We start from the raw sequence: 120,277 nt of genomic DNA on the forward strand, positions 1-120,277 counted from the left end.
ACTTTTTCACTTATAATTTGATGTGGAAATTCAAGTGCTGCTCTCTGTGTTGATGCCACTTTTTTTCCCCTTTCCTTTTCTTTTACTTTTTTATTTTTAATGTGCCAAGAGATGTGGCTTTTGATTCTCTTGAACATTTAGGAATATATTTGGGGACTGAAGCCACGGAGATCTTTTTAAATGGTGATCACCTTATGTTGATGTCATTATTCTCAGTGAGGAGATAAAGGGATTGCCTTTCAGTTATATGTCAGTAAATCTACAGATGCTTAATAATACAGCAGTCAAAATAGGCAAAAAGGCTCACATGATTTTAATTTTTAAAATATTCTTCAAACTCAGCCACGAAAATCCCTATTAGCTTTTATATTTGGAAAGCAGAACTCCTCAGGAAATGGAGGGCTGTCTTTTTAAGTCTCCAAGGGCCAGAGAACTCGTTTCACCTCCCTCTCAATCAAAGTTAGCTGATCTCTTTGTTACCATCACAAGCTGTGGACTGTGAGCTATACAGTAAGTGTGTGTGTGGTGAACAGAGTAGATAAATCTCTCATGTCTTGAAAGAAAAACAGCTTGAAATAAAAAAATCCAAAACAACCCTGCAAGTAACCTAAGGGAGAGCTTGTCTCCATTGCTTAAGTTGTGTTTGCCTGGGAGGGACAGCCCTATTTGTGTAAGAGCAGATTATAAAAGTCCAGAGTCCAAACTGTGAGAACAATAAGGAGCTAGAAGTGAATGCCTTATCTGGATGCCATTAGGAAATGCTGACTGCTGCCAGCAGTGTGTGGACACCTCAGCCGCAGCTCCACTTTCTAAAGCATTGACTTGTATTTTTTATCTGCCTTGGAGTAATTTCTTGCCTTCAACAAATTACTTATTTGAGCTGGTACAATAAAGATAGGTATGTAAATAGGTATTAATATGCTTTTAAATGGCTATTAAAATGAGGGAGGCATGATTAAATCTGCAGAAAGATTCAGTCTTGGATTTGATTCTGTTCTTCCAGTGATAGAAATAAAAAGTATTTAATGGAAAAAGAAAACCACACCTTGCAATTTAAGGATATGCCAACACTTCAAGCTCTAGCATGCAGTGGAGTAATACCTTATCTAAGTTCAAATAATGTAGCAGGAGTATCAGGAACAGTGCTCATGCAATATGAAGCTTTGCAAGGCAGGCAGGCATTTTGTAATGGAATCCAAGAGATGGCCTTGAATTCATTCAGGAAATTGGCTTATAATCAATGTACATCGTTCAAATGAAAGAAATTAATATACTATAAAACTGACTAATTTGGTTCTATGTTCCGAACCAAAGCTGAATTAAAATAATAGAGCTTATAGGTAATCTAAGTAATATCCTACAAATAGTACACAATTGTATTACTTAGTAGTAGATTTAATAATTACAAGAGAGATAAGATTTTCTTGCAAATCCTTTTCATGTAATTTAATACAGACCTCTTGTTAGTTTGGATTATATGGGACAGGAATTCTGATCCTGTTTCTAGCTCCAATGGCAGAAGAAACCTGCCTGTCCTTGGTTATTTCTTTGCTACAAATATGAAATAGCAGTATAATGTTGACTTGAATAACATTATCATTCTGCTTGAAGGAGCAGAAATATAGTTTATAAGCAGTGGCAGCCAGGCTTGCTGAGATCATTGATGTGTCTGTATGGAGAGCAAGCAGGAAACAGAGCACTGGGACAGGTTAGCACAACTGAGAGAGGATTCCTAGCAGCTGAGGCACATCTCAGGATGGGCAGGTGGCTCTCAGTCATTCCAGGTGTTGTCAGGAGCAGCTGCATGGATCAGGCTCAGGCAATGGGATCTCAGTCCTGAGAAAACAGTGTGATGTCCCTAATCACCTGTGCCACCCTTTCCTCTCCTCTATGGCAGAGGGGGTGCCTGAGCTGGGCAATGGCTGGGCCCCTTGGTCTGCTGAATTCTCTAATCCTAATCTCTAATCCCTAATCCTCCCAAAGGATGCTCATTGTCTACGTGTGCAAGGAGGTGGCAGGGAGCCCCTCTGTGATACTCCCTGAGAACTCCAAACACAACCAGTTGCACTTGCTGAAGTTTGAAACGTTAACCTTTTGCTTGAAATAGTTGTGTTGGATGGCTTCCTGAAGGGAGTTTTTTGGGAAAAAATCAGTTAAAGTGGTTCAGCTGTCTGTGAAGACAGGACTGAGGAATGATATGTTATTTGGCTCATAGCCGGTGGGAAAAGCTAAGGATTGTTTTGTGGTGCACATGTACATGAACCATAAAAATTTGCTACATAGGCTGTCTAAATTATTAGGAATTTTCGAACTTCTGAGCATTTAATTTTAAAACCTTCATGTCTTTAACAAATTTTTAATTACTTGTTAATGTGATAAAAAAAGCTTGCCTTCATAAAAAAACTTGAGCAATATAAAACCCCATCAAAAATTAATAGAGGTGCTCCCTAGGCAGAAAATAGACTTTCTTTGGGCTGTATGCATTCTGAATTTCTCTGGAATTGCCACGTTTGTGTCTTTCATGAAGGGAACAATATCTGAAGATCCTGTGATGGGTACAAGTTGTAATAGAAAGCACAACGTGCTGTGTGGGAAATGAGGAGGTTTGAGCACAGGTTAAAGAGCAGCACTCAGGTCCTGGTCCTTGGAGTGCTGCTTGCTGGAAGCCTGAACTTCAGGAGTGGTGTAAAAACACCTTTTCTTTCAACACTGAATAATAGCAGCTTTAACAGGAGAGCCTCCATCACTGAGTTCTCCACTGATGTAGTTATGATGAAAAGATAAATTGGTTTCTATATTGAGATAAAATTTTTAAGTCAAAAGTACAGGTTGTTTTTTGGAAATAAATCTTACTTTTGAGCATAAAAAACTTCTAGCAGTTTTTGTTGGAGAGGAAATATTTTTTAGTTCTTAAAAATACACCTTCCTGCTCCCTCTGTTTCCTAGTTCTGCAGAATAAAGTTCATCCAATTATATATTGAGAAAAATTTAGGAATATATGGAAAACTTTGATTTTAGAAAAATCAAACCTAACCTCCCCACTCCCAGATTTTATGTATCTTATCTTTCACATAAGATACTGCTATTCCCATAATTGCTAGCAGTAAACTAATCACATCCAATTATTTGTAAATGTTCATATCTTTATCGCAAGAATATATACTTTCTTGGGATCATACATCAAATGATAATGAACATGAAAGATTAAAAATTAATAGCAATGTTGAAGTAGTAAAAGACAAATTATTGAAACAATTTTTTTCTCTTGAATGGAGTGTGTCTGTATATAAACAGATGTGCACACACACAGAGAGATATGTATGACAACATAAAAGTTTTAATTTAAAAGAATTGAAGAAAGCTCCAAGCCTTCCCTTTATAATTATTAAAATTGCTTTTATGTCAAGAGAAGGAACACATTCTATGTGGAACAATTAATTATGTGAAAACAATCTATGTAAATAAAATATATCAATAGAAAAGTCAGCTGGTACTTTTATTGCTGCAGAGGGAAGAACAAAACATTTCTGTCCCCTGTAAAAAGGATTCCTATTTGCATAATTTTACCCTGACATATTATTATCTTTATCTGAAATACTTAGATTACTTTATTATTTTATTTTGATTATGCACTGATTTCAATTTACCTAATAAATAATTTCGTTGTATGCAATTTTGACCATCTTTTTACTCAGTTATAATTAGGAAACCACACGGGAAATGTGAAACTTTGCCTGTAGCGGTGCAAGGCATGACATTGCTCTAAGTCAGTTTTAAATACAGGGAAAGATGATGACGTATTTATTCTTTCCTGCAGTCTGATCTCTATTAATTTTGCTACTGTTATTTCTAAATGAAGTCATTTGTTTTCCATTTTACTGGTTGCTATCAGAGAAAAAAGAAACAAAAACACTGAACATGAAAATGCTGCATCTGAAAGCCCAAAGCCTTTATATTATAGAAATTTTGATGTATTTTGAATCATTGTGTGTAATTCTGTAATTCCTTCTGCTAAATGATGTTTTTCAGGTAAGGCCATACACAAAAATCTTGGACCAGGAGCAATAAATTTGAATGTGTTTTACCTCTTTTTGAGATAAGAGGGATGATGATTTCAGCTGGTTTTCTTTTTCTGAAAAACATTTTATTAAAAATATTGGGTTTTTTCTTCTTTCTGAATCAATATTTTTAAACATGATAAATCTCTAGCTACCTCTAACCAGATGGCATTGGTTTGCCTTTTAATGCTTCAACAATAGGACAAATTAGCAAAGTGCTGGTGTGTCCAGCTCTCCATTGTGATATTCCAAATGCCCTCAAAGGGAGGGCACTTGCACTCAGGAGACTGTACAGATAAAAATCCTCATCCCAAACCCAAAACAATTGAGTGTAATATTCTTTCCCATCTGCATTTACAATCCCAGCAGGATGAAGTTCAGAGCTGAACAGATGGAGTCACTAGAAACTATCACTATATATGATAGATTTTGAAATTATGACAGGGTGGTTAAAGCCCAGCTGTCAGCAAGAAAGAAACAAGCACTCATGAATCCAGGACCCAAAGGGTAACTGTAGTGATGCCTTGAGAGGATACCTAGAACAGAGGCTAGACAGTGTTAAAGGAGTAAAGTAGGTATTTATTAAAAAGTGGAGGCAGTGGAAACTTGTTACCCATGAAGAAAGATGGAGTAATGAATTGCTGCTCTTGTGGGACCATCAGTTCATCCTGTTCATTTTGCATCAGTGATAAAATTCCTCACGTGGAGAGGAGCAGCTGAAGTGTGTCTGGGTGATGGCAGGAACAGCTGGAGATGTGCTCTGTGTCTCAGATATTTTAAAAGAGAAAATCAGCTTCTTTTTCCAAAGCCCTGAAAAGGTCTAGAACTGAACAAGAAAACAAGCTGTTGGTCATAATTTCCATCTGATCTGCAGGTTTAATGTGTAAAACAGGAAAATCCCTCTTTGTAAAATTATTCTCAAGCGTGCCTTAAGCATATTGTATCATTTTTAGGATGACTGAAAAATTCTGAATTAAAACCAACCAACCAACTAACCACCCACATGTTTATGTAAAACAAAACAGAAAAAAATATTTAGGTCTTGTTAATGATCCAGAATATTTTACTGGACCCTGTGTCAACAAATCAAATGAAGGGAGGTTTGGAAATTTGACATGATATGTAAACAGAGCTGTACCAGTGCAGATGGTAAGGAAAAACTTTCTTCATCCTTTTTGAAAGAGAATGGGAAAATCCAGTGTGAAGTTACTTTAACCTAATTATATTTTGGTTTTCTTTTGCATTGCCTGGAAACGATGTATGCAATATAATGCTGTCTTTGTATAGCGTCTGTATAAAAACATTCCTGACAAATGCAGGTAGGGCCTGGATAGTCATGTCAGACCTAAAACTTTACTGACTGTGTATGTCTTCAAGTTCCACATTTTAGAGGATAACTCTACTCACAAAGATTATCAAGCAAATCTGACTGGGAGATGTCACTTGTTTTCTCTCTATGTCACATTTTTACCTCTCTGATTCCTTGAATGTCTATGTTTGCTGTGGTATATGAAATATGAGTTTGTTGGTAGGCATTTGGAAATGCTCTGCAGCTGAATTTTATATCTGTAATCATTTCTGAAATGAACTATGAAAGGTTCCTTTTTGTAGCATATTTAAGTATCCCCTAATTGTTGCACATGCAATGGCACATGGAACTTTTATCATCTGGGAGATACCTGCTCGATTTTTTTCACAAATTAGATAGCTTACATTTTTAAGGGGGAATTTAAAGACCAAGGAGTATATTAGTGAGTATATTTGAAAATACTATTTGCTGTTGTATATCCACGACAGTAGTATCAGCTTTTAGTGCAGACGCCTATCGTGGATTTTCTTTGCATTCCTTTTCGTCTGTATTTGCATTTTCTCAGTAATCTGACCAGATGTTTCAAACAGTATATTTCTGTTTTTAAGTTTTAATTAAATAAAACTTAGTTACTTAGTTAGCTTTGAGATAGAGCTTTGTAGTTTTTGCAGTTTATAAAACATTAATAAAGATAATTAATCTACTTCTGTCAGAGAACTGGAGCATGACACTGTGCTGAGAGCTGCTTAAATTCATGCCACTGCATGACAGTGTGCTATCAGATCTGGCAAGTACTTCATTATAGTGTCTTCCAGATTTGAATCTATTTTTAACTGAGGCTTTAAGGTGCCTGAGAAAAGCATCTGCTAGAATGAGTTGGTGGAGAACTTAATTGTTTATTTTTATTGTGCAGGAGCAACATGGTAAATTCCAGGTAATGAGAAGAAGTAGAAATATGCAAAGATCAGTTATGATCCGGAAACTTTTTGGCACTTTGGAGTATTCCTTTGGCTTGGCATCTGAGTCTGCTTATTCTGAAGTCAAGACTGTATGCCTTTAAATTTAAATGTTGTACTGCCCTTCAAATTGTAGTCCATTTGTCTTCTGCTGTAATATTATTCACCACTTACTGAAAAAATCCTTGGAGTTACTGTTACTTGGTTATCCCTTCTGTTTATGCTGTGAAAACTCTGTTGATATTCCCAAATTCTTGCAAAGCGATAGAATCCTTTGAAGATTTTGCATCTTCCCCCAAATACAGAAATTTGTTTAGTGATACTTCACCCTTCTGTTTTGTTTTACAGTCTTGAAGATTGATGTTCAAATTTCTCTCTTTATCTCCCACATTATTTTGAATTCTTTCTTGTACTTGGTGTCAAGATTCTATTCAGCCTTCAAACTTGACTAACTTTTGCTTGCCAGCAAATAATTCCTAAGATTTCTAGTCCTTCTGAATGTCCTATGGTAGACCCAAAGTGTAATACAGTCTGAAAGAGATCAAAGTCTTTACGTTTAAAATAGTCACAGTTTATTTCCATTTTATACTTTGTAAAAAGATATCTTGTAAGTCTGAGTGTGGTAGGTGTCTAATGTCAGTACACAGTATTGCAGTTAGTTTTCTGTCTAGCCAGACCAAGGCTTACAGAAAACAGTTTCAGAAATAGAAATATCCAGATATCAAAGTACCTTCTGTTTGTCTTTTTTCTCGCTCACTCATTGCTTGCTGAAAGTTTCTGCTTCTTCTGTTCCCACATTTCATGTTACTTTAATGCTGTTAGGACATTTTTTAAAAGCTTGCTTTTGCCTACTGTGATATGTTTTCCCACAGTTTGACACTGATGTAGACTTGTTTCAAAGGATTTCTAAGTTGCTATGTCACTTGACACTTGCTCTTTCAGTCTTCTGCTGCTTTCTTTTGTTTTGTTTTGTGCCTGCGATTTTGTTTTTGCTCACCATGCACAGGAGATGGGGTGACATGGGTTAACATATGGGGAGACAACTTTGTCTTTATGACACAAATCTACACCAACCTCACCATCTGTGAGTGCTCCATGCAAAAAGGAGCAAACATTCACCCCAAGTAAGCAATTCCCTGCAGAAATAATCTGCTGCTGACAAAAGGAATATAATGGAACTAGAGGAGGTGGCCAGACACATGTGAAAGTGTTTACGTGACAAAATAAATTAGAAAAACCATAACAAGGCAGGCCCAGCAGGGAATCAGAGATTCCCTTTATTTACTTCTTGTCTCTGTCTGGCGTTAGAGGAGGAAGGTGGCCTCTAACTGCTACAGCAAAGGCACGAAACTCAAATTACAAATTTGTGCCGTATGTTTTGTAATGCTTGAATATAACACTCGCAAATTTGGGTGTGGAGGTTTTACTGCTTAATGAGAGGCTGTCATGGAGATCATCAGGTTTCTAACAAAACTGAATCACGAGGGCGTGATCAGCGAGCTGATGAGCGGAACGCAGGTGTTTGGAACAATTGCCCTTTGCTTGCTTTGCTTGGGTGATGTGATTTACATTTTGTGCAAGAACTTCCGTAGATCTCTCTTGAGAGCTTCTCTATGCCAGCAGTTGCACTGAGTGCCTTTTCACAATAGCACATTTCGTGTGTTTGGTGTGGCTGGTTCAGTAAGCATATTTGCTCCTTTTTGTAGACCAAAACAGTCTGTTCCTTCCAATCAGTGAAAATACTATCCCCAGCTAGCATCTCTCTCTTCTGTGTAGGGACCAGAATGAAATGAAACTGCAGTGAGAAAAACATCAAGACAAACTATTTTTTCCTTCTGTTTAACTTTCTTCTCTGTCTTTTCTTCTGTTTCATACTCTCTGTCAACTCTTCCTTGCTTCATTTTAATTTCTTGTTCCTAGATGTTACAGTAGAAGATATGGCTGTATTATCCTTCAGAACCAATGAACAGATACAAAAAAGGAGAAAAAAGATGGTATAACTTTTGCATGCTATATGATATACATGTATATGTGTATATGTATAACATATATATATGTACAAAAATATTTAATTTTTCACTATTCCTTTTCCTGAGTAGCAGAAAAAAAAAGTAACATATGTATTACATAGCTACAGAAGATAGAGTGGGTTTTCAGTATTTTGATACCATGCCTGTGTTTGATGCACACAGTGACTGCTGGGATAGTGTCTTCCTCATGATAAAGGAAGCAGCTTCATGGCCAGTTCTCACTTTTGCTCTGCCCTGATTCAGATCCATGTTTCCCCTGGTGTTAGTGCACTCTGGGTTTTGGCATTCATTTCTTCATGCTAATTTGGCACAATTCCTATGTATTCAGTCTAAGAGTTAATAATATATTGACCATAATTAATTAATTGTTGGTGTATATTTTATTTCTAGTGGACATGATGGATAGTTACATGGTAATGCTGTAATAGAGAATATGAGGCAATATGGTGCTGTGTTGAAATAATGTCCTGAAACAATGCAAACACCTGCTTCCTACTAATTATGAAAAAAGCATGAGTTATTTTACTTTTAATCTTTGATTTCAATGCTCTGGCCTGGCAGTGGTTGAGTGTATTAGAGTAGATACTTCCAAAATGATTGAAAATTGCTTCAAAACATCTCCAAGTTATCTTTTCTAGGAATTATAAAGAATTGGGACAAATTCAAGATTACACAGATAAAAAAAAGTTTGGAGAAAATTTCTAGGACCCTCTGCAATCTTCTTGAACTGCCAAAAATCTAAGAAGGGAGCAAACACAAAAAACCAGTCCAGTGCATTTGGATGTCTAACTGTTGTAGTAAGAAAAAGTGGAGTAAAATATGAGGAAAAACCTATAAACTGCTGAGAATTAGGGAGCATCAAAGGACCCAGCACAAATATAATTGTGTGCTTTTGCCTGGCTCCTTGCAAATTCTGTCCTTACCAGAGATGACTGAGGCAGGGAAAGGCCCAGGGGAGAGAAGAAAGCTGTGTCAGGGCTGTGTGGGAGGGCAAGGACTGAGAGCTCTGCCCTGGCGTGGCTCTGTGCTGACTGACATGGGGACTTGGGCAAAGGAAGAATATCAGGAGGACCCAGTATTTATTTGGAATTCAAATCTATTTTCTCTTCTCAGCCCTGGCTACAGTACATTCATTTGAATATGTCCTGCCTGCTTGGGGCTGAAGAAGCAGTTTCTATTTGTTATACACAAATCCCTGTATGAATTATCTCAGTCTGAACAGAAATTAATGATATTACTTGTTCTTCAATGTCTCAGACAAACTGTATATCTTAATACTCTGAGTCATATCTGATATCCACTTAAAAACAGAATAATTTCAGAAAGGAAGTTCAGCTGAAGGATACAATTTTTCATGTTTTATATTCTCTTTCTAAGGATCAGAGCAGTAGTTTAAAATAACCTTTTTGGAGAAAGGCTATTAATTTATTAGTAAAATAACAGTTTCTGCACCTTAGAGGTGTTTTCTATTACATATATAAAGGAAATTCCTACATCTTTGCATAACATTGATTTAGGATTACGTACGCAGGAGGAAAAATTTAGGACAGTAAAGTTTCAGGAAGGATTCAGAGGACTCACAGTAAAGAAACAAGGCTCCTTTACCGAATTTTACACCTTAGGACTGGTTTGAGAAATGGAAGATAGGATTTGCCATGGGAGGAGAAACCTCCACTCTGTCAGTGAATTAAGATAACAAGGTTCACACATCTTGTCTCTGAAAGAACTGGATGCAGATTAAATTTGACTTTCTAATACTTCAGACGCTATTCATAAAGCCTGTGTTATACAGCCTTACACACATGCTTTACACAGCTGTAAGAAAACAGTTTGTGTATTATTCATTGACGGGGAAATTCATCTCATGGAAGTGCTCTATTCAATAAAGCCATCAGGATAAACCAATTAGCACATCAAGACTTAATGAGCAACAAGACCAAACCAATTATTATGTCATTAATTAGTAAGGATTAGACTGAGAGGTGATAAAGTGTTTTTCACCTGCTTATCACAAAGCCCTTTGTAAGTCGGCATCTTTTTTCCTCAGGGAGGCAGTGATGTGCCCAAGGTCAGTGAGTTAAATGGGAAATAGAGCATGGCTCTGGGGCCCAGTCCTGTGCCCTGGGCAGAAACAGCCCAATTACACTGACTGACCTTTTCCGGGAACATTACTAAACCTAGTATTATGGGTTGCTGCTGAAAAACATTGACTTCATAAGCCAATTCCATTTAAAATTCTTTTTTTACAATCAATAATATTTGGTTTCTAATTACTGTGAAATTACTCTTCAGCCTTGGTCAGAATATTCAGCAGTAGAAAAATGATCTTTCCTTTATTTCAGAGGAGTTTCAAGATGTCATAAGTTGATGTGGAAAACCCAGATGTTTTTAATTCTGAAAATTGAGAAATAGATTTTGAACAGGAAAGTTATCTTGTTTGGTGTGCATCCTCAGGAAGAAGGATAGCAGAACATTCCCCAGTTCTCTGCCAGGCTGTCATTTATATAAAAATATGAACGGAAACAGTTTTGGGGCATCTGTGCAGAGCTTTAGAAAGATCTTGAAGAGATCAGAGGAAAACAAATAATCTCCAAAACTCTTGCATCATTATCAACTATTAAATCCTCTATCAGACCTCTCAGAGCAAATCAGATAATTTATATTCTTCATAACCTTTCTTATGAAAGATATAAGAGGAACTACAAATAAAACCTACCATCTCAAAAATGAACACAATAGTCAAGAAATGCTAATTTTAATTTCTGCAAAGATGTATTTTTAATTTTTTTTTTACCCCACACTGTGCTGTGACATACTTGGATGCCATGCTCAGCAAACAACATTCTGGGATTTTGACACAAGTGTGGAGGAGAGCACTAAACCTTCAGCTTTGCTGGTAGCTTGTGTAATGGTCCACTTGGGATCTGAAGCAGAAAACTTCCTTGGAGGACAGGCTCCATATTGCAACCAGGTATGTGATATTTCCCTCAATAATTCGAGTGGGAATCTGCTATTTATGACATGTAAAGATGTGGCAAGGGGTGCGAGGGACCAAGAATAAACAAACATGTTGCCATGAGCTCTGACCTTAGGATCCTGATGGAATGGCTTTAATCAGAATTTTATGTGGGAATATTCTCTCTTCTGGGTGATATTGCCAAACTTGGTCTTTAGAAAAAGCATATGTCATTTTCCTGCTAGATGTATGAATGTCTAATAAAGCCAGTGTTACTTGGGTAGGGAATTTCCATTTAACCTGAAAATATTTTTAGAAATCTACTTGAAATGCATGATTAAAAGCAGTGGCAGTGTATTATCAAATGATAATTTTATTTCACAGTGATGTTTTATCCTTGGTTGAGGAAAGGCCCTTTGGATTTCCTCCAGTACTCTGTGGTTTTCTTTTCATTCTGAAGGGCTCTAGAGTCACATCAAAGCCATAACAAATTACTGTAATTTGCTATAATTGAGCAGGACTTCTGTATATTCAGTGGGCAAATAGTTGGCATGATTGAGATGCTGCTGCTCTCTAAGAGAGCACGAGCTCTGGGCTGAAACCTGGCATGCGAGTTCATCAGCAGTTTCAGCTGATGGGGTGATGGGTGGGAGGGGGGATCTTTTGTCTGGCTGAAGTGAGAGGTGCATGCAAGGGGGCTGCAGAGGGGAGCACCCACCCCTTCCCACAGGTGAGTCTGGATCTGCCGGGAGGCTCTGTCCTGCCTCAGCCACATATCCTGTCCTTGTTTCTGTGTGTCTCATTTTCCATTCTGGTCACAGAAGTCAAGAGTCGTGGAGTTGCTCTTTCTCCATTTTGGCTGTGATTGTTTCTGCTTCATCTTGGGTGCAGCTGAGGCTTTTACTGTGCCTGCTTGTGCTGCTCAGGTGCTTTCAGGGCTGTTTTGCTGGAGCCTGAGCTGGGATGTGTGATGGGCTCCTAACCATGGGTGTGAGCACCTGCACGCCACACCCCAGTGACACAGAATGGAGCGTGGAAAAATCAACCAGCTAAAAACTTCTAATGAGCCGGGAAACTGTGACACAAAAGAACAGAAGCAGTTTGCCGAAAATGAAAAGTGAAAGTAGAGTTTTCTTTTCCATCCTATAGTCTCTGTGCAGGCTTTTTTTTTTTGTTGCAGATGAGCTGCATTTCTGTAGAAAAATCCAATTTTCAGCCCTTCTTTAATCAGAATGTCACAACACAATCTAATTTCCCAGTTGCTGATGATTTTTCTTTCTTTCAGTTCACATCAAAGTCTTTAACAGATTTTTTTTTTTTCTCCATAAGCAAAAATTCTCACTGGCAATTCCTGAAGAAATGGTTCTCTTATACTGACATGTAAATTATCCTTAGCTATCTGCTTTAAAGCTCAGTATTTCTTGCTGAGAAATATTCTAATGTTTTCCGCTTTGAGACTTGTAGAGATTGCCCTGTGAAGAAGTGAATTTCATGTTATTTCTTTATTGTGCTCGTCAGTGAAAGTATCAAGACTGAAATAGCTGAACCAGAAGTGTCCAGGCACTTTCCTTAGCGTTCCCCTGTAAATTTTGAATTCTTAAGCAAGTCTTGGAATTGTTGCACACATCCTAGTGCTAAGCTAAGAAAGAAGGGTATTTAGTGTGTTCTAGTGTTTTCAACCCCACTCAAGTCCAAAGAATTTGTGACGTACCATTTAGATATTTTGCTATCTTATTAAAATAAAACAAACAAAAAAACAAAGAAAAAAGAAAAAGAAGTTAACTCAGTCAAATAACCTGGGCAGACCTTTTTTCCATGTATGTGGAAAGGGGAAAAAGTAGAACATCCAAATGTCTGCTTGAAAATGCTGGAGGAGGCGAGGAATTTATGTATATAAAGCGTGTGCTATCATGTGTCTTGAAAAGCTCACTTGACCATTTTAAGTAACACTTGAGTAACTAGTCAAGAAAATATTTTCCAGCTGTTATTTCTGTCTCTTCAAAATGTTATTTCTAGCAATATTATTCAACAATTCTGTTGTATGCTGTGAAAACCTCTCATGTTCTGCTTCTGCAACTTTTCATTTTACCATTTTTGCTTTTTCTAGGGAATCAGAAAATAATGTAGGTAGGAAGAGACCTCAGGAAGTTGCTTAATCCAAACCATCAGTCTAAGTAGGTCTAACTTTAGATCCTGTTGCTTAGAGCCTTGCACAGTCAATTTCTGATTATCCTCAAGGACAGAAATTGTAACGTCACTGTAAAATGCTCTTTGATTTGTGTGGTGCAGAGCTTGGGCTGAATGTACTTTAGGAGAAAAAACAGTTTAACACTCAACATTCAGGTGGTTACCAAAGCTGGGGTTTCTGTGATGAATCCATCAAGTGATGTTTTCCCATAAGGAAACAAAAAGTACTAAATAATTTAATCACTAATAACTATCTCATCAGTATTGCTGCTGTGTAGTCCACTAACACCAGATTATTCTGAAAAGCCAGTTTTGGTGTACATCTCAGTAAAACTGTGTTTTATTTCATGTTTGCCTTTTGGGGACTTTGGTTTCAATGGGATATCACTGTAATTTTGAAGAACATTTTAATATGTCTGTCTTTACTTATAGAAATGAACCTCAAAAATAAGGTTAAGTGGATGAAATAGTAGGACACTGCCCTATAATACTGTAAGATTAAAGCACTAGGATGTGCTTTTAATCTTTATTTTTGGTAGAATGTATACTGGTTGTGCACATCTGGAAAGATCTCAATGCAGTTATCTACTCAGGGCTTATTCCTACTTGCTACGTTTACACATCTGAAATTTTTTAAACACCCATTTTAGCTCTATAAATACTAGTGTACTAGATGTATATAGGAGGTTTGATTTATTAAATCTATTTCTGCTAAGATACTGTAAATTTCCATTAATATATAGAGTTCTCCTAAACTATGATAATATATATTTTATAGAAAAACTAAGGCAAATGATAAGACATTGGAAATGTTGTTTTCGTTCTTCTATGCTGTCATAAAGCAAGAGATGGCAAAACTACTTCAGACACAGAATCTAATTTAAAAAAGTTAATAATATATGTTTGGTGATATCTTTATTCTTTCAAAATCACAGCATATATCTGAGATAATGTTTCAAAGGTAAAACAGAAAAATTACTTTCTCATGTCTGTTTTGGAATTTGTTGTTTTCAGATGCTCTTTTTAGCAGTGGACAGGGTTCTATGGAAACAAACTTATTTCTTAACATTTTTCCTCCTGGGAGAGCTTTGCATCATCAGGGTACCAGTGAGAGGTGGGACTGAGCATCTAATATCAGAAAACACATTCAATTCTACTGTGACCTGTAGTGTGGGAAATGCGTAGTCATGTTGCTTTCCCAATATCTCTGTCCTGTTGGCTCCCTCCCAAACCAGATTTAGGAAGAGCAGACTCATCTGGAAATGTACTTTTTCACGTTCTTGTTTTTGCCAAATTTTCAATTAAAAGTGTTCAGCAAGCCAAGAAACCTGCCTCCCTTTTCCACTCCCCCCTCTTTTTCTTAATATTTATGATGTTTTTGCTATTTGCAATATTTTTGTACTTATATAGCCTCACTTTATGCATGCATATAAATATTTGAGAATATTTTCCATGTAAAGGCTTGATAGGAATAGTTCATAATTTTTAGAGAACAGAGGGAGATGCCAAAGCTCCTCTAATGGGACAGCTATGGAGTTTATGCAAGAATGAGATTCCAGTCCTGAAGAGCAGAGCAGGCCTTTCATTGTAGATGTCTTCCACTCCATATGAACAAACTACCATATGGAATGTATAAATTTGTCTTATTAGGAATCTGTCTTTTAGGAGAAGGGATTTGACATTAATAAGTGTCAAACCCTCAACATCCATAGTGAATGATACTCTTGTCACTCATGAGCTTATTTTTCTCTTCTTCTTCCCCCATAATTTTTTGAGCCTTCCTAGGAAAATTGGAAAGCTTCCTGGAGGTAACTGAGTTTCATAGTGCTGTTAAGAGCTCTGCTTTAAAACCCAGAGCCTGTAATAACTGCCTCAGTAACAGCCCAGGACTGGTGACTTTCACTGTTAAATGAGAGAAGAAAAATGGATTTTTCACACACAAAAGAAAGCTGCATAAGTTAGACCCTATCTGGTGAAAGACTCAATTTGATCACTGAAAAGCTATTCAGGTATTCTCTGTTCATTTACTTGTTAGTTTTTGAGGTAGAATTAAGTCATTTGAGCCATTGTGCTTCTTGTAGGAACCAAAGCATTTCCAAAGAAAAGGACCTGAATGCGAATCTGACCTATGGCCCTTCTTAAAGTGTTTAAATGAGAAAAAAGAAACCATGAACCTCTCTGTCATCTTGGAAAATGTTTAGAACTGAGATGTACTCACGAAGTCCTTTCCCTCTGCACCTTGAGGAGAAAGGGTGAATGGGCTCTTTGTGTTATCTCTGAGTGAGAATCCAATAATATTTAATAAAGTGGTAAAATGTATACTGAGCAGGGAGGAGGGATGATTTTTCTACCACGTGTGATGTGAGACACGTTGGTTAACATCAGGGAACTTGTCACAAAAAGTACAACTAGAAAAATGAAGTTAAAAAGGAAAATGAGCTTTCTGGGACTGGCATTGTAACACTCACTGGTAATGCACAAAGGAAAAGTATTGCCTAAAACGTCCTATGCAAGTGAGGAATTGAAGCTCTTCTTGAACAGTCTTCCAAAAGATGGCTTATGTTAGGGCAAAATAAATGGCTTTGACAAAATTTCAACTTACTGTTTTATGTAAAAATAATTAAAGAAGGGAATAAAACTAATACCATCCACCCAGAATTAGACAAAGTTTCATTGTAGAGAAAATAAGACTTTATTCTATAGATTAAACCTGTGAATTGCCCATGTAGCCAGATGAAAGACACATATAGAATATTTGGGTTTAATAATTCTATTTTTAAGTTACTATATATTTCCACTAATGCACGCAGTTCTCCTAAACAAAGATGTGATGATATATCTTTTATAAGAGAACTAAGGTGAATGAGAACACATTAGAAGTGTTGATGTGCTACTTTCACTAGAGAATCCACATATCCTTGAGGAGGTGAGGAGGAACTGGATCCAGTGATGCCTGAAGTTCTAGCTTTTATATTTTTCAGATTCTGTACTGCATGGGTGTGTGACTCTGAACTTCATATAGTGTTAGCAAGTTTTCTTCACAGTTTGGTTAGACAAAACAATCCTTTTCCAGCCTGAGAACCAAGGGCACTGTTACAGCTTCAGGCCCAAAAAGTATAAACAGCAAATTGAGGAGAGCAGTCTGGGAGGATGGGACTTCATAACCCGAAGCTGTAATTGGACAATTAACCCCAATATGAAAATGGACCAAAACTTATAAAAGGGTGAAAACGTGTGACACACTGCCCATCTTGGTGTAACCTCGGCTCTTGTACTGCCCAAGGTGTGTCCTTTGAAGGCATTTTAATAAATACCTACTGTGTTCCTTTAACACTGTCTGGCCTCTGTTCCAGGTAGCCTCTCAAGGCATCACAAAGCTACAGTCTAGCTAGACTAGCCTTTATAAAAAGGATTGCTATTGAAGTTTGGGAAGCCAAGGAAGGAATCTATGGAATTAGCATTTAGTGATATAAATGGAAGGACTGAGAAGATACTTTCAGAACTTAACAGTGTTCTGAAGTTCTTTATTCCATGAGATATCTTGAAAGCATGTTTTTGAAAGCAGTGATTAAACAGATGTAATGATGATCCTTCTTCAGCAGCTGTTTAGATGTGAGGAATGCTACAGCATAACTCAAAAAGTGAGCCAGGAACAGAGGCATGCACTTCTCCAAATATTGACCCCAAAACATTTCACTTTAAGCTCTGGTCTTAAGCTATAAGGAGTCTAGAAGTGGAAATAGCATCTGTGTATTTCAAACTATTGGATTTTCAAAGTACTTTTTTGTTTCTCTGGCACAATTATGTAATATTTCTGAACAAGCAAGAAGATTCCTTTTTGTAGAGAAGTCATACAGTACAGTGCTGTACACAGCAAAGTAAATCATGGCAGTACTGGGGTTTCCACTAAGCTTTCCAAATACAACTCACAATATTATATCCTTTATTATTATAATAATTATTATTATTGCTAGTAGTAGTATGCTGTGACTTTCTGATACCTTGTTGAAGTTCAGTTTCTTTCAGTCTTCTTGACTATAAATCTATTGGACAGAACAAAAAGCAGTCTGAGACTGACCCTCATGTTTGGCAAGGGGAATAATATGCAGATACAGATAGGTCTCAGGCACCTCCCACAGCTAGATCAAACAGATAACACTAGAAATGACTTTCATCATGGCTCAGCCTCACTCTTAGCCACACCAATTCAGAGTACCCAAGGAGACAATGTGAGCCCACTTTTCTTCATGTCTGAAATGGGACTGGTTTGTCTTTACTTCTCAGTACCGGAAACCGAATTTCATGGTGATGTGCAGGGGTGGTTCCCTCAATTGCAATGAGGAAATACTTTAGCATGTCCTAAAGTGCTATGATGTGATGGAGTAGAGTGTGTTGTCCTTGGACTCTGAGCTCTACAAAGTTTTACTCTTGTTTTTCTTGAAGTTCTTGTCAAAGGAGATTGCCCAAGATTTGGTTCAATCCAACATTCACAAAAAATGATGCCTTTTCTCTAATCACTGTTAGACAGGCAGCTAAATAGGTTAATGTGAGAACGCTGGGAGAAGAGAGTCTGGATAGAGAGTAAGGACATTTATTGCAATTTAGGAAGGATAACTTTGAAATATTGAAACCAGAGTTCCCTGTCTCCCATATTTGATCTACATTAGAGGCCTATTTCAATCTCAAATGTGTTTCAGAGATCTATTAAAATGATGTTCCAGGAACTGAAGACAAAATCTTCAGCATATAAATGGAGAGTTGTTTTTTTTTTCCTGTAACTGCCAGCCTAGCAAATTAATTTTTGGCCCTGGAAGCCAAATAATGTTCTTTATTTCTATTTCATTACCAGTTGTAAGTGGTTAGCAGGTCAAATTATGCCCCCACAAAAGTGTGTAACCTTTTCTGATGTTCAGGTAGCATCAAAGTAAGAGCAAAACTGGGCTGTTACCAGGCAGCACCTCTGATAGCACTGCAGAATAATAGATACACTGCAGGAGCAAAAAGCTGGTACTCAGTGGAAGAGGAAATGGTCTTAGGGCTACAGTGAAGTTGTAGGGCTATATTTTTTAAAGAAAAGATTAGGGAAATAACTGATAAGTATGATACTGCAGGAATATGGAAAAAAAAAATCACTATTTTCTCATAGAGAGATGTATGTATCTCCAAGATTTTACTTTTTGCCCTTCACATGTCATGAGGGAACACTTGGTGCATGTTCCTGCACACTTTTAATGTTAATATGTGATAGTCAAAGGCTCCTGGCTGCAGCTCAAAAGGATGGCAGTCTCAAAAGGATATTTCTTCCATAGGGTGCTCTGTACCCTTCCCTTTCTACCATGACACGTTTCCCTCTGCCCTCCCCTGAGAACCCTTTTCTGGGGCTTAGTGGAGCAAGTTGTTTCAACAAGTACCCAAATCTGTCCCCAGTTTTGTTCAAAACCCTCAGATCTAAGTGCCCCAGCAGTGCCTAAGCTCTGCTTGCCTGTACTCCAGGTGCTGAAGAGGCTCTCATGGCCCTTGCACAGAGTGTAAATTGTGTAACTATTACAGCCAGCTGCTTCCCACAGCTGTGCCAGCTGCAGGGGCACAGCAGGGAGCTGCTGCTGGCTTATTTGTTCCCAGCATCAAGAAGGATTTCTGTGATGGATGTTGCTGGAACAAATGTAATTGTTCATTTCCGTGGACACAAGCTACAAAAGACCATAATACAGCACCAGACTATGAGGATGTTTATATAAATATGCACACACATGTATGTGAGTATGGATTTTATTCAGAGAAGTGAATATGGGAATAACAGTGCAAATAATTTTTAAGGACAATCCCCAAATAGCCAGTTATTCTACATGATCTGACCTTAAATTGTTCACAAATAAGTATTATTTCCAACTGGCTGGTTGAACAAGTAAAATTTTGAGGATGTGGATTTTTAAAAGGCAGACTGTAGTTTTAACATGTTCCAGTGTTTTTGAAAAGCTGTGATACTTTTTTGCAAGAAAGCAGAATGATCACAGCAGAACAAAGTAATAGTAATTGATATTATATAATATTTTGACAGGCTGATCTTCACTGAAGACTCAGTCGAGCTGTTCAGTTTTCATTCTGATTTTCACCAACTTATGCTGATTTCTTATATCAATTATATCAATTTTTGGGGCATTACTCTTGATTAGTACTAAGGAGAGATAGTGCATTAAGAATAGTTGATTAGTCAAAAAGTCTTTTCATTTAGTGTTGATCAAAGATGAGATTGTACTACACTGTAGCGTGGTACTCTGGTGCAAGGTGTGCACTCAGGGTGTTCTCCAGCCTCTTTCCTCTCAGATTCAGCTTTGTGCTGTGGTGTGGAGAGTGAGTCTCTGTTGACAGATATTATTCTCTCAATAGAAGAACTGTGATGAAAACATCACCATTAAGGGAAATGGTCTGCAAAATTTGGCATCTGCAATATGATACAATGTCTTGTATCATTCAAGGCATCAGGAAAAGGAATTAGTTTCAGCAGTTTCAATGAAGTCTTCTGTCAGTATTAGACAATAATTTTGGATAACTCATGGCCTTGTCTCGGGAGCAAAAGAGAGCTGTGGGAGCTGGGATGCTGAAAACTGTTAGCCATGACAGGCAGAGGCTGTCTTGGAAATTTCTGGATTTTTTTTTCAAATTAGGGTTCCTGGGAATGGAAAATCTTCTACACATCAATTTCTTTCGGGAGGAAGAAAGAATTAACGGCTCTTAAAGCTGCTTCACCTCTTTCTCCACCTGTCCCATGTGGGTTACCAGACTCAGTGTGGCCATTTCTGCCCAGCTGCTTCACAGCCTCTTGGTCCTTCATGTGTTACTGTGCAAGGGCTCCTCTTGCTGCTCACACCTAAAGCTTTTTTTTTTCCCCTGTGATATCTGTTTTCAAGGTTACATAAATTCTATCACCAAAGAGTTTGCTTAGCAGTTAGTTCTAGAGAAATCAGATGGAGAGCAGTATTAAAAGTATTGTTTTACATATCCATATCTGCAAATGGCATAAAGCCCAGAGAACTCACAGCAATGAAAATTTCAACTTTCTCAAGTGGACCACCCTCAAGAGGGTGCAGGAAGAGAAAGTGGGGAGACAACTTTAAAGAAAAAGGAATTTAGAGAGGAGAAATAGAATGGTGCATGGTGTACAGAAAAAGGAGGATTTCAGGGGAAAGTGAGAATGTGTCATTAATAAATTTTCTTTGCATTAGTGAATGATCCCAGTTCAGATCTGGGTCCAGACATATTTTGCTGACATTGTAATGAACCAATGAAGCACAGCTTTTGTGGGGATTTGTTGATTTTTTTTGCTTTGGATCTCTTCCCCTCCAAGGTTTACATTCAGGGTGACCTAAAAGCTCAAACTCAGCCTCTGACAGGAAGACATGAAGCCAGGTTACTGATTGTAAGCATATGAGGATGCTGAGTGTGCTCTAAGTTCATGTAAACACACAGCTTGATTCATTGTGACTTACAAATCCATGGAAGAGCTTCAAGAACTCTTTAAAAAGAAAAGAAAGAAAGAAAATGCAAAAACCAAGGCTGATTTTCAGATTTGCCATGAAATCAAGGAAAATTTCTTTTAGACCTAGATTTCCTAGGAGACTTGCTCTTTATAGATAATTTTATAGATCATCCTGTGCTTAGGACTGTAGAAGCCTCCTACTGATGTGGGTGTGAACTAATAATGCTGAGAGAAATAGGCAACTTTAAGTTTGAATTTAGTACTGGCAGAGTTCAGCAGGCCCAGTAGCAGATCAACAGAGCCAGGAGAGCACTACAGGGGAGGATGCTTCCCTCTTTCTTCCATCCTTTGCTGGATAGTCACTAACTCAAGAGAATAACTCAAGAGACAATTTACTCTGGTCTAATATATGCACGTTTAATGCTGGTGCTTTTCTTGGTATTACAAACTCTTCTACAGGTCAGAAATTTAAGAGCTGATATGCCATGAAAACATCATAACTTGGTTCCTCAAAGCTGTATGAGTAATTTTTTTCCTTAGGGAAAGAGGGAATTAGATTTCATTCCTTATAGAGAACTCCTTATTTGCATTACTGGCATCAGTCAACATCCTCAGCAGTCTGAAAGGGATGTAAAAGTACACTGATTGCATTAAATGATAACTGTGCTGTTTAGCTATAGCTGGTTTTGGCAGGTTATCTATGTACAAAGAATTATTTCTGGTTTTACAGATCTAAAAATTATTACTCTTTAATGGAATACAGTGTTTTCCTTTGGTATGCAAGTTACATGTTGGGGTGATTATCAAGAAATAATAGTTTCAGTGTGTCTTCAATACTTCTGCTAAGTTTTCTGGAATTGCTGAAGGATGCATTTCTCATCTTTTAAACAACTGCTGTTTTCTTATATCTCACATAAGCTTTTCACTGTACTGAATGATTTATGATAAGCAATCAGCCATGCAGATGTTTATAACAAATATACTGGTAAAGATAACCATTACTGGCTGAATTATCTATGTTTTAGCTGCAGGTACAGATCAGAGATAAGTTACAGACTGAAATTGGAGAGGGTGAACCTGGTAGGTTTGGCATCCCCAAAATGTTACCACTCAAGTCCATTTCTAGAAAGGATGGAACAACCTGCAGTTTCTTTTCTTGCCATGTGAAACAGAGAAGTCCTAAAGATTGTCCCCTGTGTAGAATTAGAAAAAAAAAAATTCTCTAGTGAAATTTATAATGGTTTCTTTCTTTTTTTTTTTTTTTTTTTTTTCAAATGTCCTTGCTGTCAGCATTTTGGAGCACTGGTTACCCACGGGAAATAGACACACCTGGCTAATATGTGGAGCATAAATTGTTGCTGCTCTTTTGTTCAAGAGACACGTTTGAAGTGTGATTGGTACTCTGTCCTATTCTGGGATGTCCCTGTGCTTTACCAAATCAGCATCACATCATCCTGAAATAATGCCAGTTCACCTGGGCTGAGACAGGGCTGTCCTTCATCCTGCTGGCACTCCTTGTTGTAGCATTTTACAATTTTGAACACTTTCAGTCAGGAAACTAGTAGGTTTCTAGGCAGGAGGCTATATATTTAATTCCTTGGCCTGCTTTGAATCATCTTGATCTAACTTTTCAGGAAGTTCTCTTATGGAAATTCCCCAATTCTAGGCCAGCAGAAACCTTAAAAAGAGCTATCCCTGAGCCCTATCAATACAGCTGGAGGCTGCAGAGGGTCCCATCGAAGCCAGAGACTGAAAGAAACAATTTCGTTTCCTTGTTTGACATCACTGTGCCTGATCATGTGGCTTTTGGGGACAGAACACAGGAAATGAAACAATGCCAGGTCAAATATGCCTGCAGAAGCAATACCAAGAATCCTCGGGAAAACAATGACAAGCAAGAGATGCAAAACCTCACGATGGGAGAGCAAGGAGGAGCCCTGCTTACCCAGCATCTGAGCTGGTGGCAGCCAGCCCTTGTGCTGGGGAGAGGACTCCTGTCTCCCAGCTCAGGGGTGTGCAGTAGCTGCACTGAGAGCTGTGAGGAGCCACAGCCTGAGCTTGTGCCTGTGCTGGGACTGGGCTGTTGGGACAGCACAGCCACAAACTTGGCCCCAGAGCCTGTGAATTAATCTGACACATTCAGGAATTTTGCTTTGTTTTCTGCTAACAGAAGGTAGCAGGGAGAAATAGATTATATGTATACATAAATAAAGTGAAACTAGAATATTGCAAGCTATGCATCATGAATAAGGCAAGGATATTGTATACCAGAGCACAGACAATATACCATGAGAGCCATCTTGTGGTCAGAGAAAGTTTATTCTCTGTGAGCACAGGGGAAAAAAAATGCTCCCAGAAATTTATGTACCTGAAGATACTGTCAGCAACACTGTAATTCTTAGAACCACGGAATGGTTTGGGTTGGAAGGGACCTTAAAGGTCACCTGGCTCCAACCTCCCTGCCATGGAAAGGGACACCTTCCACTAGATCAGATTCCTCAAAGCCCCATCCAACCTGGCCTCAAACAGGGATAGGGCATCCAGAGCTTCTCTGGGCAAATAATTTCAGTGCCCCATCACCCTCACAGTAATGAATTTCTTTCTAATCTCTAAACCTACTCTTTCAGTTCAAAGTCATCCCCTTTGTTCCATCACTACAAGCCCTTGTGGAAAGTCCCTTTCCAGCTCTCTCGTGTCCCCTTTGTGAACTGGAAACTGATGTTAAGGTCTCTTCAGTGCCTTCTTTTCTCCATACTGAACCCCAACTCTCTGAGTTCCTAGGAGAGGTGTTCCAGCCCTCTGAGCATCTCTGTGGGCTCCTCTGGGCTCACTCCAGCAGGTCCCTGTCCTTGTGCTGGCCCCAGAGCTGTGCAGTGCTCTGGGTGAGGTCTCACAAGGGTTTTTCCTTGATGAATATTTTATGCCTATTTGCTTTGGAAATTTCTTTCATCCTCTATATTGTATAAAAGCTTTTTGAAATCCTTGGATTAAATACCATCATAGTGCTAGAGTTAAGAATGCTGTTATTTATTGTCAAATAATAGTTCAAAAAAAGAATCAACATTCTTTTCATGATTAGCATGTGATGAACCCACTCTGTGTGAGACAGAGTTCTCAGCTGCACCCTCTTTGCTTCTCTATCCCTGTGCTCTTGATCACAGACTAAAAATGCTGAATTGAAGGAAGACTGGGCATTGAAATTAAATGTATTATCCAACACAGACATGGAAAGTTGAATAAGATCTTCTCTGTATTAACTGATCTACTCAGAAGTACTCAACTTCCTTTTTTTTTTTGTGTGCTTCCCAGTGAATCCAGATGCCTCCCAAAGAACCCCGGAACTTTTCTTTACTGCTTTCCTAATGGGAACCGTCTGCCAATGGTGCTGGGCAGGCACAGCTTTGCTTAGTTTATGGGATCATGATCCATGGTCGATTAACCAGGCTTTTTGGTTCTAGAAGAGGTGTGTTTACAAAAAGCCAGCCCCACCATCTGGTACCATTGGCTGTAGGTCTGCTGTAGATCACTCACAGTGAACAAATATTTTTCTCATTTGTCAGTCAGCCTTTGTCCACACACAACTGACTTTTCTAATACCATTAAGTGTTCCTTATTGTACTGTTTTACTGCTACTTATGGATTATTTAATTCTTTTAATGGCTCTGCAATGGTTCATTTACTTTCTAAAATTATTCTTTAAAGTGCTTGTGCAGATGGGGATAGACAAGGTTGATTCTTCCTGCAAGGAGCTGTTGATGGATTCAGAGATGCTGGCTGCTGAGCACTGCTGTAAATATTCACTATCTCAGCTCTGCAGGCTTAGCCTCTTTGTAGGGTGTTTGGGAATATCTGACAGTACAGAGTATAAAAGCAGAACAGTGGAGAGCTGCCTTCAGCTTCCAAATGAAAACGACTGATTATAAAACCCGTATTTTAATGGCATTGTCTCTCCCAGGAACATTTGAAAGTTAATCCAGCAAAGTCCCAAACAGATTTTATGGATCAGGCACATCCGTGGGTTGTAGAGGCACGTGTCCCTCACTGTGTACCAGTTCCCAGAGTCCCAGCTCAGGTTTCACAGCTCTCTGCCCATCCCCTCAGCAGTGCTCCCACTGCCTGCCCTGGAGACACCAGGAGCCAGCCCAGGAGAGACCTCACCTGGGAGGAGCTTCCATCAACAGCAGCTTTTCAGTAAAGGCTCAGCTGGCCTTGATGTTCTGAGCATGGTGTGATAACACAGCCTGGCTCCTGGACACCTGCTCAGAGGAACAACCATCACCTTTCCAGCAGGGAAATGAGAGCAGTACGGCTAAGAATGGCACAGTGTCCCCTGGGGGGATGGATGTCCCTTCTCCCTTTCCAGCTCTTTCTGTGCAGGGTGCAGCTCTGGTGCTTTGGCAGTTCCCTCTGCTGCAGGCTCTTGGTTGGAATCACAGCAGAGCCCTGGGTGTGCTCTGCATCAGCTGGGAAAGGAGGAACAGACCCCAGCAGCCGAGTGTGCTCATGGGCAAAGAAATCCCTGACACAGCAGAGGGGTTGTGAGCTGAGTGAGTGTGGTATTTAAATGTATTTAGGGATTTTTATTTTTTAGGAAAGCAGATTTCTTGCATTTACCTGTCAGATTACACAAGTATAGAATACTTATTAGCGATATTGTGATTTTTCTTGTGATGCTGAATCGCTGAGGGTCTCAGAGATGGAGAACAAACAGAGCCACCTAGAAAATGAACTGACGGGATGCATGCATTTAATTTGTGTGCAAAGCACACTTTCTTATGTTCTTGAATGGTCTGGTAAGGAATAAAAATAATAAAGAAAAGGAATCCTTAAGAAATTCAGATTAGAATTGGTTCAAATAAATGAGATTTTTCTTCAGATGAAAGCACAAATATTGAGATAGATATGCATATATGCAAAGTTGATTGATTTCTTTCTTTACTCCTGTAACAACCAAGATCCTTCAATTGCAAGACACCTGGATCCAAGCTTGTTTGGGACTCTGTCAGCACAGGCATATGTGAGGACATGAGGGGGCATTTTGACACATTTCTGCAGCTTTTGGAGGGGTAAAGGTACTTGACTCCAAGGCAAATTTGCACAACTTGATTTCAGGACTCTTTTACATCTAGTTAAGTTTTCCTCAGAAGATGGAGAAACCTGATATCCATTTTCTGAGGGAACCTATGCAGAGGAATGAGGAATCAATGACCCTGCTTAGGGCAGCAGCCACATCTGACATTCTTTGGGAATAGGGGGTGCTTCTTATGAATGGACTGTGCTGCTGGGTTCTGTGTGTCTTGGTCAGGAGAGTCAAGGCAAGAGTCTGAGTCCCCTTTCTGATCACAGCAACAGGATTATTAATTCCCTTCTGCTTTTTCATTGCACTGGAAGGGTGGCAGAATGCAAGTGCTTCTCCCACGTGCTCATTTCTGAGAGCATTTGTAGTAAGTGGTGAGCACACAGAATTACAGCTCGGTGGTGGGTGAGAAAGCTGCTCGCTGCAATCAAAGTGAGACAGACTCTTGACAGCAGACTTTGGTGCTTGCACAGAAGAACAGAATAAATGAGAAATGTCAGGAATTATTCTGACAGCATGCCCAAAGCTTTGGGTGAATCTTGCCAGACCTCAGACCAGATGTTTAACCTTCCCATCTTCTTATGACATTGTCACTTGTTAAGAAAATGTCCCCATATAAAGAAAATCTGTAAAGTCCCATCTGGGACTGTGCTGAGACATTTCAGTGTGTTTGGTCTGTTCTTTGGAGACACTGTAATTGCATTTCCTTCCTCCTTGTAGGGAATAATTGCCTCTTTGCAAAAAAATACAGTCAAACATCTCTCTACTACTATATACTACACCCCTAATGAAAGCCTCAGAATATTTTCATATCAATAGTAATGAACAATGAGCATGGGCTTGTTCCTTAGTATTACAATGTTAGCAAAGAGAGGAAAAATTAGCACAGTCTGACTCATGAATGGGGCGTCTTCAAATTAATTGCTGAAATCTGGTTAATACTCATTGATATTTTTGATTGTGCCACAGCTGGCTCATATTTTACATAAGGATATTTTCCAGAAAGGGTTAGTGCAACTGATTATTATTAATAGTTACTTTTACAAAAGCAGACCATAATGTTATTTATTACAAATAACATACAGGCATGCAAATCAGTGTTAGCAGTGTATATCTGTACCTAGTATTTTATATTGATTTACTTTTACTTCTCAGGAACTCAAGAGTATTCATGTGTAAAACATGCTCTTGATATTTTAATTAATTAGCTTATCTAAACCAGTAATGGAAAGTGGAACCCACAGCTTTGGTGCTGTTTGGTTTATTATTATCCTGCTACCTTTTTGGCAAACAATGCACAAATTTCATGCTGTAATAACTCCCCTTGGATTAGCTAAGGAGCAGAAGGAAAGGAAAAGAGAAAGGATAGAGAATGAGTGCTATGTTTGCAACTTGTGTTCACTTTTTTGTCCCCTGTGACAGTATAGGCTTGATGTAATATTTAAATACAAGCAAAGTAAAGTTATTGATACAATTTCTTTCTTGTGCCGTGATCTATTTAGGCTGAATTCTGTTGACAGCTGAGTAACACTGTTACCTGCCAGTATGATTACAGCAGTGTCCGCCTTCATTCTCAAATCCAATTTGCATTTAATAAAATGAAAGATGAAAGCAACCTGGCTGAAAGTGCATCATCAGCACCAACTTGCTGAATAATGGATTTGAAAGACTGGAAAGAAGTCACCAAACTAGTTACAACGTTGGAGTGAATCTAGGTCAGAGAAACTTCAGCATGACTTATTGCAAGCCCATGACATAAATCATCCAGGAGAGGCCAGAGAAGACCAGCTTCTGAGCTTATTTATTGTAGGAAAGATTGGCATTAATGAGCTGGAGGTGCAGAACGCTTCCATCTGGGATCAAAACACCGGCATGTCCTTCAAGGGAATGGTGGCTATCCAGAAAACACTGCAGAAGGACCCTGTGCTGCAACCGCGGGAGGGTTTCCTGCTGTCTGCGGGGTCACCCCGAGGTGACAACACCCATTTGTCCCCCTGGGGAGCTCGCAGGGGGCTGGGGTGGCTGAGCTGTGACCGCAGGGCTGCCCTGGCTGGGTCAGCCAGCCTGGCTGGGCTGGATGCTGCAGCTGCTGCTGCTTTCACAGCTTGGCTGCTCTGGGCTCAGCTGGAATCACCTATTCTGGCATTTCCCAGGTGCTGTGGTGGCTGTGAGGGTGGCTGGGGGAAACCTGTGGCAGTGTTACAGGTTGTGGTGAACCAAAAACCAGTCCTTTGTGAAAGCCAGCCCTTTCTCCTACTGTGGTTCGTTGTTTTGGGCACAGGCAGAAAAATTGTTTCAGCTTTTTTTTAGGTTCATGGGGGTTGAATTATTGCTGTTTGCTGCCTTCGAGCAGAGAGGGTTGAAAGTTTGTGGGCTTGGGACTAGCCTTGATTAAGGCCTTTTTTCTCCTCTGGGGTATAAATATTTAGTGCTCAGTTGGACAGGGATGTTTTCCAGTGCAGTTCTGTTTTCAGCATGGTTTCCATTTTAGCTTCCATTTCTAAATCACAAAATTTTGCACTAAATGGTTCGGGATGCAAAAGAATGGCAGTAGGTGAATTGTGGGAGATTGGATATCATGACAATATACATATGTTATTTTCTTTCCTTTATCTGATTTACTTGTAAGGCCTGTTACCTAACTGTTATTTTCCTGGCTGGATTTCCTGTTTTATGTTCTTGTGCCAACGTATTTATTTCTCTTTTGTCTGCACCAGTACTTGCAAGTGTCTTAATTTTGTTTTTTCTTGACATGTCCTGTGATGCTTTATTTCGTAAAAAAGTACACCTGGCAGGGAAGCCTTGTTCAGCCCATCAGTTCTCAATAGTGTTTATAGAATAAAAAGAACTTCCTGATGTTTCTGAAGGCGTAAATGTGTTCAGCCACACCTAACATTCACAATTGTAAGTTATTTTAGTGTTTTTTTTTTTTTTAGGAAATGGTAATTATACAACAGTAATTTCTTTCACGTTTTACTATCACATGTCTTGCAAGGCATGGAGGAAACCCTTTGGTTTCAAAAATGTATGTATCTTAAAAGGGCTGTGACTTTGGTTATTACTACTGGCACAGACTCTATAATGCTTGTCATTTTAATAAGATTTTAAAAATTAAGCTGTATAGAACATGCTTCTGAAGCAAGGAAAGAGGACTTGAATTTACCTAACCAGTGAAGATGGGCAGAAAAACTACAAAAATCTTACTGGGGGAGCTGAGGTAACTGGAACCAGGATGTCAAAACTTTCAAGGGCCTGACAGCTATCAGCAGGAACTTAAGTGAGGGGAAGCTTTTGTTCAGTAGAGCTGATGAACAGCTCACTGATGCTAATAGGACACTTTTCATGTAGTTCGAGTTTTTGGACTTTGAATCAGGTCTAACATTCTCATTGAAAGTGTGATATTGCAATCCTTCTGTTGTCATAAGAATGACACCTTCTTCAGAGGAGATTATTTTCTTTTGGAAAGGGAGGGAGCCATGAAGGAAATAATTGATAGTCTTAAATCCTGTACTTTGGAAATTCAGGTTCTCTTTATAATCCTCACAGAATGAGAAAAATTACTAGCAACTGCACAATACTTACAGCAGACCTGATAATGGAGTAATTATTTTACAATTCTTTATTGCAAAGATGAGCATTTAATTCTCTCTATACACAGCTTTGCAATAAAGGTAATAATTTCTACCAGAACATGTATGATTAAACGAGCAACTCGGTATAGAGTTGTCAATCTCGAATGTTCGGGTAGCAAGGAAAGAACAAGGACACCTTGTCTGTGATTATTGTTATTGGGGTGGGGGTGGACAGAAAGATCTTACGAACATTGTCTCAACTCACCTTAGGTGTATCCTTTAGATCCACAAAAGAGAATGGGGGATAAAGGGAATAAAGAAGATAAAATGACTGCCTGCTTGCTGCTGAACAAACCAGTCCCTAGGAAAAATGAAGTAGAAGCATAAGATGGGGGAAATGCATGATCTGTGCATGAATAGAATAATATGGAAGTAGAGAGAAAAAAATTAGTACAACTTAAAGTTTAAGAGAATAGCATTATCTAAAATTACAGTGCCTTGAAGGCAATAAGCATATTTTAATATCTTTTCCCCCCATTTTTAATCTGTGAGATTTTTTTTTAATTAGTACGAATTGGAAAAGTGAAATTCTAATTAATTTTTTTTAATATGCGGGAAATGCTATTGCTCTTTCTAATGGTACATATGTGTAGATTAGTAACTTAAAAAAAGATTTTATTTTTTGCTTAAACTGATAGTTGTATTAATGGCTCATAATCTATTAATAAGAATGTAACTTTCATGTACTTTGGTTAAAAGACGTTCCAAAGCAGAAAAAAAGCATTAGAGATGTGCAGTACAATCCTCAGTGTACTGGCAAAATACATGAATGGGCACAGTGGAAGCAAAAGCAAATTTTTAGGAACAAGAATTTGAACTTCACAATTTATATCAATGATATGTCTCTGGAGGGCTGTGGGTCGCAGCAGCAGGAACTTCTTTGTCTGCTCAAACTACAGACCTGGGAACACTTGGAAGGTGACCACTGCAGTGCTTCAGGGCAAGCAGCATTTGTGTGCCCAGCACTGCACCCACCACCACACCACAGAAGAGAAAGGAGAGAAAGGAAGCTGATTTCTCATCCCTTAGATTTTACATTGTGTGGCACAGATTCTGATGAGCTTTTGCCTGTATGTTGTGTAAGCAGTGGAACTATCTGCAATGTTTCAGTCTGGTGATGTCCTGTGGCATTGATTCCTTGAATTCCACAGACTGCGTTTGCATGAATTTTTGGCTTCTAACTTTCCTGTTATTTCTCACTTTGAGCATTAGTTTGGGAAGAAAAAGGAGTGTGATCTCTGTTTTCTGAGCACTGCTGCAGCAATTGTTGTTTTATGGAACAGAGCACCTGCAGAGGACAAGGCCAAGAATGTATTTGTTGGTGAGCACAAAACTGTAGCAAAACACCAGAGGCTGTGAGCACTTTGAATTTACCCCATTGTTGATCTGTTATCCGTGTGCTGTCCTCTTTGCTGGGAGAGATGAGGTCTCAGTGGATGGGGATCTCCATTCTCCTGAGGGTCTCTCGACTTGGTGTTAGTACTTTGCTACCTGTGTTTACCCAGCTACTTGACTTGTGGGGTGTCAATGAACAAGTTAAGGGACTCTCTGTTCTGTACATATTGAATAAGAAGATATTTCTTAGTATCAGGTGTTCTTTTGAAAGGTTTTCTTATACGACCTGAGAACATTTGCTATGGTGCAAGTTTTATTATAAAATGACTGTGCAGACAATACTGATCTCTATTTAAAAGCTATGCAATTGCATTAGGCTGGACTGGGCTGTATGTAAATACATTGCCAGCCAGATACCCAACTGGTGAGCCAGGTTAATGAACCTTTGTTTGCAACTGGTAACAGTGAAAGCCATCTCATTTTGGCATCCAGCTATTCATTCTGTTATTTTCGGCCCCTTTGAACTGCTGGTGTTTCCATTTCTGTATTGAAACTTACAGACCACAGAGAAGTCCAGGATAGAGCCCAGCCCTTGCTGACTCACTCCTGCTTATCAAAAGGTATGGATAAATGCTATAGAGCTGTGGATTTGAGGTTTAAGGAAATCTAAGCCTCCACAATGGAAAAAGTACCCTGTAACAAAAGTATTAACCCCAAATTGTTTCAGAGTCCAAAGCTGCAGATTGAGAATGTTCACCCTTAGATGTGTACATTTTTTTCAACACAAAGAAGAAAGAAAGCAAGTGGTATCCAGAGGAACTCCACAACCCTCTTTTTAATGGAGACTGCAAGATATGTGTGAGAGGAGAGGCAAGGGAGTCTCAGCAAACCTGATGTCTTTAAAAACAAAATGGGTGAGCCAATCTATATAGATATTATATAGATGTGGAAAGGGTTGCATTTAAATTTCATACTGGTTAAGTGCTATTATAAATACACAAGAAGGGGCTATGCACCCTTGACTTCCATTAGTTCAGAATCTGCTTGCATGTTTTAGTGTGTATATATGCATAGAATTGGTGATTGAGTCCTTAACATTACTGCTAGACATTTTCAGCCATCTCAGCTTTTCTACATCCCATTGTCTGATCAGCTAAAACCTTAGTGAAAATCCCATCCTTTCTCCAGTGATAGTTTTAAGAAGTGTTGGGACATAATGAAACCGACATCTCCCAGTTTGTACAGGGTGGATGAAGTCACTTCTTTAGAAGCAAATATTGCATGGAGAAATATGGTTTTTCCAAAGAAATAGCCCTTATAAGAAACATTTTCAAGAAACCCACAATAAAGCCTATCAGTGAATAGCTGAACCCAGTGCTTGTATTTATGAAATCATGCTTTATTTGTGAGAACCACAGTGATGAGTTTCAGGCAGAGAGCAGGCACAAAACTCCATGGGGAACACCAGTGGCTGTGTAACCCCAACCCTGTCTCTCCATCTGTAGGCTAGGGGACATGCAAGTGACAGTAACACAAGAAATTAAAACATTCCCTTGACATCAGAGACAATAATTCAGTGGTTTTTTTACAGATGAAAACACAGACACTTGCTTGCCACAGTGACAAAAATAATTTCAGAACAACAAGTGTTAGGGAGCACTCCGTGGGCTATGATGAGCTACAGGTTTATTGCTTTTTATATCTTTTGTATCATTTTTATTTTGCCTGGATTTAGGTTATTTAGAGAATCTTGGAAATATTCTTTTAAATTATCTGGGAATGAGAGGAGATAATGTTGTATGTATTTGATACAAAATTTAAGCATCCTGCCACATGAAGTTTTATTTTTTAGCATACAGGTAGATGCACTCAAAGAGACTTTTTGATAATACAGAATAAGAGATGTGAAAACAGCCTGACCCATCAGTCAGGATTTAGCAATCTGGGCTATGCATACCTGGCCAAAAAAGGACAATAACCTTGTTTGTGGGATGTTTTCTCGTCTGGCTGAACAGCAAAGATTTATTCTGGCAAAGCTGCCAGTATGAAAAAGAGGGCAAAGGGCAAAAGCAATGTGTGATAGAAAAATAATTCAAACAAGAAAACCAACAGCTGGTTTGAGTTGGGTCAACCCATATTCTAGTTTTTGACACCCATGCACAAAGAGGAAAATGCAAATTGGCTAGAAAAATGCGCAGGTAAAATTGATGTGCTCCCTAAGGGATGCAGTTTGCTGAAATTCCAGAATTCAAGAGGTTTTTGCAGTCCATAAGAATGTCAGTACAACAGTCTGCTGTATGATCAGTCTTTATAGAAACTGCTTAAAATATGTCTATAAAAAGTTTATAAATAATGCAAAATATTAGTGAGGACATAGATATGATTTTACTCATTCAGGACTGACTAGTCTAGCAGTTTTTGATGCTTTTTTTATGCTTAATATATACAGAAAAAGTAATTCCAAAGATTATAAAGTCCTTGAGACTATTTAAAGATTTGTCTTGTGTTTCTTGTCCTTTATCTTAAAAATGGAGATAAAACCAGTTTCTTTTACTCACTTGCCTTGTTTGTTCCCAGTCTGGGCCTTGAATTTCAAGAACCATAATTTCTGTTCAGGCATCTCTCTGACCTCAGTAGCCCTGACCTCGGTCTGGTGTTTCCAAGCACTGTAGCTAAAACTATAACAATATTAATGTTACCAGTAATAGGCATCTCATTTGGGAATAGGTCTGTAAATATTTTTTTTTCACTTTCCCGTTCAAGAGAAAAGAAGTATTTCTGAATTACTGGAATGTAATTTTTTATCTCTTCTTAATAAGAACAGTGTCCATGGTTACCTCACTGCTGCCAGTCAAGCCAAGTGTTTTTATCAAGGTCCGACAGTTAGCAGTCATACATAATAAAACTGATGGTGTTTATAGATGTTTTATTAGTCAAAATTATATTCCAGCTGAAAGGTTTGCTAAAGATGAAATGGATTTTCATTTTACATTAAGCAGGAAAGAGTGCAAAGTAAAAATATCCTATTAGAGACAATGCACTGTATGCAGGTTTATAAATCTGGCCCTCATTTTGGAAACAAGTCTCTAATCTTGCTGTGCAAGCAACACATGCTGCACAATAATATCACAACCATAACATCAGGTTTTAAAAACGGCACGTTCAGTGTGCCAGACCTCCTTGGAAATTATCTAAATCTTGTGGAATGTGAGTCAAAGGTAGGTTAGTCTTAAAATCCTCTGTTTACCCACTTCGAATGTTGCAGTGCCCTGTCTCGTGGCCAGTGTCTGACATGGACACAAATTGCACGGCAGGTAGTCCTTGCAGCAGCTGCTCCTGACTGTGGTTGGGAAGTGGCTTCTCTTGGAAACTAGCTAAAGGAGATCCATGTTCTCTTAGGAGGTCATTTAGTTGTCTTTGATACTTGAATTTTAGGTTTTTCCCCATTCCTAAGAAGTCCAAGTGCCCTCCTGAAACTGGAGGCTACTTCTCTAAGGACATATAATGTGTTTTATGCTTCCAGTCCAGGCATGGAACTCTTGGTTGTCCTGATATCCCAGAGGATCAGTAGGGCTCAAGGGTGGGATTCTTGGAAGCTGGTGTGCTCAGAACTACTTCAGTAGGCTGGGGGGAAATGTCCTTTACCCCAGACAGGCACTTTGGGTGGGAGGCAGAAATCTTTGTACACCACAAGAAATGAAAACAGCGCCTCTTGCATCCTCCCTGATCTTGTAGTGCTGACCTGGAAATGCAACTGTCCAAAAAATCTCATCCCTATTGTAAAGAGGGTAAGATGTGTTAGAAAAAGACAAGGGCAGATAAATTATAACATATTACTCCTTTTCAAATCATCTTTACTCTAAAATCCTCGAGGATATTTATTCTAAAATCCTTTAGGTTATTAATTCCTGGATAGGGGATTTTCAATATAGCTTTCTTTTTACTGCAACCTAATTAAATATTACTTGAAACAGGGAGTATGATGCCCCAATTAAATGGATGACTGCTGTAATCATAGAACATTTTTGAAATGAAATGGAAAGGTTTCCTGTTCCAGGTGCAGGCAGTACCATGGATACCAAGTATGTGTACTGTTCCAAAGATGAATGCATAAGGATAGTGAAGCTGCAGTAGTTACATTAATGTTACTATTCCACATAACTTCTCTCTGACCCAGGGAATACAATAGCTTGTACTCCGGTGAGAGAGAAGAAAGAATATCTGCACTGTACCATGGAGGGGCAGTGCAGAGACATTCAAGCTGCTGCAGAACTGAAATAATATAATTGCACTAACACATTGCAAATAAGGCTTGCCAAGAGGACTGGCATCATTATCTAACCTAGTGATTATGGAGCTTGGCCAAGAGTGATGTATTCCTGGTCCCAGTCTCACTGTTCTTGATTATTTTTGGCCTGTATTTGTTTTATAATCCAGATGCCATCTGATGTCAGGTATTTGAACATCCCAGGGAGCAGAAACTGAGTCCCAAGTCTCTTCTACTCAAATCCAGGTTTGTCCTTCTTTGCAGACTCTGCATTTTCCCCCAGGAAGTAGAAGCCATCGTTTCAGCCCTTCTCAGCAGGGAAAAGCCTGGAATTCAGGTCTACCACTTCCTGAGCAAATACTCTATTCGGGTATTATGCAAGAGGCCATGTCTGTGAATAAAAACTTGGCATACATTAAGATTGCTCAAAGCATACCAAATAAATCAGGCACTTCAGGAGGGACAACTAGTTTGTAAATCCCAAGCAGCCTTTGTTGACAGAGAAGTGCTTAGATTGTCAGCTCAGCTTGGATTTTTCAGAAATCTAGTGCAAAATCCCTTTGTGTCTTCAGTTTTCATTACCCCCTGAGCTGTGAGGTGGAGTATTCGTGTTTGGCATTCAGGATGAGGTGCTTTGCCTGTCCTGTGCACCTATAGCAGCTGCACCCAGAGTCCCTTTCCTGTAAAAGGATTTGTGGCCAAAGAGCAATAGCACAGTGAGAGCAGGAGCAGTGCTGGACTATTTGAGGGCACAAGCCTGGCAGGGGACAGCACCCAGTGAATCAAAATTCAGAACAGGAGACTGGTGAATGTGTCAAGAGGGAAAGCACAAACAGATCCCCAGTCTGCTTACATGTTTAAAAGCTGCTTCTTTAAAAAAAAAGAGAAAAAAGGTTATAGCTAGTGCAAAGAGGTTAATATCAAAAGAATTGTATAAGCCCAAATTTTAATTCAGTTTTGAAAGGAAACAGTCTTTTAATGCACACTGGAGCAGTTAATGTCTCACCCTTGTTAGCTTCCCAAAAGGGGATGCTTATTGCTCACAAACTGAGCACTCAGGGCAGCTGTCCAGAGGCTGTGGCCCATACCTAGGCAGCCAGATGACTTTATAACAGTGACAGCAAGTTCTTCTGTGCAGCTATGCTGCACTTGCCTAACTGGTCAGGATGTCCTGGAAAATGATGCCTAATATCCACAACATTTGTGTCGTGGTTCTTGTCTCAGACATGTGAGATCAGAAAGCCTGGTATGTCTGTCCTGGGTATTCAGAAACTTCTTCTCTGGCATCTTTTCCCAGACAGCATTAATTCTCCAACTGAGTTACACAATGGTTTATACAAACTAAATCTATTTATGTGTTCATACTATAAGGATTGCCAGGGCTTATTTGCATTTGTGGTTTATAAAACCTGAATATGATTTCCTGAGTGCGTGACAGTGCCCTTTATTGTCTCCTGATATGCTCTGAAAACCAACCTCCTAATGACTTTTAGCCTATTCCTAAGGCTGCTTACATTATTGTGAAGTTGTTGAGTTACCTCTAACAGAGCCAGCAACTCACTACTGATATTTCATTCCCTTGTGAGTTGGTAAAGCAACTCTTTTTCTCAGCTGCATTAGTTGTCTCACTGCAGATAACTCGGCCCAGATTTACATAGGTGTTGGATGTCACAGCTGCATGTCCCAGTGGCAGCTAAAGGCACCCGGGAGTGCTCAGTGCTTGCTGAAAAATGACACTATTCAGATTTCAAATTTACCACTGCAAATTAGAGGAGTGGAAAGTATGAGGCAATGAAGGATGGGATTTATTTGCATTCTCCTGATTCCTGTATGCTGTTGTGACTACGAAATACATTTTGAGATCCCCTGAGTCTTAGTGAGAATGTAATTTTTTTTTGTCTTAACAAGGAAAGGAAGAAAATGATGGATGAAATTGGATGTCACAAATTTTATTTAAACATGCTGTCATTGATTTGCATTTTATTTCTTGGTCCAACTGGAGTAGGAAAATCCTGCTTTTTCAGCTCTCCAAGTTCTATGATTACAGAAGTACCCCCTAAAGAGCTGATAAAACAACTGTGACAACTCAAGATAAATAATTGCTCCTGGCTAATTGTTTCCAAACTACAGATGCAATCACATAGTCAAAAATCATCTTGGCCAGTTCATGGAACAGCTGTTTCGTATAGAAATGCTGTGATTCATTTTGTATTCCTGTCCATTATGTGCTCTTGGTGAATTTAGTGCAATTATGTGTAGAAAAAGGTTATTACTGTTTTTGAGGAAGGCACTGTAAACTGTCATTTTTCAGCACTGTATTTCTGTGCTGTATTATTCCTCTCTACAAGAACCAGCCAGAAAGGTGTGTCAGAAAGACATTATCTTCAAAAACACATGAAAGGTGTCAGTCTGATTTTAACACAGATTTGTGCAATTTATATTTGTTTTCTGTCACATTAACTGTTAACTGTCCTGTTTGGTAAGGATGCATGCTGGTAGAAAAAAAAATTCAAATGAGAAATGGATTGGCAGGAAATGGCAGGATTTTCTAAAGAAAATTGCTTGTGAGAAATTTTCTGGGCTGCTCCTTCTATTGCAACAAATAAAGAAACTGCCATACCAATAGATGAGATTCTGCCCAAATTTGGCTCTCCACCCACAGGAATGGATGTGGAACTTAAGCCACAGTGATCCTGTCTGGTAATTTTCCTGGGTGTTTGCTCTGTTATCTCACTTTCCTTCCTATAAAATGGGATATTAATCCTTCTTTCATTCAGAGAATTAGTTGGGTTTTGTGCAGTCCTTTGGTACTATTAATGAAGGATTTCCTCTGCAATTTAACTCATCTTTCCCTCTTTGCACACACAATCCTCACTACACCAGGAACCTTTCTTTTCAGAGTCAGATTTGCTGTTTTTCATTAGGAGCTGATGAATGCAAAAGCCAAGATTTTCCCTGAGAATCTGGAAGTGAAGCTGAAATCACTTCAGTGAAAAGTGATCCAGCATGGTGAGTTTTATATCCCTAAATTAACACTGAAGAGAAAGGGAAAACTTAAGAAGTAATTTCACAGAAAAGCCTCAGTGTGCTGGTGAGTAGGAAAATAAAGTATTCATCCATGAATCATGCTCACTCCCGGGGAGGAGAGATAGATACTTATTGCTCTTGCCATTTACCCTCTAGCCAGCTGTCTGAAGAAGAGTCATGCACCTATAGCCACATCTTGAAAATATCTTCTCTGCTCTCTCGAGTTGTTATAATGGTTAGAACAGAGAAGAATTGTGAAGGACTTCATTATTCTCCCCATTTAATTTTGCAGGATGCCCTTTGGTGCTTCTGCTCTGCGCTACAGCAGAGTCATTCTGATTGATGTATACATCTGGTGGACACCAAAATAAGGCTACCATTACTAAGAAATACTGACTTTGAAGTCATGAATTACAAAAAGGAGAAAGAAGGCAGTAAGACCATTTTGAAAATATGAAGTAGCAATGCTTACTAATTTAGCAGATATAGCACAGAAGGAGAACACCAAAAAGCAAACAACCCTCCCTAAAGTATGGGACTCTAGTGCTAGCAAGCACCAGTTCAGTCTTATCTCCTATGGATACAGTTGGAGGCAGCAGCAGGAGTGTTATTTTCTCCCTGCATGATACGAGTCACTTCCACAGGAGACAATATGCAATCCTAAGAGCTCAGCACTAGGTGTTTCATATTTGCTGAATCTCTTGCTTTGAGTCATTGATTTCTTCACATCGAATCTCATCTCTGGCCCAGTTAGTGAGCCATTAAGTGAGGAGTCTACTGTGTTGATGAAATAATAATTCTGTTTACAGAGCGCCTTCTCACCAAGGCACTGTAGGTGCAGCACACTGCTTAATTCACAGTCTTTTAATAATTAAAGCTTTTCTACCTAATGCCTTTGTGAAAAACTGAATTCTTGTGTGAGCTTCAACCAGAAGCAATTGAGAGAGGCTTCCTGGGGAGCAGTTCCTAGACAGTTGCCCATTTGTTTGGTGCCAGAGCACACTTGTCTCTTTAGAATGAGGAAAACATTTCCTTCTTTGGAGGAAGCTGCTCAGGCCTTGTATCAAGCACTTCAGCTGAGGAGAGCACAGCTCTACTCCATTTCTGCCATACTTTTGTCCCATTAGGGATCACCATACTCTGAATACATGTCATGGTACAATTCAAAATCTTTTTCCACCTTCTAAAAAATTAAGGTGTGCTGAAATTATACATATTCCTTAAAAAATAAATTATCTTCTGATAGCAGAGAAAAATATGAGCTTAGGAAAAGTGAGGGCTAGCATGAATTGCTGCATCCAGCCCAATCCAAAACAGCAGGAGTTTACTCATCCAGCTGAAGAGTTCCCTTGAAGGAAAAAAAATCTTGTTCATATATTTTTTGGACAACCACCTACAAAACTCCCCCTATTTTTTAATTTTATTTTTTAATTCTCATACATAATTAGGGAAAGAAGGAGAAAGGGAGTGAGGTATTCTGGTGGTTAGGTGATGTGCTGTCTCATTCCCTAACACCTGCACACTGCTGGCTTAAATGTAAGCAGTTCCTTATGTTCCACTTAACATTCCATGGGGGCACTTGCAAAACCTGTTCAGAGCTTTTCTTTCTTGGGACACAAAAGCACATCTTTGTATCCTTGTTGAATCTAATCCAGGAGGGAATAAGGTTTAGTTACAAAGGCAAAAATTTTGCTTTAACCTTAAGGGTTTGAGTCTCCTTTTCTTCCCTTTCTGTGGACATTCATGAATTTTTTGTAAAAAGAGAAAGTAGGGCTCTGTACATACCTTGTGTGGGTGTAAAAATGACACACACAAAGAAGGATGTAAAGGATCACATATCATAAAGTGCCATTGTTTGTGATTTTAATCTGTAGATCTGCTCTTGGGCTAATACTGAATGATTAATTAGATGCAGTGACCATCTACAGGGGGATAGCTGAGAAACCAGCTATGAAACATTGTGATTCTCACACCTGACTGATGTGACTTCCCTTAACCTGTGGGAAGGGCTCCTGGAAGCTGAAGCTCTTGTAGCAAAATTTAAACTTCTGGTCACATTACTGGTTGTTTTTAAAGTATGCTTTTAACAGGAAGAAAACCTAGTAGGGAACAGATGATAGTCCATGTTGGCAGGAATGAATTAATTTGCTTCTTACACTTGTGTGAGCATTGGCTTCAGGAAGCAGGCTCTGTTCCCACTGCCATGGCATGTCCTTGGTGGCCATGTCAGGGGAGCACTGACATAATAGGTTAAGCTCATCAAGCTGAAACAGCTTGAAATTGCCCAGATTTTTTTTTAATGTTCTTGCATTTCTGTTCTCTCTCTCCCTATGTTTGGAGGGTCTCTGGCTAAGGGATGGTGCAAAGAGTGTAATTTCAATTCTCATTGTGTTGTCACTTTCTCTGAAGGCAATAGGCTGCAGTAATAGATGAATAGTTCTGGTGGCATTAGTCCACTGTGAACTGTTTCCTGAAAGCTACTGGGTGTCCTGGTGTCTGGCTGCTGACAGAGGGCTGGAAGGGTCACCAGACCCCCAGGAAAAGGTGTTTGAAAGCAAATATCATCAGCCAAACTGCACCCACATGGCACCACTGCTGGTGTGAAGGCAGGGGAGCAGCTAACACTTACAGTCTCCTCAAAAAATGCCTTTGAAAATATTTTCCTAAAATTTTTACTTTGCTTTTGTCACAAAAAGCAAGGCTAGAAGATAGTTTGAGAGCTCTTTAAGATAAATCCTTTTGTGCCTTTCCTACAGATGCAGGTAATTGCAGAGAGATTTGGGATCTGTCTAAGTCAGATCCTGCCCATTAAAAAATATATCTCAGTGTTGGATTTGACATGCAGTGTTGACATCCTTCTTTCTATAGTAAGTCAGATGATATGTTTAGCAGACAGCTACTTTGACAACTTTCCTTCTGAGAAGCTGGAGGAAAATGCTGAAAATTTCCTATAGCTTTTGACATTTTATGTGCTTGCTGGCCTAATCTTTGTAAAATCCTGATGTTGGGAGGTCACTTACTGATACCAGGGGCAAATGCAACTCCAGAGACTGCATTTCATTGCAGTTAGGGAGCTGGACCTCCTGTTAACAAAAAATATTGCCTTGCTTACATTAAAGGGAAAACAGACTCACCAGCTTCTGAGCTTTGATACCAATTCTGCAGGATCTTTCTAAACCTATCATTTCTTTCCATCAGAAAAATCACCTGTGCAAATCTTTCAAGAAATTATCAAACGAATACTGTTTCCTCTTCATAGTTTAAATTACATCTTGAATGATTCCCTATAGAGTTTTTTTACTTTCTCCTTTCACTTTGCTGCACTAGGAACTGCCTTCTGTATCTCGAATAGTTGAATAGCTAAACACCCATATTATGTGATAATGACTAACTCCACATACAGATCCTGAAGCCATTATGAAGAGTTATTGAACAAGACTTGAGCTGTCTATGTGCTCATTCAGAATGAGATGAAAGCCAGACAAGAGCCTTGTAGAGGGAGTCAGTCTGGATGTCTCATTGTATCACCTCCTGCATTAATAGGAAACACCTAGAGTGGGATCTCAACAGTTTTCTGGAAGCCTTCTGACTGGTTACTGTGAATATATTTTTTCAAAATAATTCTTTTCCATAGGGTGAAAAATATCTAGTTTGTTTTCCTTTGCAATGGTTTGAAGAACATCAATGAATATACCATATTTTTACTTGAATATCTGAGGAGAGTGTTTCGCTTGCTTGCAGTTATATAATAGTTTAGGGACACCTGTAATAAAGTGTCCTTGTGTTTTGTAGAGTTCCAACCATGAATATTTTTAGTGTGTCTGACATCCATGTCTCTGGTAGAAGATAGTGTCGCAGTATTCTTTCTGAAGGTACAAGTAGGCAAAGAGGCTTCTTCTCACAAAATTAGCCATAATGAAAACTGATTATTTATTAATGTACTGTGATTTATTTTGTTAAACGGCTTGGTCGTGTTTGCCCTCTAGCGGCAGTGAATTTGCAGCTGATGGACCCCTGGAGGTGACCAAGAGGAGCAGAGAACATCACGAAGGGATTTTATTTAACTCTGTTGCTTGTTTCATGGTTCTGTCTTATTTATCAGCCTCCACTGTGAGCATATCACTGCACAGGGGAGGCTTCCTCTCACCTAGAGGTCAGGGTGAAGTGTGAGTAAACCCATTTCCTGCTGCTCCATTCCCTCAAGGGTGAAACCATGGAGGAGATCACCAAGTCTCTTATCTAGAAGGTTAATGCAGCAGCAGCTGGTAGGAGCAGAGGGGGCTGCAGTTTGGTTTCCTGAGGGTTTGCTGTAGGAATCTGTTCAGCTTGTTGAGACACACTTGATTATGTAGTGCTTTCCTGACAGCCCTGCTTACTGACTAACAAGGGAAAAATAAACCCTACAAATAGCATAATGCAGAACTCAGGCAAAGAGAAGAACTTAAAGTAGGAAAGGTCTTTTCACAGGAAGGAAATCTTCTGGGGAGGGAAGAGGGTAATGAAACCCAGTAGCTGTGAAATTGCTGTGTGATCACCAAGCAAGAAAAGCGCTTGGTTTGTCATTCAGAAAAATTATTGCAGTTTTCAGTCCTGAGACATTAGAATAGTAAGACAGACTCTGCCACACATTTTATTTCTCATATACTCTTTCAAAAGATCTATCAATATTTTTTCAGCAGAAGAAACTTTTTTACTTTTTTCCTTAAGTGCATATTGACGTGGAGGAAAACAACAAGGTTCATGTTTTCAGTGTTAGTGCAACTATAGAGGAAATGGTTGACATTTAAGGATGATGTAAAGAGGAAATTACCAGGTATCTTCCTGAGGGCCTGACTCTGGGTGATCCTACTCCATCTGTACTCCAAACACCTATGACTCAGGGCCATTGTTTTTTAAAAAGCACTATTTATTACTGTCTTGATTGCCTTAGGATGAAGTGCTTGTAGAAGAGTGGAAGTGTAATGAGAGTCTTATTGAATGAGAGACTTCCCAAGCTAAAATATGAGTTTTGGCAGCTTGACTAAACAAATACATTTCCAGCTAGCAGTTGTGAAAATCTCACTCTGTCTCCAACCCAGAGGTTATGCAAATGTAAGCTGTTGTGGCCCTGCTTGTCTCTTCTGCTCCATATGGAGCTGCAGTTAAAAGGGGACTTGATGACTGGAACAATGGTGAAGGGATGGACACAATTACAGGAAATATTTCTATTGCTCTTAGGGGGCCATTCAGTCATAGAGCCCTGATCACTGATTTCAGAAAAAAATCAGATGCATATATAAATAATTTAAAAACCTCCTTTAAAATGAAAATTTTAGGGAGAAACAAGCTCAGGAGGAGCAAAAACTTATACATTTCAACTACTCTTCAGTACCATGCTGAAAACATGCAGCAGGTGAGTGAAGGTGACATTTAAATGTTTGTACCTTAAAGGAGTTACCCTTAGAATTAATAATAGAAGCTGTGAAAGAAATGAGAAATCCTTCTTTATTATTTTTATATTTATATTTACATGATATAGAGCCATCCTATACTCTGAGTTATGATTCTTCTTGGCCAGGACAGGATCTACTCTGTAGGTGTTTCTTCATATAAAGCTGCAGACTTGGTAGAACACAGAGCACAGAATTTTGTCTGTGCCTATAACCTAAACCATGACCTTTAGTCCAGCCAGTCTGTGCCTACTCATTAGGAGAAAGCTGAAATGGGATACCAAACGATGTGCAAAAATTTTGTGCTTTGAGCTTCAGATCCTTTGAGAAATATAAATGAAATAACTCCATCACAGCACCCCTGAAAAGCTCCTCTGTCCCCTGCCCCAGAGAAGAAGGTGAGGCAGAGGCAGGCTGCAGGAGCTGCAGAAAAAATCCACTTCCCAGGGCAGTTTGGGGCTGTCACATCATGCCTTGCTCTGCGCAGGAGGGGGATGTCAGCATCCCAGAATTTCTCATGAGTGGAGCAATCCATTTTGTCTATCTACCAGCTGGCCAAAAGGTGGGGGCAGTGCCAGGTTCCCTGTCTGCCTGGTGCTAACCAGCTGGCCCTGGGCATGCTTAGGAGCCTGCAGAGCCAAGCTGAAGGCAGGAGGCAGCACAGGGAGTTGGCTGCTGCTGGACTGGGAGTTGGCAACCTTAGCCAGCCCAGGAAGCAGTGTAATCCGTATGGCTGCAGCTGGGGAGCTGAGCACTTGGCAAAGGGGGCAACCTGCCTGCCAGATTTATTTTGGTCTGTCAGGCAAGGTCACCAATTAATTCCTCTGGAGCATTTCAGTTTGGTTGCATTAGGATTTTCCAATGTGAAGCTGTAGTGTTGTAGAGACTGATGACTGGCTTCACAGAGGAAAGAAAGACTTTAGATACAATGCAGGTACTTACACTCAAGACTGAAATCCTTAATACTCCCTTTTAAATACTTTAAAATAGAGAAGCCTTTCACTGCCTAATTTTCACTAGCTTGAGAGCTCTCCAGCATCCTAAAAAGCAGTCTTGCCTTTGCTTAGAAATGGTGGAAAATCTGCAGGGCTCAGGCCGTTCTCACATGTATGATATGAAAAGCATCACAAAACGTGCTCTTCCCTCTATACTCCACCTGTGATTATGCTTATACCTATTTTCATACACTGATTTAACAGGTTGAGCAGTCACGGGAGATGAGCCTCCTTCCCTGGCCCACCATCTCCGGCTATGTTTCAGAATGGGCACTGTATGTGCCAAGACCTTGAAGGTGATTTCAGGCATGGAAACCTGTTCCCAGGGAGCCCAGGGCCCTATGAAATGGGGTGTGTATGATGACATCTTCAGCATTTCCTATTGAAGTCTTGGTAGGTATTGGGCTGGAGGGAAGGATGCCTTAGATCCCACTCTCCTTAATGGAATTCAGTACATCGTCCTGGGATGGACACTGGGCTCTGGCTTCAGACACAGGAAAGTCAGACCTTGTAATACAGAGACTTGGAATGCCAGAGACAACGGGGGCACCATGACTCATGATGTAGTTCAAAAGGAAGTGGTGTTATTTCTCAAAGGTGAAACATTCAGAGAGACTGGTGTACCTGCATTGAGTCTGCAGCAATGTAGGCAGGTTAATGCCATGGTGAGACGAGCACTTGTCTGCCAGTTCTAGCCCCAGCCTGAGCCTGTGTTAATCTCTTATGCCCAGAGTGAATCTAATCTGTATTTCACCCCCCAAATCATGAACAGATCTTGAATATTAATAGTTTTGTTTTGACCACAGAAGCAGGAATCTGAGTAGAATTGTAGCATGTTAGCTTATTCAGCCCAAATTCTTGGCTCTGTTTTTTTTGCTGTAAATATCTTTTTTATCAGCTGGCAAAAAACAAAGCATCAAAGCAGCTCTAATTAGAGTAAATACTCAATCACATAAGAAACAGATATGGCCACAGTTACACTAGGCATTTAAATATTGTTTCACATAATGTTTATAAGGAATGTTGAGTTACTTTTTCTTGTGGAGGTTTAGAAGATACATGGAGGAAATAAGGTAAAAAAAAAAGGAGATTAATTTGAGGGAGCTAGTCACAGCATTTAATGTATTTTTCACCATTTACTCTGCTTTGAAATTAATTTCATTCCCCAAAAAAATTTAAGAGTCATGTAAATGTCCTGAAGCTTCATTATGAGAAGAAACTATGATCATTTTTCCTAGTGAAACAAAACAGAGATGTGGCAAAAGCCTGAGGATTATTATTTCAGCACCTTAGTTTAGCACCATACTTGTTGAAGTGGCCCTTGCAGATTTTATGCAGGACTTGGGGTTTGACGGTGCAAGTCTCCAATCAGTATTTATCTCCAAAGTACTCTCAGTTTCCCTAAAGATCAAATACATCAGAGATGGTGGAGAATATGGCTTTTCAGTAAGAGGACCCAAGTATACTTGGGTCAGCTGCTACTGTAAAGATTTTGACTTAATTTTGCCTATAGTATTCAGATGGCAATTGGAGTCATCCAAAATAATCTATAGAGGTTTTGGATGTTCAAACTTGGATGTTCCGGGGCCTGAACTCCAACCTTGCCTAAAATCAACATCACCTTTACCACAACTACGGTGCCACACATGCCCCTGACTCAGCCTGATCACGGATGAGTGAAAGGCACGGCAGAAGGAAAGTCCAGAGAGGAGAGGGAGCAAGTTTGTAAAGCTCCAAAATCTTCAGCTCGCTGATATTTCAGGCCGGGGTACAATGTGAATTCTGAAGATGCCTGAATAGATGGGGCACAGTGCACAGCTGTAGCACTGCCTGCTCTCCCAGGAACAGGGTGAGGATGTGCTGAGCTGCCTGCATTTGTCCTGAGCAGAGCAGTGCATGCATAAATAGGGAATGGAAACTGGGACAGCACGGAGAGACAGGCTACAGATAAGGAAGGGAAAGCCCTGTGATTAGATCTGTCAATATAGATAATTCCTGCTTCCCAAACCCCATCTGAAAGGCAACTTAATAATATTAGGACATAGAAATGTTTGCTGTGAATTACCGCTAAGTGAACTGCAAGTGAAAAAAGAGGGATAACCAGATTTTTTTCTGTACATTAAGTATTTTCAGGTACCAAAACAACATCTTTCACTGATTCAGGATGAACTGTAAGTAGTATTTTTGAACAGTTTTGGATTTTCTTAGTAAACTGTTCTTCCAGTACTTGCAGTATAATTATTGCCTATCCAGCAATACCAGAAATAAGAATGTCTTAAGCAGTGTCTTTTTCCTCTGGGACAACATGAAATGGTGTTCAGAATGGTAGCAAACTGTAATGTATTTACAGGAAAAAAAATATACATAATATACATAATAATCAAGTGTGGAGATAAGAGGGGAAAAACACCTCACCCCAAACCTTGATTAGAATTTATGTAAAACTACCTGGAATATACCAGACCTATAAAAAACCTAAAGGAAAAAAATTTAAACCGTTGTAACTAAATAAAAAAGCCAGTAGATGGCATGAGAGACCTTGAGATTTGACATAAAACTCAGATGGCCACTAATAGCTACTCACTTCTGCAACCTTCTGAGCTGTCTCTGGTTTTAGCCCTAACTACAGTATTTGCTAGATTCCTGAGGTTTCTTATTCATCAGCTGCACTTAGATCCGCACAGTACATTTATTTTTAGGGACAACTAAAGTTCATTTAATAACTCATTCAAACATGCTGAGTAAAAGCCTAGCTTTGTTGAGTTTAACCGTTGGCTTCAGTGGGGTTAGAATTGTAGATGCTATTTTTTTTAATGCTCACACTGCGGAGCTGGCATTTCATTTCCAGGAGGGGTCTGGTGTTAGTAGTTTTGTCCTTTCCTATCACACTGCAGCTCTTTTTCTCTGGAGCAGAATGATCGTGCTTTCCTGAGAGCCACTGTGTCATTTAAAATTAGTGAATCAAAAGAGCCAGGTCTGATGGACAAAAGGTTTGTTGTCTTTGCCGAGGACACAAAAGGCTGTGTCTCTGAAAGCCTTTTTACCTATCTGTCTGTAATAGCACCATCCAATTCTAGGCTTTTAGGAATAATCCACTAAGGTTTAACCAAAGCTGACCATGAACAAATTAAGTATATTGTTTTGATTTTTTCCAAATGTATAGTTATTTTACAGTTGGATGAATCTGAAAATGAAAACCTTCAACTTAGCAATAAAATATACTCATGTGGTTAGGAGATCTAGTGGAAAAATTTACTTTTCATTTTTAGAATCACTGAAGAACTTGCAAAAGACATATGGGACTATAAATTCATAAGCATTTCTGACTCCATCAAGTAGGTAAGTAGTCATATCTTTCTGATGCAGAAAATGAGACACAGAAGTCCCCAGCTTCATGCAAAACCACATTACAGAGCTGTAAGGGCAGGATTAGGACTCAGGCCTGGTTTATGCTTAGGTCTGCATATTTTTTCTGATACTTTTTAAAAAAACAATACTAGAGTACCATAATTGCAAGATAATATTACTTGGTTACTGCAGTAAAGTCCAGAATTCATTAATACATACAACTGAGAAGCACTAGGAATGAAAAGTAGAGTGCATAAAAGCTCAGCCTGCGTAGCACACATTTTAATACTCAGTTGGGTACATAGCTTTGGCTTGCTTCATAAGATAGGACAGGCATGATTTCCAAATGAGGTTTAAATCTGGACTGCAGATATTCTCCCAGATGGGTTGGAAATGTCTGTGTGGTGCATTAGAAATTCCAGAAGGGCTTTTTCACACTTGTACTGCTAATGTTCTTAATTCCTTTGGCAAAATGAGCTGGTTCTGTCTTTTGCTTTGCTGTGCACACTACCAACCTCAGGCTTTTCTAACATTCATTACATTGTGATTTTACAGCTGCAGTGAAGCCTTTCAGGCAGTCAAAGGCATTCAGCTGTCTCAGCAAGAGGGCACTAACGAACAGGAGCTGGACAGAAAGGAAAGCTGCCCCTTGCAAATGGAAATAATGAGGGCTGTGTCCTGCCCGTGCCCTGTGCAGACCAGAGGAAGGTCTGTGCCTGGGCTTTACTTGTGTCTGCTTTCCCCCTGGTTGAGCTGCACCCCAGACCAGGCTGTAGTACTGGTGGGCTGACAGTGAACGAATTCCTTGCCCTGGGAGCAGAATTTCTGCTCTTACTAATGGCTCTTTGCTGTTTCTAAATCCCTGTTTTAGTAGTTGAGCATGAAACTTCATTTTTCTTTTCTCCCTACCACCTTTGTTTTATCTGAAGTGGTTGACTGGCAAAAGTTTCTCTTTTGTAAACAAGGGGATTAAAGAGAGAGGTATTGGATTAAAGATGACAGTCTGATCCTATGAAAGTCAATGTCAAATCTCCCATAAGCCACAGTGAAAACAATACCAGCAAGAAAAGAACTCTCCAGGTGTAAGATTAGTGTGATTTTAAGGGAAAGTGGAATGCAATATTCTTCATCTCCCCTCTTGTTTGAGTCTATCTGTTTTGCAGTCTAGCACTTTTGATGAGTTGGTAAAACACAGCTTTTGTACGAGCTTTTGTGAATGCTTTATTACAAATAAAAACACAGGGCAAGAATTCATGTTCCTGGTCTTAGTTTGAAGATACATGTATGAAAAAAAGCTGTGGAATAGGGCACTGGATATTTGCATATATTCTCAAATACAATACATAGACTAAATTAAGGTTGGGGGAAGAGAAAGAGGCAGGTAACTGCCTTTTAGCCTTTGCCTTTGTAGGTTATCCCTAGGAGAGAGGCTTGGGGCAGAGGCAAATACCCTTGCCCCAGAGTATGCACCAGGCAACTGGTTTGAACAAACTTGTAATGGCTTACTTCTGGAAGTAATGATGTTATGGCTGTACATGGAGAAAAGCTGGGCCTTTTCTGAAAGTGGGTGTCAAGCTGCAACTTGAGAGAGAGTAAAAAGAATACCTCCTTACATTACTCATGCTTCTGCTCTTGAAAGACAAGCACTGGGAAGTGTTATGCTGTAATTGTTCAACTATTTAGTCTTCAATCATCTTTCTGATAGATTAGTTTTTAGTTAGAAAGAAAAGTGTTTTCTTTAATGACAGTTTCCTGCTAGGGTTGGGTTCAGCTGTACCTTGCCCACACTAAGGCTTCTCTTGGAAGAGCATGCTGGCTGCTATTGACTGTTGTGGAAAACATGCCATGGTTCAGTGCACGGCTGATTTGTGACACTGGCTGAAGAGATATTGTGCCATTGCTTGGGGGTTTGAAGGTGCCACCTATTCCTGGTCCCCTGGGGTGGGAGGGAATTACCTTTCTGCACAGTGAAAGCTTGCAGATTGACTCTTCACTGGTTAAACACAGTCTGACTGTCCTGCTTGTATTTTATTTTAGCTTTATGATGCTATTGATCTTACATATCTTTCTATATATTGCTTTTTGGAGTATTTGGAATGCTACTTGATGTATTATTGTTCCCTGAAGTTTTTGAAGCCATCATTTTCATAAATATACAATAGGAGATGGTAAAGCAAAAAAAAAGTTCCTATTCACACTTTTAGTTAGTTCATGAAGCAACAGCACATCCATTGAAATTTAAATGAAAATGGGGACTGTGTCACACACTATAGCTCTCTGGAAAGCTACAGTGGGAGTCTAGCAGTCCAATTCATTCCTTTGTAGAATGTACTAAGGCTAATGGTCTTGCTGGGAGTAAAATATATTTTTTTGCAGAACGATTCCAGGAACAGACGTTGCTCTTTACCAGAAAACATAAAAGAAAACAAATGCTTACTGTGTCTTTAGTATGCTAAATATGAAATTCTTTGCACAATGGAATGTTAGCAGTAGCCGTAATCATGTTTTCCTTTCATCACCTAGTGAACATAATTTTAAGAGCAGACTGCTGTAATTATATCGCAGATAAAAGAGAGCAGAATTTCTGTATAATATTATAGTTGGCCTGATTGTTTTGTTGATAGGGAAAAATAAAGAGAGACCACATGAATACTTATTTAATGAACATATTTATTAAGCAGTGCAGACTGTACATAATGCATTTGACTTTGCAGTAGGCTTATTTTCTTCAAGCACCTTTCTTAATATTTTACTACAGCTATTATGTTCCCTTCTTATCTGTCCAGCTATTCAATTATTTGTGTAGTATGTCTATAGCACAACGCCAAAGCGTTTAGCTTAACTACAGCTGCCAGTGCAGGTACAATCAATGTCAGCATCCACAGACTCCACAACATTCTCAAAGGCAGATTTCTTATCGCTGCTTTTCTGCCATTCCAACAGGCTTACAGCAGTTCCTGTCAGAAGAGTGAAGCCATTGTTAACTAACATCAAGCAAATTAACACATTTCAAAGAAATACTGTTTTGATGGCTGTCAACTCCCTCATCAAGTAGAGAGTGAAATCTTGCCCTCACGACTGACATCTGACTCATTGACTTGGAACAGGATTTTCATCCATGATAGTAATTACTGTAATACTTCCCTAAAACCAAACTGAATTACATTTCATGCAGCACAAAGACAAAAGGAGGCTGTGAAAGTGCTGGAGGTAGCCCCTGTCAGTGTAAGACCACCACCAATCCACATCAGCAATCGCTTCTGTTAGTCAGAACTGCATATCACTGGGTATTTCAGCTGACTGTTTGTCGAAGTTAATTTCTGAAGGGTAAGCCCTTTGGAGAATTTTCAGAGGTTCATAAACTTCTAATTAAAGTTTCCCATATATTGTGAAATCTGGCAGAGCATTGTCAGTTGCAGTATTAACCTTACCACACTGCTTTATCAACAGCAGCTTGAATAAGCCATATTCCTTAATGCTGAAATAATCTAAATGGAATAATGATATTCATTCTCCCAATAAATATTCCTAGCTAGTTGGAGGTTTATCATTGCATCTGGAAGAATATTAGGACATCCATTTAGATTAAGTTTGTATAATGAGAATGCATAAAGCTTTCATAATTTTACTTCCATTTGTTTTATTCCTTAGTTGGACAGTACATTTATAACATGCCATCCCTCATCACAGGGAAATATGGACACTGCTGTATGAGTTCAGGTTGCATCAATCACTTATCTTCTGAAAGGTTAACACTCTCCATGGCTAAATTACTGTCCAACATTAAGCACAGGTTTTACATAATAAACTGGATAATAAATATTTCCCAGAAAGATGCTGGAGATGCTTTTAAAAATATGTATTATGTTTTCAGGTTGTGAAATGAGAAATGCTATAAAATGTCTGAATTCTGTTTTTCATAGACATTGTGTCTCTTACTCTTTGCACACTGTGGGTCTGAGAACATTCATATCCAGGTAGGAAATAGTTTCCTTGCCAACTAGATCATGGCTGAATAACTGATCCCCATGCGTAGCCCTTGTGGCATGTTTGAAATATAAACCAATATATGGACTTAAACATGGAGTGATGCCTGCCTCAGTCAAGTTCCTAAGGCCACAGTCTTGCTGATTTGGGGACAACAGGAGAAATTGTGCATTCTTGTACTTAATTTTATCCTTGTTCCACTGGTGACAGTGATGGGGTCCTTCAGTTTTGGAACAGAAAACTGTCATGTCTAAATTCTCATATAAAGAGTTGAGAAAAGTTCTTTTTCCTTTGCATGCATGTTCTTAGACTGAGAAAGGTGAAGATTTCTGCTGTTTCTATTACTTCTCCAAGTCGTCAGACAAAGAAAGAAAAAGAGTAGTTTCTAAGTGCTGGCCTTGTATTCCTATTGATCCTTAGCCTAAGGAAAAGTAATCAATTTAGCAAGCTAAAGAACAATAAATGGCATCTTTTTTCTTTCTTCTCTCACACCTCCTCTTTTTTTGCTTCCTCTTCGGGACAAATAGATGAATAAATAAATAAATAAGGCCTTGATTAGAAGTATTGCAAGCAGACTTCCCAGTCTCTGCTTCAGTAAATGAACAAGAGAAGCCTGCAGGTGCTCTGAAAGCAGCACTGGCTGCAACAACTAACATATCTTTTTTTCTGATTTTCCTCTTTTCTCAAACAGTTTTGTGAGAGAATGAGACAGCTTTATTATAGCCTAATATTCTGAGGCAGTGAGTGGTCTGGGGTTATGACACTTCAGAGATACAGACTTGGATACACAATAGAAATCTGTGAAACATGGATATAACAAGATTTTGGAAGGATTTTTTTGTAGAGGGTGGGTTTTTCTATTTATGAAAGAACGCATCCATTGTCATCTCAGGGAGCCATCAGAAAACTATTAACACTTTCTCTGTGCTACTTGTTGGATAGGCTGTTGCAGATATTTGACTATTACAGAGAGATCCTCTCCACTTTTCTGGGCTGATTCAGCACATTGCAGATATTAATAACACAAGCAAAGTGCAAAGTTCTACACAGATGTTTAAATTCAGACATAAAATACCCTGTTCTTTCCAGTACTACTCAACACAGGGGTGCATTGGCTCCCGTGAAACTACACTGGATTATCCCAGCTAACAATGGATTTGGCCAACAATGGTTAACAGAGAACAAAACACTTCAATAGATACTTCCTAATGGTAGGTTTCCCTGTAAGCTATATAGGTAATTAATTAAAAGACTTAGGAAAGAATGAACCAGAAATATCTGTAGCTTTCAGGTTGGATTCTCCTTTCATGATTATATAACTTCAGTGTGAAACTGTGTTAGACAGTGGCTCATATCCTGATATAAATGAAATGAGAAAAAGGCTCATGGTTGTTTCTTTTTTTCTTTTTTCTTTTTTTTATTTTTTTTTTTTTAATCTAGGGCATGAGTGTGTGTATAAAAAACCTTAAAAACCAAACCATTTTCTGGAACAATCTAGAGAAACTTCCAGCAATGTGTTTTTGCTGATGTATTGCACAGTGGCATAGCATGGCAGTCTAATTACAGCACTCATGTCACACTACTTGACTGACTTTCAATTGCCTTGCCTGCCCTGGTCTACACGAAATTGCAGGCTGTAATGTACATAAAAGGACTCACTGTTGCTTATCTCAACTTTATGGAGATCCTGAAGACATGACAAATTTTATTTTGTGATTTTATTGATCACTGCTGCCCCTTTTACCTCCTCAAATGTTTTTCTCAGATGATGCTACCTGCCGTCACCTAACCTAGCTTTTAGCTGGCCAGCACTGTCAGCAGTTATAGCAAATACTAACGGGATTAAAAACAGCAGCTCAGAGAGGAGCTGGAGCAATACAGGTCTGTGCATGGCTGTGCTGTTTTTTGTTCTTTCAAGGGCTCTGACAGCTCCTGCAGTACATGACACATGGAGGGAGAAAAATACTGTACCTTTTGGGAAGCAGTGGAAGCCAACCTTTACTGAAGCCTTTTCAATTGGAGTACAGTCTTTCATACATTTCAGTACTGGGTCAACAGAGTAGCACGTAGATTCCTCACCATCAATAGTAGGATTTCGATTCAGCTTCACATAACTGCGCTGCAGCTTGCACCCTAAGAGGAAAAGGAAAGGTAGTTAAAACTGTAGAAATAAATCCCAATCGATCCTTGCAATAATAAAGGTCCATATTTTCTCTTCAGCTTTTATTAAAACACAGGTATCTGACAAACCATTTTCACAGTAGCGAGGTTATCAAGATAGGACAATAACAAGTTGAGGAAAGAGTCTGAAAGGGGAGCTATTTTTAAAATCTAATTGCACAGTATAACCCAAATGGAATCATGTATACTCAGTTTTTTAGAACTACATAATACACAGAAAATAACCTCTCATGTCTGAAAGCTATTAAGAATAGATACTGCAAGCACAATGGCTACTTCATTGCATTAGGAAAAATGTCAACCGTAGTGAATGGATAAAAAAAAAGGCAGCATTTATATAATAACAACAAGGATAATTTTTGTATTGGATGATTTTTATAATGCTGCAATTATCTCACTAGAAAGGTATAATGTAACTTAACAGGATCCCAGCTATGACTCTGTTTCCTGACACACAGATAAGTACAATTCTGCTGCCACTGAAGTCAAGGAGAAAGCAACCATTAACTTCAATAAAATTATTTCAGGTCCAAGGTAAATGGAGACCTACCAAACAAAATTGTATTGATATTATGGGAGTCTAATATTCTTTTTCCAACTACATGTAAGATGAAGCTCTTTAGTGTAGGAGTAGTTCTAAATATTTTCCTGAGATTGCACGCTCACACGATGCAGAACAAAAATGAAATTTTTTTGTGCTTTGGAAATTTACATGTGTAGGATCTGACACTGCATTCATAGTCTGCAACTTGTGTGGTGAAATTAAGTCTGCAGACAACAGCTGAAACTGATACGATGCTGAAAATCACACTTTTTTCAGTGGGAGCAAGATTAGGGCTGATTTTGCTATGCAAGAAAAAGGCTACTCAGTGTAAGAAATAAAAATCAATTATTTAACATTGAATTGCTCATGAGACCAAGACTTTTGCTGGAGTATATATTCTCTATATTCACAAGCTGTTTTAAACAGTCAGTGGTTAATAAAGTTAAAATGGGTACACGTTGCTATTGAAATTTCTAAATAGAAAATAGCTACTGATTTTAAAAAAATATTTTCTAGCTGTTGGCAGAGGAAAAGTGAAATCATAATCTATCCAAGCATAAAGCTTTTCCAGATCCACTCACCACCAGAGCAGGTTTCTTCTAGCAGTACCCATGAATGAATAAAGGCAGAACAGCTGTGTGCCAGCCTATGGTTTGGCATGAGGAGTTCATTTTCCTTCTCTCTGTCATTATTACCACAAACTCCGCAGGTCTTTCCTCTCATCCACGAAGCAACTGTAACCTGCAAAATAGCACATCTTTGTAGTGAGTGCTGAAGTGTTGGTCTGTCACACTGGCAAGGCATGAGGCAGAAAGCAAGCAGTAACCTTGAAAGTAAGTGCAGTACCTTAAGATTTACACCATCAAAAGTCACCTTCTTCAGTCCAAGTTCTGCAACTTCCACGGAAACTGTTTTTCCATTTTTATAAATTTTAACATTGCCTGTAAAGAGATGGTGAATCATACAGTGATCATCTTAAATTAATGGAGAAACTGCAACACAAAACCCCCCACAATGCATTTTCCTTCACAATGATAATTTTGCTGCTACAGTTAAATATATATGTTTAAGTGGAGAAGAAAAACAAAAATAGAAGAAATAATATATTTTAAAAAATATTCTACTGCTGTTGCCTATAGTTGGAACTGACTTCTGTATCCAGTGTGCTAAATTTTGAAATGATAATGACAGTGGTGGTGCTCCAGCTAAATGTCAGAACTAAAGCATCTCTCTGTGACTATAACATGAACTTTTATTCAGAACAATCACCAACCTGGGTATATTATAAGAAAAGGCTTTATTCACCTGTCAGTTATGCTGGAGAAAAGTAAGAGTGTATATACTACAGGAAACATGAACATAAGTCAATACAAATCTTAAGAAAGAGTTTCTCCTTGAATTAATTCTAATTGTGTTTTCTTTACACTGAGATTTTTCTGTGAAATTTATAAAATCTTGATATTTGGTTCCCAGGTCAGTCCTGGAAAACTGGGTATCACAGTTTACCTTTTACATACTCAGAACCTCCACTGTGTGATAGAACTCTCTCTTCATTGTATGCCACAAGGAGAGACGAATTTGAGGCAGGACAGATTGTGATGTTCCTTCACAAAAAGCAAAAATAAAAGAGAATAAATTAGTGGGTAATTTCAAATGTGAAAAATATAGATATTTGTGACTATCTGAATTTGAATGAATGAATGAGCAGTTTCTTTCCAAAGTGCAAAATTCATTGAGGCTGTGGGCTTTATTATTCAACCTTTAAAGAAAAGACAGCATGGGAACTTAGCAAATTATCACATATTGGTGGCTGAGGAATCCAAGACAAGAGTACCTACACCATAGAGTGTCAGATGAGGACCCCTTCTGGAATTTCTGTCTTTCCCCATATGTCTCATTGAAAACCAGTTCCAGCTAGATATCAAGTAGTTATCTCCCACTCCCAGACTAACTCCCTGAGAAACTTTATACCAAATTTCTAAGCCTCAGTATAAACCACACTTACACTGATGTTGTATTTATGTGAACCACTCTTGAGAAAGATTGAGAATCAACCTTTCGTGTAGAAATGATGAATTTTGGGTGTTCAGTACAGTCTTGAACCACCACCAGGCTGCAGCTTTTATTGAAAGAATACGAATGGCTCACACGATCAAATGTTTTGAAATCTCTCTCCCTGATTTCACACGTGGCTGCAAAATAAAACCATAAAAGATATGACCACTGCATGTGTTCCTGTGAAGTACTGAAAGACACCTCTATGAGACTGAACTACCCAGCAAATAGCAAGAAACCTTCACCTCCTTGGCAGAAGCCAGAGTCTGTAAGAACATGAGAACACTACAAAATAACTACCTGCTCTACACTATACTAGTATTGATTTTGATTACATGACAAACACAAAACTCAAGCTAACAGGGTCTAAAATATACAAAATTCTTGAGAAACTGGACGCCATAACAAACTGTGATAAAAACTCCCCATTTCCCACAGGAGTGCTAGGCACCAACCAGGTAGAGACTCACGTGGCTCCTTTTTGAATAAAATAAATTTGACAGAAAATACATGGACTGTCTTGTGCCCATCACCTGATGCCACTCAATGCAGAGTTGGCACCTTCTCAGGAGGGGCAAAATACAATCTCTATTCCTTAAAGATAGGAGTGATTCCCGAACTCTGAATGTTTACAGCAGTTTGAAGCCTTTTCATTCCCCTGCCGAACACGAACTGCTGGAAGCAGGGCTGCAGATGCTATGCTTCCCTTTAAGACCATTAGAAGGAAAGGCAAGGTCCAGTCATGGCAGAGTATGGATCTACACACATTGCTTATTCATGAGACAAACATATAAGTAACATTTACATTGATCTTCTTGTGCTATTTGTGAAGCTATTTCAGGAAATAAATTCCAGGCAGTGATATCTCGAGTCTCGTAAGCTGGAGATGGGCCTGAGGGCAGAGTGAATGGCAATCGGAATCCCTGACAATAAAGTGTTACCTGAAAAAGCAGAAATGAAAATACATTAAGATAAATTGAACCATATGCTCAAGATATGACTGCAAAAAACCCCACTCTTATCTTGGAGAAAAAATCCCTTGAAGATGCATTTCTACAATTGAAGTTGTGTTAGTCTCTGCAGAATGCACCCTAACCTTCAGCTTTTGTGAGGAGTCATTATCATCTCTTCTAGTCATACTTGGCTTTTTGAGAAATTGTAAGAACATTGAAAAATAACTGATAAAGATGAGTTTAAGAGATAATTGAGTGACTTCTTAAAAAATAAGAGTTCAGTAACTGAGATGATGGATGTGTTTGGAAAAATGAATATCATCCATTAAGGGCTGAAAACCAGCATGTTCAGCGTTGGGGTAAGATCTTTCACTAATTATATATGTAGCTACAAATTATATTTGCCAAGAGAATCAAAAGAATGCCTAATGTGCCAACTTCTTCATTGTCACGTGTTAAAGATCCTGCAGTACTGAAGCACTATGGAGGGTTAAAGACACACAGATTTCTGTGTAAGAATAGCTAGGTGCTACTAATTTACCAGAGATCCAAAGGAGAATTTTTTCAAAGAGGTGTATAGGGATTTGGTGGACAGGGACCAATTAATTAGTGCCTGTGCAGGTTGCTCTGAGAGGGTGGCTGAATGCTCCAGTTTGGCCCAGTTTGTATTTGTGGCTTGCTCAGAGCTGCCACATCAAGCATACTGCAGATGTGGGGCTGGAGTAGAGTGCAAAGTGTCCCCAAGGCCCCCCTTTCTGCTCTGAGACTCTCATGCAAGAACTAGTCACACTGGGTAAAAATGCATAAAGGTGTGAGTGCAGAGCAGTCATACTTTAGACAATTTGGCCTCATCACTGTTCTCAGAATGCAAATAAATTATTTGACTACAGAGTCTGATCTTCAGCTTACTACTGTGCTGGGCCAAAGCAGCACAAAATCAAGAGAACTGTTATTTATATATATATATATATATAACATAGTCAGGTATATAGCAGCTTCTCTAAAAGGCAATGTTTTGCTTTTTGTCTTTTTAACACTGAGTGTCAAAAAATTTCAAGCTGAAAATCATTCAAGGTAAGGAAAAGCAAAATACAAATTTAACTGTACCTCAGGAGCTTTAATTACTGTATCAATTGTTCGTGGAGATGTTGCAGCTGCTCTTACTATAAATTCATGAGATGGATTTCTCTGATGTACTTCTGAGAAGCCCAACACGAGTGCTGCACCAGGAATGTATTGCATGAATCTAGAGATAAACAAAGTGTGACAAAGTCAGGTGCATGAACAGAAGCACACATGGGACAGTGAGGAATAGTGGCAGATCAAAAAAAAATCAGGAAGAAATGAAAGAACTAAAAAGTCAAGGAAATAATAATTTCGGTCAAATTAAATGGTTGATTTTATCAGAAGAAACACACTGGTTTTATTTTGCCTATTTAAAATGGTTATATTTTGAGACTGAAAAGAAGAAAAGTTTAAAACCAAAAGGAATTTTGAACTGAAATAGCAAATAATTTAATATTGAAAATGAAATCAAGCATACTTTTTAAATATTTCGAGGCTATCATTTAATATGAAACGTGGAAAATATAGAACACATTCATAAAATACTTGTGTACCACTGAACTTGTGGTTTCCAACCAAGCACTGCCTGGACAGTTTGGGTTGAAAAATTTCACCCAATTCTTCCAATTCTATTTTTTTCAAAAGCCAAGTAGGGTAAAAAAGTCAAATAAAAACTTTGGAAATAATGAATTACATACTCTGTGCTTGTCTTTTTTATCCAGGATGGAAGCTTTCCCCATTGCACCTTCAGCTGTGCAGCTGGCTTCCTTGCCAGTTGTCCTGTGGTAGCCACTGCTGCTATCTTGTAATCCTGGCACTCCTTGCCCCATCTCAGCCTGGCCTTTGTAAACAGGGAAACAGTCACCCAAAATTCAGAAAAGAATCTCAGAATGAACCTTGACCGTTTCAAAATAAAACATTTTCTTTCACCAAGTTGTGCATTGATTCTTCATATTTCCAAACTTTAAACAGAGAAATTTTGGCTTCTTCATGCAAAATCCGAGGCATAGTTGGAAAAGTTTTCTGGTCTATGCAGAGCTACATATCCTTTCTCAAAGCAGCCACTAAAAAGTGGTGAGATTTCCTTAGATGTGGTAACTTCTTAATCAATATGTATTTTTTTCCTAGAAGAGGACTGCACTGTAATTTCTCTTTTCCTTCCCCAAGACCTCCTGATTTGAACCCACCCCTCCCTTTCTTCAATACTGAATATCATGCTGCAAAAAGCTGAGGTTTATAAATTGTTGCACAAACATCTCTTGCTCTAAAAAGCTCATAGGAAGCATAGCACAGGGATTTGCAAAAGAAGAAAGGACCTGTTCCTTCATTTAGGATGCTCTCTTTGGCATCCACCTGTTACCCAATTTTCCATCTTTTAATATAAAATCTAAGAAGTACAACAATGTAATTATATTTGAGTGATGAGTCTTTTGAAATCACAGAACAGTCTGACTTGGAAGGGGCTAAGAAGGATCATCCAATTCCATCCAGAAAGAGTTCAAACTCAGAAGTGAATGGCCCATACTGGGATCAAATCCACATCCTTAGTGCTACCAACACCATGCTACAAACCAACTGAGCTAATCTTGGGGTCAATAAATTATATACAGAAAAACAGGCAGATTCCCAGACAAGAAAACTCATAGTAGAAAAAATTATTAAAAATATTAAAATATAAAAATAATATTAAAATAATAAATGGTGATGAAGCAATCAATTTTCCAAATATTTTTATGCTTCTACTGGTTATATTTTATCTTGAAAATAAATTTTTTTTGCCAGATTTTGAAGTGTGTGGGTCTTTGGTTTTTTTACTATTATCTATTTTTAATTCATAAGAATGGTGAAACATTTCCTGAAATTTCCCCAACTTTATGAAACATTTAAAAATAAGTATTCCTTTCCTGTTGAATTCTTCTAATCAGCAGGTTCTCTGTGCCTACTCTGGGCTTTGTTGGTGTGTCTCTGTGCACTTACCTGTGCTTTCAGAGGCAGTATCACAGCATCAGCACACGCTTTCCAATTGGTTTCAGCCAGCTGAACCACAACCAGTTGCACATCAACTTTGGCAGCATCAGAACGAACATATGCTGTAGCTTGATAACCTTGATTTCTGTTGTCACTCCTTACTGCCTGTGCCACAACCGTAATGCCAGGTGGAATTACGTCTCCCAGGAAGTTGCGCTGAAAAAGAGCCCCCAACCATCTGTGCTTAAGTATTTCTGTGTATTCTCTGAGATCCTGCAGTCCAGGTAATGTGTGCTGATAGCAGGCAGCAGCCCTCGTCCTTCACCGGTTTAGTTTGCAGTACATATTTCTATAGCCACAGTAGTTAAGGGTGGATTTAGTTGGAAGCTTAATTAGTCAAAAACGTGATCATTTTGATGAGGGATCCAAGGCGCTTCCAAGCTATCTTTATGCATACAGCAAGAATTTTTTCATTATTTTAATGTTTCAAATAGCTGCCTACAATGTGTACTAGAGACATTCAGAGTAGTATACACATTCACAGCTTATTTTACTATACTACAGTTCATTCAAGCCAATCAAATGTTTTGAAATCCTGCTTAGTAATAGAATTCCCCTAGACATTGTCTGCATTTGCAGAGCTATTTGTCCTATTATTATGTAGATACCTTTATGCAGTACAATTATAGAATACTAAGTGCATAATAAAGGTAAAGACAATCTGTGCTTAATGGGCCTTCACATTTACCAATCAGTAATGTCCATGGAAAGTCTGATTTTAGTTATACTCTGCATGCGCTCGTGACCTCCAGTCCACATTTAAAAATAATTAAGCAGACTTATTTATTTCTTCCTCATTTTTACCTAAAGCAACTGATTTTGTATTCTGGGCTTTCACAGGGAAAAGAAAATTCTTTCCTCTTTAACTCACAGTTGCATTCCCTTCAATGTGTATAATTTCCAAATCCAGGCTTCCACATACTGCAAATACCTTCAGAAATGAAGGAAAGGAAACAGGCAAACAAAAGCCTGAACACAAAGGGATTTGAAAAAAAAAAAGTTGAGTTTTTTTTGGTGGGGGGAAATATTTCAATGAACTTTGACTTTCAATTTACGGACTTGACTTTTAGTGCCCCTCCGAGCCTAGCCCCTGAGCTGGTTAATGCCACCACATCTGCAGCTGCTGCTCAGCAGCCAGCCAAGCCTGGCTATCTGGGCACACACACAGGGCTGTACCTCACGTGTCAGGCTGGAGCCATGGCTGTGCTGCTGGTGGTGGATGCTGACTTTTTTGCTCCTCCTTGAGTTGTGGGCAGGATTTTCTCCATGGTCGTGGCTGCTGCTGCTGCTGCTGCTGCTGCTGTTTCTGTGGCTGCTTCCCGACTCAGAGGAAGATGATGATGAGCTGCTTGATCCTTTATGATCTGGATGCTATGAAATAAAAATAGGTTAAAACAATCTATGAGATAACCTTTAGTTTTATCCTCTGCTGAAAGATAGACTGCGTAGACACTGATTGCAAATGACAACATCACACTGTTTGGGTCTAATGCTAAGGAAAATGAAAAGTGGCATTTCATAAGTAGTCAAATACATCCATATCCAGGAAAATAAAGATAATACAATTTTCTGAATAACAGTATAAATCATCTTCCTTTTACACATGCAGGATATATCTAATAGCTGTACAGGTAACACCTACAAAAGCCACTCCATTATCACCCTTCTAATATATGCTAAAAATACCTTTGTGCCATAATGTGTACTGAAACAGGTTTCTGAAAAAATCAGTGTAATGATTTTGCCATGGTTGCCTAAGAACTGTGAACAGAACCGATCCCATTGGAAGGTTCCACTGTTTTGTCATTCCTCCATGGTGTCTGTTAACCTAGATTTGATTGCATTTATGTGTCTTGACCCAAATTTGAGAATTACAAGTGCTGCAACACCAAAAAGATGCAGTGTAATAACATATTAGTAACAAATCTGCTTTTTTTTCATCATCAATATTAATATTGGGCATTGTGGAATAGTCAAGGGAAATGGCCCAAACAAAGCCCTTCAGTAACAGGCTAGATCACATCAGCTGCAGCTACCATGGCAATGTGCACTTGAATTAGGCACCTACCCAATGGACGTGAGCAGACTTGAAGCGGAAACTGTATAATTTTGGAAGGTGAGATTCCTGTAAAATTCCAAAAGAAGTTATTACCTACAGTTCAGTCAAGACCACCTCCCAGCAGAAGTCAAAGTGTTAGACATTTTACCCATTCTGTGGAAATGTCGTGACTACTGCCACTGTTCACTTGGGACTTGCCGTGGCTGGTCTCAGCTCGTCTGTCAGATTTGCTGTGCCAATGGGAAGCGCCTCTGCTTTCACTGCTGCTGCTACTCTGTGTTTTGGGCTTCTGCTCACCCACACTTCTCTCTCCTTCAGCAGCACTGGCAAGTGCAAATGATGTGGTCTTGGACTGCTTCTTTGCCTTATGTTTTATACCAGATGCTTTGCTACTGCTGCTGCTACCTGTGCTGCTTCTGGTACTGTCTTTGCTGCTGCTACTCCTGCTTCTGCTGCTCCCACTGCTGCTGCTGCTGCTGTCCTTGCTGCTGCTACTCTTACTACTACTGCTTTTGCTACTGCTACTATTGCTCTTACTACTACTGCTGCTGCTCTTACTGCCACTACTGCTGCTCTTGCTGCTGCTACTGCTGCTCTTGCTGCTACTACTGCTGTTCTTACTGCTACTACTGCTGCTCTCGCTGCTACTACTGCTGCTTTTGCTGCTACTACTGCTGCTTTTGCTGCTACTACTGCTGCTCTTACTGCTACTACTGCTGCTCTCGCTGCTACTACTGCTGCTCTCGCTGCTACTACTGCTGCTCTCGCTGCTACTACTGCTGCTTTTGCTGCTACTACTGCTGCTACTACTACTACTGCCACTGCTGCTGCTACTACTACTACCACTACTACTGCCACTGCTGCTACTACTGCTTTTGCTGCTGCTGCTACCACCACTGTCCCCAAAGGGGTAGAACTTCTTTTCTTTGGCTTTGGACTGCCTTGTTTTCAGATTTATCTGGGTGCCTTCCTGTGATGCTCTGCCATCAGAGTCGCTGCTGGAGGGGCTGCTCGTTGTACTCTCAGAGCTGCTGGCACTGGACGATGAGCTCCTATGTTTTCTTGTCCCCTAGTCAAGGGTAACATTGGAAAAAAATTATTTTTCTGTGTTTCTGCAGAACAACATAAATAAAATCAGAACGACACAAGTAAAAACATAAGTAACCTCTGAATCTCTGCTGCCTGAGAAGACAAGGTGTGTGCTTGATAACATTCTTGCAACACATCACAATCACTCAAAGGCAATTTCATAATAATGTGTTAAACCTCCACATAAGCAGAACAATAACCCAAACACTTTGGTGATAAGGAGCGTGTGCAGCAGCTGTTGACCACACAGTGACATGTAACTGGTATCAGTAATGACAATGCTGTAGCTGTCACTGTCTCAGGGCAGGTTGTGTAGTTGGTGTCAGAGCATTTTGCTGCAGTTGCAATAGCTGTAAATAACAGACTACTTTTTGGCAACACAACAGCTATTTTATCTCTTACAAGAGATTTTCAGAAAAGCATACGAAACCAACCTGCTCTTTCTAATGTCTTTCCCTTGCAGAAGGATAAGTGCAAACAAAAGACCTGCCAAAAGACTTGTGTACCCAAAAGTCTGTCTTTATTTTCCACTTTGGCATAATATCTAAACAAAAGAAGATACTTAGTAGAAGGAATAAAAATAAGCTTTGTGTAATGTCTTCCACAAATCTAGAAGTGGAATTTTGCAGCAGTACCTGGTCATCAGTGTCAGAGAGGATTTTCTTCACTTTTTTAATTGCTTCTTTTCTAGAAGATGCTTGTGCCTCTGGATCTTCAAATGTTACTAGACGTACCATTTTTGTAGGAGCTTGGTCTCCTGCTTGAATTGTGACTTGTATTTTTTCAATAGGTGCCTCGGTGTAAACTGAAATTGCATGACAATTAGTATTACTGTTACTATTAGCAACTGAATGAGAGAATTAGCCAATTTTACCATAATTTATTTAGCCATTTTTTCTCAAATATAAAATGATTCAATGATTATTATTGGTATCTAGCAACTTGGTTAAAAATTTTCTCTAATAGCTAAAGCACATAATGGCAACCAAATTTTAAAATATTATCAGGATACTGGATTCTTTTCAAGTCAATAAACAAAATGATCAGCAGATTTAAGTCAAGTGAATTGGATTGCTTAAAGACATAAACCACGGGTTAGTGAATTAAACGTCAGGCAGGAATTGAGGCTCAACTCTTGAACACTAAAGAATGGCCCAATGGTTAGGCCATTAGTTTGATACTTAGGAGACCTAGATTCAGTGGCCTGCTGTGCTTTTATTTCTTATGATCATGGATTAAGACATTAAGGACTAGATCCTGGCAGGGTTAATCCATAATTCCCTTTTAGAGTCTGGGTTTTAGAATGTAGCTACAGGACACTGCATCAGATCTGTTGCCCATGTCCAATTGCTTCGTGCTTGCATCCCAAATCCAATGATTCAGGATGCATCAGACACACTCAGCAGGCACAGATCAGCTCTGCTTGACGCTGGCCATGCTGAGTGACATTGCTGTGAGAGCTGGGAAATTGCTGCTCAGGCGAGTGGGGTGGAAATGGATTCCTGCTGTGAGCATAGTCTGTTGCCAGTACTGGCAGGCCTGGTACGTCTAATTATAGATTTAGTGGTACTTAGGATGCAAAAAATATATATGTACATAGACATCTGTATCTATTTATCTATATGTGTGTGTATATACCTTCACCCACTATTTTCTTTTTTGTGTCCACTTGTATTTACCTGGCTTGAAGCTCATTCTCAGGGCATGCTCTCCAACTAGGTAATAAAGAGGCAGGTTTTTGATAAATGCTGCATGCACGCTTTTCTTCTCAATGCATACTTGAGCTCCAAACGTACTTGCATTGAAGCATATGGACTGCACAAATGGCTCTTTTTGGGAAGAAGAGTGTCCAGAAGAAAAGGGATTTCCAGATGAAACATCCTCTGCAGACTGTCTATCCTATTGGATAGAACACACCTCAAGTTACCTCAGACAACAGTGAGAGGAATACCTGCATGCTATGCATCATGCTATGGTAACAGTTACCTGTACTCTGCAGGGAGAATTAACCAGTTTTTTTGAGATAGCAAGACTGCAACATAGGACAACTTGGTTTTAAACTGGACAAAATTAACATCTGAGTGTGTTGATTAGACTACCTACTGTAAAAAGAGCTTCAGGTTATAAGAATGGGAAATTATATCACAAATTAATTCTGAATATTTAATTTTGTTTTCTTGGAATTTTAGAGTGTTAACAGATTCTTGATAAAACAGAGTGTGCCTTTAACTGACTGGAGTTTTTTCCTTTGATTTTTGATGTGTCAGACAGCAGAACTTTCAACTATGTCCACAAAAATTCTGACTCAGATGAGGTCTGAAATGAATGTGACACTATATCAATTAAATGTTCAAAACATACCAAGTATTGGAAATTTCCACTAAAAACTATGTAATTTACATGTAATAAGCAATGCTTGCAGAAGAAAAAATTAATTAAAATTGGAATCAAATCCATGAAATGAAAACTATGATTTCCTGAAGCAATGAAGCAAATACCTAAAGACACAATAATCACAAGCTTTCGTTTCACATATAATTCATATAATTTGCAATTAGTTTTTTTTATGTAGTTTATCATGTCTCACAAGATTCCAGCCTTGCATGAACCCTACCAAAAAAACCTGGAATTTCTAGTGATACTGGGAAATGCTCCACCCACTGCCACTTTTCAGTTGCTGTTCATTTAAGAATAACTATGGAGTGCCAAGTTTTCAGGAAGGGCAGCACAGAGGCACAAAGCAGAAGAAAGCATGTTCCAGGATATTGGAAACTGCTCTCACTGATAGCACGTTTGTCTATTGACTTCTCCATAGGAAAGTGCTGTTCCTGTCCTCTGTTCATCTCTTATTTTATCTGAAAACCCTTCAGAGTTGCAGGATAACAATGAAACCAGAACAGGACAGTGTATTCCTTGCCTCTGTCAGTCTTTCACTGAATGAATTCTCACAGTGATGCCTTCACTGCCCATCTTAGAAAGCCTATCCTGATTTTACGGAAACCTGGCTCAGGGAGTCATGACACAAACTTTGCTCCATCAGGATGATTATAAGCATTAAATTCAGCTCTATAAGTTGAGCAGTGGAGCATCTTGTGGAACATTTGTGACTGCCCCAGGAATGTGATGCTTGCATAATGGTTGCAAAAAATTTTAAAGATTGTGGGCCTGTAGATGGCAGTGCAAAATTAATTACCAAAGAAAATGCTTTTGCTTTAGAAAAAGTGTTGCAAGTTTGATGTATTATAATCCAGATTTTAAAATAATGTTACTATAAAGCTATTTGTGTTATTAGATTGAACCTGACTTATTTTGAATGAAGCAGCATTGGTCAGAGATGAATTGTACCCTTTCCCATAGAGAAAAGAAATGGTTCCCTACTGTTTAGAAGCCCAAAAAAGAATAGTCAGACACTACATCATTTACCCCAATGTTTTGAGTCTCGCCTGATGCAGAATCTGAATTGAAGGACGTCTTCATTATGTTGGGCACTGCTTCAGGTGAAAGAACTGGAGTCGTCTTACTAGTAGCCAAATCCCCAATATTTCGTGTAACAGCACATGTCTTAGACCTGCAGAATAAACATTAGAGGAAATTGATAAAGCACTACTGAGGAAAAGACCTGAATAATGCTTTGCAGCCTGCACTCAACAACAAGTATCATACCTTACAAATTGCTTTATAGATATTTACAGCATCCTTCCTGTTAGATGTGTTTTCAAGGACTGCTAAGAGTCAATAAATACATAGACCAATCTCAGGGGCAGATAGTTCAGTTAGGCTTTTAGAATCATGTGTATAGGTTAAAAACATTATGGTTGGTTGGATCTTCTTACCCTAATTCCATGAAAAAGAGCACACTTACTTAGAAGCCTGGCTGTGGATTACATGATTAAATTTTTGAGTTTCCTATTTTGATCTCCTGGAATTTTATATTTTTAAACTCATCTTCTGTGTATTCACTACACTAGCCTTAGTTCTAATTTCTTTTGACATTATATTTGGAAAAATACTGCCATAAAAATCAACCTGGGGACAGGTGTCTACTGAATGCTGTTTCCTGTTCAATTTGTATTAAAGTAGAATTGGAGAAAGGAGCATGAAATCATGAAAGTAAGTGTCTCCAGCTTGATTTAAATTCAGTGGTACTAATGGCTTGGCCATGACTTGGCAAGAGGTTGAGAGAGTTGTGCAGGAATGTTAAGAGCCTATTTATGTAAATGTGTTCAGTACATCATTTCCAGTGTTGTGAACTCTAAGTGTATTAGGCAAGATCCCAGGTAAGTGATAGAAGGTGCAGCATAAGACTGAGGCTCTCATGGCAAAATATTCTGAACCCCTGGCTTCATACCCCACATTCTTCAGGGAGCTTGTTACAGTGCTGTGAACTGTGAGTTTTGTTTTGGGTCAGAGAAACATCTTGAACGCTGAAACGGTTTTGAGAGACAAGACCTATTTCCCTCAGCTATTAACACTGTGCTAGCTCTACCTTATTAGCAGTTTATCAGCTAACATGCGTCTCAAAATTCCCCATGTGCTCTTTCTCAAGGATGAAGCTGATCTCTTTGCCCCAGGGCTTTTGTGGTCTGCCAGTGGAGGTGGCTGCTGTGACAATGAATGGAAAGATGGTCTCAAAATGGTCTCTATTTTAATACGGTCCACACTGTACTAGCCTGAGCAATTCCAATCTAACCTATTTGAAAGATGAATTTGTATTCATTTGATAGCCCTCTCTTCCTCTTGAAGGCTCCCACCGTGCTGTGTGCAATGTAAAGCACACAATTGCTCTTCATGTGGAACACCTCAATAAAACGTGTGTCACCTGTGGGCTTTGTTTTCTTTTCCATCTCTCTCTTTTTTTAGATAAGGACATGACAGCAACGCTCCACGCTGGGTGATAGGAGAACCTTGAAGAATGGAATCTGAAATAAAATATTCTCCCTAACAAGCTGAAGGGATAAAAGAAAATACAAATCAACTTGCATTTCAGATGGCTCATCTGGGTAAAGAGACAAAAAGGGAAATAGTTTTATTTTAATCCCATTCAATAATTCAAATGACCACTGAACTGCAGGCTGGATCTCCAAGCAGAAAGCCCTGGGGTTTCTTTTCCAATTTTTTTAGTATTTTTATGCCAATAGTCTACTCCTGCCACCTAATGAAAGCGAAGGATCGATTCCTCCCTGTTGAGCACAGAGAGCCGACAAATGTAGCTGCATCACAGGTGACACATGTCAATGTCTGCAGAATCACACGGCACAGTAAAAATAGGCTACAAGAGCCAGCTCTGGTGCTTTAACAAGAAAAAACAGTCACAAAGAAGGCCTAAAGCTATGGTATGAAAGAATCTGTTCTCTCTGATCCCACACAAGGGAGAAAAAATAAAAAGGAGATTTTCCAATATGTATTAGTGCATTTTTTTGGATGAGAGAAGCTGTGCTATAAGCCAAACTCACTGCAGGGGTAAGGGACAAGCAACTCCACTATGTTGGACCCACTGATGTTTCAGAAAATGTGGCCTTACACACATCTCTAACATGGGGACAGAAGAGCTCAAATGTCTGCTTAAAACAAAAAAACAATCAAAAACCCCCTATTTTCCCAGGTTTTAAAATACAGTGTGACATCACATGTAAATATATGAGAAACAAGATACAATCAGCCAGCCAGATCTTTAGCTCTCTTTCTGATGTGGTGAAACAAAATCTTCTGCCTTTCCTACACATCTTCCTTCCAACTTTGGCACAAAGGTGGTTTAAAAACAGGGACTTGGAGCCCCACCTGTTTCCCTTTCCTGCCACCCAAACTCACTCTGCTGCCTCAACAAGATCACAGCATATGCTGCCTCTTCTGCATTTTCTGCTATATATGGTGTAGTCATGTTGGACAAAGAGTTTTCTAATTACCTGGTTCATCTTATAAATAAGATGCCTATTTGAAGCAATTTCTGTTTATCTTACAGCTAAAATAAGCTAAAAACCTTATGATACAAGCTCTATTCATGATTATGTATATACTTCAGTAGGCTGTCATTATGAATATGTGGTATATTAGCAAAGTGCATTCTCTGGCAGCTCTCCATGTTTATACTTTAATCACAGAGCTCTAATTTCCCCTGAAATTTATTTGATTTTTACTTCTTGTAAATTTTGTTTAAAAGTATGTTGAAGTAGCCATCTGTAGTATACTAAATAATTATGTTAAAAGAGCCTTAAAAATAACCATTATTTTTAATTAAATTTTGATAGGATTGAATTGAAACACATGCTATATATTCTCTCCACAGTAGAATTAATTACTATACTCTGATTTTTGCTATAGAGAGAGTTGAGCCCATATTGTGTTGATTTGTCTTGGGAATGCAACCTCTCTATCACCAAAGGTTTCTCTTTTTTTTATTTTTTTTTTGAGCTGTGATTACTTACTCGAATTTCTCTTTGGCTCTTGAAAATTTATATAAATCCCACTGCTGTGACAGGTTATAACCTTTACGATCCTTTATGATGTGCAGGATATAAATGAACTTAATGCTATTGAAAACTGTTTGCTTCCTGTGCCTGAATGTGAGATATGATGGGGAAAATAATAGCACATTCTGTCTAGCTTTAATGACATGGGACTGTGGAAGGTAACCTGCTGACCATCAAGACAGTGTCCAATACTAAAATATTTTGAACAGAGCTTACAAACACATGAAAAATCAATAGCTTTCTAAAACTATTTATTTAAATGGGGAATTTAAATCTAACAAGGGAAGGTGTCACAATATCTCTAAAATATTGACTTCAATTGAATCTTTATTATTTGGTAGATATATGCAAAAGGAAGAAAAAGACTATGTTGAACTAAAATTTTTAACTCAGTCTTCATACCTATATAGAGATATATCTATGTATCTGTATCTATATGTCTATCTCCCTTTTCTCCACCATGCCTGCTTGTTTCTCTTCATACCTCTAAGATTTTACTTTGCTTGGTCTTTGACCTCCTCAGTGATGTGGTTCAATGTTACATTCTCTAGTTATTGCTTTGCCTTCACTTGCACTCATTGCTGTTTCATTGCTCTGTGTGGTTTCCACTGGCCATTTGTTTTGTAACAGTGAATAGGAATGCTTTTTGGAGAGAAATTGATGGTGCTAGAAGTCATCTAGTGAGTATTAGCTTTCTCATATACTTGACATTATGGAGCTATTTCCAAGTGACTACTTCACTTTATAAATGGTAATGCTGGAGGGTCTAGAGCAGGGCTTGTGCTGGAACTCATGGGCTCCTCTGCTGTAATACCTTGTTTCTGTTACTGACTTGCTTTCTGCTTTATGGCAGTGCATTAACCCTTTTTGTGTCTCATTTGATCTCCCCTTAAGTCAAAGGAGGAGAATATTTTTTATTTATTTGCAGGGAGGACCCTTCTGCTAATATTTCTTTCTGCTTGAGGCTTTAAACTCTCTATCAGTATTCAATATTCTCATTTCAGTTCAGTGTGCTTATTGAGTTCATTAATACCTGCCTCACCCTCTCTAACAGTGGGAACTAGTCAGAGTTATTGCCTGATGTCCCTGATGACCTTAGGAGCAACCTGTCCTGGCCTCCATAAGAAACAACCAAAAAAACATGCAGCTAACTTTTCATCTCTGAAATGCTGAGACCCTCCCTACCACTGCATGGAGAGAACCTTATTACAGCCACACTTGATGGAGTGGAGGAATTGTGTTAGGGAGGTGGATGAGATGTCAAATGCATGTCAAATGGTCTGTGACTATTGAAGGACAAAGGAAAATAGTGATTAGCCTAACTGGTGGCTAAATTGAGGAGACCTGCAGAGCGTCTCTGGGCCAGCAGCCATGAATGCTAATTGCAGCTGGATCAGGAAACTGAGCTCTTTTGTTACGGCTGTACTCCTAGAGCAGAAACTTGTTAACATTTCAGTGGTTTGTATAATCGCTGATTTCTGTTGTCAGTGAAGCTTTTTCCTTTGTGATGAATTTTCAGCTTCTCTTTCTCAGTTTTTTTTTTTTTTTATGTGTGTGTGTGTGAAGGTTTTCTAAGTTTGGTCTACTGCTTTGATTCCTTGGACATACCCTTTCTGCTTCCTCCCGCTCTTTCCGTTTGTATTTCCATCTGTTTTCATTTGTTTGGCATCTGGCTACAACAGTTTTCCAGAGTGAATTGTAATTGCATGCACTGATAATAAATCAAGGAGACCTAACGGGTAAGAAAACCAAATGGCAGCCACAGGGGAACAAGGTAAAAACATGAGAAACACCAAACCCTCCATGCTTCAAGGCATCTAATGCAAATATAGATAGGTTAACTGTTCCGATAGGATTCATCTGGCTTGTATTTTACCTAGTATTTTGAGTTCAAATATTTGTATCAAGATAGAAATTTTATATCATTTGTGTTTCAGATAGTTTATGGAGCTCAACAACTGAGATATAGTCCTAAGGAGGATTTTCAGGTGAAGACCACAGAAAGTAACACATATTTTCAAGCAAAGCTTTCGTGCATGTCACTTCATTTAAAATAAACATAGAGTATACCAATCACCACCACTTATCCAAGCTGCAAGTCAAAGGCAAGATTCCTAAATGTATTTGGGGTTATTTAAGAGACTCTGCTTTGCTACATAGAAAGATATTAAATGCTATGCCTTACCTTATGCTAATTATGTTAGTCTCATCTTTACATGGCGGAATTTCAATTTTGATACTTTTTTCCCTCATCTGGATAGTGGCAACAACATTCACAGGTACATGAGCATTCATTTTGGTGCGTGCTTCCAGCCCTGCCTGGACTGTGTGTGTGTTGATTCCCATTACAAAGGTCATCTCCTTGGCCATGCTGAAAAGGTAGGATGAGGGTATAATTATGTTCATGCAGCAAACAGCTATTGAATATTTATGGCTTCCATCACTTGAAAATATGATTCTCTTATTTTATACTAAATACTTACCTTAGACTCGCTTTGGATCTCAGCCTAATGTTGGCATTTAGTAACTCAGTCAATCTGAAATCAGACTTTGGAGAAGGCGTAATCTGTGCTTGAACTATTACAAAGAAAGCAAAGAAAGGGTTAAAAAAGCCCTCCACTCCTAGCAAGAATGTTTGTATTGCTAAAGCAATGAGATATATTACCATTTCCTGCCACTTTTGTGATAGAGGAGTAATAGAAACTGGTCTCTGTTGGGAAGCCAGTGCAGGTGGGCACAATGCGGCGGATCTCAGAGGACAGGAGAGCTTTGGTCCACTGCCTCCCTACACCACTTTGAAGGCTACTGATTATTCTCCTTAGTGAAGGGATTTTTTCATCAGATCCATACCATGCCTGCAATTACAGAGTTCAACATGTCTAAATAAGCAGAACTTGAATATCATGATCCGTGTCATTAACTATGCCTCAGGGGAAATTCTGCCAACAATGATTATAAATAATCCTGATCAAAGCTTGACCTTATTTGCCTTGATTAATACTAGAGACAAAAACCCAACCATGAATTTATAAAAGGGAGAGAATGAACGAAAGTAACAGTATTTTAGAGCTTTTGATGCTTGGGTAGTGGTGCTTGAAAAATGATACCTGCAGTGCATTTTGGATGGCGTTTTTATCAAGTCCACCAAAAAACAGCTCTTGGCCAAACATCTTCAAGTAGCCTGACACAAAAGGTTTGTCACTGGAGAATGCCTTCCAGTCAGACAGCTGTGTGAGAAGATGAAAAAAGCCTGATTCTTCATAACATTTAAGAAAGCAATATTAGAGGTTTTTTTCTCCCCCAGAATTTACCGTTTTCAGGATTTTCTTGAAGTCATAGTCAGTCTCCCAGTCCCTGTCAGGAGAGTAACCTTTAGCAAACATCTCCTGTAGTCCTTCAACTATTATTCCTATCTGTGGGAAAAAGCAAAGTGTGGATGCCAGTGGAGGACAGTTGTAAGAAGGGATTAGAGGGCAGACTGTGGGTAGACCAAATTACCTCCAAGGGATCAGCCACTCTTCCAAGGAAATGTGTCCGTAGCTGGGACATTGCCATAGCTGGAATTAAGCTACCCGCATTATTCAATACCAAATATTTAGCTGCCAGCCCACTCATAAGGAACTCTGCAGAGAAATAGGCAGTAAGACACAGCACAATTCGTTTTTAGGTCAGAGCATGCAGGTTGTGTCTATTTACTAATTTAATAATCAGCATCATATGAGCAAGGCTAGCAAACTCACCTGTAAAACTGGTGTTCTAAAACAGTTATAAACAAAATATTCTGAATTTTCAAACTAATAATGGCCAAAGCTACAGGCTCACTGATCATTGCATGGTGGTTATGTCATCTTTCCAGTTGCTTCTGCTATATCATAGAATCATAGTATAGTTTGGGTTGAAAGAGACCTCAAGGATCATCCAGCTCCAACCTCCTGCCATGGGCACGGGCACCCTTCAAGTAAACCAGTTTGCTCAAATCCTCATACAATCCTACCTTGAATACTACCAGAATTGGGGCATCCACAATTTCTCTGGGCAAGCTGTGTCAGTGTCTCATCACCCTCATGGTAAAGCATTTCTTAATATCTAATAAAAACTGACTCCCTTTCAGTTTGAAAACATTGCCCCTTATCCTGTCACTCCATGTCTTTGTGTGAAGCCCCTCTCCAGCTCTCTTGCACACTCCCTTCAGGTGCTGGAAGGCCACAATTTGGCCACCCAGAGCCGCCTCTTCTCCAGATGGAACAGTCCCAATTCTCTTAGCCTTTCCTCATAGGAGAGGTGTTTAACCCATCTGATGATCTTGCTTGTCCTCCTCAAGACTTGCTCCAGCAGGTCCATGTCTTTCCTGTGCCAAGGGCCCCAGAGCTGGATGCAGCACTGCAGTTAAGGTCTCACAAGAACAGAGGACAGGGAGTGCAGAATTTCCCCCTTGTCCTGCTGGTCAGGCTTTTGCTGCAGCCCAGGGCACGACTGGCTTCTGGGCTGCAAGTGCACATGGCTGGCTCATGTCCAGGCTCTCTTTCTCCAGAACCCTGAGTCCTTCTTGGCAGGGCTTCCTTTGATCTGTTCATTCCCCAGCCTGGACTGATATGCAGGCTTACCCTGACTGACATGCAGCATCTTGCACTTGGTCTTGTTAAACCTCCTGAGATTCCAAAGGTCCCACCTCTTGAGCTTCTCCAAGTATGGAAAATATGTCCATATCATTTACATCCAGTCACACTCTGTAAAATCAGCTTATGAAATGCTTTTATGAGACATCATTTAGGGCAGCTTAACAAAGGAGATGAGAAATGATAAGAGAGTTGCCATCCTTTGCTAGTAGTTCAGGGAAAGTGACACAGATGTCCTGTAAGGACAGATGGTGAGCTATAGCTTTGTCCTCAAATGAGGCAAAGACTATTTAATACTTCTAGTGCCAAATGCTGTAACCCTTACATTAAATGCATCAATTATTAAATTATTGTTAACTATTGAGTGAACTTTGAACAAACAGTCTGTTTCTATTTATTTTTCTACTTAGATTCATCATCTATAATGTTCTTAGGTAGAGATCATCAGTGCAGAACAGAGTCAGGAATTCTTCCTGGTCTTGGCACAGTTATATCTTGTCCTGTTTTATGAGTTAAAGTAATCCCACTGCTTTCCTAAGTTTCCTTAGGTTTCAAGAGGAACAAGGCTGACAGAATATGTAGGCATCCCTGTTGTGCTTCCTTGTAGCCCTTCCTCTCCTGTTCCTACACTATTTGGAGGATAAGAAATATGTATGAACTGTAATTTTACCACACTGACTTCATTGCTTTTGCTGTATGAATCTACTGTGCTATCCAAAGTGCTGGGCACTATCTACCTACAACATATGAGATTCAGAAACAGCTCCTGCAATCAAGACACAGGTATTTATGTGTCCCACTTTTGCCAGAGGAATAAGGGGAGAACATTCAGTAGATAGCAATGGTGATCCTATAAAAAACCCCCAAAAAACAACAACAAAGTGGTGCCACATTGGGACATTACTAGTAAGTTGACAGGAAACTTGGAAATGTGAAGACTAGTTTTTCTCTGCATGAGCTTAGCCAAAGCAATGCATTCCATGGACAGGACACTAAAACTGAGGCACAGTATTTTAAGTGAATTTGTTAAACCTATCTTTTATGTTTTTACCACAAAACCCATTAGTTAAAATGTTCATGGTGTTTCCTGATACTTAATAAGAAGTATTGCTTATAAATGATTAAATTATTATATAGAATTCATTGAACTGAAGAGAGCAGGAACATTTTCCATACCTCAGGCCTGACATAGTGCTAATGCTCCAAGAATATATTTGCCATTTCACTGTGAGAGTTTGGTGACACCTGCATGTATCTGATTAAATATCTTGCCCCAAAGATGAGAGAAAACTTAGAGAGCAAAGAAAGCAGTCTTTGGTACGCATAAACACTAGTAGACAATTATATGAATCTGTGCATATTGAGAGTCAGATTCTCATAGTCCTGACACTGAGCAGAACTTGAGTCACCCCTTTGATTTCACTAGCAATGTGTAGAGCATGAAACACTATTTGTGGTGGCCATGTGTGACAGACTCCAGATTAGAGACAGATTCAGCTGACATTATTGCCTGTCATTAAAAATTCAGCATTGAGCGCCAGAAAGATCTGTGATGCTGAGGGCAGATTTTTGTTTTTATCAAGGAAATAGGTGCTGCATTACAGCCGTCACTATGGTAACTCCTCCAGAATGGACTCACAGAAACACATTTTACCTGTGGCTAGTAGAGACAAATCAAATTAGAAAGCTGGAGGATGGATCCTCTTCCTATACTAGTGTACTAGGAGATTGACTTAATTTAGCTGAGTTATACAAGTCTAAGATTAACATGTGTAAGAAAAAGATCTTGTTTTTTTTTATTCTTCAGGATGAGGACCTATCTATCCATGGTAGCCAAACTACTGACAATAGTCTTCACCAGGAAGTAACAACAATTCCCTGATGTTCTGCATTTCCAGGCTAAAGCCAAAATAAAGTATTCCATTTCACATAGCCCCTTACCAGCACCCCTCACTGTGTGAAAATTTAGATGGCTTAATTTTAAAAGTAAAAATTAGAAGACAAAATGGGTGCCTAAACCAAGAAATGCATATCTTCATGTTAACAGAAGCTATCTATCTCTGTGTCTTAAGTAGTACAAAAGTTCACGTGATATATATTAGTGACTGTGTTTCTTTGGGCACTCCCTGTCTCCATCATCGAGGCAGAAAGCACATGTATAGTATATTACTGTGATCCTTGCAGTATGTACTAATTTATTTCTATTATAGAGCACATTAAATGGTCATGTAAAACCCACGAAATTGGAGAAAGACAATAATAATATTTACAAACCACACCCCTGTCTCCAAAAAGGAGGTAAAAGTACTTGTACGTTCATCACTGTGGATTTCAGATGTTTCAGAGTCTCTTATTATTGATTACTTTGAAAAGAATCGTAACACATACCAGTGAAAAACACAAGTGCTAGAAACATATAACTCCTGATAGATAAACAGCATGTGTAAGGAGACTGTGTTTGGAACTATAATCTCCCTAGTCTGCCAGCTACATATGCCAAATCACTGAGGCTGTCATGGCCATTTACATAGGGAAGTTGCTTTTAAAAATCTACTGAGAAAAATAACATACATGGAAAATAGCAAAGGCTACCATGTGACTGAGCAAGAACCTGTCTTCTAATCTGGTCCTTCCCTGCTTTAACTACATTTTTATGTGCAACTCTGATATAACTGGCCAGTCTCCAGATACCCTACATGGATCTGCTCATTCTAGTAAAGAATCTTGGTAAGAAGATGCAAGAAAAATCTTTAGACAATAAGCCTGACGTAGCTGCTCATGGATGCAATGAATTGTCACATCTGAACGTTTGCAGAGTTTTCTGTTTCGCTAGGCACAACTGTTGGGGTGAAGAGTATTCAGCATCACATTTGAATGCAGCAGGAGTTGTAGTGTTCAACATGGGTAGAAATTAATCCACTTCAGCAGTAATTTAGGTCCCTTCTGTTTGTTTGGTGCTGAACAATGGTATGAAATTGTTAAGCACCACTGAGAATACGACATTTGATACAGGAGCATGTGCCTCCCTGACTAATGAAAACGGAGGGTTAGAGCCCCACAAGCCCTCTGGTAATTTCATGCTGGCAGTGTACAATGCAAAACACACAGGGACCTAAACACTCTTCAAATGGAGACCCTGAGATTCTTATATTTTTTTTCACTGAAGATAGGAAAATACGGAGGAACAACATGCAATCCAACAGCTGGCTAGGAGAATTGGGCTCTCATACTGTACAACTTTTTTCCCACATTCTCACCAGTATATATTTCTCTAAATTCTCTACAAAATCTTCTGGATTTTACCTTTAAAGACACTGAAGCGGAAAACCTTGCTGAACTGATATCCAGATCTGTCAAATTTGGGACTTAGTGCTCTGATAGCCATTCTGCAGGCAGAAGCCCTGAAAAAGTTTGGTGAGCTCATTAACGTTTCAATTAGCTTGCAACAAGTGTTTCTTCTAGGAAAGGAATTTCCCTTACATCACTTGAAGATCTGGAGCTGTGCTTCTCCCCAGGGCCCTCAGGTGAGAGTAGATGAAACTTGCCACTTGCATGCTGGGTTCCTTCAGCACAGCATCAGCCAATGTCATCACGATTGGAACACCTGGCTTGGTCTCAAGCAAAACCGCTGCTGCCAACATTCGGATTCTAGGATGAATTTTTTGATTCAGGAAAATCTCAAGAGTAATAGCCTGGACCTGAAAATAATAGATACATCCAGTTTTACTATAGTTTTGAACATTTTGCTAATAACCACCCAATGCCAGTGAATGATCTTGGATCATTCACCAGTGAATTTCATCACTAGCACAGTAAAAATTTGGATTATTTAATTATTATGGCAACACTGTTTCTGGTTTCATAGTCTGAGGGCTGGAAGGGGCATTATGGTAATGCAGTCTCTCTGCCTACACAATCAAAGCCAAGGAACTTCACTGGATAACATCAAATATTTTATCCCTTTTTGAGCTATCCCACTCTAGGTAAAAGAGATTTCATTAATCCATTACATACCTGAGAAGTGATTTCAGTGATCACTTATCCCTGTGCATAAAGGTACAACTTATTTCTAATTATGTATTCTTCTGGGGTACTTTCTGCTAAATAATAGAATAAAAATTAAACAAATAAAACCTAACATATTACCAGAAATGTCTATGTCATATAGGCAGCTTAAACCAAAATTTAATGCAATAAATGTAATTTCCTTAGTAGTGCTTGTGGTTGATATGTTTACCCTCAGCAATATTCACTACCAAGATCAATTTTGTACTGGAACCTTCGCACTTTCCAGGGAGGCACAGGAGCCTTTGACTCTAACATTAAAATGAATTTGGATGATGTGCCCACTGTTCTGGCAAACTTTCTGCACAGCCCTGCCCTGCCTGGGAGAGTGCACATCCATGAGCTGTAATGAAGAATGACCCAGGAAACTTCAGCAAACTTTGGAAAACGCCTGACTGGTTTTATTTGTTTGGATATGTTGATTATCAAGTGCCAATGTAGAAGAGGTTTGCAGTAGGTCTAATTGAGGCTTTTCAAATTAAACAGTAAAAAAGGTCATGAATTAAGTATGTTTAATCCAAATATGGGTGTGTACCTAGCTGCAAACCAGGTATGAAACTGTTTTTTGGACAATAAAGAAAGTGTCACAATCATTAAGTTGTTCCAGATCAATCTTCTCCAAAGAAAATGCATAGAAAACAAAACTGAGTGGCCTGGAGCACCTGTGGAAAGCCAGGCCAAAGAGCAGTCAGAGATGCAGTGCTGCTCTCAAATACCAAATTGGCTTTTTTCTTCCCCAGCAAAGACTTTAGCTTCTACCCTTGCAATTCTCTCCCTTCCCTTCCCTGTATTTCCCTATCCAGGTCCTGCACACCACTAAATTGTTTCTTTATTCTTCTGGTTAAAAGCATACCCTGGCACGCTATTGTCTATGGATCAATATGTGCACTCAAACTGGAAGGCACATGCAAAAAATGAGTATAATGGAAACACTGATTAGTAGGTCAACAGTTAATGAAAGCTTTTATTTTACTTTTTATATTAAGAATTTACTTATATAAATAAAAAAATTTCAACTCCAGGAAAAAAAATCTTGTGAACCTTGAAAAGGTTTCCTTTTAAAAGCAGATTGCTTCGAAGTGAAAATGATTGCAAAGTGATGTCTGTGGTAGATGAGAGTAAGGTGGTGTAGGCATTGTATGTGAGTTCTAACAATTATCTCAGGGACAAAAGTCACATTTAGTAAATGTTCTGTTTATGACTTAAGCCCGCACAATGTCTGTAAATTTGTAATTAGGATGCAAACCCCTGGTATCTATTTACAATAAAATCTAGTCTTGAATTACGATAAGATGTGACACTCAGTATTAAATGTCAATTCTCTGAAAACCTTGTTTTGTGGTTCTCTCACATACAGAAGGTGAAGTAGCACTAAACACATTTGGGTCAATAATTTAGTTTTCTGTCTAATGTCCTTGGAAACTAAATGTTTGCAATGGAAATACTGATTTGTCTTCAACAACAATGAATGTACCCATTTAATGGGATTTTTTGTTGCAGTCTGAAATACTGGAGGTTAATGTCAAAAGAAATAAGACATGCCTACCAAGGAATGGCTAAGTATTTTTTTTTTTAAATAATGCAATCTTTTAAAAAAAACAGATGTTTTTCCCTCACTGCCCATTATCTATCAGCAGCCTGGTAAGTGGAAGTCACAAGGGCAAAGGAGGCAGCTTTGTTCTCTTACCATTTTGGGGTCTTTCAGGCCTATGTTTTTCAGGGCCATCACAGCAGTTGCATGGACCCTGAGTGGCAAATCCGAAGCACCAGCTGCATATCCTGGCAAACACTTCTTGATGTGCTTGATGCTGGCTGGATGTCCTACATTCCCAAGGGCTTTCAAAGCCAGGGAAATGTCTTCTGTGCTAGACTTGCTCAATGCCTCTCCTGCAAAGCCATGAAGAAGCTGGAAAATGGAAACAAATCTGTTGAGTTCAATTCCAGCTCTTATCTAAATTCCATCCACCAGCCTGTTCTGAGGTTTGACTTCCATAATTTCACTTTGTTCAATTCATTTATTTTAAATATTTTCCAATTCTTTTTTTCCCTCATGAATAGAACATTCTATTCATAGAACAAGTATAGCCAAGGAAGCTGCAATGAGCAGCTTCTTCATCACTATACCTTAAAGTTATCAAGTAAGATTTTTAAAGGAAAAAAGTAACGGTTAGGACCTAGTGCTCACTGCCTTTCAGGGTAAGTTGGGAACCCTGAAATAATGCTGCTTGAACATCTCTCTCTCATGCTTGAAGACAGGTGCAAAAATACAGATACAGTTAAACCTTCAGACCCTTAGAAAAGATTCCTGATGATATGGCTGATGGCAGTCCCTTAAGCAGCTATGACAGCCTCTTTTCAGTGTGGATTAATAGATGGAAAATGAGATCACTGCCAAAAAATCAGGTCATTTTACAGCCTTCATTGTAAGCAACTGGATCACACTCCCATTAGTATGGCAAGATTAGAGGTAGCTGTCTGAAGGCTGAATAAGAGCAATGAGCTAAATCCTAATAGATACCAGTTTTAAATGATAACAAATGGCTCTAAAAAGGAAATGGAGATATTAGAGAATAATTTCAATACAAATTCTGTACTTTAAAATAACACATTTGAGATGCCTTGATGATGCAGGAACTGTGCTTGATATTGCTAATCAAATGAAGGGACATCTGAAATGCATTGAATAAGCCTAAACAATCACTTGCTTTGGGAAAGAATTTTCATTTTCTGGCACAAGGCTTCTCAGATTTAATTAACTCAAGAGCATTGGTGGCAATTGTAACACAGGAGATGTTTGTAGGAATGTTGTTCCCTGCCTGTGTACTGCAGGGAAAACATCATGTCAGGCACTCAGAGTATTTGGAACACCCTGCTCTCACTGGGGACGGTGGATTGACGGGTGCCAAAGACTATGCATACATTTCTCTTTCCCTCCCTGGCTGAGTGGTTGGCCCTTGTAAAACAAGACATGCATTTTTAGAACTGGGAAATGCTATTTAATGACTACTCAAATTGTTTTGAGGCCTGCTGATTAAAAGCAGTGTAGAACAGGGAGGGTGTCACTGCTGTTATAACCACCTTATAGCCTGTGTTAATGACTGGGCTCCGCTTCTGGCTGGGATACATTAATTCTGACAAAAACCTGGGCTTTTGTGTCACTTTGTTAGTTTATAAATATGCATAATACCTGTATTTAAAGTATTTTTGAGCAATGTCATGGGACTTCATTAATAATTGGCAATAAAGCATTCAGAGATATTCAGATAGAAAGTGTTATGAATTGTTTGCTTCTTCCTCTCACTCTCTTTCGTGTGCTAATCTAAGGATTAAAATGCTGTATTTAACCAACTGGGGTCCTTTCCCCAAAGGAAACACTGTAGTGAAGTGGAATACAGCTTTCTGAATAATGAAAAAAGAACTCAAGGCCTAATTTTTCTTTTAAATGGTGAATAGCAATGTGGTTACCTGGAGACATTCGGAGCAGGAGTCAGATGAGGAGCACTGTTTGTGGCACAGTGATGCGTAGCTGAGGTGGCAAACCTTCCCAAGCACAGAGCTTGAGCGAGGGCAGTGCTTCTTTACAATGAGCTGGGGAGAAGGCAGTTGTTCATTACTATCATTAATGAAGAGAAACATTATTGAAAAATATGTTTCTGCCCAACGAAAGACAAAACCAGGCTTTTTGATATTTATTTTGTTGATGGATTTTCAGTTAATCTGTGGATAGTATTGTATTTGACAGTGTAATTGTAAAATAATTCCAAGTAACATCTGGAAGGCAGATCTGTTTCTTTTACTGTGTTTCAGATTTAAATTTGGCATAGCCTATAATCCAAAGCAAAGAGATGCCCTAGTTATGGAATGGAAAAATGCACATTATTGAAGAAACATTCATCACATTTTATGATTGTCTCAGCTATAGGTACAATGAATTTGAGATTTGTTGTGAATGGACTTCAGTACTTGGACAGACAGGAATAAATTTTATAAATGTAGGAGCTGACAGGAGGCACCAACTCACTGGTTTCTTGTGTGGGAAGCAGAACACCAGCACACAGTAACAGCTGGGCTTTCATGGCTTTAACTCAGGCTAAATTCTAGTCTGTGGTTTATTGTCTCTACCTAGGCTAGGCAGAAATAAGTTCTTGCATCTGAGACTGGGATTAAACTCTGCATATTCAGAAAAAATGGCAAAAATTCGACTTTCTCCTACACGGCCTTCACATTGAAATAATTCCCTTGTTTTTGACAGATCTTCTCAAATTCATACCCATCCTTCTAGGTCAATTAGGACAAATACGTGGATGTAACAAATATGTATTTCTTGCTCCTTTGTCTTTGTAGACAGTCAGAGATCTAATCTGATATAACTATAAAGAACATTTGGAAAAAGAGAGACTAGAAGCCACTGCTTCCAGCAATAACCTCTGTCCCTGAGGGGTATTTTAGTCTTTATTTCCTGTTTCATTCCGGACTGATTTTTGCCCTTTTGGGTTGCATTCTCCTCTCCTTAAGACACTCAGGAAACAAAGCCCTTTCAACCTCGCTAGAGGATATAAAACCTTTATCTTTTCAAAGCTTTTGCTACCTTGTCAAAGCAATAAATACAGCAGATGCTAGAATCAGCGAAGATTTGAGAGTGTTTAGAGAATCCTACCGTTGCTTCCTCCATCACATCCCGAGTTGGAGAGCTGGAGTGCAGAGCCACCAGCACTGTTTGAGTCACTTCCCAGCTGCTGAGCTCCTGCCTTTCCATTTTATGCCGCAGGAACCTCAGTGCACGGTGACTGGCCACTGCAGGAATTATATCCAAAATGTGGCGCCTGTAATGGGAAAGGCAAGCAGCATTTTCCCAGTCTGCCTCTGAGCACAGGCACTCCAGAGGGTCTCCAGCAGAATCAGCAGCACCTTTTTATTGCCTGTACCTGTAGGCTGGCCGACTGGAGAACTGCTTCCACACCGACTCGTAATTCTCCTCGCTTGCTGCACGGAAGAGGTGCAGAAGCTTGAGAGCTTTTGCTGGTGCATCGCTGGGCAGCTGGTCAGAGGCGGCCTCGACTAATTCTTGCAGGCTTTCCTCTATCTGCAGGGAGATGAAAATGCAGCAAGCTCACATGCATTGTTTCCCACATGCAGGGGTTTAAATCTCCAACAAAGAATCTGTCCAGTGGCTGGGCTTTACCTGGCTTTCCACATCTTTTATTTTGAACAAGTGGACAGGAAGCTGAAGCAATTCACTACCAAACTCATACTGAAGAGACCCACGATTCTGGTACTCTTTTGGTGGAACCTCTGCCCTCTGCTTCTGCACATCAGTCAAAACAAGTTTCTGCCTGGAATGGAGAACCCAGGAAGAAAACATCACAAGATGCAGGGTGCAAACTGAAAAAAAACCCCAATGATTCTGCTTCTCCATATTGCAATGTAATTACAAAAGGTTTTGTTATTGAGGGCAAAGATATTTACAGATAGATGCATTTGGACATACTGCTCAGAACCATTCTCTGAGAAGGTGTGCACTTGCACAGCAGGGCTCAGATCAGAGCCAGGCTTTGCCTTCCTTTGGGAATAACTTGGCTTGAGAATTTACAGAAGAGGGAGGTGAGAAGCTGTGGCCTGAAGAATATCAGAGGAAGTACATGTTGTGTCTTAAGGAGTAAACTATGGACCACAGAAAAACACAGATGGGAATCTTACTCAGAAATTATAATTTAATTTAAACATTTTAAGAAGTTCATAAAGGCTGTTATGTGTCTGTGTCTCTCCTGGAAGTTTCAAATGGAATTGAAAATTTTTAGATACAATAAGAAATGCTACAATCTTTTTACTTGAACTATTACAATTCCCTCCTCACTTTCTTTGGTAAGCTGAATATCCTGGGGACTACAAAATAAGGTTCTCATGAGCTTTAAATTGGATTTACCAAACAAAAAGGGCCACATAAACTCAGGATTAGTCTTTGGAAAAGTGCTCAACCTTTTGAAAACTTTTTAAGAAGCAACAAACCTTCATCATTTGTTGTTAAGAATAATTCCAATGAGAGACTGTCTTTGTAAATATTTGCTATCTTTCTACATTTTCAGCTAAAGAGATGCAGCCTATCCTACCAGTTATGTTTAAAATGGGTCATTTAGGACACTATAATAAATTTAGGTATTTGTACTGAACAACTGAAAACATTCCAAAAGCAATATTGCTGTACTATAGAGTCTCTCAAAATCTCTGTAGAAAATTGGTGTGCTTATTTTGGAATCTCTATGATCTTCTGTATCATTTCTATTCACTCTTTCCATATGGATTGCAGAGAACTGCTGCAGAAAAATAGCATATAACTGCTTTACAGACAAGCCACTGGAATTTGAATAAATACTGCTACAGAATCAGTAGAGATTTTTTCTCTCTTGAAATTTTATACAATATTATTGAAGGGTATTTGGGTTAGTAAGTATAACAGATTTTAGCACCCCCTTTCAAAGCATGATGAATCTATTATGTCTTCATTTTCATTGTTTTGGGAAGAGATATATCTGCCTAGAATAGATGGGAAAATACTGTATTCTGAAGAGAAGAGCAAATGAATGCTAAAGATAGGATTATAATGGTGAAGCAGTAGTAAAACCTCTCTTGGCCTTGAAAGGTGCTGCAAGAGTCTTATGCTGAGCAGGTCTGAAAACTCAGCTCCAAGTGCTTTAAGACCTTGATAGATTATTATTTTTAACAGAGAATGCATTGTGGAAATAACTTCTGAGACTTGAGTGAGATAGTCACATTTTCCCAACTATCTTATATTTGTCCCCTTCAGCTGGGTAATGATAAAAATGCAGAGAAAAATGGGAAAAGTAAAGGTACTATCCTTCTGAGAGCTGAGAAAGACTTTACTGAAAACAATCTCTACAGACTGTAGGAGGAGAGTGTAAAGCATCATAAGTCCATTGTCTCCAGACTAATGCTGACTCACAAAAACCTATAATTTCATAGAAGCACTGCAGTTGTGTCTATCTACACCTTGATTGCATAAGATAGTAAAGCCACATTCGTTTTTTTGTTTGTTTGCTTTGGCTTTTAGATTAGTTTTGTTTAGTTCCAAATTGCACAAGTTCATTATAAAAATGAAGTGAATCAGTGAGTTACTGACACAAACTTTCTGATGTTGCTATTTCCAAAACTGTATATTATACCAATAGATTCTTGCAGAAGCTAGTGGAGCAATGAAGATTACAACAGCTGGAGAGTGGGATTAAGAACACCTTCTGCACTGTGACATTTATGCAAAAAGCCTCTCCCTTCAGTAAGGAGGGTCCACAATTAAATAGGTAACTGAAAATTTTCTCAATAAATGAATTTGATAGATGAACAAATTTTCAAATACTGAAACTTTGAGTCCTTGAGCTAGGGGCACAATTTCATAGACAACCATATTCTTGTTTTTCTCTAAATTTCTTTAAGAAATATGCAATATTTGCTGTGAAAAAACAAATGCATTTAACATGCCTTATGCCCAATTGTTTTGCAATAAAATTCAATTTCCTATCACAAAACAGTTTTGATGAGAGATTTGCAAGTTGCCCATGGTATTTAGGAATCCAAAGTCCTATCTAGGTTTCTTGTGAACTAGTCTCCATGGATCTCTTACTGCATTATTATTTTCCAGGGAACTCTTTTTCCTGAGTAACTGTCTTTCAAAGTATTTTACTTCAAATATATTAGTTCACAATTTCTCAGATGGAATTACATTTGTTTTGGCTTTTATGACATAAATCAAATATCCCTGAGAAATAAAATAGTCAAGTCCTGCCAAGTTTAGCTAACAAAATTTGGATAGTGATGTGCACGTTTCAGATTTACAACTAACAGTGAAGGTTGTTTTTATGAGCTGTTTGGGATTTTATGTAATTAAATACTGGCAAACAATAGGCTGTGGAAGTAAAGGATTTATTTCACTTACGGACCTTCACTCAGATTTCTGAGTTGCTGAATTAAAGGAATATGTATTGTACCTTGCTTCTACGATAGCATTTCCTCCTGTTATCTCGTTGAAGGGTGAAAACTGGTGGATTTCCTCGACATCAGCTTGTGTAATTACAGCTTCACTGCGTGTATATTTAATTTTGTAGTTGTAAGTAGCAGTTGCACGGGAATTCTTGTTCCTCTTTATAATATAAAAAAGCAGTGAAACAAAGAAAATAAAAAGTCATTGAACTTTGAAATTCTGTGACTAGAGGCTATTACATCACCCACTTCAACCCATTTATTTTCCAGGCTGTTTTGTTCATTGGCCACAAGAGCAATCAATGTGAATTCTGTGTGCTCACTTCCATGGGAGAGGTCAGGCACGCTGCCTGTCTCCATTACTTTTACTGCTAAGAAGTGTTAGCTGCTTTTTCCTTTTCTCAAATCTAAGTAATTGGTCATTCCCTCGAGAAGTAGGCAAATTTTCTGAGGAGAGCAGCTGCATAAACCACACAATTTTTTATTTCAAAGACAGGATTATAATAAAATGCAGCAGTACCTGTCTCGAATGGCAGAGAATGGATATCATGACTATTTTTTTTACTCAACAGAGTAGGTGAATTAACTCATGCTGATAATTAATGGTTTCCAAGCCAGCTAGTTTGAGCTAGCTCAAGTGTGCTTGCAGTACTTGACAGTGTGCAGCCCAGACATCTGCTTCTCTGTGGGATCATTTTCATACAGAAAGAAAATATTGACAACTGGATATAGCAGATCTGATTCTTCCCTCGTTTTTAGTATTTCAAATGAAGAGATTGTGTGGCTATCAAATGGTGTTCTGCATAAGAATATAGAATACATATACATAACACCACTCTGGTTTACCTGCTGGCAGGGCTTGCATGGATGAGTGTAAGCTGAACCTGTGACAATCTGAACTTTCTCTTCACAGCTGTTCAGGTCTTTGGATTTGGTCACATAGACTACGTTTGCTCTCCTGTTTTCTTGAATTGCATAAGTTGTGTTACAAATACCTCCAATCCCAGCCTGGCAAAAATGAGAACAGGATCAGAGAAATTCACTATTATGCAAAGCTTCACTTCACCACATGAAATTTCCTGTTTAATTCTGCATTTTCAAAATTACTAATGGAAATGAATTTTTCCTTTTACTTATCAGAAGCAAAATCGTGATGATCATTACTTTCATCTCTTTTTCATGTGTACAGGTCTTTAGTAAGCCAAATCAAGTTACATAGAGAGAACTAAACCTCCTCAAAGTCTCACTTGGAGCCCCAGGAAAGTGGAGTAATAATTTTCAGTTAGAGCTTTTGATTATGAAAAATGATTTGAAGAATATTAATAAAAAAGTGTCAAAATAATTTGATCAGTCAGAATGAAATCTTAACAGCAAAGTGTTTCAAGGTTGGAGATGACATTCTGCCCTCAAAACTTGCTTTTACAGACAGCTTACAAATGCCTATGCAATAGGCCTTGCAATATCAAGTGATCTGTCACAATATGACCGCCAATAATTAAAAAGAATTTCAGGATAACAGAGTTTTGATTGTGGGTCTTCTTGAGTTCACAGTTTTAGCTGAGCTCTTCAATAATATTTTGAGCATATGCATTTATAAGAGCTTTTAAGTCTCCACAGTCAGTAAGATTTTTGTAGAAGAAAAATGCTTGATTGCATTTTAGGAGGAAGAGTTATTTTCCTGATTTTTTTATTATTGTTATTTATAGCATAGCTAGTGCAGAGATCAGCTCTGGGCTATGTGAGAGCACATAGACAAATGGTCACGTTCTGTTTGGGAAGCAAGATGCACCCACTTCATCTTCAGCTTAACAGAATTCCCTGAGACACTGTGTCTTTGGGAAAGGCCAGAAATAGGAATTGCCCAAGCTTTCTGGAAGTCTTGTACTCTGCAAATACAGGTGTGGGTCTCTGCACACTGCAGGGTATGGGAGACACATCCAGACTTTAAATGGGAATGTCCAGCCCAGATTGTTCAGTGGGATGAAGCAGACTCCTGCCTGGCTGAACTTCATGGCTGTGTGCAGTTTATGGCTAGCTCAGATGCCCTGAACCCACAGGATGGGATGTACACTTTCCCAAGTTAGTCCTTTAAAACTCTCTGCAGCTCATATTTTGGGACTAATAGTGTTTATCTTCTTTTGCAGAGTGACTCGAGATTGTCAAGCAAGGGTGCAAAAGCTCGTTAATCAGTTGCTGTCTGAGAAAAGCAAAGAAAACGTGGAAATTTTTCTAGGACGTGAAGTCATATCTATTGCCTAGCAGTGAGAGTAGAACATATTGCTAACTGAATTAGAAAGAATTAAGATGTGAAACTAGATATGAGAAAATAGTATTGCAGAATATCCAACAACACCCGGATTTTATGTGCAGCAAACAGTGTGAAAAAAATAAATAATCTAGTTCCTTTCCCAGAAACAATTCCACTTACATGAAAATAAATTCTAAAAAAATTAGAGTTACTCTAGTCTATAGTTTCAATAAAAATAAAATGAAAGTACAATAATTTCAAGGTTTTTGCTGATCTCTGAATTGTATGTAGTCTAATCAATGTAAATAAGGTTTTCACAAAAACTAAGCACATTGCAATATCTGTGGTGAATAGTAATATCAGGTGATTGACCTTGACTAATATATTAAAACTTGAAAAACAGTGGGAAAATTCCAGAGCATCAACTGCAACTGTCAAAGCTGTTACAGTAATGTTATGACATATATACTATTTTCTTCCTAAAAGAGGAGCTAGAAGAGATTAAAGTATATATGATTGGTAGAAAAAGTCAAATTACTGTTATTTTGACTCTAATATTAAACTATATTTTAAAGCTTGTTTTATACAGCATTCACATTTTATGTGGGCTTCATCTTTCACAGTTTACTTTCTCTGGAATCACAAGCCAGATTTTCTAAGGGTTTAATTCTGCAAATGTATTTTCTGAAATACTTTCATCAACCAATTTAAAAATATGCTCTTCTGTTGTCCTGTTTAAAAGTATATCTCCACCAAATGTCCCATATGAAACTAATAATGATTTCCTAAGATTAGGTCTTTCTTATAAGTGAAGTTTATGTCAAGGATGAATTCAGAAAATGCAGTAGCAGACTCTGAAGTGAAAGTTCATTTATTTACACAAACCCCAAACTCACCTCCTGTAAACTGTACGAATTCTGCGCCTTCTTTATGCTCAGCTCCAGCACGTTCACAATCCCTCTGTAGATGTTCAGACCATCATCTGAGACAGAATCAGGAGCCATAATGCTGCCAACGTGGCCATTGCTGTACTCGAACTTGATGGGGTTGCTGAGCTGCCCAGTGAGGGCCTGGCTCAGTTTCAGTGAGCGGGAGAAGGAGCTGGTGGGCCACGCACCGTTGTACTCTGCGGCTTCGATCGAGTGAACCTGCAACAAGGGGGGAATACAATGCCCCCTTTTTTAATTCCAGTTAACTTCTTTTCAACACACAGGACCTCTAGAGCTTTAATCACATCAAAAACACACTTTCAAATAACACAAAGCCTCTTCAAAGGGGAAACTTAGAAGTTGTAATTTAGCATAACTAGTGTCGATACACATATTTCTGTATATAAAAGGAGAGCACTGCAAAGGGCTGATAATTCCACAGCCACTGCACTCTGTTCTGTTTCATAGACAATCCATATTGCCAAAGGTTGACTTGTGCAAAGAAATGAGCCAGAGAAGAGCCACATGAAGCAGGTTGCTACCCAAAAGTAGTATGGAAGATCTGCAGGAAATTGCAGGAGAAAGTTAATGTTGCATAAAGCATCATTAACTCCTGTTGTGAACTCTGTCATTTCCCTCACTGGGGTCACAGAGCACACGCAGAAATCTGAAACTAATAAACACATGGCCTCTAGGCCAGCCAGACATGCAGAATTAGTTTGAGCAGTGGACAGCAGATTACAGAAATTGTCCTTCCCTACATGTTTTGCTGTGCAACCAAAGGCTGAGGCACTGGCTCCAACCCCACTCTGCGCTTCATGCTCCAGCCTCAACCTCCAAACATGTGAAAAGTTGTGCTAAACTATGCATAACTTGAATAATTCCTACCCCATGGGAAAGGGCAAGTTTAGCTTAGTTTCTCAGAGGACCCTTCCTTTCTATATATTTTGACAATTTAAAGAGACTTTTCTCTGACACCTCAGGCTGGTGATGTGGTGCAAGACACGGATTAATTTCTCAAAAAGCCACACAAACTAAATCCTCATACAGCAAATCGCTGGAGAGTGCACTTTCATATTTATTTTTGTTATTGTTGGTGGAGATCACTGCCAACCCCAGTAACTGAAGCTTACAGGGAAGGCTGTTAGAGAGTAAATCCCTCATGCTGCCTCTTGGACATGCTTCTGGCATATTGCATACAGGCAGGTTTGGGACTGCTCTGCAGGGTCAGGGCGAGGTAGTTTTCCCCAGCCCTTGGGGCCCAGGCAGGACTTAGGCTGTCTGCTTGGTTTTGAACACAGCTGGCAATTCTTACTTGTAGGTTTGTGATGAAAAAATTGTCAGCTGGAAACTGCCCAGGGAACACAGCTTTTTGTTTGGGCTGAATGTGAACTAGTAGGCTGCAGATGAAAGTTTAATTCCCTGAACCATCCCTCCAAACTGTCTAATTTAAATATAACAGCAGCAAAATAAACTTTTCCCAGAGAAGAAGGGAAGAAATGTACTATTACCTTTATCTTAGAACTTGCCCAAAAAGTTATGTTTTTTTTCCTTTTCTCCTTTTCTTGCCTGAAATTATTTCTGAAATGGAAACTTTTCACAAATGCAGTAACACCAGTAAAATTGTGCTAGAAGGTTTTAGAGAAGAGAAGTCAATTTTTGGTGAAGACCCACCCTGGCACACCAAGAGCCATTTAGGCAGGAATGAAGGAGGATCTGGGATAAGGACAAGACTGCTTCTGCCTCTTTTCTGGCAGGGAAGCTTTCTACTCACCACTGCAGATGTGTGACTCTTATTTCCTTGGCGTTTTTTGCTCTGAAATTCATCCCCTTACAAATGTCATGGAAAAGCAATATTTCCCATCTAGATCTGTTATAATTTGAACTTACAAAAACACCTAGTAACAGCAGGCTAATTCAGGCTGAAAGGCTACAGCATTCACAAGCATTTATCAGACAGTCACCAGCCTTTTTAATCTAAAGCTTTCCATATGCCAAATTAAAGCTTTTAAAAATATCATTTTTCTTCCCCATATACACAAGACTAAGTGGAGTTTGTGTAAAGCAATTGAGGTGTGCATTTCTATACACTCATTATAAGTGGGTATAGTCTGCTGTTAAAGACAAAAGTGTATTTCACATAATCAAAATCCTCAGTAATAACTCAGCAAGCAGTAAAATTATACAATTGAGGATGACAAAGAATGTCACTCAGGACCCTTCAGAAAAAAGAAGGATGACATTAATTATGCTAAATATTGAATCACGTGCAACTACTGTCGCATGTTTTATTGCCTTTTGTCTGCTGGTTATGAAATCAGTTGATTAAATAATCCTATGTTGTACAGTTTGAAACAATTGGATTGATCCAGTAATAAATTATTGTGCATTTCAAATTACATTCCATTGTCTCCCTGACCACAAAGCAGAAGAAATCCTTCAAGCCCAAGGTTGGCTTGAGCTGAGAATTACCTTGCAAAGTGCAAATAGAATTTAGGGCACTGGATAAAAAATAACAGTGTTAGTTACATTATCCCTGAGTAAGCACAACACATGATGAAACCTAATTACTTCACAAAAGCTTAAAAAAGAAGCGAAGTATGATGAGAATTTTACCTTTCAAATTGAATACATTTTCTTACCCTAATAAGACAAAGTTTTGGCCCAATACCACTTATTTCCACTTTACTTTTTATTTTTATTCCAGCTCTTGCAAGTCCTTTCTCTGGAAGTCCACTGAGAAGCGTGGTTTCATAATCAAACGTATAAACCTTGTTTTCACTGAAATCGGGTTCTGCAAAGAAATGGTTCCCATAAAATATTATACATAATGTACAGAATATATTAAAGTACTTGCATTAGAATGTATGGAACAAAAAAGACGAATTTTTTCATTTTTGCATTGCAGCTGAACAAAATTAGCCGTTGTAAAGCTATATTAAACCTTGATATGCTTTTCAGATTCTATTTTTAATTTCACTCATTATAATTTTATTAGTTGATAGGAAAATTACTTACGGTAATTAAGATGCTGGCTCTCTGAAAGAGAAGAAAAAATAGAGGAATGAAAAAACAAAATTAAAAAAACCCCAAAATGTTAATGTATTGTAGTATAGAAGGCTATATCTCATCTTGCTTATATAACATAACCCTTTCTAATTAACTTCACTTCTATTTCAGCACGAGCCAAATCCTTTTTTTTTCTTTAAAAAACAAAAGAAGTAATAAAATATTTTTTTCTATAACGTGTTAAAGTTCATGTCTGTGAGTGAACTATATTTAGATTGTGAACCCTTTTCCTGAATATACAGTTTTAAATTCATCAAAGCAGATAAGTTAGATACTTACCCACCAGGGTTACAACCAGGGCTAATATCAAGCCCCTCATGATGGGGATAAAGTAAAGGTGAACGTGATGGGTTCCTCTTTTATAAAGGCATGTGATATCACATGTTTCTTTTGGCACATTAGTTTGACAAATAGGTGTATTCTAGAATGCATATTGATCAATCAAAAAATAAACATTTCTGAGGTCACAAATGCTGACAACTTCAAATCACCTCCTGAATTCAGCTACCTTACTTTCTGTGTAGTTCACTACGTTTGTGAACCCTGTGAAATTTAGCAGGACACCTTGGCAGGTATATGCTTGAAAAGAGACTTAATTTTCAAAATATCCTGCTTGCAATTTCCCCCCATTTCTCTACATTCTATTTATACAGTAAAAAAACCCTAAAATTTAAATTATACAAATATAGTTCCTCCATCATAACAGAAATAATTTACCTTTCTTTCCATCGTATCTTCAATCTCCTGATATTTTACTCTTCATAAGGGTCACTGCTTTGGAGACAAACCTTGAAACTTTACTTTTAGAGGAGAATTTGTGGTTGATTTTACAGATTTAGGCTTGAGACACCTTCCAGCTCATAGGCATGCAATGAAAGACTGCCTTTCTGTGGTATCTGCCACATCTGTCTTTGCAAGGAGATCTTGTTACCCACACCTGGAAAGACAAAACTTGTCAGTATGACCATCACATTAGCCTGTGGCTAATAGTGAAAGTTTATACTATGAAAACAGGAGGGAAATTAATCTCTTTGTTTATAAGAAGAATCTAATAAGAAGTGAGTTACATTTCCAGCAGGACCTCAGTGAGTTGGGAGCATTGGGAGCTTCTCAGTGGGTTCTCATGGGGCTTTTGCTGCTGTCACTCTTGGGGAAATATACCCAGAATTTCTCACTTGTAGCAATAACATTTAGATCAATCCTTAGTAAAATTATGTCAGGAGAGAGTTTGCTCCCTAACTTCAATTATACGTACTTTTTTGCAAGTGTTTAACATTTACTTTGAATTTAAGCATGTCTTTTGCTCAAATGATAAATTAAATATCATGTAAAAAACCACCTGCATACAAAGGTCACTGAGGGGGCAGGAAGGAGAGCTCAGGAATGCCTACCTGGTATTTCTGGGAGGCTGTGGAAGCTGCAACACAGCAAATACTGCACTGAGTCAGGCAGCCAGACCTTATCCTCCAGGAGGGGAACAAGGATTTCTCTGCTGGTGCTATCCATCAGGGAGGAGAGGGGTGAAACCTAAACCCAGGTCCTGAGTTCTTCACCTTCAGGCCTAAAGACACATTTGCTGCAGGCCCCATCAAAGTTCTTTACATTATTGCTTCATTTACTTGGAGTGATGCCACCTGACTGAGGAATAATGAAGCTCATTATTGTGGTGCCAGGGCACCTGAGCTGGAGTCAGGGATGCAGTTGCATGGTCCCTCTGCTCCATCACTGCTCCACCAAGAGCCAAATCTCCACCAAGAGCTCCTTCACTGCTGAGACTTCCTGAAATCCCATCAGGATTGTAACATGAGAGCTTTCCTTCATGAAGAGAGAGATACAGAATTGTATGGGTAGTCAGACCTTCCCTGAAATGAAATCTGTTTAGTAAAATATTTAAATATACAGTAGACAAAAGAATCATTAAAAGAGATTAATAATTGTAGCTTTGGTCCAGTGTAAGCTCAGGTGAAAAATTAAGTGCACACAGATTTTCCTTGATGTTTTCTCCTAGGCTAAGTCCTGTGAGCTAGGACAAGATACACCATGAGCCCTGTGAAATTCAGCAGCACACCTTGGTGCTTTGAGATGTAGTCAGAAATTCCTTGCAGTTACATTTTCTGCAGCCAGAATGGAAGTAAATGCACAGCAGCAAATTAATACCGTAAGTGATAACATACAAAACTCCTGCTATGATCACCCTGCTTTTCTGACACTGCTCATCAATGCCACAGCTTGACCTCTGCAGTAATATTGGGCTATTATATTGAGCTCAACTACCTCCATTCCACAGGGCAGAATGTATAAGATAAAGTTAGATATATACAGAACTGTATGAGAAAGAATATTTATTTAAACATTGTTATTAATAGCTCAATGAAATACTGTGTGAGGGACATATACATATTAAAACAAAACTATAGCATTTTTCAAGTTGAATAAAATGTTTTATAATTAAGGTGTAACATGAATAAATTTGTTCTAAATGGGTGGTGAAAATACTGCATTTCTTTTTTCTAACGAAGCACAAAATCTAAGCTTACAATCAGCATGTGGATACCTGATTGCTAAAATAACAACTATAATAATTAAGATGGTGCAGGCTGCCATTTTCTCTTCATTTACAACATGTACTCTCTCTTTTTAATAACTCCTCTCTACCCAGGCTTGTTTTCTTGGGGGAGAAAAGTGATCTCAGAATTGTTGTACCCGTTATGACTTTAAAGGAACTACCAAATAAATGCAGTAAGTAGAGAGGAGACACAGCTAGAGTTTGAGGGTCACAGCACTGAGCTCTAAATCCTTTCTTCAAAGCAGACACATCATTCCAGCTAGTTCTGAGGGAATAAACAGGAAAACTATCGTTTTAAGGAAATAGATAAAAGGAGGAAAGGTAAGAGCCACACTTTTTAAAGGCAATATGGTTTTTCTTAAACATTCAACAGGTCATGTTAGTGAGCAAGAAAACATATGAAAAATAAATAATCCACAATCAAACAGGCCCTCCACAAACGAATTCCAAATGCCTAATTTGGTTGCAGAGGAAGAAAATTTAATGTGGACAAAGGCTTATACAAAACTTGTATATTTTCCTTTTTTTCTTCTTTTAGGCATAAACAATGAAGACAAGGAATTGTTAAAAAGCAATGGGAAATATCTTGGGATGTTTTTCTTTTAAAGAAGAAAATATATGGTGTTGAGTGTTACAGAGAATGTGATGGCTGTATAAGGAGTGCAGTAAGAGGAGGCAGACTGCTTTGATTTTACAGGGCACTTGCACCATAAATGAAACATGAATACAGCCTAATTAACCTGATTAGAGCTATTGCTTCTACACAGCAATTGTCTTTACATAACACATTCTGCTTGAGTCTTATTATCTGCAGTTGTACTGCCACGGATAGCTCTGCACTCTCCTTGTTCTGTATTCACATTGCTGAATTATGGTGCAGTGATGCCATTTCCATCGTGCTAATGTATAGCCTAATGACAAAGCAGGGATTAGCCAAACAGCTCCCAGGCAACCATAGCAGGTGAAAATAGATATAATCACTTGGTGAAGAGATTTTTAGCCTTCAGTTTTCCTCATTTCAAAAGATTTTTAAAAGGAAGCTTCACAACTACTTCATATTTAACATTCAGTCCTTGAATTTTTTGCTCAAAACATTCAGCATTTGTAAGTGTGCCATAGCCTCCAAGATAATGTTTCATATTCTCTCCAGAGACACTGTCTAATGAATAAGAATGTGTTCTAGGTTGGGCTAAATTGCCATATGCTGATTCTAGTACATTCACAAAGGGATTTTTTTCCATTAGATTGCTTTAAAAGGGGTCTTTGTTTTTTTTTTTTTTTTTTTTGGAGTGTTATCCCGGTTTGATGCTGGCACACCTCCAGTAGAGTGATGACTGTGGGAATTGGATACAAAGTTTGAAAACTGAAACAGGTAAAAATGCTATTTTTGTATTGTCTAGCTTTTGATATATGCATGGTTTGAAAGGTACTGTTGGTCTAGATTTATAGAATAGTGGTAGAATTTTATTTTGATAAATTTGCTTTTTGCTAATATATGCTTCTAAGATAAAGACACATTTTGGTGCATTTTGTGAAGTAGCTGGTGGGACTGTTCCTAAGGCCAAGCATGCATTGCCTGTCATTTCCAGATAAAAGAATGAAATTAAGAAGAGGAGTGTGGAATCTAACTCTGACATTCTCAATCTGAAAACAGATTGTTTTGATACAACTTAGTTTTACTAAGAAGCTCAAAGGTTTTTATTTGTATTCAAATATGGAAAACACATTCTGAAGCCTGACAGTCCACCTCCATGGCTATCATCATTGGCTCATCAGCCAGCATACTGATTCAGTGGCCTCAGGATTTCCCCTCCCCTTTCAGGATATATTATTTCCCAAGTCATTCAGTAGGGTTAAATGTTAGACAACTTGCATCTGAAGTTTAAGTCACGTCATATTTGAGGACTGATGTTTGCTATGTAATTCCATTGCACTAGAAGATAACTAATGAGTTTATCTTAACCCCCAGACTTCACGGTCACAGAGTGATTAGCTCCTGGGGGGCTGGAGCTGACAGGACACCAGGTAGCCCTGAAATTCAGCCGTGTCAGGAGCCCAGCTCAGTCACTTTGGGCATGAAAAGGTGAGGCACAGACAGGACACAGAGAGCTCTGTGCCCTCAGGTGCTGCTTGTAATGCATGCCTGGCTACAGGTGTCAAGGCTGGTAACTTACCTGAAGGGAAGAATTCTTGTGTAAAGTTTATCGTGACTAACTGTATAAAGTGTGGGCACTGCTGCAGGGAGTGAGGAGAACCCAGACCATCCCCTGTGCCTCAGGGTGGAGAGCAGGAAGAGGGAGAACACCTGGTTTGGCCTGCTCAGCATCACAACCCTTTTCTCAGGAGGCACTGTGAGCACACAAACCAGCTGCCACTCCAGAAAACAGCCCACGACCCTCTGCCATACTGCATGAGGATGCCTTCCTATCCCTGGAGGAACAATGCCCAAGGCAGTGGTGGAATAATTTTAAAAATAAGAAAATTCTCGAGGCTTTCTTTGTTCTTTACAACAGTCCAAGTGTATTACACTGCAAAACTTCAGATTCTCCTAAGAAAAGAATTGGGCTTATTGATTTTTATTTTCAAAATGTGGAGTAAAAATACATAATGCTTTCTCAAAATTGTTATTTATATTCTGGATCCACCCAAAATGTGCAAAATTTTTTATGAATGAAGGGGAAAACACTGATTTTTTTCTTAGAAGTCAATATTCTTAGGTACAATGATTTTTTTTTTTTTAATTTCATGGACCTTCATCTTAGTAACATATTCCTTTTTATCACAGAACTCTGCAAGAACAGGATGGGTCTGGATCATCCCTTTCTAGTGTCAGAGTAGCAGGCAGGTTTATGGTGTCAGGAGGAAGCTCACTATGAATTTACTCTCAATACAGAATATATGAGGTGAATGATACCTTAGTTTCACAGCACTGGGTCACTGTGACATTAGGTCATGGGTCAGATAAGATAAGCTGTGTATTATTCCTAAGGAAGGAGCAGATAATACCCAGCCAGTTCAAACAAAGGCATTGACTTTACCCTCACAAAATAGGTAAAAAAGGCAAAATCACCTACCAGTATTTAATGAATGACTATGACTTCCAAAGTATGAAAGGCCTAACCATATACAAATAAGAACACATTTTGTTTTTAAGTTAGTGTGAAAGTTAATTCAGTAATGAATTGAACACCATGTTTCATCAGTTTAAAAGAAAGTAGCTACATGGTTATTCCCACAACAATCTGTATTAATCATCATAATATTTTCTGTATAAGACAGTTCCAGATAAAATATGACATGAAACACTGATATTCATACCTGCTTATCAAGGACTGCAGCACTATGGCTCAACATTGCCCATAAAAATCAGAGGGCAAACTAACTGTTGAACACACCTTTGGCTAAAACCATGAAGACCTAATTTAATCCCCCTAGAACAAAGAGTTAAATCTGAACAAATTCGTATATCCAGGAGAAGTTGGATCTGGATGCAGATCCAGGCCCCTGTCTTGCACACTTACACAGCTGCATTTCCTCTCATCTTGCAGAAAATCTCTTAACCATTTGACTGGGAACAATTCTAACACTTATAATAAAGACTGTCTTTTCCTGCAATAAGAACATATATCACTAAAATTCTACTCTCCAGTGTGGTACGTGCAGCCTTGATGTGTAACTACTCAAATTCTATTTTCAAGACTTTAAAATAGAAATATAGGAAAAAGTTAAAGGCAGGCCTCTGCTCTCTGTACCCTGCACTGAAGTTAATAGTATCTTTTCATGGAGTTTCACTGGAGCTATATCTAGTGTATGCTGACACTAATTTGCTCTTTGAGAATTCACTGTAACTTCAGTGCAAACACTCAAGGAGTAAAACAGTTCTCAGTATGAATAGGGCTTGAAAATCTGCTCCAGCATGGGTACCTCTCAGAACATTAAAAATGCTGTATGAGAACTTTATTTCAGAAACCATCCAATTTTTTAACTATTTAATTGTTTTTTAATAATAGTACCTAAATTAATTTCCTTTTTCTCACCTTTGGAGTGAACACTAGGAAGATTGTTATTTTCTTGGTTTTCAAAGGCAAATAACTAGGAAAGAAATGTTAAAATTTAATTTTCAAGGAATGCTTGCACTGATAACAAATAATGTCAGTTTCAAAACTTAAATTGGATATAATTATCAATTTTTTAATTCTTCAGAGAAGGTGATGGATATCCATGGATATTTTCTGCAGTTTTGTCTTGTTGGCTTTCCTTCCCCCTCTGAAAATTTATTTGTAATTAATTCACTGGCTGAATTTCTTCTGGAATAAACTGATATAGCTCCAATTAGATGGAATTGGTTGTGTATTTAGTATTTTACAGTTTTTAGCATAGGAAGATGTTGGTTGATACTAACTTCTTGTTTTTCTAGAGACTTTCTAGCAGGCAACTGAGTTCCCTTGAACTGATTATTTGTGCATTAACCCTCTAATTGTGTTATACTGCAAAACACAAAGAACCGTAAGTACAATCTAGTAAATGATTCAAGCATTCTTATTCATCTTTCCAGAATTTCTGGACGCTGTGACACAAGTGAATGGAAATTTGTCTTCCTCTTGATTTAAAGATCGATTTAAGATCTTTCCTACAGCAAATAAAACTATTTGGTTTCATATATCTGTGATTTTTCTGAAGTAAATGTTAACTTTACCATGCTGTACCTGTGCACTTCTAAATAGATGCAGCATAACCAAAATCAGGTGTAATAAATATGTGCATTTAAGCATATATATTTTTAAACTCCTAATTAATTATACAAATATTTTATATTGTGTTCTTGGTCCAGCTATCAGAGGCATCTACTCCTCAGTGCAGGTGCCAGTGGCTGCCACCTCACACAGAGTCACAGCAGAAGAGCCTATTAACATAGCCAAGACTCTTAACACAAGATTTTCGTGTCTATAAAGCTCAGATATATTTCTTAGTGTAACTATTATTTATAAGCATTAAAGATTTTTTCAAATCTGCCCGTGTTCATCCTCACCAGACAGCCTCTCCCGGGCTTTCTGTAGCAGCAGTGTGCTTGAGCAGATGATGGCAGTGCCACTGCTGAACTTGGAGTTAAATGATGCTATCATTTTAGGTAGAAATGGTGATGCTAAATAATTCAGTGGCTTTCTGGAAGGTAGCAGCCCTACAACCTTTCAGCTCTCCTCACCAACCAATCTACAAAGAAATGTTGCTAGGAGAAACTATGGAGGAGTGTGGGAACAGCTCATCTTCCAGGCATAAAAGTAACTGCTGGTATCAGCAAAGGAAAATTAAAATATGAGACATACAGCTGTAGAAGAAAATATGCTCTACATGAAAGCACATCAGCAGCTCCATCTGTAAATTTCTACTCACTCAACATGTTGGGAAATGTATAGGAAAAGATAAAAGTGCATTTACAAAGACTTAGGCAATGTCTGAAGAGAGGGTAACAAATGTTCTGCCTTAATGAAGCATGGAAAAGAAACCAATCTCACAGTACAGTTTGAAAAGCCAGGCCAGTCACCTGGGAAACAAGAAAAAAGGGCAGAAAAAAAGGCAAACCAAGAAAATAGGCTATCAGCCTAAGCTTCACAAAGCATTCACAAAATATAAGTACCATAGACTTGTAAGTTGGTGGTTAATAGGCTCTAAAATTATAGAGCTGTCTATAGCACACATGGAACCACAGGTATGTGTGCCAACCTCATCACTGAAGATTACTGGAGCAGCAGGTTCAGAGCACATTGAAATGAAGACCATTATAGGAGTTCCTAGATACCTTTCTCTGATTCCAAGGAGCAATTTAGCAATGGGTTTGAAACAGTCTGCCTTTCCATCCTCAGTTACAGCAAATAAGATTTCATTGCCATTTAATGGGTAAAATTCCTCATGCAGGAGCAGTTAGACCTGTGGACAGCTCTTTAAAATAGACCTGGACTGAGATGATGACCTCCAGCTATAAGAAATCAGGTGCAAAGACCACAACCGAAGGCAAAAGGAGGCAGTGTGATTCTTCAGAAAGAGTGGGAGGAATATCCCTGAAACAGGCTTGAGCTGCCTGCCATGAAAGGTGGCACAAGGTGTGAGGAGATTTGTGACAACTGTATGGAAGTGCAGGTTCAGAAAAGCAGCCAGAGATAAGGGCCAGGGTATTTTTTATTTTGGTAAAAAGCACAAGACACACAAGATGCTGACAAGAGGTTCAGATTGATCTGGAGAGCGGGAAGGGACGATGGACTTCTCAGGGAAGGAGCTATTCGATTTCTCATCAGAGCACTTTGCCCTCACTGTCACTCATTTTGCTCTAGAGCCTTATGAGATCTTTAACCCAGAACAGGTGGTTTTGTCCTACTAATGAGACTTAATTGGAAACCTATTGTTTTTACAGAGAGACTCTTAGGTCTCCTCAATAGGCAGATCGAAATAACATGAGGGAAAAAGGGATTTAAACCGAAAGACACCAGCGACATTTTGTCCATGTTATTACCTCAGTATTAAGTAGTTTATTTTTGTCTCTCTGTCTGGGGGAAAAATGGTTTGGATTTGCCCTTGAATATGAAAGACGATAAAGAGGATTTAAACAGTTTAGATAAATACACAGTAAAAATTACTCTGGAAACAAATGAGAATAATTTGAAGCTACACAATAAAAAAGATAGAGATATATAGAAAATTCTACTTTTCCATTTTGAAGTCTATTTATCATACTTCAGATTAGAAGGCTGGAAAAAGGTGTCTACTTCAGTTTCTTATCTGAAGCCAGGAGCAAGTGTACAATGCAGAAAAAAGGAACCAAGAAAAACTTTTTATTTTTCTCTTTGATGCCTTCACAGATCCTTCAGAACTATATAAGAGAGCTTCAGATATTTTCTTTTTCTTAGTCTTGCACTTCTGGAAGACCCCTGAATTTTATATATTCTGTTTTTTTCCAGTTAGCTTTTCTTTTTTATCTAGGAAATTTATTTTAACATCTCCCACCATTTTTAGCTTGTCTCTTGCTTTGTCACATTATAGACACAGTGACTGTCTCAAAGACAAATGAGGGCAACAATATTCCTCAGATGGCTTTTTGCTCTCTGAAAAAGCCCATCCTGCAGTTCTCTGAACCTCTCAGTAGTGGGGGCTTCAGGAAAGACTGAGTAAAACCAGAGGGAGATGAGTACTCCTGTTAGGTGTCCAGAGAATGGGAGCTCCATTGAAGCCATCCTTTAGGTGCTGCTGCCTCCTCCTGTGGTGCTCTGACTATTCCACTGTGACAGAGATTTGGACACTGACCTTGACACTTCCCCTTCCTAATTTGGGAGCTCACACAAGATGTGGGAGGCTCTGTCTTCCCAGACTGCTCACAGAACTGGTCTTGTGCTCACATAGGCATTGCTAACAAATGAATAAGCAAAAAAAAAAGAACCCAAACCCAAAAACTCAACCAAAGAACCCCAGAAAGACCAAAGTGGAGTTGCCTTCTGTGTGTGTGTACTGTGTTCATTACCAGGGATGTTAATAGCTGCCACAGAGGTGCCAAAAGGCAAAAAGCCCCAACTTCACCTCAGCATTATAGCCCAAGGGATAAACAGAAAGTGAGTAATAACAAATATATCAGAAGAGAGTCCAAAGACCTGATTCATTTGCTGGTGGTAATTTACTGTAGTGGGAGGAAGGTGCTCTAAGCAGGGGTATAAGGAGAGAATGCTGACTTATGAGCTCCACTCCTACAAATACATTACTGTTTGCTTGTAAAGTACCAGAGACAACACTGCTTGAGGTGCATCTGCTTGAAGGAGGTTAACAGGAATGCCATCTCTCCTCACATTTCTGTTTCTCATTCTATTTCATTAGGTAAGATCTCTCTAGCGACAATTTATCATAACCTCATTAGCAATCTCTGACAACTGCTTTCTCTCCAGCTTTGTTTTCTCTCAATTCTTATGATCAAGAAAGACACAGTTCACAGTTTTCTCTTCCCCGATGTTCTTCCATTTGTTTTGGTTTTGGTGTTTTTTATTTTTTTTTTTTTAATGAAAGCCTGCAGTATGTAATGAACGATTGCTGCCAGGAGCACATTGCAAAGTGTCTATGTGATGATTACGTGAGTGGTTCACAGTCTTTCACGTTCCATAGCATAGAAGTGAGCCTTTGGGGCAACTCAAAAAGTTTTAAAACACTTGATTTCATTCAGGGAAGAATCAAAGAGTTTCACTAGAAGAAATTGTCTTTACACATATAAAAAATGAAGGTTTCTAAAGGGATCTTTTGGTTAGATGACAGAAAACCTGCATTTTGTAATACCGCAGGGGTTCTTTTAATAAGTCACTGAAAAGTTCCATTTGACAAGTCAAACCTTAAATTTTTTTTTTTTCATACTTATTATAGCCAAGGAGGTGCTAACCTAATACAATGGGCAAAGGAGTGTCATCACAATACAATAGACCAGACAGAGTTAGTACAATGCTGGGCAATAAGGGATCTCACTATAATGAGTGAGAGAAGCAGTGTCTGCAGCATAAGAAGCATGCTTCAGAAAAGAGAAAAGAAATGTGTTTGGTTTGTTACTGGTCATTTTATAACTGCAGTTGTAACCCAATGCAATGACCTCTAGATGCTTAAGAGTCTTTAAAACTCAGAATAATTTCAAAGGTTCACAGGCCAAAAAAAACATTATGGTGCCTAACTGGGGGCCTCAGTAAAACAGGCTTATAGATTTCTGCACAATGTTGCCTCTGTCTAACTTGGTAATTCAGAGTTACATCAGTGGTCTTAGGCTGAGGCTCAGTTTGGCCCTCTATATTGTTCACATTGATTCACTGTGAGAGCTACAGGAGTATTAGAGGGTGAGATGAGGGAGTTTTCTCTCGACTTCTGGTTAATTATATTTGACAAAAATCTCTTCTTTTCCTGTACTTTTTTAGGATCAGTTTCCAAAATCTTTATTAAATTTTTGGCCCTCAAAATACTTTATTCCATTTATACTCAAATCTCAGCTTATGTTCAAATTTCAAGGTGCACTTGCTCTGGCATCAGGACAATCCTATAGAAAGTATGAAGGGTGTTTGGCTAGAAGAACATTCCCACTCACCACATCATTCTAAAGCACAACATGGGCAAAGGATGCTCAGAACAAATCCATACAATATGCTATATGTAAATCTCCACGGGCTTTCAGCAAACTACACTCTGCAAATTTATGTGACCTACTTTTTCAGATTGCTTAGTGCATAATAGCATCCTTGCTGTCAATCATATGGCAATTGCAAGTATAATACATGCCCTTGATGTGGAAAGAAAAGAATGAGGCATAACTTGAATAAAACTCGGGCAAGATGTAGAAGAAAATGACGTAGGTATGAGTTCAAATTTACAGCACAAAACCACAAATGCTTGGTTGAGGACAAAGTGCTGCTCATTTGCTGAAGACCAGAATGAAATGTATAGGGTAGAATGGAGTAATTGTAATATACAGGGATACAGTTTGGACCACTTAGATATGCATATGCCAGGCATCTGAAAGTCCAAGCAGCACCTTTCCTGATTATCCAGAAGCTCTAATGCAAAGCTTTATACAAGAGTAACATCACAGAATCACAGAATAAGCTGAGCTGGAAGACACCCTCAGGGATCATTGAGCCCAGCTCCTGGCCCTGCACAGCACCATTCCCAAGAGTATCTCCATGTGCCTGACAGCATTGTCCGAAATTATTGAACTCCGTCAGGCTGGTGCTGTGACCATGAAATGGGGAGCTATTCTAGTGCCCAAACACCCTCTGGGTGAAGAAACTTTTTCTTGATATCCAGCCTAAACTTTTCTGATGCAGATTTGAAGAGAGAAGGCAAACAAACACAATATGTTGGAGTAACTTGGTGCAGTACAGTTTAATGAGGAGTGCATTTCTGGACCTAATTTTTAAAACATTTTTAATAGTTTAGTGCTAACGAAAAATGGCATTCTTATTTAGCACAGAAAAGCTGTAGTGCTATATAAGCTTTAATTCAAACATGGCAAAACACAGCCAAGCTGCAAACATCAATAGAATGAGACAACACTTTTGACTTCAGTAAGACCCAATTTACAACTACTAAGAAAAAGAAACTATGAAATATTTTTGAGTTCCAATTGCTAAATGGCCTTCAGGAGTCAGAAAACTTGGTTTTGTGGTTCAGGCAGTAGATAAAGCCTGAGAAGAACTGGTTTCAATTTATGGATCCATACTGGTCTTGGAGCAAATCACACTTAATACAAAATGTGGATATTATATCATGCCTGTTGGACTATAAACGTTTTAAGGCAGGGAAAATCTCTCACTAGGTGAAGACTCGGTATCTACCTCAAAGAAATATCTATCTTGACTGAGAGGCTGAGGTATTCCTATATTAGAAATACTGATCAATAACTAAAACAAATATTGCTGTCTTTTCCCAACCTCCCCTGGTTGCTAGAGTTTATCTCAGATGTGAGATTGGGTACACAGATTTTCTCCTGCACTTAGCTTTGTCGGGGGAAGGCAGTTCCTGCTTGCTGACAAAGATTAAGAAGGCTGGCAAAGAAGAAAATGATCCACGGTTGTGAGGGAAAACAGAAAAAAGGAGGAGCTGATGGAGGAAAATATGTTGGTGGAGATATTCTGGTCTGCAGATGGTGAAGGACTTATCCCACGTGCTTCCACTTCACCATCTGGCATTAGCTAGAACAGAAAGTTCTCAGAGAGTTAGAAAAGGTTGCTTTCACCTCAAAAATGACCCAAATATAGGGCTAATGATCAAGGGGAAAAAAAATGGGTATGTAGCCATGTATCCAGAGTTCAGAAAGTGAGGAGAAAGCATAAGCAAGTGAGGATGAGAACTCTAAACCTATTTTTTTTTTCCTACCCAACATTCAGGGCAAAACTAACCCTTGCTCTGAATTCTCTTCACCTTGTTCCTGTGTTTGACGCCTCATGCAGTCCTCACCATCCTACTTCTCTCATCCTTTCCTTTCAAAAATCCCTGCATCTGCAATATCACTGTGACTTGCTTCTAGGACATAACCTGGCACATGGGATGAGGGCTAATGGTTTCAGTAGATTTATATGCTTTTTGATCTCAAGGGAGATGGCATAGGTTAGAAAATGAACTGCCCCCTCTCTATCAGTGTTATATTTTTGCTTCTCTGAGGGATATTTGGGGTATAATGTGGTGGGAAGATGTGTTACAGATGGAGCAAACATGGTGAGAAGCTGGTTTTATCTGCCTCAAATTAGACATGGAGACAGAAAGAACAGCAGTTTCTGGACATTAGGAGGAAAGTTTGTTTGGCAGGGTTTTTGAAACTTGGTCACATATTTTTTGTTTAACAGCTTACAAGATAGTGTATTATAAGATTGAGTGAGTGTTTATGATCTGTGTTGGGAAAAGAATATGGGATGCAAGTTGCTGGTGAATGGTTTCAGCTTATGTCTGAAAGGCTGGCAAGGATGGAGGAGGCACAGTGTAGGGCCCTGAACCCTGGAGAAATGGATGCTGACCACCCTACATCTGCTCCATGGCTCCTTCTGGGGAGGAACAGTAGTTGCTACCATTCCATGAGGGGATTTCAGCACACACAGTGATTACTTCACTCTGGTGTTTTTGGAGGGGGACAGCAACTTCCTTCAGTTTATACCTGCACTTGTGTTTATTGTTAAGGGAATCTAACTTCCCATTAAGTGCCTCTGAACTCAAATAGCTCCAATTGTTCTGCCTTCATTTTTGTGAAAGCATGTAAGGAAAGACCTATACTACCAAAGACAGCTCTGCTTCTTATTCCTCAAAAGCTTTGCAAAATATTCTTATTTAATAACTGTTATCTTTAAGTAGTAGCTGCATCTTTTCATAAGCTAATAGTTGTAAAGCACTGTCTGCTTTGCTTAATGATACTACTTTCCCAATATAAAACAGGTCTAATGGGTGTCAAATGTGAAAGCAATATTCCTGCAATTTATCACTTAAGCCTTCTTTCACTCTTTTGGGGTGAATTGTTGTATTTTTAAAAGGAAATTGATTGCCTTGAGTGAATTCTTTTGTTCTTCTACATTAACAATTCATGAATGAAGCCAATAGCTGCAACACAATCTTCAGTTCCTTGTCCCACCAATAACCTCAGCTGTATCCTGGAGGGTAAACTCACACTGCATCAATCAGCTGTCTCCGTGGTCTGTAGCACAGCCATGTGAACTGTGGCTTACACTATGTTCTCGTTTGCTCCCTTGACTTTTGGCAGTAGGGAACTCCACAAAAATGAATTAACTGCTACAAAGTTTTCTGGCGTGCTGTACTTTACATGATTGGAAAGTTATGTTACTAGAAAGAATATAGACATTTATTCTGAAGTTCAGAACCAAATGCCAATGGTCGAATGATCCTGTGCACCTTTCTTCTCTGCCCTCCTCTTTTCTCTAACATTGTTAAGCATTGGGACAATCCAGTTTAAAAGATTCTGGGAGGTTAAAGAGGTTTCTGTTAGGGAACATTTTGGACTACTTATTTTTTTTTTAAATAACCCAACGACAGAAAAATAACCCAAAACCAGCCCTGTAAAAATGAACTGGGAAAGGCAAAGAGGGCAGCAGTTTAAGAATATATTAAGATTGCACCTGCAAATGAGTTCATTCACTTCTTTCCATGAGCAAGCCCTGTGCTTCTATTCCCAGATGAGAAATAAACACCCAGGGCTGGTCAGGCAGACATCCAAATGCCCAGACTCAGTGTAGCTCTGTGCCCACGAAACTCATACAGAGAAAATGGAAGCTGTGAATGTGGACTTCAGCCTGACCTGCAAAGCCAGAGCTGTCATGCAGGAAAACTCATCGAAGTCTGCTGTCCTGGCTGGCCTTCAGTCACTAATAAAATTTCTCTTGGGTGTGTCCTTCTCCTCATTTCTGCTGACTGCTCTCTTGAAAGCCACCTGTTCTTAAGCACATATTCCTTCTTTACCAGCTTGTATTTTGGCTGAGTCCCCGCATAACCACGGGTATGCATGTGTCTTTTGCTCTTTTAGCTCCTCTCCAGCCGAAATTGTTGTCTCTATGCAGCAACCTGTACCCACACACAGCTCTGCACACCCCAAGTTGGACACTTGTTGCACACCAGGAAGAATTAATGAGGTGATCTTACATGGTGGAGAGAGAAGATCTGCATCCTGTTCTTAAAGCTGTGGCAAGACACAGAAATGCTAAAGTTTTCTTGTTTGTCCAAAGCATTCCCTGGAAAATGGGATCAGAAATTCCAAGTCGTGGTACAGTGGCTTTTCTGAAAAATATTCTGCAAGACACACTATAAAGACTCTCTCGAATGTCCCTCCACCCCTTTGCTCCCTGAACTGGTTGTGCTGAGCCTCCAGGAAAGCCCTGACCAGATAACCTTGATCGACAAAACATTTTACAAAGACAAGGGCAAGGTAAACTTCCCTGGACTAGCCTGCAGTGTCATAAATGTTTGCAGAATTGACTGTTCCCTCCAGAGGCAGCCCCATGCTTCTCTGTCCCTGCTGCATACAAATGAAGTCACTGCACAGCACAACCAAGTGCATATGCTGTGGTTGTGACCTCCTGTTTGGTGACATTCATTGCTCTGTGGTACTGGCTTTCTGAAAATCAGCTGGTACATGAATTTCTACTCTGATTTCACTAAAAACCAATCAATAAGGGCACATAGCTCTAGTGTTCTCATATACCTGCTCTGTGAATAAACTAAATGAAATATTTGCACAGACTTTTGTGAATCTTTTTAAAGGGCCTGACCAGAAATTGGAACATGTCAGGAGCTCTGAGGAGGGGACTACAGACAAACAGCATTGTATGCATAGGAACTGCAAAGTCCTCTCTGCTGGGTGGAGGAAAAGGAAAATCAACCCAAATATCAATGAACACTTATAAAAGATCCTGAAGGATTATTTTAGCATGAGTTAGTATTGATAACTCTGATGCTGGACCCTTGTGCACAGGTAATTCTGATGCAGCTAAAGAAGCATTATAGGTAACTGTTCAAATATAAGCATATTCCAGCTATATCTATACTTGCATAGAAATTTGTGAAATAAAGTTCTTTTGGCATGATAATTGTAAGGATATTATGGGGGATTTTTTTTTTTGTGGTAAAAAGCAAAACCATGAACCAACTCGATTATTTTGTAATTATGGAGAGATTAGGTAGGAAGTGGAAACAGTGGCTCACTTTGTATTCTAATAAAAACCTGGGGCAAAACAAACAAAAGTGCAAATAGCAGTTTCAGAACAAAAGGATATTCCTCTGTACTGAGTGTGTCTCTAAGCACAACATGCCCCAGCTATTGCAAAATATCCATGACTAATTGGAAATCTTCTGAAACAAATTGCTACTAAGGCTCATACAGTGCTATCCCACTTGGACCAAAAAAGACCCAATGCCCCTGGTGGCAACACTGAGAAAATAGAAATACTTGTTATTTTCTGAAGTTCATTCTTAGGTATTGTCTTTTAGTTACAGACAGTACTTTGTGAGTGTGGCTTTGTGAGTAAGATCAGCAGTGCCAGCATGAGACAGGGGGGTTATTATTCCTAAATGTTATGTTATTGTTCTTAAAACATTATTCTGCTAAGAAACGGTGCAGCAAGATAAAAACAATGGTATTATACTCAGGAGAAAAAAAACAATGGCTTTAAAAAAAACAACTCTGGGAAATGGAGAGGAGGCTTTGCAAAAGAGCTCTTGTTTTGCTTTGCAAGGGTTTACATGGGACTGAACACACATAATGGCTAAGAGCAGAGACCAGAGCATTTAAATGAGCTTTTCAGAAGTTTACTTAATAGATACATGTTTTACATCAGGGATAGATGATAGTAACTTTCCTTGCTCTGGGTTTTTGATTCTGATAAAGGTGTGGGTAAAAGATAAGCATATCTGCTCATGTTTATTACTGTTCTAGTGAGAGAAAGATATTTGATTAAAACTGTCATTTACTTTTCAGCTACAGAAGTTATATGCTAGTCTTTGGTGTTCAATAAGAGTTTTGTTACATCATCTCAAGCAATAAAACTGCTTGATGCCCTGTCTTAAAATCCTTCACCTTCTTTTCAGTCCTTTTAATTTTTGTTCCTGTCTTATTCCCTAACTCCTTTTCCAGCGGTCCACAAATATAAAAGTAAATGATTTCAATATGATGCAAAAGAGTAAACAAACCCTTACCCCGCAATTGTTCTAGGCACTGTGAAAGAACAAATAATCATTTTGACAGGTAGACAGGTCAAAGTGATCTGCTGAAAGTCTGCCTTCAAGAAAGGGCAGCAATGCAAAGCTTCTTTCCCTTTCTTTTCTTCTACCTTTCTTTTCTTCTACCTTTCTTTTCTTCTACCTTCCCCTCAGACTCCTAAATTTCAGGGTTACCCAACAGCATTCATAGATACTGATCTAAAATAGTGACTTTGTTTACAGCAAGCCATTTCTAAGGCAGATACTGCATAAATATGTCAACTTTTCTGCATTTTTAAAGTAGTAGTATGAGATCCCTTTGCTTTTGCATAATGATATAGACCCATTGCCATTTTCTCAATCTATTACAATAAAATACTCTCTGAACATTAACTACTTAGAGGTATGGTAATAAGAAACTGTCTTTCAAGAGGAAAGTTCAGACATGGGAATGGGAAGGGTACAGCTCAGCAACTTTTTCTTTCTACTTCTCATACTAAAAGAAGACATCCCATCCTGTTAAAACAAGGCGGGTTTGAAATAATAATTTGGAACATTAAATTATGCACCTTAAAAAAATCATGCAAATTCTGCAAAATATTTATAGAGACATCGGTATATATTACACACATATGTTTATACAAATAATATATTTTAACATTCTTTTTCAGGACCTCTTGTGTTTTTTTCCTGAAAATTCATTCATGTTCTCAAGCTTTGGCCATTCCCCAGGCTATGGAAATTAGATTTTTCTCCCCCTAATGGCAGCTAGCACCAATCACCACTTTCCAGCACACTCTGGTAGTGCACGGACAGCCTCATCCTGCTCTGGGGACAAAGGGCAGTTGGGACACCTGGTCTGGCACTCCTGGCCGTGTGAGATTCACGGGGACTGCAGTGGGAGCTGGGGCAGGCAGGAGGCAGGTCCTGGAAGCAGGGTGGTGGCTGGAGGTCCTGATGCTCCTGTGGCCAGGGCTGCCATGTGGGTGTGGAGGTGTCAGGGTGCAGGGGTGGCCCAGTGCTGGTCACAAACCTGGGCTGTGTCTGCCTGTGCAGGGACATGGGCTCCAGGAGGCACCACCAACCCACTTTAGAGACCTTTGGATTCTGGTAGCTCTCAACTACACATTTGCTTGTGTTATTACTTCTCATGCTGGCAGGCTTAAACTACCAAGGGTAATCCTGGGACAAGCTACAATTACAAGTTTTTTCTGTTGTGGAGACATGACCTTTGACTGTTTGATTGCAGCTGGCTTTGGATCAGGGCCTGTAGCCAAAGCTGTGTCGCTAGCATAACGTGCAACACTCTCTGCAGAGCCTCTAAGTATAAGCCATCACTTCTCTGATGTAAAATACACATAATTGCAATGAGCTGTGAGATCCTCTAGCATTTCACAGCATATAGAAGAGATTTATTAACAAAGATTTTCTGTTTCCAGATAGAGAATTATACAGAAAGCCAAATTTTTAGCTTTCATGAAGAAATGAAGCCCAGTGTGTGAAGAAGGGGTGAATTTTGGGGGGTGTGTGTGTGTCTGCACATGGGAACACACCTTTTCCATGTACCACTTGGTAGTTCTATGAGAACAGATCTTCAAAGAAGCCAGAAAAAACTGACACAATTGTTGTAGATTTACAGTCTAGTTTAGATTAAAACACAAGTACTAAAAGGTGGTATGGGCATTCCACATACTCTTGCTAGATAAATTTGGGTAATGCCTTTTACATACAGAGTGATGGTAAATTCTTATTAGTAATCCATACACAGAACAGAATTGTTACTTCTGAGTTCATGAAAGAATTGTGGTTAAGAATAGTTTGGCAGTCAGATTGCTACAAAGGTTATGTCACCATCTCAGCTTTAGGCACAACACAGGGCTGTCTGGATCAGTGAGACTGCCTTCAGCTTTTCTATGCTGTGCAAGCTGGGACCAGCCTACTCTGACTCTGACAGCAAAGCAGGCCTGTGAGAGGAGCACTGCAGCTACCAGTGCACTGAATATCACTGAAGCTTCCAGCACAAAAAAAAACCCAAAAAAACCTTTCAAAAGCAACTGCCCTGTCAACCTCTACATAATCCAATTTATCTGTCACACATGCTTTGTAAAAGCATCAGCCTATTAAATTCAACAGTCAACTTCAAACTTGCTAAAAAGGGAACAGGACACAATGAATATATTTTGGTCAGGCACAGTACAGTGTTTAGGGCCTTTCTTCCCCAGTACAGATATGCTACAGATGCATTTTATGTGAGTAGATCTTGTTAGACAAGCAGGCGTTTTCAAAACATTACAAATGCAACTAAGTATAATGAGTGCACTTCCAGAGAGGATATTCTGCAATGCTTCAGGCCTTGATTGGGCAGCTTCCTTAAACATCAGGTTAAATCCTTTCAAAGTGAAGTATCTCATAGAGGTTTTGCAGCAGTGCTCTTAATGACTGCATTAAAAAAAAAAAAAAGTCAGGAAATAGAATAAGGTCAGCTCTCATTTTCTTTTACCTCCAACAAACCTATCCCCATTTTTTCCCCCCACACACATGAATTTTGCGTGGAATTAGAGGGACTATGTGTTTTCTTCTTCCTCTCCAGCCAAGTATCCTCCAGAGGCTTCCCCACCTCCTTTGCTCCGGCCTTAAATCTTATGCCCCAGGGTCTGGGGCCCCAGCGGTGCCAGCTGTTTCCAGCTGCGGCGGCCCCCGGCAGGTGGCACTCGGGCTGCGCGCCTCGGGGCTGCGGGGACGGGGACGAGGGGATGGGGATGCGGGGAACGGGGGGAACGGGGACGGGGATGAGGGGAACGGGGATACGGGGATGGGGGGACGGGGATACGGGGATGGGGGGGACGGGGCTGTGGGGACGGGGATGCAGGGACGGGGATGCGGGACGAGGCGGAGCGGCGCTTTCCGGGCTGACATCGCGACAGCCGCATCTGCGCTGAGTGTCGCGGGTGAGCGCGGCCGTGTCGCCCTTCCCGGAGCGAGTGCGGGCTCATGGAGCAGCGCGGCAAACTCTTATGGAAGGAGAATTTAAAGCACAGTTATTACCCCCAGTGGGAAATGCCTGCATCGAGAGGGGAATATATGTATGCATACTGTAACTCCTACTAGTGTTAATGGGAATTATGTGTGTAAATCCCCAAATTCCAGCGTACAGAGATGAGAGTGTCCCTGTAAGGGTCTGAATTATGCATTTGAATTAAACCTGACTGTTGGGAAACTCATAATGCTGTGGCTCTTATTATAAATTTATACTTAGTACGACTAAGTTTCACCTGAAACAACAGAGCCTAAAGTGTTATTTGTTCCAGCACATTATTTTGTTAGATGTGATAATCAGCTCACAGCAGGACTGCGAGAGGCTACTCAGCTTGTTGACAATTCTGGGTCCCGTCCAACTTCAAGCAGCTTCTGAAGCAGCTCCAAAGGCTGCAGAGGGGGATCCCAAATCTGGCTCTTCAGTAAGACATGGCCTGGGCATTGCTGACTGTCCACAGTCCCTGCCCAGGACATCCCTTTCCCGGGAGCAGAGTTACCTGTCCTGTTCTGTGTGCACTCCCACCCCAAAGCAAAGACTACAGGTGAGACTCAGCTGCTGTTCCCAGCCCCCTGTATTTTACCAGGTAGATGAGATTGTTTTCTTACGACCTAAGTGCCTAAAAAAGCAGATTGAGGTGGAGGAGGAGCTTCAAATCAGTTCTCCTTGACTTACTGGGCTACTTTGTAGATTATTTCAGGAATTATGTGACCTAAGGGTATGACTTCCATTAGCATTACCTTTGAATTAGGAAGGTGCCCTTCACAGGAGCTTTTGTCCCACATTTATCATCTCAGCCTGTTTTAATCCCAAGTTATCCCTTCTCTCAAGGCTGCACATTTTCTGTCTGGTCTGAAAGGAAGGAAACCCTGTCCTGACCCTCACGTGTCAGCAGCTGGATTTGGTGAGTAGCCATGGTGCTGCAGGAGGGATGCCATGGAATTGGGGGAGTTCCTAATAGGGAAACGTGTCTAAAGAAGCCACGTCCATGGCTTCAGCCTGCCCTACCTTACCTTCATCACCTTGTTATATGGCCCTCCCTACAGAGAGGAAAACAGAGAAACACACAGGACAGCTGTGGAGGGCCTGAGGCAGCAGTGCATGGGTGGCAGGGAGGGGTCCCCTTTCCAGGGGGGTGCAGCTCACGTGTCTCAGGGATGTGACAGTGCTGGGTGCCAGCGTGAGCTCCACAGCCACTGTGTACAGGGATGGCCACAGCCATGGTGCCAAACAGCCCCTCGCCCCTCCCGTGTGGTCATTTTCTCCTCCTTCCTGTCTGTTTTTGTTCAGTGCTCAGACACTTCTTTCCTCTCAGCTATCCCATGCGAGAGCAGCCATGCGTGCCCTCTAATCCTGTGCAGTCCCAAGGTTAGGCTGAAGCAGACCAGCACTTTATGCCACCCTAGATTTAAATACAAATCACAGAGGCAAAGAATTTCTTTACTGTGAATGAATCCTTAATCTATTGAATTATTTGGAACAGCACAGTTAATTATTTTTAAACCTCTCCTACCTTAAGCCTGGGTGTGCCTCCAACAAATTCACTTTCAAATCTTGGAATGGAAGTATTGCCAGTCCTCATTAAAAACACCACAAAAGCCACAGCAGCAGTGCTGTGTTCCTTGTAATGATTTGTTTTACTGATAGATCAAACAGCCTGTTGACAATGGTTGACTGCAACCGACAGCCTCTTCTAAGATAAAGAAGTTGTACATTTTATAGATTATAAAACAAATTGAGTTTTTGTCTCTTTAAATTTTTTATTGGCTAAAATTGGAGAACTTAAGCCTTTGAAACTGCAGCTTGCCATGACATTACAATGAATTATAATCCTAACCTATTCATGCTTCCTCAAAGGTCTGACCCATTTGCTTGCCTGGCAAGCATGTTGTAAAATGTCCTGCATTTACATACATATTTTCAGGAGCTTTTTATTCAAGAACTGCAGCAGACTGGTGAAAGAGAAAGAGGCTGAATGGGCAAGAGTTCTTGAGATCCTGGAATTTTAAGAGTCTTGCAATATTTTGTCACAAGCTGAGAGCTTGAGGCAGACATTTTCTGATAAGGTTCTTAGTTTTTCATTACACAGGAGTTGAAATTTTTAATCCTTTCTGGCTCTGAAGATCTATGTTCCTGAACATCCTGGGGATGGAGCCCATATTGCTGAAATAAATCTAACACTTTTTAGATCAATTTTTAGGGTCAGATCTTATAGAAGCTTAAGGCAAATCAAGATTTTTAAAGACCAACTACCAATAGCAGGACCCTCAAATCTGCTCTCAGCATCTTTCTTGCAACCCCAGATGTCTCCCTGCCTGAATCCAAGCTGTGCAGGCACCTTCAGCTCGGCCTGTGCATTTGCACAGAGTGGAGCAGGTAGATGGGGATGTGTGACTGACTCAGGACCCCTGCCTGGCCAGCGAACACCTATGGCCATCAGCACAGAGTGCCTCAAAAACACCATAATATCAACTTCACTCTTCTAGCAGAAAGAGAAAGGGAAGGAAGAGAATTGTTTATCCCTTCTCTGGCACATCTTTGTGGGTAAGAAATCTGGAGCACCTGACTGTCAGTAAAGCTGCACAGTTGAGACAGCAGCAAGAAGGAGCCCTGACTCCTGGTCTCCAGTCTCAGGGCTGGTTTTGTTCTGTCGCTCTTCCTGCTCTTTTTCTGCTCACCCATAACAGTGATAAATGAGGAGGTGGGAGTGGGGTGGTGGAAGTTTTGGAAGGAGCTGTCAGAACACAGGCTTCCACCTACTGTCTCAGGCACTTCCAAAGGGAGAGACATTCGGGCCCCTCTTGGGCCCATGATTTCTTTCTTCAGCAGCTGAGATTTGTCAGGAAAACATACCCCTACTGTGCTCAGCAGCAGCTCATGGGCAGGTTTCTGGCAAACACTCCCCAGAAGTCAGAGATTCAGATTTGAACCCTTACAGGGGCTGGAGCACATGGTACCTGGGCCCACTGCTCCTGGTTACCGGGCACTTTGGGATAAGTGGCTCAGTGTCACCATTGCAGTTTGCTGTGAATCAAGAGTGTAAAAAATAGCCCTTGCTCTGTTATTATCCAACTGGATGTAGGTTACATCTCCCAGAAATGCTGAATCTAGCACACAGTGATAGCAATTGCCTTCCTAATCACATCTCTGTTACAAGGACAGACTATTCCTGTGCTCCTCTTTTTCTAAACTAGTTCATATATACGAGAAAAAATTACAACATAGCAGATACCACACCTCCTGAAAAACATCACTCTGGACTGAGCATTTTGTCCATATGACCCTTTCCATGTTCTCAGCCTCAGCCTCTTTCAGTAAGGAGGAAACACACACATGCAGAGTCCACAGCAAGCAACAAAGGAAAAGAAGGAAAAGTGAAACTCAGTTTCCAGTTGTTTAGGGTGGGCAACTTGTGAGCAGATGCCCACAAAGTGATGAGGCACCTCAAAGCACTGCTAGTGGTCTGCAGCCACTGTGGCACTTTGACCTCTGATGGAGCTCTGTGCCTGTGTAAGGACCAGCTCCTACATCTGCATGTCTGGTCTGTCAGCCTGGAAACTGGATCTGAAACCCAGCTCTTCAAACTGGCAGTATTTCCACAAATGGTGACCTACTGATTACATCCACAGTTTGGTGCTTATGTATCATATAAAAAAACCCCAAACAACTGAAGTAGTTTAGTAACTCCATCACAGATTTCAGTGGGGTACTTGTGCTTAGGAGACTGGCTTGAAAATTTTGACCCGAGTATATGGGTTATTACCAGGTAATGTCACAAAGAGGATCAGTTGAAAGCAGCTTGCAGTGGAACAGTTCATGCTACCTCTGTCCTACAGGGATAAAAAGTACTTTAGTTTCCTCTTCGTTGATCGGGTGCTTTCTCCACTGCTCAAGTCAGTCAAAGGAAGAAAAAAAAATTAACAGAGCTTTATAGAAATATTACATTCTTTCCTGGAGTGGAGGCAAAACAAACAGAAGTTTAAAGTAAACAATCTCTACCAGCAGATCTTTTCTCCTTTTATTGCATGAATTGCAATGCCCTTCAGCCAACAGAAGGCAGAGAAAGTTCTGCCAGGAAAAAGAGTTATTTGAAAAAGTTTACTTTAAACTTTTGTTTGCTTTGCTGCATGCGCGCACACACACACACACACACACACACACATAAAAACAAAATGGAAAAAAGAAGAGAGAACCTTTCTTCTTCCACTCTAGTGCTAGGTAGAAAGAAAATGGATTTCTCTTTATCGACTGGTATGTGATTGGCAGAAGTAAAGGCAAGTTTCCTCATGGTCATGCCTCTGTGCTCAACCATGACCTGGAAGAACATTGTGAGAGATAAAGCAGGACTGTCTTGTTCACCAAGGACATGCAGAGTAGTGGAAAAAACAAAACATGACTGTCTCTGATCATTTCACTGATATAAACAAGCACAAAGCTACCAAAGCCAAACAGCACAATTTTATTCTAATATAACTGCTCAATGAATCTTTTTCTTCTAAATCTCTGTCCCTTTTGTAATGAGGACAAAAATTGCAGTCTGTTTTCATTCTCACTCTTGTAAATCTGGAGTAACTGGGAAAGAGATAAAAAAGCTCTTTGTTGGCTAGGACAAAAATTCTGACTAAAAAGTAAAGTGTTCTCAAAACAAAACCCATCACCTTTTGTGAAAAATGTTCCCATTTCTGATCGGTTCTAATGTTTTCATTTGAAACAGACTTCTTGATCAGAAGTTAATAAAAGTGTGTTGTGAAATACTCAGAGCATTTTATAAAATGTATAACAAAAAATAGGTGGTTTCGTGAAGACTTTATAATAGACAGAATAACAAAAAGAGAGAAAGGAAGATAAAAGGAGAGTTCTAGCAATGTATAAGCAGGGGGGGATAAAGCTGAATAGCAGTTGGATTAGTGCAGCATGAGTTTGTTTTTAAAGTACATCCCTTTTCTGCACTTCCACCCTCTCCTGTTTGCCCCACAATCCTGACCTTGTTCCTCCCCATTTCAAAAGAGCCGTCCCTTCTTATTTCCCTTCTGACCTGCATTCCTCACTGCTGGCTGTAATGTGGCGATAAAGGCACCAGTAAACCCAGCCAGCTTGCCTAAGATCAGAAGATATGGGGGGTGATGTTAGCAAATTAACTGATTGGTATAAAACAAAGGGGGAAAAACGTTGTCAGGAAGCCGAGAACTTTTGAACCCATTTAAACAAATACGTGGCAGAGGAGCAGGCTTGTCTGTTACAGGAATAGCGTCTGCATGAGCCAAGCCAGAGCTTGGAAACTACAATCAGCTGCAGCCTCAGAGAGCAGCCCCTGGTAGGGGAGCAGAGCTGTTTAAGAAGGGGAGTTCCTGCCTTGCAAAAGGAGGGACACAATGGGATGCTCCTCGCTGCCACTCCTGCCCTTGCAGACCTGTGCTCCAGACCCTCCACTCTGCAGCATCTGCCAAGAGACAGCAAAGCCTCTTTGTGCACTCCCCTTGCGACTGTGTGTTCAAGGGCTCTGGGCTGCTAAAGAAAGCACGCTGTACTGAAAATTATTGCAGTTATGGCTTTGAGACACACATAGTCTCATTTGTTTAGTACTATTAACTGGCTTTCCTGCTTCTGCACCACCACTAAGAGGGTTAATACCTTCCTCCTGGGCTGGCCTCCAGAGATACTGCTCTCTGTGGCTCCAGCTGGCGTTCAGAAATCTCCAAAGTTTTGCTGCCCTCATTAGGGACAGATGTGGGAGTTACAATTTGAGATGTAGGGTCCCTAAAGCAAAGTGGTACAGCCAGTGGTACAGATCACAGAAAACACGCTGAACACGAGGCTTTATTACCAAGAACATCACTTTCCCTCTCCTCCTCCACTTTGTCACAGAATTCCAGGGCAGCTTTCCCTGAGAGCCTCCTGCTTGGCTTTTGCTGCTGCCCCAGAGCCCCACAGCCTGGTGCCTTGCTGTGCTGGGCACAGTGGGAATGGGCCTGGCAGTGCCCTGAGCTGCATCCCACATGTGTCCCTCTGTCCTGACAGCACAGGCACAGCTGCCTGCCCCAGCCAGAGCTGGGCTCTG

General features: G+C 39.3%; 1 protein-coding gene and 1 long non-coding RNA gene across 2 annotated transcripts; one reads left to right on the forward strand and one right to left on the reverse strand.

Moving 5' to 3' along the window:
* Positions 1-11,971: 11,971 nt before the first annotated feature.
* Positions 11,972-110,094, forward strand: LOC148222812 (uncharacterized). The gene is made up of 3 exons (XR_015805260.1): positions 11,972-12,039; positions 97,284-97,365; positions 109,018-110,094. It is a non-coding gene; the product is annotated as an uncharacterized LOC148222812 (long non-coding RNA).
* LOC106850672 (vitellogenin-1-like) lies at positions 50,770-93,746 on the reverse strand. The gene is made up of 36 exons (XM_088169542.1): positions 93,703-93,746; positions 93,377-93,393; positions 93,001-93,152; positions 90,326-90,577; positions 88,028-88,189; positions 87,190-87,341; positions 84,375-84,525; positions 84,118-84,275; positions 83,850-84,015; positions 82,658-82,780; positions 80,880-81,098; positions 78,608-78,825; positions 78,431-78,528; positions 74,010-74,134; positions 73,823-73,924; positions 73,619-73,738; positions 73,177-73,366; positions 72,995-73,088; positions 72,697-72,882; positions 67,468-67,612; positions 65,724-65,943; positions 64,680-64,849; positions 63,493-64,024; positions 63,104-63,360; positions 62,965-63,021; positions 62,073-62,267; positions 60,846-61,052; positions 59,567-59,709; positions 58,911-59,049; positions 57,656-57,791; positions 56,801-56,987; positions 56,302-56,399; positions 55,642-55,736; positions 55,377-55,536; positions 54,042-54,203; positions 50,770-51,040 (listed from the first exon to the last, which is right to left on the reverse strand). The coding sequence occupies exons 1-36, from the start codon at positions 93,744-93,746 to the stop codon at positions 50,922-50,924; spliced, it is 5,751 nt and encodes a 1,916-aa protein (XP_088025668.1). The 3' UTR covers positions 50,770-50,921.
* Positions 110,095-120,277: the final 10,183 nt, after the last annotated feature.

Source organism: Sturnus vulgaris, chromosome 9 (assembly GCF_052056855.1).
Source record: "Sturnus vulgaris isolate bStuVul1 chromosome 9, bStuVul1.hap1, whole genome shotgun sequence".
Classification (NCBI taxonomy): domain Eukaryota; kingdom Metazoa; phylum Chordata; class Aves; order Passeriformes; family Sturnidae; genus Sturnus; species Sturnus vulgaris.

What these genes read in the sequence shown, in the direction of transcription:
- LOC106850672 (XM_088169542.1), bottom strand. Translation starts at nt 93,746, where the DNA reads ATGAGGGGCTTGATATTAGCCCTGGTTGTAACCCTGGTGGGTAA. An exon ending in CATGCAAGCCCTGCCAGCAG is followed by an intron (nt 87,342 to 88,027) that starts GTAAACCAGAGT and finishes TATATTATAAAG; the next exon opens with AGGAACAAGAATTCCCGTGC. An exon ending in ATAAAAAAGACAAGCACAGA is followed by an intron (nt 59,050 to 59,566) that starts GTATGTAATTCA and finishes GTTTATCTCTAG; the next exon opens with ATTCATGCAATACATTCCTG.